Source organism: Vigna radiata, unplaced genomic scaffold (genome assembly GCF_000741045.1).
Source record: "Vigna radiata var. radiata cultivar VC1973A unplaced genomic scaffold, Vradiata_ver6 scaffold_83, whole genome shotgun sequence".
NCBI lineage: Eukaryota > Viridiplantae > Streptophyta > Magnoliopsida > Fabales > Fabaceae > Vigna > Vigna radiata.
Genome location: NW_014543268.1, coordinates 979,171 through 1,082,867, shown reverse-complemented (window position 1 = coordinate 1,082,867; position 103,697 = coordinate 979,171). Strand labels below are relative to the sequence as shown.

Below are 103,697 nucleotides of genomic sequence, written 5' to 3'. Positions count from 1 at the left end.
AGAAAAAAAAACAACTTTGATGTTCTAAATAATTACTTGAGAAGAGACGAAACGTGCAATAACACACAATGAATGCAACCTCAACACTATAAATTATTACTAGACATGCTATCATACATAACGGAAAAAGGGAGATTAATTCCATGTATAATTTTCATTATATTCAATGTCTATATTTAAAATTTTGATATAATTTAGTCTCTTAATTTGAAAGAAAAGTGTGATTTAATTTTTTTTAACCAAATTTTATTAAGTTTATTTAATCTTTCAACATATTTCATAATAGTATTTGAATTATTTACATTATTTGATACTTTTTTTTTCAATTTTAATTGAAAAATACATTTGAAATCTTAAATAAATTTAATAAAATTTGATTAAATAATTAATTTCACATAATTTTAAAATAAGAAACTAAATTAATCAAAAGTTCTAAAAAGAAACTACTTCAAATTTTTATTAAAAATTAAGAAATTAAAAATATATTTAATCTTATATTAAATTACAAATCCAATTTAATAATTAGAATGTAAAAGAAATAGTTTGATAATGAATATGATAAACTTATTTAAAATGTGTTTTGAAATAAATAATAAAAAAAAAAAGATTTTAGTGAGGGTAAATTCTTAATAGGAGAAAAGTTGTAGTTGGTTTTTGAAATGCAATAAGAAGATTTTAGTATCGAGAAATCTGTGGCAGTATGGAAGAAAGATTTTAGAAGTCTTGACTTTAAAAAGGGTTATCTAGAAGGCAAGATTGGACGTGTGTGGGATTGCGTTGGATTGTGCTATGGGTTTGTGAACAGGGAGACATCATCAATGAATTGGAATACTATGTAATTCTGCAACATCTCACATTGTGGGTAACTAATACTTTATCTCAGATTAATGTTTTATATGCACATTATTAATCAACAAAAACTTTATCAAACAAACACATTCAGATGGTAGAATGAATAAGTTTTTTCGTAAACTAAAATCAATTTAATTTTATAAATTAATTTCATTTAACAAATTATATTGTAAACAATTTCATTATTCTCAATTGACATATTAAGCATAATCTCACAAAAGCAATCACATGTTAGTGGGCACAGATAAAAGAATCTCTTCTGAGAAATGATCAAGAAGTGCAATGGCTGATGCATCTATGCACTCATGTAATGAAAAGCCAACAAACACAAGATAGGCACCAGAGATGCAAAATAAGCATTCAATATAATTTCAAACCCCTTTTCACTTCTTGCATAATATTGACTTGATCATGTGTTAATGTAAATTGGAAAGTTTATGAAAGAACCCATCTGATATTTCAATTCATTTGACTGTTTTTTTACTTGCAATATCCAAATTTTAGATAAACTTTGTGTATAAAAATTAAAACTCCAGTCAAACCTATTATATAGTAAATATAATTCAACCACAATGTCATCACAATTTTTGAACCAGCTGAATCATTACTTGGAAGTCTGATGGTTTAGATTACTTTTTTTTTAGATTTTGCTAAAAAAAAGTTAAATAAAACCGCAATCAAACAGGATGAAATGATTTTTTTTTCCAGCATTTAAGTGTCAGCTGAAGATACCTTAAGAAAATAGTACCGAAAGCAAAGAATGCTCAATTTATGGTATAAAAAAATCTCTTAATTTTAAATAATATATTGTTTAATATTTAATAATTTATTTTCCCAAAACCCTGACAAAAATTCTTCCCCTCACTGTTGACAGGTATAGCTGTAGCATCAGGTGGGAAATGTGGCTTTTAAAATATTCCCTAAAATAATCAGACTTTTTATGCTCCCCAACAGAGAACAAAACATTAAAAGTGGCAAAAACGACTAGTTAGATTTCTCAATCTCTCCACTCCACGGTTGAGGGTTATAACCATTTAGGCTATATAAACTGGCAGTTCAGACTTTATTCAGCCTAATTTAAGCACAACACAGAAGAAACTAGGACAGGCAAAAAGTTCAAAATATAACTCGAAATCAATTACATTGTAATCCAAGAAGCAAGCAAAATTCTGTGCGAAATCAGAATAACTTGATAAGAAAGCAACACCATTTTACACATAGGTCACAACTTATGTAAACTGAAGAGGTGATTACAAGTTATAACGATATCCCCTATAACCAAAATCCACCCATTGTCACTTACCACCACCAACAACAACAATGGTCTAATCTCAGTAGCTGAGATTGGGATACATCAATAATATGATACCATGGAGGTTCGGTTAAAAACCAAATTCCCAAAAATCTTACTCACAATCAGTAGTAGTCACTTCCACTGAAAAAAGAACACTTCGGAAAATTTTCAAACCAGGTTACCCACAAGAATTGTGAGTTTCAACGTGGAAGCTTTAGAGCCCATCTTTCGGAGATTCATTGTCAGTTGTTTCTTTGGTAGATACCGTTGCCAAGACATGTGAGCTTTTGATTTCTTCTAACTGGGAAGACAAATAACACGTATATGGTGAATAAACCCTAACATCAGTCAAACCGAAAAATAAACCCAACAAATTCAAGAGAATAATGGAATACTTTAATAGTATCAGAGGCCAAAATTACCAAATTTTGGATTAGAAGTTTAGTATTTTCTTTTGGTTTATGGGATCTTTAATATTTTACATAAGAATAACGTTGATCCGAGAGTCATAATCCACTTATACGGAGATCAATCATCATAGGTGGAAAGTTAACATACTTAAGAATACATCTAACGGAAGCCCAGATTTTGGAGAATCATTTCCATCCTTTTCAGTGGCATGGCATGCGAGGGAACACACAATAATTAACTTGACCAACAAGTTGTCAGTGGAATGAATGGACGAAAGCAAATTATATAGGATTGCACATTAATTTGTCTTTGAAACTGTTAGGATAATATGCTTATACATGTATGTGTGTGTATATATATATATAATAATTTAGCAGATTTAGTAGGCTGAAAATCTGATTGACAGGTTGTATTAAATTGTATTTATATGAGGTGTCTCCGGCAGGAAAGTACACAACTTTGCCCTCGTGCTCTCTAAGTTTAACACGGTATCAACCTAGGTTACAATCCTAGAGCTTAGCATACGTTCTTTGTTCTTGTTTTCTCACCCTAGTCCAAGTTTCTGGATCTTTTTTGTTTTCCAGACAAGTTGTTCTAGGTTATCCGTTTCCCTGTCCTGATTACCCTCTAGTTGTATTTTGTTTCCTTTGAACTACATCCATGTCTATGAAAAATATATGATGTTTTATCAGTTTGCCTTAATGCCAAAAATTACTCGGTATGGGAGTTCCAATCCCAAATATTTGTCAGAGAAAAATATTTGTTGGGGCATGTTGGTTGTAGCACACCTCTCTGACAAAATCCAACATAAGGTTGACTATGCCGAATGGAGTGTTAAAGATTCTGGCATGGATCCTAGCTTCCGTGGATCCCAGAATTGTTCTCAACAGTCGTCTTTATGAGACTACAGCGACGATGAGGGCACTTGAAGAAAGACTATAATGAAACCAATGCAGCTCGATGATTCCAGCTTGAATGTTAGATAGCTATCTTTAATTAGTAGTCTCTCCATGTGTAACTTTTACTCTCAATTCATCAATCTTTGGGCTGGATATACTGATATAAGTTATGAAAACTTGACATCTCATAGTTTTAAGTTCAGTCTAAGCAATTCATGAAACTACTAAACGACATCAATCTCCTTTTGAAATTGTGATCTGACCTATCCGAGGTCATCACTGGATGCATGTCTCAATGATTTGTTACGTGAAGAACAATGTGGTTGTTCAATGTTTTTGTTGCAAGAAGTTTGGACATAATGCACCAAACTGACAACACAATCTGTTGTTGACCGTGTTTCTTGGGTATTCTCCTTGCCAAAAGGGTTTTCTATGTTATGATTCAGGTCTCTAGAAATGGCATCTTCCAAGAAAATACATTTTTCCAATTTTGCAACACATCATGACTCTCTCCAATTTCTACTTTTCCATTGTTTTCTAACTCTTTGGCAGGTCAATCATCATCTAAACCTTGCTTGGTCAACTAAAGACGAAGTGTTGCGACTCAAAATCAGGAAACAAAATCCCATGGGGCCTCTAAAAGTAATTCCTTGGTTGCTGACGGAACCAGATCCATCTCCATCGTGACACGGTTTGCATGTTCCTAAGCCCACAAATGGGTACTATAAATTCCTTAACAGCAAAATTATCACACATTCTTATTCCTTCTCATCAACAGGCCATGGAGAATGAATGTTGGTTAAAGGCTGTTGAAACTGAACTTCTTGACTTAGACGAAGCTCAAACATAGGATTTAGTATCATTGATGCCTGTGAATCCACAAACACCAATTTGAGGGGGTGTAAATAGCATTAATGGACAAAAACTAATATATGGGATTGTACATGTATTTGTATTTATACCTATTATTCTCATCTCTTAATAGAATAATGTTAGCTTGTATATACAGCAGTTTAGCAGATTTACTGTGCTGAAAATCAGATTGACAACTTATAATGAAATTGTATTTGTATGAGATTTAGACAGCAGAAGAAAGCAAAGTTTTGCCTCATGCTCTGAGTTTAACACCAGTACGTGCATGCACAGTTCTGCCAGCATACGTATGAGAGAGTATAAAGAGAGAGGGCCTTTTTTATGCTGAGAATGAGATGAGTACATATTGATAATTAAATCTTATCAAAAATAGTAAGAACAAGACACAAAAATCACGTAACTTCTTCAAAGTCATGCTATTATTAGTAACTTTTAATATTAATTGTCCATATATACAAAAATGATTACAATTGCGTGCCCGAAAGGAGCTGTTACTGTTGATCATTCAGTCAAAGTGGATGGTAAAAATTGGTTTTAACTTTCACGTAAAACAATCTTATCCACAAGAGGAGCTATGTTCTCTTCTACCAGTCTCCGACCTCCGTCCCTTCTATACAGGTCCATAGCTCTTTTCCAATCCATATTTTCCCCTTACTTTGTCTCCTACATTACCTTTAATGAACCTAAAATAACCCAGTTCCCTAACCACACAAGACATTATTATCCATCATAACCAACATTTCAAGTCCATATTCTTGTTGCTAATCAAGAGTTCCACTTTTTTTATCACATGCTTTATACACAGTAAATTATCCATTTCACCAGCCATCATGAATCCTAACATCTACAACCCTGTACATTACAAGTATAACTGTGGCTGGATAGACTTCTAATAAACACTAAAAGAAAAAGGAAATAAAGTCGTAAAATGAACTAATCTTCTCCCTTAAAATCACCTTATGTATTTCAATTTTTGTTCAAACCCACTAATCAACTTATCACAGACTACATTTTAACATATTTACCAATTAACTTAATAGCATTGTGTAATTAATTATTAATTACACTTCGTTAAACGAAGACAATATTACATATTCCCAGTAACTGTCTAGAAGGGTAAAAATTAAAAATGATAAATAATAATAATAATAATAATAATAATAAACCTCTTTGCAGGTTCTCTGGTGCGCTGCCAACAGCTCGTTGTATTTGATTTGCAGATCGGAGAATTCGGCCTGCAATTTTTCATACTCGGAGATGGAAGGACAGCTCAGCTTCTGTTGAATGAACCTGCAAAGAGAAACGTGTGTGTCACACGTGTAGAGTCAGAAATGAGAATGGGAAGTGAAGAAGTGAACATACTCAACGGCAGAAGAAGGCTTGTCGTTTTGCTCGTACAAAGCAACGAGAACTTCAACATCGCCAAATTGGGAAGAAAGAAAGAAACAAGAATTGTTAATTAACAGAACAATTAGTTTGAAAAACGCAGAGAGGAATATGAGAATGGGAAAGAAACCTTTGGTGAGAGCATCCACAGCTCCACTTGTTTCCAGATATTTTCTAAAAGCTTCCTTCTTCGCTTCTTTTTCCTACAATCAATTGATTATAACGATTACAGTGTGAGATTCATTGATATTGATTTTGATTAAGCGAGACAAAGAAAATGATGAAATTTGGAACCTCTTTGTATCGCATCATCATCTGTTTAGATCGACACCCAATGATTCTATTCTTTGCTTTGCCACTCACCCGATCTGCGTCCACTCTTCATACTCATTAAATAGTTCTATTTCCTGGTGGTTTAATGGAGTAAAATAATCTTAAGTCTTTTTTTTTTTTAATTTATTTAACAAGTCTTGTTTATTGTGTGTTAACAAAATAATGCAAGAAAATATATTGTTACGATGTTTCTTTCGTTAGGTGAGAAAAAAATGTAAAACTTATGAAATTTAATTCATACTTATCTAAGTCTATATTACTTATATTTAAATGTATTTATTTCAATTTTATATTTATATTTTTAGTTAAATTCATTCTCTTTGTATTAATTAGATTCTGATAGGTTAAAAAGAGCTTTAAGATTAGAAGAAAAAAAAAGTAAAATAGTTAATTTGAACTTGAGTCAGACCTAGCTAAATCAATATTAGATAGAATTGGGCTTAAATTAAGTGAAGTTATCAAATCATAATAGATTTATTAAGTTAAGTTGGTCTAAAATTAATGTCTAAATTAACCATTATTTAAGTTAAATTGAATTTATTTGAACATGACATGGATAATATTAAGATGAACTTGAAGTAAGTCATCCTTAGACAAATATTAAATTGAATTAACTTGTGATAAAGATCAAGAGTGAGATTAAACACTTAAGTTAAGTTTGATTACTTAGTCCGATATTGGATCAAGTCAACCTCGTCCTAAGTCGAGGGAACCGGTGTAACCTAAGTCGAATGAAGTAGGCATAGAACAAATCTAGTTGAGTTTACCTGTGATGAGAACAAATCAAGTCAATGCAAAGTCAGAACAAATTGAGTTAATTTAAGATAAAGACAATTTGATTCAACCAAAATCTAGGTTGAGTCGAATCAAGTCACTCTAAACCAAATATAAATTGAGTTGTATTCACCTAATTAAGTTTAGTTAAATTTAAGTAAGACAGAGACAAATTGAATCAAGTTAAATAAAATTAAATTTAGTTTTGTGTTGTATTACATTGATTCAAAATTATATCAAACTAAATAAGATTAATCCACATCAAATTTATTGGATGAATTCCATATTAAATTTAATCTTATTAACAAAGTAAATTTAACCACATCAAATTTAATTTAAAAACATATATAGTTAAAATAAATATGAAGTATAAGTTTAATATATTTTATTGAATCTTAATTAAATCTAAAACCCCGATACATAATCTCTCATGATTTTTAATTTATAACTTTTTATTCAAGTAGTTTATAAAATAAAATTCATTTAAGATAATCTTAGAATTAGAAGTACAATAATTCTATACTCTCAAAAGTTTTCATGAAAAATAGTTCCTACTTTTTAAATAACATAGAGCTTTATAGATGTTTTTTCTTATTAAACTCAATATTTCGGAGTTTAAAAAACTAATTAATCAAAAGTAAAGGAATATCCGAAAGCACAAAAAAAAATTTAAGACTACGAGAATTACTTAGATAATATCATACCTAAACAATTACTTCAGAAAAAAAAAAACTGATATTTCTGTCCCTTTTCCAGTGTCTTGTTTTCACGCCGTTTTTATTTTGGCTTTTATTGTTTTTCTTTTGAACGAAAAGCCGAGTGTTGGTGTCTGAAGGGCCGGATTTTATCTCTAGAACAAATTTACTACTATTTATGTCGAGTTGAGATGATCACGCGTCAATGAAACAAATATACACATCATTAATATTATTTTTTAAGATAACTGTTAACAAACAAATTTATGTATGATGTATGATAATTTATGATTGAATTTTATGTCGCCATTGTATATTCCTATAGAAAGTACTTTCAGAAATTATATTTAAATAATTTAGTTTAACTTCCTTAATTCTTGATTCGTTATCTGAGTTGAATTGAGATGTGGACAAAGTCACTTTCATTTTCACACACCAAGACAGTTGTTAGATCTCATTGTTTCGGTTGAGAGGTGCTGACGATGCAATCTGCACAATAGGTAGTTGATTTGTAAAAGATAATTTCATCCTCAACGCTCAAGTTAAATATGTTTCTCAATAAAATTTTAATGTTATTTTGAAAAACGATAATGATATTTAGACAACATTTTTTTGACAACATTTGAATATTGATTACGTGTCAATCTGTGATTGGTTGTAAATTATTCCATAATCAATAATAATAATCATAAACACTATTATGGAGTAATTTATGACCAATCACAGATTGACACGTAATCAATGTTTAAATGTTGTCAAAAAAATGTTATCTAAATATCATTATCCTTTGAAAAAAAAATGTCTTTATCTAGACATTAATAACATATTTATAGAGTTTATAACAATTAGATTTATTAATTAACCATTAATGTCATATAAACAATCAAACTTATTAATTGATCATTAATACTTTTAATATTCTTGTTAACTATCTATAAACTACCATTGTATTATTTAATTAGTCTTTAATTATCTAAAACAATTGTCTCGACCGATTGGTTAATAAGTTGACTCTCTGATTGGGGACCTGCATATTTCATATAATACCCTCACATTTTTAATTCACATTTCAAAGTGGGAATCTCACAGCTTGGTTCCCTTACAAACAAAACCATCTCATCACTGTTGAGTCGTACCTACCGTCCTGTAGCTCAGTAGCTCCTTCAACTAGACATGTCACAATACAGCATGCTGCACAAAAATAATCACCACGCCATCACCACGCTCGATTCTAGTAAATAATTACTCGGCGAGATAAAAGCTCCATTGCACCATTCCCATTTTACTTCATACACATGGATAGAGAGAATGTTTTCTCTTTGGCATTTACAACGTAATAACTTTCTATAACGAAACTAATCTACCCAACCACTACTGAAAGTTTTGTGAAGTTTTGTTGAGTAATATATAGGTAAATGATAAGATCTCAAGTTCACTTCCATTTGCTGATAACGAATTATTGAAAAGAAAATTTCACATACAAAGAACTAAAAAGAATACCAAAATTACAAGTTGATCAAAACATAACATTTTTGTTTTCTTAATGTAAGATGACAAATTGCAGTAGGGCCGTGCGACATATCAAAATGAAACAAGTGTTGATTTCGATTATACGGCCCCAAAAATTGCTGAAGATTAAAGCTCCTACCTACTCCGTCTTTTGATAGTGATGAAGGCAGAATAATAATAATTTCATACAGTGATACTTGCTCAATGAAACGGATACATGGATTTCACCATTATTATTACATCTAGTGTGATCAGCTTCCTATTGAGAATGCTTAAATCAAGGTTTGATAAAAAAAAAAATCTAGAAGAATTTACTCAGTATAAAAATCCACACATGAACAACTGATGCGTTTGCCATTATACAACAATGGTGAGGTTTGAACCTATATTATCTGTACTTGTGTAATTCCCAAATAGATTGCACCAAAAAGTGCCCTTATTTGGGCGTTCCGAAAGAAGCAAAGCTATCTTTCATTGACAGGGTACAAAAATGTTTTGTTTTTCTTTTTGCATAATATAAAATGGAATATCATTGATAGTGATTTAGACCCAGTACATAACAATGACATCCTGAAGAGATTAGAAAGTCCGCGAGTATTTCCTAATTTCATACATGATTGAAGATATGGAAACAAGATCCTTGTTCAATGCAGATCCACCGACGATCCTCTTAATGCAATCCGAGAGTCTTGTGTAATAGAGCAATAATTGAGTCAACGCAGCCCTTAAGATCTCCATACCGCACAAGAAGTTGCTGAAAGAAGTAATAACGTCTTTATGCATCAGCTCGATTGCAGCCTTCCACCTACTCGCAAAATCCTTCACTAGGGGCTCGACTTCGGCGACAGTTATAGGTTTATCTGGACTTGATGTTGGGTCCTCGGCTGACAAATTACACACAATCAAACCCGTATTTTTCAAAAGAGAGAACATAATCAATACGTGTCCTTGTTGTGATACTTACAAGCTTTAGACTTTACAAACTTGATCAAACCATTAAAATGTTCTTGAAGCAGTTCTTCCTACAAGGAATGAAGAGAACAGTAAGAATAACCACGAGAACAACGAAAATTATATTATATTTGTTTAGTATAATCTATCGTATACCTTCCCTTTCTTTAATATGAAAGGTTTATTAAATTTATAAGTCCTTTCTCCAATTTGGAGATCGCATAAATGGTTTTTAAACTTTTCTCACAACAAATTGAGTTCTCGTGAAATGAATGGTGACGCGACTTAGTGGGTTTGTGTTATTTGAAAGTCATTATCGCAAATTTAGGACATAAAACACTAGAAAATTCTAGGTGGGGCATAACATGTGAACATCATATGCCAAAAGAAACAAGAATGTGAATATATAGCAACAGAAAATTGATGCACTCGTATATTCCCAGAACTATGATTATATTGAAACTATATATACAGGAAATTGATTGTAGTTACCACAAATATTGTTGTATTGCTCTTCAGTAGTTCTTCAAAGTGCATTTGAATCTTTCCACCTTCAGGTCCTGCTTCCTGGAATCAAGAAAGTGGGAAAGCTTCGGTTACCAAAAGTCAGAAAACAACTTATCTGAGTATGAAAACCACATCTATTGTCTCACCCTTTCTTATTGATGCAAATATAAATAGTTATTTGACAGAATCCTACCTTCAAAACTGTAATTGTCATATCATAGTTGTTTATAAGAAACACGGTTTGTAATTTTTGTTTTGTGAAGTTCTTCGCAAGCTTGATAAGTAAGTCATCAACAGCCATTCTAAGTCGTTCCAAATTCAAATCAAGCTGCAATTGATCAGAGGATATATTATATTAGAATTTTACAGAAGAAAACTTGGTGACTATTAATCTATCATACTAACCTGACCATCTCCACATTCAGTGTTTAAGTGGATAAGAGAAGCAGTAAACTCAGCATATCGCCTCATGACATAGTGAGGATGAACATCGTCTTCCCATAATGTCTTTACATTTGCATTACGCAAGCTGTTGAGGTGCATGTCAAATACCAATTTAAATCTAGGCCACAAGGATATATTGACCTGCACAAAATAAAATTAGCTTCATCATGGGTCGATACAGAGTAAATTCTAAATGATACGCGGGCACATTATCTTTTAGCAATATTCCTTACAGCCATTAATAATGTAGTCCATCTAAATCTACTGGTAATTACCAACTATGAGCCAGTGGCATGTGAGAGAAGGATATCAGAAACCAAAAAAGTGTATATAATTAGTAGATATAAAAAAGAAAAGGGTGAGAAAGAAGTTGAATTGGGGGCTTCATAAAAAGAAAAGGGCGAGAAGGAAGTTGAATTGGGGGCTTCATAAAAAGTAAATACCCTCCACACGTTGCTTCAAATATTTGCCAATTAAAAAAAATTACATATACAAAAAAGTGATTTGCATTATGTAGCAGAAAATAAACTAGTAAGACAATATTTGCTGCATCCGGCAAATACAATCAATCTTAAAGTTTGCAAAGGCTAGGAAACAATCTATATATATTATAATAAAAATGAACATTATCGTAAATGAAAACAAAGGGAAAATGTGGTCAGAGTTGAGTTTTCCTGTCATCAACTAATGCAATCATATTTAAGAAAAAACGACCCCAGTGGGCAAGTGTCAATCACATTTTACTTTCTTTTTTACATCTATTGTTATTTTAACAAGAATAACATCCCAGTAACTCTAATGCTTAAATAGCATACGAAGCTAGACTCACATTTCAATTAGTACTAAAGCTATTCCCAAATATAGAAGTCCAATCATTTAAGTATAAGTTATATGGCTTCCCAGTTTAAACACTCTTAAGAGAAGGCTATCTTGTATAAGTCCATAAATAGAAAGCCGACCTTGTCTAAATATGAATCCAGGCATGGAATCCGTCTCCGAGACATGATGAGCTGAAATTGAAAAAGTCATAGACATTAAATATACAAGTAAAATCTCCAAGTGCACCACCATCTGCTAAAACATGAGAATACTAAAATTTATTCAGGCCATTGCTATATTTTTTAACAAAGCTTATTTCTACGTATGTTTCATGTGCTGAAATGGTTTAAGAGTGGAGAGTCATAAACATTCTCATGCTGTAGAAAAGACCATTCCAATATTATTCATTCATATGGTAGTTTCTTCTTAAATGATATTCCAAGCCCCCAAACTATCGAGTGAATCCTCTTTCAGTTTGCTTGGGGTCAAATGTTTCAAGAATTAATTTGATTTATAAATGAATACCTTTGTGTATAGTTATGATATATAACATTGATTTTATTTAGAAAACCGTTTTTTTTTTTTTGTGTAGTTGTGTACGAATATAAATCCACTCATTTTTAATAATTGAATTGATATTTTTTTGCACTTATTAATTTAGTCAGTTTAAGTAAACTGCTAACACAAAGTCAATTCGTAATTCATTTTATGATTAATGCATTCCAAACGTGGAATTTGATTTGTAAATAAATTCAAACCCTTTTTTATATAAAGAATTTCAAACATAAGCATTAATTCATAAATTAGATCTAATAAAACTATTTGTAAATTTTTTATTTGAAGCACAACCTTCCAGAATTTCAGGAGGGGGGTTAAGATTCAGAATCAGATTCCTGTAAATTGGAATAAAAATGCAAAAACAGTTAACAATCATCCACTGAGATTACATTTACTTATCCCAAAACTGTCTAATTAGCATCAGTATGGTGTTTCCTTAGGCACGTTCTTTTCAACCAGAGAAAAAATCAGAGGCTTACAAAATAAAGCATTACCTGATGCTTGTGTATTATTTGAATCATAAGCATGAGCCCAATAGCATCATAACAATTTGGAAGTACTGAATTGAAGTGCTCATCAATGACACCAAATGGACCTGAAAATACCAAAGAGCAAATCATAAGGATCTTCTTGAAAACATAATTCTAAAATGAAATGAGATTCAACACTAAAGTGATCTAGTAGTTTTTATACAAGTAAATATATACCAAAATGAATTAAACAACTGTCCTTTATATATTCAAATCATTACAAAACCACCAAAGGTCCAAGTACACGAACTGAATGAAGCCATCATGTTCTCTATAACTACTTCATCCAATTATTAGGCTGTGTATCATCTACTGATTCTTCAAACAAGGGCCTTTATCAGTCTTCTCCCCACACGCCTAAACCGTATCATATGTATGTCATTTTACCTTCTTTCCCTCACTTGATGCCACTCTAACTTTCAATACAACATGAATTTTCCTTGCCTTAACTTTTATTGTATGATCAATTATATAACGCAACATCCACATCTTTGCAACCCTTCTGCTTTTATTGGCACTTTATCACCCAAAATTAAGAACCATACAGCATGGTTGTTCTTATGATGATTGTGAAGTAATATTTTCCTTTCAGCTTAAGAGACACCTTTCAATCACAAATAAAACCCAAAACATCCCTTCATTTCATCTACCTAAGTACGAAGTCTATGATTTACATCTCTATTTCTGCATCACATTGTATGGAGATCCAATATACTTAAACTGTCTGGCTTGTGGCATGATATATCTCCAATTATTAAATGGTCATTTTCTAGCGTAGTTTTATTATATTCAAATTATAATACAGACATTTAATTCATTTTCAGCACTAAATGTTTTTTTAGGAAACAAGAAAATTCATTGATTTAGGGCTTAATTTTTCGTTCATAAAAAATCACTTTTTGGTTTTCAACGCTAAAAGTAATCAGTTATATTACACAGCTCTCATCCATGTTTCTTGATGTTCTAATACCACTTTTGAAATTATGTTTACTTATATATGACCACTGCTGGTGATACATCCCTACCTGTTTTTAAGAAGTTAATTTAGCATATTGCAACCTCTAATTTGTTATTTATACACTCTCACAGTTGTAACTTGCTAGACCCTTCTTCAGACAAGCAATAATATAATAGTAGCAATCCTCGTGTTTGTGTGTGAAAGAGAGAGAGAGAGAGACAACTCTTGGTTATTGTGAGTGAGAACATTTAACTACAATGGTTAGATTAAAATTAATAGCTCTGGTCATTTATTTAATTTCAAGTTCTAAGTGATCTTTTAAAAATCTCATACGTACTTTAATTAAAAAGAAAGAAAATCACAAGGGATTTAAAATTTAATATGTAAACCATTAATTTTAAACTAATAGTTGTAACTAAAGATTTATATAATCTTATTTCTCGTGGTAGCTTAGAGTTCTCATTTTGGACACGCTCCTTACACACATCAAAGAGACAATGAATCCAGCAGTGTTAATTTTCCTCTCAAGCACACTATACACGTACACCACATGTACAAGGAATCCAACAATGTTGATCTCCCTCTCACACTACGTATACACCATGTGACTTATGAATTCAACAATGTTCATCTCACATACAAATAAGCTAGAAGTCTTATTCTTTATTTTTTAAGTGAAGAAAACTCCTCACAATAATCAAGACGTTCCAGAAAAAAAATACCTGAAAAAATTTCATAAAATATAGATTCTTCTCCAAAGAAATCATCACAGAAATTATATCTGCAGATGAAAGAAAATAATGTCAATATGCATAACAGTAGGGACTTTATGTTATGATGATAATATAACAAGACATAGTGAACTTTTAGAGTACTCTGAAGTAGCAGTATCCATAAGCAGTTTCTGCAAGCTCCTGAACAGTTGCTCATATGGGTATTTAATGGAGCTTGCTTCAGCTATATGAGGAATTAACGCAGGTTCATCAATTTCCTGTAAAAAGTGTAACAAACGAAATGTTATCGAAAAGTCTGCAAATCAGTGCAGATTTGTTAAACAATACATCAATTTTTATTAAGCCAAACAACCCTCAATAAGGACTTAATATTACAACAAAGGAATACCAATGGTATTCAAATTGGATCAGGCTCTTGTACCATATTAGTCAGAGTGGAAATTAATGGGTGACCCAAAATAAAAAAAAAACCGATAGATTCTAATATCATGATAGAAATGGACTGAATATAACTCCAACGCAAAAGCTAGCTTAAGAAAAGAGTTTCCCAGACCTTATTAGAGTATTTTGGCATTATTCCTGGTAGATCTTAAAAACATGCTTTCCAGTATTATATGAATGTAATTGCATCAAACTATCAAAGTAACATATAACTCAGCATTATTGCTTTATAAAATCATTAATAGGTCAAAAACTCTTGAAATACAACTTGCTAAAAAGCAAACTTTCTTTCTTTTCTAACAGTTATATTTCCTGGGTTTAACTAGCCTCCATTCCTTGAAGAAACTATTAACATGAATAATAATAGAATTAGATTAAATAAACACATGGATTTTAGGCCAATCTAATCAGTGATCAAAAAGCAAAATCACAAGCAAGGATTTCCTTTTTTCTGGACAGAGTCGTACCTTCAATATATTAATCCTATCCCCAAGTGCAAATACTGCAGATCGATTCTTCAGTGGTTCCCTTGCTCTTGTGAATAGACCACTGCTTCTTGTCTCTACACCAATTAAATCATTATATGTTGCTATATCCAATTGCAATTTCTCCAATGCTTGTATATAAGCACGAAAATGAGCACTAAGAACCTGCAAACATTCAGCAGCACCATTAGTGTTTTTCTTGAAGTTATCTAACGTTATTCTGGGGTGCATTTGGAAGAGCTTTTGGGCTTGTGATAGTTGCTTATGACCTTCCTATGACCTCATTGTAGCCTTGTCCAATAAAATTTGTGGAGAAACTAATAAGAATAAGCTTATTTGGCTTGTTACTATGCCAAATCAGAGCTACCTAATGTCTTCAATGCAATCATATACATATCTCAATGTAAACCCAATTTATGAAAAATAAATGTATTTCTGATCTGCTGGGCTCGGGCTTCCTTCATTATTGAACCTAGATTTAGGTAGAATGCAAATCATACAAAAGAAGGTTTTTTCAACAGATTACAAAAGTGGCTTAGGTTACGAAATACTAAGCTTACCAAAATGTCTTGATGACTCATGGGCCATTATCTTGATGAAAATTCAATAAAGCAAACAAAAACTATGCTTTGGACTAAGACTAGAAAAAATGACAAACACCCAGAAGCAACTGGACCTTTTCTACTCCAAATACCAATATTTTCTATTTTTAACAGTTACCTTATTCATTGTATCAATGTACGCAGCACGAACTTCATTATATATTTCCTTTCCGTGTTCCTTGAGGAAGGTAACAACATACCTACACATTTATACATCCATTTGTTAGATTACCAGAGAACCAGAAGCTCTAAACAATACCACAAGTGAGTCCACAATTTAAAGGTGGTAAAGAAGTGAAGTATAGATTAGAATATTTCACAGCCTTCCAATGTTAGCAGGCAACATAAAACTTTCGTAAATGAAGGCAAGGTGGCAACCACAACCTTTGATTTAATACTTCATGGATAAAATCTTCAAGATCACCACAAACAATAAGAAAAACTTACTTGTATTTTAAAAGAACATTTTGTTGAAGTATTTGGATATTGGTTTTGGGTTTTCTCAGTGCATAAAGTTTCTGAACAATGAAATCAAACACCTACAGACGAAATTTTGTATTAGTTAATTTTTACCTAATAAATGGCCTACCAAATACAAAGAAAAATGAGCTATAAAAAAATATTATTCTTATTATTTTAGGTAACCTTTGAAACTGCTTTCTGCCTGAGCTTCTCAAGCTCAGGTTGAACATCTTTTAAAGCTTTTGAAGCTTTAACCAATGGATCTACTTCTATAAACTTCAGTTTTTTACTGAGAATCTCTAGTGTTCTCATATATTCTTCATTGACCTGAAAAGAAGTCCAAAGAGTACAAGTCTACTTAAAAGATTATATAACAATAACGTGGAAATACAATGAAAGAAATTATAAACTTAGGTACTGAGTCATCCGAATGAAAATAAAAAACATAGACAAGACAATGGAATTGAAATAAATTAACTCTACGACAAAAAATCAAAGCAAACCCAGACGATGTATCTCAGTGAAATATATTAACTATCAATCTATGCATTATATTAAAATTCAATATAATCATTGTACAATTTTTAAATGTTTCTATGGCTACCTATGTGCAGATATGTCAAAATTAACAAAGCTAATCAAGACTCAAGCTACAAGTTTCCCAAAAATATGAATAGAATTACCAAAGCTACTAAAGATATTGTGCCTGTAGCATAATAATGACAAAAGTGACCAATGATGTGAACAGTCAACGTCAAAAGTAAAACACCTGAGAGATTCTGAATTAGAATATTGTTTTTTAAGTCCTAAAAACTGAGATGGATGTAAAATGCAAACTAGTACAATACTATATAAAAATAAACATATATTTTCACACCACCAAAGGCATCTTATGCAATATTGGTAGAGAGCGTTGGGGCATGGAAAAAATATAAATACCTCTCCATCAACAAGAATATCAACCATCCTTGGAGGCACAATTATGTCCTCCACAAACTTAGCCAATTTGGATTCAGCAACCTGTTGGATGATACAAAAAAAACCTTAACACAAGTAGAGATTGATAAAAAAAGGTCTAACTTATCTGGGGTGTAAGGAGAAGAGACAAAAATGCAGAAAGGTAATGGACAAACATTATAAGATATCAAAGTGTTCATTTTGGAGAAGATTGCTTCCCCGGTCAAAAAGACTTAGTTACAAATTGGGTTTGGTTGAATTATTATTAAGAAAGGCCAAAAGGGTGTTATGATACATTAGTGAACAACTATGAAATTTATTTCGTTTAAATTAAACATTCATACCTTGCGATTCTTAAGTCTCAAACTCATATCCATAGATTTCTCCTGGAGTATTCTTATGTCTGAACTAATGGAACCAATTTCAGCCTGATAAAAATTTAAAAATAATTTCATGATCTAATATCCAATAAATACAAGAAAAAATGTACTTCAAATATTTTAGTAAGTCCTTCAGATTATTGAATGTACTGCTGTGGTTTAACATAGTTCCTGTTACATGACTACTACAGATGAATAACAGGTAAATAAGTACTAAAACATCAAGCGAATCTAATCATTCTCATGGGGAGAAAAGTCTTCATAAAAAGGACGGGAAATTGATGTCTCAAATTCAAGCTTCGAGTTAAAACTTACTTGGCCAAAAACATACCTGAAATCCACTTAGAAGAGTTTCCATCTGTGACAAAATACTATCACAATCACGAATTTGATCATGAAGAGAGACTAGATTATCACTTTCTTTAATATAATCCTGTAATAAAATGAACGATATTAAAACTAATCATCAGAACAAAAAAAGCAAAAGCATTAGCTGAGTAAAACAACGAAACTTTTATCAAATATTCACACCAACCACAAGGAATATAAAATGGAGCAGCAATTAAAACTTTCAGAAAATTGACCACAAACCTGAATTGAATCCAATTCAACTTTACGTAAATCGTTCTCTACTCCTTTCGTGTAGTCCCTAAGTTTGGTACCTTTAGAAAGTATATTAGCAACAACCTACACAAAACAAAGCAACCTAATAACTTAATACATGTCGATCCATTTCAACAGCAGTCATGCTTTGAACACAGCGACCACAAAGTGACTCACATCATTGTTCTTACACTCTTCCAGTTCCTGCTCTAGTCCTTCCAACGACATATCATCGCTGCAAGGTCAAGTTAACCGAAACACATGAATCAACTAGTAATCCAATCTTGATTCCAAAGTTTCAGGCTTCAAAGTGTACGAACTGAAACTAAACGTGGTAGAAAGCGAAGAAAACCTGCTCGGATCCTCTTCCAAAGCTAGGTCACCAACAAATGCTCCCAAATCGAACACATTCTTTTGTGCATCGCTGGTTTCGCCAATAGAGGGACTCTGCAGAGAGCGGAATAAGTAAAGGCTTAAGAGAAATGGAAATCGAAAACAGTAATTGAGTGAAACTGAAAAGTGGAATGGTTTCAGATGTAGTGCACCACTGTGACTCCGGCCACATCCGCCATTGTTGACGAGAGTGTGAAGTGTACGGAGGAACAATAACTGGATTAGAAGAAGCGCAGGTTGAGGTTCAGCAATGCATCGTCAAAACGAAATGCAGACACATCGATGGTTAGATTGAATGAGATCTGCACGGATCCACGACGAAACAACGAAACAACTAACCTTTACCGATACCAGTCCAAACAAAATGAAAGAGAATGGAATTGGGGAACCAAATGAATTAAAATTACCATATTATTTGTATGATGTATTCTTCAACTGAAAAATGTTTTCAATAGTATTAAACTTGTTTTATTTTGTTATCTATTTTATTTGGTTGATAATTGTCAGAAAAAATAATTTTTAGTTATTTGACATTTTTTATTTATATTTACTTTAAAAGAGTGATTCATATATTTATTAAATAATTATAACAATTAACATTAAACAACAAGTCTATTAATATATAAATTAAACGAGTTTATAGTAAAATTAGACAGTACATTTACTGTTTGGATAAATATTGTAATACACGTTAAAAAAAGTATATTTATACCTTCATTATAACAAAACATATTGTAGAAATCATTTCATTTATTAATTAAATGAATATAAGAATACACTTAAAAAAGGTATATTCATACACTATTCATACTCATCAAATAATAATTGTAAATTAATTTGTTTATACACTAATTATATTACTTTAACAATATATTTAGACGTTCATATACATATTAAATAAATACATTATAATACACATTAAACAATTTTATTAATTATATAGATAAGTAGGTCTTACAATATATTTAATCATCTTTAATAGACGAATATCATTTTAATACTAATTAAATTAAGTTTGTGAATACATTAATTATATTATTTGAATAACTCATATTAAATAAGCTTATTTATAAACTAATTTGTATTTTTAGGGAATCAATTTTATAATATTTACGTATCTTTTTAACTCTTAAAGAGTTTATTTATTTTTATATATATTTTATCCTATATGTTTTTACAAAGTTTAAACCAATAAATTGATTTTATTTAAAACCTAATTAAGAACTTAAAAATATTTATCATCTTTTCCATAATATATATATATTTTTTAACAAACAAACAAACCAACATTAATAGTGTATATACACAGGTTTAAAATTAGTGTGTAAAAAACAATCATACAGGTAAACATAACAAATAATAATAATAAATAGATAAAATAGCATTACTTATTTTTTTTTCAAATCATACATAAGTTCACACTATAATATAGTTATAATAAATTATAGATATTTAAATTAGTTATGATAAAACCGTTCTAATAATTGTCTGTAATTAAATAACTCTATACAACTATTTTTACGTTGTTTATATATCTACTTGAATTGTTATTTGATAAGTCATAAAACAGAATATATATATATATATATATATATATATATATTTTTTTTTTCCATTTTGAAAATAAGATATATGTATGCATCATTAAAAAACAATTTATAGACATGTATTCAAAATTATTTCATTAGATAATTGTGGTCTCTACAATAATGATAACGTGTTATAAATTTTCTAAACTAATAATAATAATAATAACAATAATAATAAAAATAAAGAATTGACTGCCATCAGATAAACTAGTACAATTATTACTGTATGTACCAAATAGTTATTACAAAATATTAGACAAATTATTAAATACTATTTTACGAGTATTAATATAATTTTAATTTTCTTTTCAAATAAATACATCAATAAATTAAAACTTAATTTTTTGTTGTTAGAATTCTAACAATTTTTATGGATTTTACAACTATAACATAAATTTTTTAAATTGATTTAAACGAGCGTTGACGCATAGAATAAGTAAAAAAAAAAAAGAATTTATATTTTAGATTAAAATACAAAAATAATATTTTGTTCAAGCACGATACACCTAAGATGGATAAATAAAGACAATAAAAAATGTGTACGAATACAAATTTATATCAATTGACCAATATAAATTAAAGATAAACTACTTTTTGGTGGATTGTGAAATTATGGCTGCAATTGCTTTGAAAAGTAGTTCAGACTAATCACAAATACACCATTACTACAAAACCTGGGCTTGGGTTTGGGCCTGGTGGACTGGGCCAGTTTTTGTAGAACGGCGTCGTTTAGGGTGAAGGTTACGGGGAGCATTTTCCAATATCAATTTGAACTGGGCATGAGCGATAAACCCCAAAATCTCGGTTGCTGGTCTCTTTTACTCAGCAAGTGAAGAAGAGGAGAAAAGAGAAAAGCTTTCCAAAATGTTCAAGCTATCGCGTGTGCTTCATCTCACCTCCACTTCTAGGTACTCTCTGTTACTACCTTGTTACTTCAACTATGTACTCACTTCTCCCTTTCTCTTCAATATCGGTTATTACTTGTACTTGCTATTCTATTGTTCTTCACAACTTCGTCTTAACACTAAATAACAAACATGAAAGTGGTCCGTCCCAGAAAAAAAAATAAGGTTTTTAAAAAAGGGCTTTGGAGAATTTTGTTGTAAATTGCTTAATGTGGTGTGAATCTGGACACGCCATACGCTAGAGGCAGCTTTCGATAATGTCAGATGAATCTTCGTAGTAACATCGATGGATGCTTTTAAATTTTACAATTTTGTGAAACAGGCATAGGCTGTTGGAAGTGTTGTCGTCTAGGAATGTTGAAGTTGGAGACTCTCTGTGGGATCGGCGTGATTTTACCCATTCAGCCGGCATTTCTACTGCTACAAATAATTATTCTGCTAAAGGCATTGCTTATACCAGTGTTTATAATTTTGCTACCTGTTGAGGCTACAGCTGAACTTACTGGGCTTTTCTTTTACTTTTTATTTTTCTGCTATGAACTTGTCTTGCAGGGTATGCCTCGGATCGTATATTTGCTCCGTATACTGTTTACAAGGGCAAAGCGGCATTCTCGTTGAGTCCTTGTCTTCCAACTTTTACTAAGTTGGATGTAAGATTGCTGTTTTCTTTTAATAATTTTATTGAATGGACACTTTGTGTGTGTATTATTGACGCATATGTCATAATTATGAACTCCACTTGTCTAGTCCGGGACTGTTGTAGTTGATCGACGTGGTTCAATGATGATGACTTTCATGCATTCTATTGGAGAACGCAAATATGACTGGGATAAGAGACAGGTAATTGTTTTTGTTATCCATTTTCATGGTTAAAGGTTACTGGGGTTTTGACCTGTTTTTTGTTTATCTCTCTCATAGTGATTATCTTTTTGTAGAAATTTGCTCTCTCAGCCACTGAAGTTGGTTCTTTGATAACTATGGGCTCTCATGATTCCTCTGAATTCTTTCATGATCCTTCAATGTTATCAAGGTTGGTTTCATGGATCTCGGATTAAGTTTTGATGGCCAACTAAATATCGTCTTAGTGAAATATAATGGGGTTGAATCAAACGTACATCATCATCAGCTTTAGTCAGATTTTCTTTTTATATTTGTATTAATCAAAGATAAATAGTGATGACTGCTTTGTGATCGTATTATGTTGCAGTAATGCTGGTCAAGTAAGGAAGAGCTTATCTATTAAGCCTAATGCAAACAGCAATGGGTACTTTGTGTCATTGAGTAAGATTAATATTTTTTTCATTAGTTTTTTCTCCTTTTTTGCTGCTTACTAAGATTGCACAATGCACCCTGTGTTCTCTCTGATTGTTGATCGTTCTTTGGCAGATGTTGTCAACAACCTGTTAAACACCAAAGACTACTTCAGTGTTCCTGTCACAACTGCTGAGTTCGCTGTAATGAAGACAGCTTGCAGTGTATGCCTTTTATCTGCTTATTTTTTCATAAATTTGCAAATTATATTATGGCTTCTATGAACTCATGAGTTTCTACTTGCAATAATTCAAAAATAAGAATAGAGATTGGAAAGGACAAAGAAACTAATTATCCTGTCATCTTGCAAGCCTAACATTCCTAATCAACACCATTCTTGTCTTGAACCTTGGTTAATACTAGAGTTGTCAACTTGATCCATAGCCCATGGACCAACCCTAGCTCACCCTTAAATAAGTCCCCTTTTGGAGAGCCCCCAATCGAGGGGGCCAAGAAAAAGCCCAGCCTCCAAAACCCCCTCTCAAGTGGGTTAGGGTCAAGGCTAAGGTGGGCTTGGCCCCACTACAAGACTTTAGTGAACTCGTAAAAATAGCACCTTCTACTTGGGCCATATATTGAGTATGACTGTCTCGGGTCGAAGGCCAAGATAGATCGACCTATGCCAAAGGTCGACTCGGACCAAGGCTTGAGAAGGGTTGACTTGGGTTGAAGGTCGAGATTGATTGGCCCAGGATGAAAGTTGATACAAACTTTCTTGGGCCAAAGATTGAGAAGGTTTGGCCCGAGCCAAAGGATGAGCCCAGACCAAAGGTAGAGACAACTCAAGATGAAGCTCGAGATGGGCCAATGGTCGAGAAATGTCGACTTGAGTTGATGGTCAGCTAAGTTGACCCCAGTTGAAATTAGGCTAAGATGGCCTCGACGAGGCCTCGACAGAAATTTGACCGAAATTTGGGCAAATTCGACTGAGTTGGCCATGACACAAATTTGGCTAAATTCGAATGAGTTGGCCATGACATAAATTTGGCCAAATTCAACCAATTTGGTCCCAATCAAAATTCCACGGAACTAGACCAAAATTTGGTCGAGTCAACCCCGACCAAAATTTGGTTGAGTTAACCCCGACCAAAATTCGGCCCTAGATGAAATTTGGCCAAATTCGGTTGAGTCGGCACTGACCAAAATTTGGCCAAATTTGACCAAGTCGGCCACTAGTGGAAATTCAGCCAAATTCGACCGAGTTGACCCTGATTGAACTTTGGCCGAATTCGTCTAAGTGTGTCCTGATCGAAATTTGGTCGAATTCATTTGAGTCTGCCTCGACCCAAATTTGGCCCCACCCTTAAACGTCGGCCGAGACAAGCCGAATCAGGTCAATGGTCGAGACGAACCGACCTAAGCCGAAGGTTAAGATTGGTGTGACCTAGGACGAAGGTCGAGACTAGTCGACCCTATCGATGACAAAGGTCGACTTAGGTTGTTTTAGATTAAAGTTCGAGACGAGTCAAGGTTGAGATGGTCCCTAGGTTGAAGGTCGACTCTTGTCGGTTTGGTTGAAAGTTTGGACAACCCTGTTCAGACTAAAAGTTGAGACGAACTGACCTGGGCGAAGGTTAAGATCGGTGCGAGCTAGGACGAAGGTCGAGGCTAGTGGACCTTGCTGAAGACGAAGGTCGACTCGGGCCGGATTGAAGTTCAAGACGAGTCAAGGTTGAGATGGTCCCTGGGTTGAAGGTCGACTCTGGTCGGTTTGGTTAAAAGTTTAGGCAAGCTTATTTAGATTGAAAGTCAAGACGGGTCGACCTATACTAAAAAGAAAGTCTATGGGTTGGTTCTGACCCACATGGGTTTTGTGGGCTTTTTGGCTCTATGGGCTTTTTAACTATGTGGGCTTTTTTGGCCCCAACCCATGTGGGTTAGGACCAAGACCTGTGGGGTGTGCCAAATTGACAGCTCTAGTTAATAGATGACAAAAATGTCTTCAATCTTGATTCATCATTTATGCCCATTAAATTTAGCACATATCTGATCCAGAATCTAGAAATTCAGAACTCATGTGAGTTTCGCTTGACATTTTTATTACCATTCTTGAATTGCCTTTTACACATATGACAACCCATTTTTGCTTTAAGGAGAGGATTCAAATAGTTTATTACATACTAATTGTTTTACTGTGAAACTGTCATGTTGGTTTCATTCATAATATACTGTTGGTAAATATAACTTAATATTAGTTTATATAAAATTGTACTAGTGATTAAACCAGTGCAAGTGGCTCATGTTTCACTAGTATAAGGATGGTTCGACCAAATACACACGCACGCACGCAAGGATGAGTTCAGATCATCTAGAGTTGGTTTAAAAACTAAAAGGATCTTGACCCTTAAAATATTAAGTTTGTTGTATAAAAATAATGTAAATAACTGTGTTGTGTAATAAAGGCCGTTAGATCCAAACTGCATGGGATGCAGTTCATTTTTGGACTGCAGAAGATCCATATCCTTTTTCCTGCAAGAAAAGAAAAACGCAATATGAGGTCAAATAATGATCATTCTACAGGTACACGACATAGAGTGTTAAAGCAAAACTAGGTTGAAGGGGTAACCATTGTGTTCCTTGATGCTTGGAAGTTCCACACTGAAAACTCAGTCAATTATAAACGTATATAGAAGCTTAGGGGAGGGAGGGAGATTATATTTGCAAGTCCCTAAATGAAAACTAAGACGGAGGCAAATCATCTCATCCCTTGCTTACATGCTGGCCTTTATAGTTTGAAACTGCTGTCACTCGGCTTAAATAATCCTTCGGGTTGAAACTTGAATTCCATGGTCATCTCTTCCTTTCTTACAACATGTATACTTTTGCACGTTCGTAAGAGTTTTTCCACTTATTAATTTGTATTATAATGCAGTTTGCATTGCCTCACATTATGGGTTGGGACCAGATAACTAATCAGCAATCCAGAGGCACAGTGGGCCTTCAACGGAAGGGTGGTTCTCAAATTTTAGATTTGGAATGGGAAAAATGAATTGCTGCAGAGGAAAATAAAATGGATCCTTGTTTATTTCGCAATTCCATTTGTATATTATCAATTTGAAGACTAGGATTGCTAGTTATCAATTTTGTATATTTGATCAGATGTGAGCAGCCTTTTGCCATTAACCATGTTATTGTGTTGTCATATAACTCGTAAAACCGCTCAGGTCTTCTGTCTGGTTTTGAAAATACTATCTGGCTGTTTGAACATCAACAGTCTGATTGCGACACGGACGAATGAGTCGTCAAGTTAAATGCTAAAAGATTTAATAGTTAGTTGATGACTGTGTCCAGTCTTTCCATATCATTGTTATTCCTGGTTAAAAAGATGCCTAACCTGTGAGCTTTTGGTATAGAAAATGTAGTTCATTTGATTGAGAAGCCTTGAGTTACAAAAAACTCTTTGACATATGTTAAGTTCTTATGGATAGAAAATTACTCTGATGTTGGTGAGTTTTGTGTATGAACTTTGTTTGATTTTTATTTTTTTTACTTGTAAGTCCTTTTTGAAGATTTAGTTTTCTACATGAAAATTTGGTTGAACTAGAAATATGTTTATTCTAACGTTTTTAAAAGATTAAAAAAGTATTCAGTATATTATTAGTTTAGATAATCCATTAACCAAATAAACTTTTATAAGAGGTTATGTTTGATATACTTAAAAAAAGTCTTTTAAGAAAGGTATAGTCTAATATACATAAAGCTATAATGAAGCGTTTTGGGAATGCCGTCTGGAAGATGAAAGTAAAATGTATGTAACAAAAAAATAAAAAATTCATTTATAATTATGAATTCTTCTTTTTATTGTTTATATTCATTTTTCAAATTTTTTTTAGATAATTTTTTTGTAAAATAAAAAATATTTTATTATTTTTATTCTTTAAATATTTGTTTTTTAACTTTAATTATTTTTTAATTGATCATTTTTTAAATTAAACCATTATTTTAATTGTAAAACTACTTACAAAATAAATAAAAATTATTTACAAAAGTTATAAAATTGATTTATATTTAATTTTATAATTATGATAATAATAATAATTTTATTACCATAAAAAAGAATGAACAAACATATACATAACGCATGTATTTTTATTAGAATTAAAAATAAAATAAAAATCAGATGAACTCATTGGTACGAGTATATTTTTTTTTTTAATTTATTTTGATTTTGGTAAAGAATCTCTATATTGATTAGATGTATGTATAAGTTTATATAATACTTACTTTTTTAAATTAAATATAGAGTTCGGAAAAACACTTCCTAGATTGATTTAGTATTTTCTAGAAAATAAAATCCGAAATGGTGGTGTATGGAGAAATTTATAGGGTACAGTATCAATTTGCTGGCTTACTTTATTACTTTTGGACTGAGATGGAATGTTTTAGTGGATTGGTCCTTAAAAGCCTAGCCCATATAAGGATACATAAAAAGTCATACTTTGATTTTGAAAAGTTAAATACAAGAGATGAGTTAGAAATCAATTTAATCTTAAAATGATATTTTGGACAATTTTGTTATATTTTATAGAAAAACACAGATACACACACATTGGAACAAATTTAATTGGAGAAAAATTTATTGTACAAATTTTGGAAACACTGAATGTACCAATTTCATACAATAATAGAGAATTGATTGAAGGTAATATTTATCACTGTTAAATTAAATTCTTCAAACTAATTATGATCTTAAACAAATATTTACGGAAAAAATATGTTTAAAATTTCAAAATTCCGAAACACAATTGTATTGATAGATAGGATTTTGGATCAATCTTAAAGTAAATTTTTACAGGTATAGTTTTACCTATCTTAAAGTCTTCATATGGAGACTAAAAGTAATACCAAATTAGGATTAATCTATTATAAAAGGAAAGTGTCTTTTTAAAATAAATTGCTTTATGCTAAATTTAAAATACAAATGTATAAGTTTACCATCAAATTAAGCTTTAATATTTAATTTGACAATTTTTTATAAAAGTAAAATAGTTTTACTAAAGTTAATTTTTACATTTTTAAAGAAAAAGAGAGATGAAAAAGCAATAAATGATACTTTTAATGTAAAAAGTATTTTGATATCAAATACCATTGTGGTGTTCATAGCCAAGCTTTCGATTCCAGACACTTTATAAATTTTTACAATCACTTAACATCCACTTTTTTTCACCTTTCCTCTTTTGGCAATCACAAAATGCTCATTTTCTAAAAAAGAAATGATATTTTAACATATAAATTTTTATATTTATTTAATATTTTTTTAAAATTTTTTATTCTCTTTTTTCTTAAAAAAAGTATAAAAATTTATTTTTTTAATGATTATTTCACTCTCGTATTAATAAATAAATATAAAAGTATCTTACATATTTATTATCCTTCAAAATTTGATAGTGGGTGGGTGTTAAAAAAAACATTTTCTAATATTAAGTTTAAAATACACATTTCAGTTCCAAGTTTACCTTTATCAATTAGGAGGAAAAAGAGCTTTAATCTTACACTGTATTATTTTGGAAAACAAAGTGAGTAAAAAAAACTTAAAATATTTAAACTCAGGCATATAATTCTCACAATAATCATTCCATTGGATGTAAAGAAAGAAAGAAAGAAAGAAAGAAAAAAGAGAAAAGAAAATTAATATTAGATGAAAGTGATTCAATATCTCTGACCATTTCCAATCGTGTTTATGCATGGATATACATACATGCGTCCAGAAAATCCTTCATGACTTATTGGCTACAACAGAAATACATTTTCCCTTCCCTTCCAAAGGAAACAAAACAAAAAGGTGAAAGCAGAAACAAGAATGGAAATGGCTGCTGCCGAAGAACAATAATTCTATATTTACGTACACGCAAAGAATCTAAGACATCACTTAAACCTGAACCAACTCAAAACAATACTACGTAAGTGCTTGAAAATGAAAAAGGTGGTGGTAGGTTATGACGTGATCAAGGGCACTGAGGACTGTTACCTGGGCCACCATAGTAGAAGTAGGTGCCCCATTCGTTACTATAAGAGCTTTTGATGTCATAGCAGTTGGTGTTCTCAGCTAGGGTTAAGATGTTGTGCACCGAGCTAAGACTATTGTCGGTGTCTACAATCTCAAGGTTACGAAAATAGCTTGCTTTTCCAAAACCATCTCCTGCAAAGTGCCCAGATCCCATTTGGGTGGAGGTATGTTGCCCGTTCGCACGTGTGTTCACCACTTCGCCACCCCACTCCACCATCGTCGCATGTGTGGCCAAGTGTGTGAATAACTCCACTGGCCAATACCCTACCAGTGTGCCATCGCCGAAACTCATCCACCAGTTCCCTATTTTCGGGTCCTGATCGATATTAAGAAAATGAACAACACTGAAAAGTTTAACATGTAATTTGCATGTTGAAGAAGAAACACCAACCTTCCAAACGAGTATGGTGATGTCGTATTGGTTAGAATCGTATGATGAAATGGGAGAAATGGCAGCTCCAATGGCTATTCTGCTGTTTGTTTGCACAAAACCAGCACAGAGAAGGTTATAGCATCCTGTTGCCTGATATGAGTCACTCTGCATAATCCACAAAAACATCACTCTCACAAATTTTTTGCATCTAAACTCGTCCTACTATCACATCATTAGGGTAAATCAGAATTTGAATTACAAATTTAGTTTCTCAGATAGATTTTTAAAATGATTATAGTGTGATTAAGGGACAGATGCTGACCGTCCAGTAAGTGAATAATCTTGGCCTGGTGTCACCATAAAGCTCCGGACTGACCTGACTAGTAGAACAATCAAAGCTTTAGATACAACCATTTGTTAATTGTTAATTAATCTACATTGTAATATAATTAACCTAATAATCAAAGCTTGAATACCTGCCATCCAGCTTCAATGCTGTTGAGATCTGAGCCATCGAAGGAACCAGAAAGAATCCAAATCTGAGACAGACTAAATTCGTTCACCTCTTGGATAGAAGGTTCCCACACATTTATTGTTGCCTTTGCCCCATACACCTCCTCTGCTGATCCTGTGTATGCGATTGCATGCTGCATCATACACCCCACTAAATCATTCCTTTCCATCAAAATATTACTATAGTTTCCCAATTTCTACATAAGCTAAATTATTTTATTAGTTATGCCATTTTAAATTATGAAACAATTAAAATAAAAAAACTTAAAAACTATACATTTAATGTAATATTTTTTTTTGTGTTTTATGTTTTGAATTTTATATGGTATTTGAATTAATGCATAGATAACAACATAATATATGATTATTTAAAATATACGTTTGAATTAAAATCGAAAAAAAAACGTAACAAATAACTCACAAGTTTATATATCATAAAATTGAAAAAAAAAGGTGAAAAGTTAAAATTTTAAACCTTTATCCTAAATCGAACCCTGTTTGCCAATACATACCTAATATTAGGAAATTAAAAAAAAAAAAAAAAAAACTGATTGTAAATGCTTTGTGGTCCCGGTCAAAATCCAGAAACGTATTGTAACAATGACATTAATTGCCAACTCTTGTATATTTATGGCGAATTAAAAAAAAAATTACTTGTTGTTATAAACTATTTTCTTTTACACCTTTTTATAAACGTGTTGGAGTTTCACTCTAATATTTAGAATTGTGAAGTGCAGAAAATTAAATGAAAAAAAAAAGTTTAAAATGATAAATAGATAAATAAAAACAGTGATGTGTTTTGTAATATAAGTATAAAGCAATATACAACATAATCCGTGCTAGTAGAGACAGATAGACTTATTCCTTTAATTGAAAGCGTATTTACGGCATTAGAATATTTAACAATAATGTTGATTAAAATAGTAGTGCAGTTTAATGTTATGCATTTATTATAAGGTGAATTAATTAAAAGTTATTAAATTAATGATTTATTAAATTAAAAGTTATTGTGAGTGTGAAAGTCAACAAGTTTATTAAATTAATGATTTATGATTAAGATGAGAGTGAGAAAAGAAGAATATAATGTAAATATAAAAATAGAAGTAAAAGGTACCTCGTGGCCGTTACCGGAGACAACATCGGGGGCGTCGCTGCGTGCGAGAGAGAAACGTCGTCGTTTCTTTCCAAAGTCAAACAAAGACTTTGCTCTCAACACATCATGCACCGTGCTCCGCCGTATCGGAACGGTTCCTTTTGGACACAGCGTCCCATTTTGGTGCCAGTTTTGCATTCCCATTCCCATTTCACTCTTTTCCTTCAGCTTCATACCCTTTGGCATCTCACTGGGCACTCTCTGTTGCATTCATGCTCATTCAAACATCCAAAAATATAACCAAAATTTTCTCTTTCAATTTCAATGAATCTAAGAAGGTACCTGGATCTTGTGATTCTTCAAAAGGGGGTTATCTAAAGCTGGTTGCTTTCTTTTGTGGACACAGTCTATGAGATCACCATCTGGACTCTGAAATGATTAAAAACATTCAACGACAGAAATTCATCAATGGAGCATTGTAATGATAGCAAAAAAACAAAAAGAAGCATTTTAGCAACAGCATTTGAACCAATCACACATGCATAGACATGAATAATTAATTTACCTGTATGGTGAGGAGAGGGGTCTTGTTAATGTTGTCCAAGTGTCTCTGAATCCTTTGGAGTCTCAAAGTGGTGAATTTCCTGTGAGTTGTGTAGTTAAGGTTGGTGGATTGAACCTGAAGCGTTAGTAGAAGGAGGAGGAAGAAGAAAGGAAGAAGAGTAAGAGAAGAAGAAGAGACAAGAGTGGCCATAACTTGTGTGAAGAAAGAAAATGGGTAAAGTGGAGAAGCATTAGTGGGAAAGAAAAGAGCAGAAAGGAAAAGTGAGTTTCATGGGTATTTCCATATAGCACACAGAAAGAAAGAGTATAGAGGCAATTAAGGGAAGGTAAAAAAGATTATGATATTGTATTCTCTCTCTCATTCATAATGGTATTAATGGAGAGGAAGAAGTGGTGGGTGAGGTTAATTAAGGTGGTGGTGGTCAGAGAGGGTCATGGACTTTCAGCATCAAGATGATGATTGTTTTGCATTTGATTCATCATCTACGCATTTACACATACACTTGTTATGCACAAACGTTGAAGCAAATTAAGGATGAAATTCGAAATATTGAAAGCAATAATATAAAATGGCAGACCTACCCAACTGAAAACAAAACCCTTTTTATTGCACTTCTTCAATGTGCATCTGCCTCCATATACTTTGCCATTAATGTTTCCCTTCAAACAAACCATATATATTAATGTCTTCTCTTCTCTTCTTCACTCTACCACTGCTTATCTTGTTTTCTGAATCATCAAATTCAATTCAAGTGGGCACTCATGTGGAGACCTGTTATTATTCGCACGCCGAATGCCCTAGTCTTTTATTTTATATTTAACTCATAAAATCATAACATTTTTCTATATTATTTTTAATTCAAATAATATCTTATATATATCTATAATAAAATTATTAAGATTGTCGAATTATAATATCGTAAAATTATTAAAATCGTTTAAAAAAAAAGAGAATTATTTATTTGAGTTTATTACTTTGTTCATTCACTTTGACCTATTTCTTAGGCTACATATCATACCATCTTAACTAATTCAGAGTTTCTTAAACCTTAACCTCATTTTCTACACATTTCCAGGACACAACCTTTAGATCTCTTGGAAATGGGATCTAAGTTCTTCCATAATCTTTGTTATCTCACCAATTTTGCTTCTCAAGGTTTTTAGACATTGAATAGGACATTGGTACCAATTACTGTATGAAAAGTGACAGAAGAGATTTTGTGTTTGATCCATAATCAAGCATTTAACTCTGAATACTAAAAATTGTAGAGATTGTTAATATAGGTTTCATAATAGTAAGACATTTTTCGCTTTAGGTTAAATTTTCATGAAATTGCTTTTGGTTCCACTTCAAAAGATTTCTTATCAAGTATTGGTCTAATACCAATTATAGGGAGGGTCACATACACATAAATTTCCACAATAGTAGGATATTGTTCGTTATAAGTCAAATTCTCAAGAATTTGTTTTTTGATACCACTCTAAAAAACTTATTACCAATGAAGATATCTTATTAATATATAAATTCATACATTTCTTATTTTTATACGAACTCTATTTGTATCCTAACATAATATCCATTACCTAAATAATATACCATTCATATGATTCCGTATTGTCCAAATAATTGCTAACTATACTACCTTTTAAACACCTATGACATTGTTTCCAATAAAAATAACAAAATTAATAAAACATACACAACCAATAAAAATAAATGTTTCGCTCTTCCATCTAGATAGCTTATTTCTTTAAACGATGTATAAAAGTAAACTGAAAAAATAACTACGTATTTGTTTTTAAAAAATATTAACCTGTACGTATAATTTTAATACTATTAGTTAGTGTTTATTTTCTCTTCCTTTTACCGAGGCAGCGACACTATTCTTTTTTAGTTGAATAATTTTCATTTGATTTTGCAATCTTAAGAATATGATCACAAAGTTAGAGAATAATAAAAATAAATATCTAAAATCTTAATTATTTTTAAATTAAATAGTAAAACAAAATAAAATAAGTATTCCACAATTATATTTTTTTTTCAGTGTCTAAATTTATGATATTATATTTAAGATTGCAAAATACAATAATTATATATTGACAAAGACTTAGTTAACAAAATATAAAGATTTTGGACATGTCATCAAACATAATCTCTTAATAAGAACCAATTAGAAATGTTTAGATTTATAAAAGACATTAAAAAAATTAATTATGTTCTTTTTTATTTTTTACACGTAGAGATGTCATGTTAATATATCGTCACTATATTTGAAAGCAAATAAAAAAATATAAAATTTTAGATTCTCAATTAAAAATAATCAAATCTGTGATAAACTTAAAAATAAATTAAGTAAACTATTTTCTTAAAAATTAAATTATAGAGCTGGCAATAGGAAATTGAGTTTAATGCAATAAAATAATTCCACAAAATGATATATTAAAAGAGAGATTTTGGGTATGGAATTTTGTATGGATAATCTGAGTTTTGAGCAGTGAACAACTTTACTTAACAAGGAAAAATATGTACGTAATTTAACATATTAAAATAAAATCTATAGTGGAATCTAAATAGATTTAGGAGTTTGGAGTTTGAAACATTGAGATGGAAGTAATAAATAATTTAGTCAACATTTGAAGATGTGTTTATAAAACGCACGACCATCCATATGGCATGGAAACTATACAAATACCATAATTATATTATTTAAATCGAGTAAGCTTCTAATTGCGAATCTCCATTTTTTTCTTTATTCAAAACAACTTTGTAGTTGTCAGTGCTGTCTATATCATATTATACCAATATTAATATTTTTTTATAGGATTTGAAGCCTCCTTAGAGTTTAACATTTGCTTTCAAAATCATTATATTTTTAATGTTATAAACATGTATCAATTAGGGATAAGACCAGTTTATAACATATAAGTGAGTGTAAACTTTGCTTTACAAGTCAGTGTAGAGTTAAATTAGACTTAAAATTCACTTCTATCATGGAATCGGAACCACCATTAAAATCTATTTCGATTTTGTAGTCTTAAATTAGGTTTAAAATCCACTTCTAACTTTTAATTTAGTTATATCTAGTTAAATTTTTATATTACCAAATAAAAAGAAAAATGAGAAAAAAATTTGTTGACAGTTATTTTATAGATGTTTTAAAAAGAAAAAAAAAACATATTACCAACTCATTCAATTGCAAGCTTATTTTATAAAAAGATCAACAACATAAGAATAAGAATGAAAAGGAAAAATGTACCTCTACAAACAAAATATATTAAATTGAAATTTTGATGACTAATAATCAACTTCTGCTTTATCAATGAAACAAAAAGTGATTCGATGAAGGGACAAGATTATGGAAAGATATCGTTTTACGAGTTTAAACTGTAAAAATATAATTTTAAAATGTCAACGACACGTCTTTTCTTTAGATCAACATGTTTTATTTTATTTTATTTTAGAAAAGTAAAAAAAAAATGAATAGCTATTCATTAAATTAATAATAAAACATCAAAATTCTCATCATTACTAGATTTCTGAATCTTCTTCGAACATTTATTAGACTATGATTTATCTTAATTTTGTGGATGGTGTTATGTTTAAAAGACTAAAGTGATAGAAGTTATGTGAATATCTAAAAATTGTAAACCTCTCTTATCATATTGATTACCCAAAGCATAATCGATATTGATTTTGGTTATTCAAAACCTTTTTTTCCTGTAGCAAAAATGCTTATGTTAATAATGTTGTATAATTTATTCCTTCATGAATTTTGGTAAATAACGTTCTTATACTACAAAACAACTTGTATTCTAAACAATATTACGTGTATAAATATATTTTTCTATATCTAATAATATTTTATTATTTAATTATTAAAATAAAAAAAACAATTTAAATACATGTTTTTCCTTTAACTCTTTATATATATTTAAAAAATAATAATAATGAAACTCAAATATTCAAAACAGATAATATCTTATAAATGTTATTAATCCTAGTGATAATATTAATACCGATGTCATGTAATTACATATGTATTTAGTTTGTAATACAGCATAAACCTTTAACACAAACTACAAACACAAAAATACAGAAAAGGAAATAAGAACCTGTTAAAAAAAAATAAAGCTTAGTAGAGATATATATAATATTTTTAGAGATAGTAATAGTGTACAACTCAATAATACAATTGTTTAAAAACCTTGTACATGTATGTTCAAACAATTAAATAATTATCAGTATCATAATTGTAGAAGAAATGTTTTTGTTTAATATATATATATATATATTAAAGTTTAGATAATTTCAACAAGTCACAGTTTTTATATCATCTGCATAATGTATCTTTGTTTCATTATCTATATAAGATTATATAAGATAAGCACGATACTTACAAAGTTGGCTAATGGTGGATTGTGTGAACTAAGGATTATAAATTTGGTTAACTTTTGGAAAACTCTACTATGATTTGCATGTAAGGATCTATTATATTGAAACAAGACACTCATGAATAAAATTGTAAAATGTATTGGTAAAGGGTTAACGTTATAAAACTTACTGGGTCAACTTGAAAAATTTTATTATATCTTTACGTATCAAAAACAAGAATTTAATATTATACAAAATGTCCTGTCAAATCAGCGAGTTAATTGAATGATCAATCAGTCAAACAACCAAAGGTGATATTTTTACTAAATTAACCAAGCAAATGATATGACATTTTTACCAAAAAAAAAACCTGAATGACCAAGATGAAACGGCCTAAAGTAGAAAATTATTATGATTAAACCCCTAATAAAGATTACCCGGAGTTTGGACTGTAATTAGGACAATTATAATTAACAGTCCATTACAAAAATTATAAATAAATATTCAAAATATGGTGGTAAGTTAGACATTAATTATACATTTATTAGAGGTCAAACTAACTTTAGTATCGAAAAACCTTTGATAGGTACCCATCAATTGGTGTTAATGAACAAGAAAACTATGAACAAAGAACATTAGATGACCGACCCTTACAAAAACATTGATCAACCTTACATACAAAAACATTTTAATGCCTACAGTGACATCGAATGTCAATTTTCTAAACTCACATGGTGACCACAAGAACCATGACAAACAATGTTTACTAAAAGAAACTTTAGACAACCAATTGGACTTAAGAGAAATGATAAAGAAACTACAAAAATGAATGGATGAAATGCAGATAAAGGAAAAGTTAAAAGCCTTGTATGTGGAGAATATAACCATAGGACAGGATCAAGATACTAAGAATCTTGTGCTTTCCATCCCAATGTTACCTAGACCGATAGACTAAACAACTGTCCAACAAACCTAACCATATGGTTGAAGAAAGGAGTTGAACCAACAAGGATCATAATCCATCCATGACGACAAGTCTCTTAAAGCATTCATATATGATTTGGAAAAGTGTGGCAGATAAAAAACCTTAACTTTTGCTTTGTTTTATTTCAAAGTTTAGTATATTTTTGTTTTCTTATATTTTAATTGATTTATACTTGTTTTATCTCTAATATTTTTTTTTGAATGTGAAATAAAAAAGCGTGATTCGACAAGAAAGAGTCACCTATAAAATTATAGTACCATAAACCACCTCTAAACAACCAGAAAATCACCACTGGGTTGATTAGTTGATTGTTGCCCAATTTATTTCTAGATAACATAATAAAAAGGTTCTTAAATTACCCAATTCAGAATCCATACAAATCGGTCAACATAGGGACGCTGGAGCAAGTCTTTAATTACCCAATTCAGAATTCATAATTAAAATTGTTTTGACATCCTTTGAAAAAATTCTCCCACTTGACAACCCCATTTAAAAACTATATTAATATATATATATATATATATATATATATATTAGAATTATAAGTAAAAAAATAAAATAAATATAATTAAAATATTGTAGTTTTTAGTTGCTATAAGAGTATAACATATCACCACTGACTTTTAAATTCAACTCTATTGTGTAGTAAATGAACTCAAGTGAGATACGGGTATTAGATATTCAACCACATGCCGATAACCTTTGACCAATATCTTTGTCATACAGTAAATAGGTTGATCACATGCTAAAGCTTCTACTGGTAAACCACTAACGAACTCGCGACTAATATTCATATAAACAAATGATAATAAAAAGAACATAATCGGCACCTGAACATTATTAGTAATTCATTTAATTGGTAAATAAAGTGATCCTGCACAATAAAAGCTCTAAGGAATAAATAAACGAAGAAAAAAAAGGAAATACAAACATTGTAGGTAAAAAATATATTACCGCCAAAATTGATTAGAAATACAAATATAGTTACAAATAATTAGACTCGTCTAATTTACAAAGACGTTGATATAACCAAATACCCAGGCGCAAAAAATTGGGTAAAAAGCCTCAAATTGCATATTTCTATATTTTTTACTATATCACAGTGCTCGAGAAAAATTGGTTATCAACGAGAATTCTGTACTTAGACCATGAAGAAAGGAGAAACACAGCACTTGATGAAAGAAACTACTTAGCTACTCGAGGTATCCTCGTCGCTATCATCACTGTCATCGCTGCAAGAAAGTAAATAAGAGAAATTTATCAACATAATTGTGCGTGGATTCTTGACTTAAACTCAGGTGTTAGAGAACAAACGTCAAATGCATAAAAAAATTCATTCGGAATTAACAGTTTATGATAACAAAACCTAAATAATCAGGCTAAGAGTATTTACTTTTATACAGTGATTTATACAAAATCAACAGATTATCTAAGTAATAAAGAGAATTAGATTTTTGTATTCAAACTTTGGAAATGAAATTTCAAAATTAACCTATAATTTCATCATCCCCTACTCTAGATAAATTTAAAATAAAACCCTTTCAACAGACAATTTTTTTTTCTACGAAAAACAAACGATAAAACGTGTACATATAAGAAACATGGTCCTGAGTACAAAACACAAGATCCACTTTAATAAGTATTACTATATCTCTTTTTATACCAATAATTCATTTGGAAATTCCTTCTTAAAATATTTGCCAATTAACAAAGGAAGTCACTCGTTGCATGTCAGGTTCATCATCGTTTTTCCCACAAATATACAGGATTAAGTAACTTGCATTAGATTGAAATGATCCTCCAAGAGAAATGCACATTTGATTATATACATACCTATATTCGGGAAACTTGGATAGACGCCTAGCATCCAAACCAGTAATATACTTCTGAGCTGCTTGAACATTTTCTGAACCTGGAAAACCCAAATCCATAAAAGAGTTAGAAAGTGTATCTCCATTCCATTTATCGGTTGTTAATCTAAAATCCCGTGCCAGTAGAAAGGCAGAAAAATATATTCAATGATAAAAAGTTCTGGAAATAAAAATGTATATAACCAGAAATTAGTGATTTTCATAGGTGATATACTGGATAAGATCCTTAAATTTGCGAGGGGGTTTTGATTAACATGGAAAACTGTAAGGTAATGAGTGGTATGGAAGTGTTACACAGATGGCGTTTTGGAGAAACAGTTTATTTCAAAGATGGCAAGTTTAAAAACAGATTCGTGTAAGAACTAGCTAGGGTTCCGATAGAAAAGATTTGCTGAGGCAAATAAAGGCAGAAAATTTCTAGGCGATTCATTAAAATGATAAAGAACGTGACTTCACATTGAGGAACTCTATTTTAACACAATAACCAAAGCTTTTTTCACACTAAGCAAACTTAACTACATTATATCAAACACCGTCATGATCTTTTACTCTGAACATATCTCTATAGACAAACTATTGAACCTTCAAATTTGTCAAGGTTTCACTCCTGTTTTGGGTCTTCCTCTACATCTAGCAATATGGCTAAGTACAAAATGATCAAGGGTCTGCTTGTGAATAAACTAATTTATAGATGTTCTTGCCTATTAATTTCTCTAAAAGGAATTTTATAATACATATATAAGTTAATTTTAAAAAAGATGTTCACCCCAACAGACCCTTTCTTCTCCTAATCGAGACTTCTACAGATATTCCAGACACATAATCCAACTTCTTCTCATGCACTCATTGATAATCATAACTTGTTGGCTTGTTAGAATATAACATTCAAATTACATACAAAACAAATCTTATGATGTACTATAAAACTTTGCCTTAAGCTTGAGAAGTGACGCTTTGTCACAGGAAAACACTCAGCGCACTGCTCCATTTCATCCACCAAATCCTAGGCTTTACATTAAACTTCCTTTTTCTATCATTTTGAATGATGGACCCAGGATGTACCTCATACTAACTAACAATCATTAAACACTGACTTATACTTAAACAAAAGTCACGGGTTTAAAAACAAGTATAAGGTAATAAAAAAACCCAACAATTGATTTCATTCATAAGAATAATAATTCAACGTGAAAGAATAACTATATGCTGCAAGAACCGCCAGCCACACAGAAATTTCAAAAAATATTTATGGTTTCACGACTAGTCGTGGAACATCCTTTACCATATTCATTCAATAGTCAAATATATAACACAAGATAAAGGGCGTATAACACAATTCCAAGTGAAAGTACCCTTTGCTAGTTGGAAGGCATGCAGCGCACATCGTTCTGCAGCAAGTCTAACTGGGGTATTCGCATCTTTCAAACACTCCGCTAGTGCAGGACCAACTATGGTGCCTTGTGACAAAATGGCCGATGGATTTACCTGTAAAGTTTCAGGAATAAACCAAATCTAAATTTCCAAACATACTATTCTACAGGTGGATACTATGTGAAGGCAAGATTTCAAGCACATACCTTAGCAACAGCTTTTATGGCAGATAATGCCCTTCTCCTAACTTCACTGGAGTCATCACGGGTGGATAAAATTAGCAGTGAAAGAACATCTTTGTAAAGCATTGTATCAGAAGGATCTATTTGAGCTCTATAAAGAAGCAGCCTTCCCAATGCCTTGGTTGAAGCTTCTCGAAGAGGGAACTATTTTGCAGAAAATTGAATAAAATCAAACAATAGCCACATAACAAGAAACTTGTTGGACTCAAGATTTAAACACATTTACTTATGAAAAACATATAAAAATAATCTGGATTTTATGCCAAGACTTGAGTACAGAGGGTTTTCTCAAAGCATGAAGTTCCTCCATCAAATAACCAAAAATAATATCCTGAGAAGACAACAACTAAGTTGCCTTCAACCAGTCTGCCACAGAACCTATAAATCACTATAACTATCACATCTTGAAATCTATTGCTACATTTGATATTACTATAAAATGGAACATAGTGATGCCAAATACAGAATTAGGATTGCATTCAGAAACTTAGGCAATTAAAACTAATGCAGGATTACCATACCTTCTCATCCTTTAGGGTGTCTCTAAGGCAATCAACAATAGTTGGGAACAAGGAAGACGAACAGATTGTTGAGGGATTGTAACGAAACAAGGAAGATATTGTAAGGACGGAACCATGCCTGGCTGGCCAGCTTGGTGAATTAGCTAGAGTTGACAGTTCTTGAATCAACTCTGTCAGCTGAACATCTTCAAGGTACTGGAGTTATAGTAACATAATAATCAGAAAACACAAAAAACAAAATCAAAAAATGAAATAGAATTAAGCACTGAGTTAAATCTCAGAAATGACAGCAGAAGTAATAATAACATAATTTAGCAATAGAAAAATGACACGTCAATTTACTTCTTTCTTTCAATCTGAACAAAATAGAAGAGTAACATTATAGTCATTCAAATATGTAATGAAGATTACAGAGGAATACAAACACATCAGTGAATACAAATCCATTCAATAGTCTACACACCTGTGCCAAGATTCCCAATATGCTAGAAGCAAATATCCGAACTTGATCATCATCTTGATGAATTAAATCCTTGAGAACATTGTAAAAACGAGTTCTAACAGCCAAGCTGACATTTTTCCCAGCATGCTTCAAGACACCCTTTAATGCAGTCAGAATAGCTTCCCGTACACCGCCATCAGATCCCTAAATAATCAAATTCCCACAGTTTTGTATTAAACAAGTGACATCAGCAATACTAACATATTATCAAGTATTCCATCAGATTAAGAATAGCAGAAATAAAAACACCTGCAAACTGGACAGCAAATCACTAACTAAAGGGTCAACCCTTGTACTGAGTCCACTAAGCTTCCCAAGTGCCAAGGCAGCACTAGATCGAACAGTTCTGCAGTCACATGCATGTTAATAAGCACGAATAATAAAATATAGATGAATTATGTTAGGAGAATCCCAAATATCAACATTTCATTCCAAGTTAAGTAGAAAAGTAAGAGGTTGCAAGGGCATCGGTTCAGTTCAAGATAGATGTTACCAAGGGAGTAGCATTCAAGGCCACAGTCACATGCATATTAATAAGCACACATAATAAAAGAAATATGGGATTATGTTCAGAGACTCTCAAATATCAACATTTTAGTAAAAGGTAATTAGAAAAGAGTGTGGAGTGTGATTCAAGGTTGCAGCATAGAGAAAAGAGTGTGGAGCCTCAGCGGTGAGGGGAATTCCTTGGAGGACTTTTCTCTTGCTTTCATATATTTATCCTTTTATGTTTGAGTTTGTAAAAAAATGGTCCAGTGTGCCAAATTTCGTCTTTTAAGAAATGAAAAATTAGATGGTAAGAATGGAAGTGAAGATGAAAGGGCCAATGGTTAGGGTGGTATTCAATCAAGGAAAGATGGAGCAGGCAAACAGCCTTGCATGCTAGAGTTTTGCACAATACCATCAACTCACCACCAATACACAAAAACTCTTGTATTCACCCTTTGTGGATGGATAGTCAACTAAGAATGAGCTTTGGGCACATGTATGCTAGCCAATCTTTCCCTGCTTTAAGAACAGTCAAAATAAGTATCTGTTGTCCATTTTTTTCCTTTTCATTTTTACTGCAACATTTCTTCTAATGAGGATTTTGAATATCTCATTATGTATCTTCATCTTCTTTCATAACAAAGAATGTTAATAAAAGAAAACATAAATTAGGTATTAGCAAACTTAGCAATTCCTTTACGTCAGGTTCTCCTCTTTAATTATGGCATATCTGAAGGTCGAAGTTTAGTTACTAAATTTTTTCTACGTTCCACCGATACGATATTTCCCCCAAAAAATACTTAAGTGTCAGTTAGCAATTCAGGTGACAAATCCTGCAAACAATTAATTGAATGATTTGAGATATTAATATATTGTGTGATGCTGAAAGGTGATTAGCACATTTACAAACCACAACATCAAGCATACAAAAGGTGCTAACTGAGGGGGTGAACACATTAAATCGGGGAGAGGAGGGATGATTTTATAATATATTAATATCTCAAACAAACCTTGTAGAATCCTGTAGACACTTGACAAATGTTGTTTGCAGCTGAGGAAGAAAAGGCTTCAGGGAGATTCCACCCTTTTTTATCATCGATGTTAGAGTAGACAAGATGGCACTCTTCACTTGCCATGGGAATCGATCACCTATAATTCGGATAAGAGGCCTACGCCAAACAAGATTGGCAAAGTCAAGATATATAAAATATAGGTCCCCAAAATAATAAATGATAAAATATAGCATTCAGTTGGATATGACCCATGGACAATCAAATGCCAACCTCACCTAAAGTCTTAAGAATAAACTATGTACAAATAAAACTGAGAGGAGTAAGATCAAGCTCTGAATAAACTTACTGGTCAAAACGGCCCTACATAACCTATTTATAAATTGGCTTTAATACCCAATCAAGGACTCAAGAATCAAATCAATAACTCCAGTTGCAAGGGAAAGACATAATAATTGTATATCTTTAACAAATGAGACTAGCTCAACTTATTGAAATTTTCTTAAACGGGAAAAATTCAATCAAAACAATTTTGAGTCAGCACATGGATATAACAATTATAAAGAGAGAAACAGTAAGCCACCAACCAATGAATTGGTTCAGTTAGTGTATTCAAATAAAAGACCAGAACATTCTCTAAATACTACATTATAACATGACGCCATTTTACTTTATTCATACATACAGCTGCTCATACTAAAATATGAACATTTATAAAAACAATCCATAACAATTTTTTATTAAATACCCTGTTATTGGGATGACAAACTCCTTGAGTGATTGCTCACTGGTAACTTCTATCAATTCGCCAAGTCCCAGAGCAGCCTGCTCCCTCAATTCAGCAGACCCGCTTATCAGGCCCTGTATACCAAAGGTATAACTTGGAAAATGAATTCACAATTGAATATCCAAACTTTATATCTAACTCACGATACAAAACTCGGATATACTGATTTTATTAAGTAAAGATACAAAAAAGATATTGATCCTCTGCTTACAGAAAACTATATATACAGAGCTCAGTTACAGGACAAGTCAGTTAAAACTGTATAACTAAATCAGTTATAATAACCACAAATAAAACAAACTATACTAATTGCCTCAAACAGTTACACTAAATCAAAACAAAAACAAACATTTGTAACAAAATAATAAACCAATAACATTGTCAAAAGATGAACTCAATCCCCCTCCCCCACAAACTCAAGGGGGCTGAGAAAATGAAGGATCTCTGTTACATTGAGTTCGTCCCCAAGAAAGGAAAATCAAGTAGGAGACAAGGCCTTGGTTAAAAGATACACTCACACCTCACAATGTTACATCAATGAGCAAGCATTGCTATACCACAAAATCTTTTAATTCTTTACATAACCAAAATGTTAGAATAAATATAATTTATTGAAAAGTTGATGTGTGATTTGTGTTGCACCCAGTTCCTAGATATATCTTTTCAGATTCTCTTCTCTCTCATACATTGTATCTGAGGTATCTAAAGTTGTTATAAATATGAGATCCTAAAAGTGGGAAATTCATTCCAAATCTTTTGCTCTATTCTCAAGTCAAAACAATCAGCAAATTTGTAGTATTATTTAAAAAAATGTACATAAATGATATTAAAGCCAATTGAAAAATAATGCAGAAAAAAGTCCCACACAGAAGGGTAAGAAGAGTTCTACTTTTCACTCAGCTGGAAGGATTAGGGAAGGAAGACTGAACAATGAGACAGTGGAACAGCAAGACCACATAAGAGGATAAACTTACATGACAGCAATAGCATAGAAAATGATCGATATGATAGAGTCACAACATTCCATAGCTCAAAAAAAGAACATAGTCCTTTCATTACTTTACAAGAAAGCAATCAACCATAAAAAGTCCTATAACTATCAGACAGGATAAAAAGGTTTTAAAAACAACCTGATACCTACACTAGGATTCTTTAACTGTCCGCAAAAAATGTGAAAATGGTAAGTATGCAACTGAACCATAAAGCAAGTAATGATCATACAAAATTAAGAAATTGCAATTGAATAAAAAGAAGCATACTTGGAGAAAAATTGGCAATATAGGCTGAAGTGCTTTAGGAAGACAAAATCCAGGTATGAGAATTGGCCCTCCCTGTAGAACAATTATGCACAAAACGCATTCACAAATTAGTCATTAGGAACCAAAAGCAATACCTGAAAGTCTCAGATAGGCATAAATTCCAAAGTAATAGATTCACCTTCTTCTTCCTCCGTTCTTTGTCTCGGGATGTTGACACAGCATCTCGGACAAGCTTTATATAAGAAGGAAGAACCTCCTTGGGTACTGAAATAATGACCCTTGACAAAGCTTCCCAAGCAACCTAACAAAGAAATTTATAAAGACATACTATATAGAGAATCTGTGTATAGTATCAAGAACTCCAACACTTACCGCAACAGTAGATGAATCAGGATCACTTAGCAAGATGATTAAGGTAGATATCATGTTTGGAGCTTCATCAACCAGATATAACTTGCTATTTTTGAAGAAATATCCTATCAGATATGAACTAGATCTTCTTACAACAGCCTGAAGACAATTATCAAAGAGGGAACAAAATTTTAAGGAGGAACATGTAGGAGAGAGATGAAGGGCATTAAATCATATCAATTACACAAGAATATTACCTGACTGTCATTAACACCTTTGACCAGCTCTGATATGAGTGGCTCAATACCTTCCTCATCAATAACTAAGACCACTGTTTCAGCAGCTTCCTTAGACAATGTTTGCACCTCCTAGAACATCAACCAGAACAAAGGAAAAATTTAGCCAAAGCAGTCCTTAGCAAACATGAAGTTTGAATTCTAAAACAGTATTTTCTCCAAACGATCTAACTATGGTCTACCTTGTTATCGTCACCCATCGCAGATAGCAAAGGTGGAAGCACAGTACCAAGATGAAAGTCAAGGCCCGGACCAGCAACCTCTGCTAAAGCTCCTAAAGCATGTGCATTGAAGGCACTGCACAGGTACCAAGAAAGTTCTCAGTTAAAAATACAAGTGCCATATATTCTAGGTGACTGAATCAAAACAGAAAAAACATACGACAATGGAGGATGAACCAGTTTCGGTAAAATATGTGGCAATACCGCACTCGTTCGAACACTGCAAAAATAAGGATAAATGCAAAATGTTTTAGCTTAAATAAGAAATCAATACAAATAATAACTTCCAAACAAGACCTTAATGCTAATGCACATTTTACCTTAAAATTTGCTTAAGACCATCAAGTGCGGTATCAGAAATTTCATCATCCTCCAATGCATGTAAAAGTGTTGGAACAATCTCGTCAATAGCTAGCATTCCAGCACTCTACGAATCATATTTGAGAGATAAGGTATGGGAAATAATTTAATCTCAACCACCACAGAGAAAAACAAATAGTACAAGTAAAATGTGCAACCTTATATAAGGTGCTGAATGCTAAGCCAGCTGATTCACGAACCTCAGGCACACTGTTAACATATCCATCTAAATATCAGATAATGCAGTCTAAAATTTATGCAGACAGATCAGAATTAAAATGCACGAACCTATCACAGAGTGCAGTACGAATAGTTGGGATGAGTTCGTTCATGAAAGTCAACAACTGACTCTTACCAGCACTTGCCATCACTTCACTCAGACCAACACATACACCCTTTCAACCAGAAAAAATCACAATGGTATCAAATAACAAGTTGAGCTATTGAATCTAAGAAAACCAATTGAAAACCTTGTTTATTAGGAGGAAAGAAAGATCCCAATGACAGAAACTATTCTAACCTGTCTTCTGCTACTGTTAGGATCGCCTAGGCCCTGGGATAAGATTGGAATTATCAAGGGAAGTACCCGTTCACCAAGCTTCCTGACAAGCTCACCCAGTGAGCGTCCAGCAACCTGCATTAGCAATAGGAATATGTAATTTCTATAAGCTACAGAGAAAATAGATTGACAGACACAAGTGTCAAACTCAGACCTGCCGCCTTTCAGATGATGGTGATGCAAGGGACGTAATCAAAGTGTCCATCAGAACTGGCATAATTTCCCTTAGAGTCTTGGGGGTATTTGCCACAATAGTTTTCCACACGTGTAATGCAGCCTGAAAAGTGAAAAGAAACATTTTTCTCCTTATGTTTGTTGAACTTATGTACATAAAAATAACAAACTATATTGACAAAAAGAGCAAACATATAAGTTGTTACCTGACGCACTGACAGACTGACATCAGCTCGGACCATATACAATGCAGCAAGTACTTCATTACGCTTATCACGCCCTAGAACTTCAATGATGGCACGACCATGTGCCTCTGTACTAGAACCTTCATCATCACTGCCACCCTCAAGTAAAGCTTTACCAGAAGTTCCAGCAACCTGAAATGAATAAGTTCACCAAAAGGTCAAATCAAACTCTGTGAAAGGGTTGCTCTAGGATGACTAACACATACTTTGAATAATAGATCACCCAACAGCTCGACTGAGCTCTGTCGAATTCGCCAACTGTCATTAAAAATGCCATCCTCAACAGCAGGAAGGAGAAGGGGTAGAGAACTGTAGGAAAAAAAATTATTATTAGAAATTATTGAGCTGAGAAATTGAAATAAAACTAAGGAAAGAGACCACGAACACATAAAAGCAACAATATAACAAATAGAACATACGTTGTTGCATAATGCTCGACAAGAACATGGCCAGCCCCCAGTGCAGCATCTCGAACAGATTCATTTTCATCAGCCAGGCCTATAAAACATTGAAAAAAAGTAAACAGCTAATCTAGAGAACAATCGAAAAAATATAAATGATAACACATAAATTGGCCAACAAAAGATAATTTCTTACCATCTAGGATAGCAGGAAGCACCTGGGGCAGATAGTTTTGAAACTGGACTCCTAACGACCGTGGCAAGTACTACAGGAACATTTTGCAAAAATGATTAAATGAACTCAATAAATAAACTTCTAATTTTCTAAATGTGACCTATTTTACCTTGAACAGAGTCAAGTATCCATCTCGTACAGGTGCCTTCGGATGGGAGCAATTTCGAATAATGTCAGGAAGTACATGCTCAAAGTACTCAATACCAAGAGCAGCTAAGACCTGTAAATGTACAAGTCAAAATAACAATACAGTATCAGTGATCTCCTTAATAAATACCATGTTGAATTTAGAAAAATAAATATAATTTATTGATTGGTAAAAATAATAATCACACTTGAATGTGGTTTGAAGTGGCAGTATTTATACAATGTATACATACACAAAGAACAGATCTAACTACCGGGAATCAAAGAGCTCTGATAACAAGTTCAAATCAGTGAAATGAAAAGATATTATTTATTACAACTGAAAAATAATAATGAATTCATCACAACTGAATGGGGTTTAAGGAGGCAGTATTTATACTATGCATGCATGTTTAAAAATCAGATCTAAATAATCAACTGTACAATGACAGAAACAAACATCTAACAGATAAGCAAGATGGAAAACTTGAAACTAACACTTCAAAAGCAAACAATTACAGAGAAAAGAAGTACTATTCTCACTACGTTATAACCAATATGTCATTGCCTGATTCTTGTCACTTTCCAGTTCTGCTCTAAATACCCAGGTCATCTAACTCCACAAATCTTCTATAACAATTTTACTAATCAAAATAAATAATCCTTTTGTTTATTATTACCCTTCTACATATTTATTTATTCAAAATTGTACTCTCCCTTTTCACAAGATTTGTCCGCCACTTAAAAAAGTTCATGTTTTTCAACTCGGCCATACTAAATTAGAAAAAAAGTGAATCTTAATGAAATTCCAAAGGCCTTAAAACGTAAAACGTATTAAAAGGAAAATTTTGACCTCGCTCAGCCCTTGTGCTGCTCCAGAGCGTTCAACATTACTATTATCAGACTTTAATGTGTCAAACAACCACGGGACAAGATCCGGGAAATTTTCTTCACCCATTCCTCCTATAAGGGATCCAATGGCTCTAGCAGCAACTGACCGAACCTCAGGTATAGGATCCACAAGCACCTGCTCTTGTAATATATGCACAAAATGATAAGAAACCAAGACCAATGTAACAAAAGTAAGAGCAACAATATGCAAAAAGTACCTTTTTTACTTCAGGAAGTAGCAATCCTATATATGGAATCATATCCTTCGGTTCTGTAACCAAGGAACACATGTTTCCAACTATTTGGGCTGCCCTCTTTTTGGTGTCAGCACTACGTTCCCTCAACCCTCGATGTACTATTGGTACTAATAATGCAAGTGAAGGCGCATCAATTGAATTAACAAAGGTTGTCTGCAACCAAACAATAAAAATTTAGGTAACTAAGCATAAAACTGAAAAAATTGAACAAGGTAAATTTCATAAACCTTACTTGGAGAAGAATATCAAGGGAATATTTTGTATGCTCATTTGGATCACTGAGTCCTTTAAGTAGAGTAGGGACAAGAGCAGATATTTCTGGATTCTTTATCACACTCCCAACCTCAACAAATAGAAAACATGAAAATTAAAAACAAAAATCACAGCAACAGGAATCAAGTGGATATAATATAGCTCATAACTCAAATCAAACCTGTTGAAGGGCCATTTGCCCAGCTGACTGGACTTTAGGATGTGTATCAGTCAAAACCTTCAAACAGCAAGATGGGTTGATGAACACAATCTATAGCTTAAAAGGAATTTAGAACTCAAAATGTAGTGTTTCCTTTATGTCATACCTCAGTCAATTTGGGAACAATCTTAGGGAGACACTGAGACAACTGTTGAGGAGCACAGTAAGCCATAGCACCAAGAAGTTGTACACTACTTTGTTTTGTCCTCCAAGCTTTATCTTCAAGACCCTGAGAAAATAGATTAGCTATGCAAAATTTCATTGATGTAGAAGCACAATAAATGTCTATAAGTAGGTAGGAAGCAAACATAAATTCCCGTTCAAATTGAAAACTCAAACCACATTAAGAAAAGTTGGATAATAAAATTTTGGGAAAATGTCACTAATTTACTCTTCAGTTTATAAGATGCAACAGGCATTAAAGCCTATTCAGAAACTAAAATTAGAGAAACTGAGAAAAAAATTCAGTGTATTCACAACTATAGAAGCATGGAATTTGGCAAGAGGTAGAACCATTTCCAGTAAGTACGTGGCGATTGCAGTCATCTAATCACTCACTCCACAAATAAAAGATTAGTACAGAATGTTCTTTAATTCACAGGAAAAACCAACAGTTTCGTTATGACAAAGCATTCTTATTGATATATTGTTTAAAATCAAAAGGGGAAGAGGAAGACAAACATTTCACATAGTTAATATCAATCAATTACATCAAGTCAAGAATTTGAATCTAAAGAGGAGCATTACGGGAGTATAACATCAAAGCATCACAAGACATCAAAGTATGCCTCGCAAACCATAATGATAATCAATGTTTATCACCTTCAAAAGCGATGGAAGAACAAGCTTCACTCCTTGAGCACTAAGTTGAGACATCATTGCACGAGCAGCACATTCAGCTGCTTCCCGAACCGCAACAACTTGATCAGAGAACGAAACCAAAAGTAATGGTAACATTTGAATCACGTACCTGAACAAAATTATTGAGAAACAATAAAAAAAGACTAAATATAAATTTAAAAATAATAGTGAAGAAATATTCAGCAGCTTACGGTTCAAAAATTCTGCCCAGTGTTTCACAAAGGCACTCAAATCCAAGTAAGGCTCCTTCACGGGATTTCGCAGAGTTCCTACAGTTTAAATAAATTAACATAAAAAATAATGGTAGACTCCATTTTCACATTTTAATGGTCAAAAGTGACATACAATTATTTTTTCCAATTCCATAAATTGAATGATATGCAGTGTGTTAAAAATAAAGATGTAACAGTAAACTCTCCAACCTCTCAGCAAGACTATCTTGAAGTGTAATCACAATGCTGTACTTTTTCAAGCAGGAAATGCCAAATCCCTTAACCAACCCAGCAAGTCCAAAAGCAGCTCCACGGCGTTCTCCATATTTTTCACTTTTCATCATTTGATCCATCAACCTCTTAACAAGAGCAGCTGCATCATCCTAGTGGTTGTAGTATCAAACAACAAAAGAAATCACTTGAGAAAATGCAGAAAACATCAAAACGTAAGACAGCATTAACCTTAAGAGCCAAAAATGAAATTATGTTCAGGTGAGGCATAGACAAGCTTACATGACAGTAAAACCTTGAACTTTCAACTAAATGAATTACTCCCAAACAACTAAGTGTGTAGAAATCAATATTTTAGCAGTGAAAACAATATTCCGTTTATACTAGTAATAAGAAAACAAACTTATTAAATGATCTAAAAGATTTTTGCTGTGCATGAAAAAGAATTCATGGAGTTGTGCAGAAGTAAAATCATAATTACTGATATGGCCTTTTTCCACATAAAAAAGAAATCTTTTGTTACAATATAAGTAAAAGTGATGCTAATCACAGTCCTTTTCCTTCATAAAAATAGCATATCAAAAGAAATGAGTGCTAAATTGTAATAGCATATCATGGAATTAATCCAATTGTGGAATAGAAACAAGAATTTGTGTTATCACTGAAAATGGTTCATACTGGACCTATTGCTTGTGTCAATATTCCATACTATCATTCTAATAAACAAGTGGGGTAAGAAATCAAGCATAAATATGCAAGCAAGAGGTTTTTTGGCCTGTGTTTATTTAATACCGAAAGATATTAAACTCCTTCCAATAGATCACTCTAGTAATATTCCACTAGACCAGAAGTGAAAGGATCAGATATTAAATGTAAGAATGCTCTTGCATACTTGTTTTGATTGCATTAATGGAGATAAGCAGGCAGAGACAGCCCGTTGAACTGCTTCTGAAGGAGTATTTAAAACATCCAACAACTTGTCCACAACAGCATGAACCTTGGGATCGTCCTGCTCAAAAAGGAATGAAAATAGTAACAGATTTTAAATTCAACTAGCTATGTAAAATTGGGAACAAAGAACAAGCTTTAATACTAACCTTTGCCAAGTGCTTGGCCAGAGCTCCAGTAAAGATAACCACACCCTCACGAACCAAATCATATTTTTCTTCGTCTGGAGCCTAAGAAATTGGGGGAGAATTTATTAATCAAGCATCACATATAACTCCCCTTATACATGTTTAAAGTGGCCATCTACTGCGCAAGGAATGAACAAAAGAATGAGTGTCCAGGAGGTGAATCTCCAAAAATAATAAGAGGAACTCACTGTTTTGTTCAAGTAGTTCTCAAAGATGGGAAATAACAACGAGACATTATCCTTTCCATTTTTATCAATGATCAATATACCAGCATTAATCATTCTACCTCTAACATCAGCATTTGGATCAGCCTGCAAAGCAAATCAATCCAAAAAGTCAACTGTCACTGGATACTGTCAGATAAATACTCTTCGCAAAAATTTACCATGTACAATACAAAACACACTACCATCAAAGGAGTACATCAGGTTGCCACAACATTTTCATTTATTTGAAATTTTAACCTCTCCACTTTCTGAGTATAAAAAATTAAAAAAACTTTTATTTTAAATTGTTCCATTTTATTTTCAGACAAGGCACTTACTGCACTTCAGTTGAATATGCCCTTAAGCTTACAATATTCAGGTTTTTCCAGAGCCTTGTTTGATGTCCATGCCCCGTGTTCGTTTAGTGGTCCATCAACCTTTTTAGGCAGTGAGATCCTATCCTTAATTTTCAAGAAGAATTAAATAATGTGGTAGGAGGAGCATATTGTTCACCCCTTCAATACGTTCCATGACTGAAGTACAATTTGGTACGAGGTATGGGAGTGAAAACAGACAGCCGGCCATAATGGCTAACAGAGTGACCACAATAGCTTCCTGCATTTGTGGATTTTATTACGCACTATTTGCTAGTTCTAGTCCTATTACAAGACAGCAACCTCCACGCATAATTAACAGATTCACTCCCTGTTTTTATCCACTAATTGAATAGACACAGGGCCCATTTTCTCTCTACTTTTTCTAAGTATGCGTTTTGCACAACAACACATGAAGTGGGTTTAGGATTGTTTTCTTAATCTTCGTCTTCACCTTTCTCTGTATTCCCTGTTGCCTTTCATCTACTCTTATTTTTCGAATGCATGTTAACTGGCAACAACCCAACACCTCAAAAAGTTCTGCAGGCCTGAATCGTAATAGTGTTTCAGGACCAAATTTGTAAGCCATCTTCCTGAACTCCAGCACAAATTTGGAATGCTACTGTAAGCAATTGAAGTCACAATTCACAAAATGTTGGAAACACATAAATTTGGACAATCCCTGTAGTACTGGCCAATACACAAGTGTGACCCTATGTTTCATTTCGTAATCTAAAATCCTACAGCGTTATCATCACCTAGGGAAAGATTGCTATCACAGATATCATCCATGATTGAGTTTTTTAACACCCCATTAAAATTCCATTTTGATAAATAATTATAACCTTGCTAGATACATCCAAAGCAACCAGACCACCAAAGCCCTTCTTGGCTGGGGGTGAATCCTTAATTCACTGATATGCATTCAATGAACCTTAAATCAAACTGTGGTCCATCATACATTCACCCCCAATAAAATAATTATAGATAAATAAACCTGCTAAGGCAAAACAATTGCACCAAACACGCACAATTTCACAAAAAATTAATGAAGATAACAAGTAATATCAAGTATTAACCAGTTAACAATTGTAGATTATCGCAACAGAAAAAAAAAGATCTGTTTTAGCTTACAAAGCTATATTAATTCACATCAAGATGTTGACTCCAAAAAAGAGAATTCAGCAGGAAAATAGGTTTCAGTTTCAGGATTATAACAAAATTAAAAATATAAACGATTGTAAAAGTTACCAGAGCCCTTGATATTAGAAATGTCATGACAACAGGCAAGTCTTTTGTTCTCAAAACATCAGCAGCAGAATGTAATGCTAAAGCTATTCCTTGCCTACCAAGCCAACCAGCATCAACATTGTCATCTCCAGCACCCATGTCACGAATATACAACGAAAATAAAGTGGAAAGGGACTCCTGAAAATTATCAGTAAATAATGAGACAAAAGAAACAGCAATAAAGTGAAAATTATGAATCAAACATACTTGTATAGAATCTGGATGCTCATCCAAGGCAGCAGCCAATGCTTCCGCAGCTGCCACACGAACATTGTAGTTAATGTGAGAGAGTGCTTTGTAAAGCCCTGAAAAATCAGTTCCAAATTCAAACCCATAATGATCCCATATGTCTTCTGCCACTTGCGCAACTGACTGAAATGTTGAAAAAAGTAAATTAACTGTCATTCAAAATAAAGTAGTTAAAAACCAAATAAAAATTTCACAAGTAGAAAATAGTACAAAATTACTAAGCAATATTGACCAAAGCTACTGTAGCAATACTAAGAAAATGAAAACCCTGTTGTACTGCAATGAAAATAATTCATAACCAGAACATAACTAAAGCATAATATAGGCCAGTATTTCAGTTCATGACCTGCAAACAGGAGCTGGTATAATTATCAGAACGTTTTTTATTTGACGCGGAACCAAAAAGCCTTCTCCAAGTGCCAGTTGAGAATTTTAATGTTCAAGTATTTAACCCAAATTATTTTGAACAGCTAGACAGTTAGGCCACAGGAGAAATTACCAAATATATCAACTAGTTAACTAGGAAGATTCATGGGCATTGCACTGGTATTTTAAATTCAGGTCAAAAGCTTTTAAAAAAAATCAAAGGAAAAATAATATATTTCCATTGCTAATAATGGTAAAAACATGTCATGTGGAAGGAATAGGAGGACTCATCTTCATCAATATACTGATTCTATTTTATAAGAAGGGAATAAATCAATTTTGTTAACTAGTAGCCTTCCTAGTGCTGCCATAACGTAATTCTACAACGAGGTGCTTTTATAACTTCATTGCAATTTGCAAAGGGAGGGCCGCTGTGATGGTGGCACAAGCCATAATGTCATGTACATGTTTATATGGTGGAATTTTGGCATTCTGCCATCCTCTACTCACAACTTTGGAATAAAGTAAACAAAGACTTTTATTGAAGAAACAAATTTGAAAATAAACTCCATGGATAAAAACTCAACACCATGTATACTAATTTGTATATTGTTTTCCAAAATTAAAATTGAAATTCAGATTTCGATTGACAAATTTTATGCACATGAATTTCACAGGCACAAAACTACAAAAAGAATATTAGGAGAGGTATCCATTCGTGAGTGAGAACTTAAATTAAATATTGCAAGGATTGCCTTCTTGACTTTTTGAAGTAACAGAGAAGAAGGCAAAAACTCCTAAAAGGATGATTTTAAAATACAGACAAAATTAAAGGCAGTCCAAGTCAGTCAAATATATAAGTTCAGCCATTTAGAGATCCAGTAGGTCGAGTTATAAACACCTGGGGTCTATAAATATAGATTCTATAGGTAACTTTAAACTCCATTGAGAATCCAGAGTACAGAAACTTATACTGAGGATATATCTTATGCTGCTTCTAATCATTGGATTATTGATTTCGTAAATTTAAGGGCTGTTTCATGATCGCTATTGATGAGGTGCCATTACACTAATAGCCTCATGATACTAACAAGAACCAAACCAAACCAAAACCACAAGATCTAGTCACCTATAAGAAAATAACTTAAAAAATTACTTGAAAAGATTGAACTAATAAATCTATCTAACTTAACCTACATCACTGCTACATAAATATATGTATTTTATGTTATGTGTCTTGTAGGGCACTGCCATTTTCTTTTGATGCTGTAGTAATTTCGGCAGGTGCAACAGTCTGCACTCTTGCTATCACAGTGTATCTGTTTAACTTTTGTTACACACATATTTTATAGCTGAGTGAAAAATCAATCTTTTCTCACTAAAACCTTCACATTCACGTATTACCAATCCCCAATTTCAAGTTTGGAAGCAATCATCAGATGACTTCAACTGTTGATTTAATATTCTACCATTTTGTTTTCCCTTCAAGAGGGCCTAATTTACACACAACACAGTATGTAAGTTTTTCAGATTTAAACCCTTTTAATTCAATTTTATAATCGTCTAAATGCAAAAGGAAGCACAAGACAGTGCTTTAAGCCCTAAGAATACACAAGAGACCCACATAAAAAGGTAAAAGGCGAAATTCAATATCAATACAATAAAAGAAAACAATAATCAAACTTGAGCCATAAGTTCCCAGGCAGAAATTTTCAAACCTTCTCAGGATCATGTAGAGCTATCCATATACTAGTTGAAACCTCAATGCTTTCAGGTAGAGATCGATTAGCAACTGCAGGAATACATTTTACAGAATTCAAGCAAGCCATTCTTACATGAACATCTTTTGCATAAACTCCATAAAGTGCCTGTAAAATTAGAAATGGAGAGATAACATAAGCACTGTAAAAAGACAACTGCACAATGCAAATAGATTCAGGCATACATACAGCAGCAACTTCAGCAGGTTGCAAACCAAGGCTCAACTCATTTAGTGCAGGTCCTATTGATGCTTGATAGGATGGAACAACACCAAGCACATGGTAAAGTACCTAAAGAATACTGATCAGACATTATGTAAAAAAATATATAGAAGAATACAAAACAAAGCATGAAATGTCGAGCAAAGTACCGATAACATTCGAATCCTAGGAAGAGGTAGATGTGGATCAAGGTGTAAATATAATATGCGAAGCACGTCATCATGAAATTTTGTTTTCTTTGAGCACAGAAGAATACGCTCAATTATCTGGAAAGGAAAAAAAGAAAAACTGGAGTTAGGAACATAGAAGCCTTGGAACACTGATTAATATTCATTTCAAAGTATAATTGCTTACTGGGAATACAAAAGAAAAAGAATCTACAGGAAGTGCTCCTGATTTACAAGAAATAGATAGGCCGTCTAAAATTCGCTCAAAAAGGCCACGAAATGGCCTTTCATTGACTTCTTCTTCAGCAACCGATGGAACTCGATCCAACAGAAGATGAACTTCATCAGTCACAATTAAACGCAAAGCAGTGGAAATGTCCAGGGCCCAATCACATAGAGGGGGAGCAGTGCACCTAGCTAGTTTAACCATGGTTTCAAAAGCCTCGTCACTTACAATAGGAGATCGCATTAATGGTTCAACAAACTTGACCTGACAAAATTTAGAGCAAGAATCACAACCACATATAATAATATAATATTTAAAATAAAGGGATATATATTAATTAATAAACTGCAGAGTCTCAATAAATTAGAAACTACAAGATTCTGGAAAAGAGCAATTAAAATTTACTAAAAATGAAGAGCGCAATATTGGAAATGGATTGGATCAAAATCAATGCAAAATATGAGCTCAAAAGGGTAGTATTGTACAAGTTTTATATGGCATACTTTGTCCATACTCTTAGATGATAAAGTATCATAACACACCACTCGCCTAGGATAACACATTTGAGATGTGAAGGTGACAGTAATGAGTAACCCAACAACTTTAAAAACATGACAAGCGAGGAAAGCTAAGTCAAGGAGGGAAGATTTCTCAAATCATGCAAGGAGTACTATAGACATGTTCCTAGATGGGCATCATACCTAACATTTTCAATTCAGAGTGATTGCAGTTAATTCAAAAACCATCAAATATATTGTAACAGAGTAGCAGGCGCCATTACCATTGAAGGCAGCCTACTATGAGCAAAAACTGAATTAGCTATTGCCATATCTCCAAGAGTTCTTAGCATCAGAGACAGATTTTTCTGTATCCCATCAACTCTGTCTCGTACAGAAGCCTCCTCCTTAAGTAGCAATTCCCTTGCTTCTTCCTTCGCAGTTTTTCCTTTGTCTAAAAAAATACGAACAGTAAAAAAAAAGCCAGACCGAGTGAATTTCAAATATGAAAGCTACAAACTTAGAGCAATAGAAGTGCAACACTTGCCACTGCCAGCCTTCTTTGCTGCCTTCCCGGTATCCTTTTTCCCTGCACCAGCAGCTTCTCTACTAGGTAGATCTCTCTTCACTGAATGGTTAGAACGGGTATGATCCTGATTAAAAGAACAGGAGAGTATAACTAACTAAATATCAGGAATGGAGCAATGAAAAAGGAAGAAATTAAAATGTACCACTTCATCTTCGTCATCATACATCCGGAAGCGGCCCTTTGCTTGTTTTGTGTTTTTTGCACTAACAGATTCAGCAACATAAACCCCTTGCTCAGTTGAAAGTGTTCCTTCAGGTGTATGAAAGATCTGAAACCCAGAAAAGTATCACATCGTATTTGTCCAGAGTAAATAAAATTAAAAGAAGTAATCACAAAAAAGGAAAACATAGCACAGATCATGTAAAATATCAATCAATAGACAGTATAAACTGCATCATGTAAATACCTGAATGTCTTTCTCAGAAAGTGTATCATGCGCAAACCGCTCAGGAATATTTAGCAAGTACTGGTATTACATGGTGTAGTAAAGTTATCAGCAATAATAGTTAGAATATATAAATAAAAATCACAATCTTGAAAGACAACAGAATCCAGATCCAACTAAACTATATAAAAATAATGTCTACCTTTTCAAACTCCACATATGTATCTCCGGGGACTATAGACATCAAGCTTGAAAGCAACAATACTGCTGCCTGTTGTTCTAAAGAATTAGCACTCTTCAAGCCCATTGGTCCCAATAAGACCTGAAAAGCAATATATCATTTCTTTGTTAGTAGAAGATGGTTAACCTTTTCAAGGAGATCCGTTGTACATGACATCAAACAGCTAGCAGAGAAAACTATACACAGATATGAACTAACACAAACAAATGGACTACAGAGGGCAAATTGAAATTTCTCTCAACTTTAAGTTAACTTAACACAAGTAAATGATTACAATATAAAGCATACAGCCGATTCCACTGGCCAATCGATGTTTCTTCTCAAATAATAGGTGGCAAGTTTTAGATCATACTACATAAATTACACAAGAAAACCAAGTGCTTGTATTAAAGACATGTTCATGATGGATGAACAAAGCTACTATTGTTGATAATACCCAGTCACAATAAATAAATAAATAAATAAATAAAACTATTATAGAGCTTGGAACAATGAATGCAAAACCCATTAGAGACTGAGGAGGACAACAAAAGTTTTAACAAAGCAATGTTGTATGAGTTGTGTTGAAATAGGTAATACTCTATCGCTTTTTCGGGTGCAGTGAGCTTTAGAATAAGGAACATAGGCTGTAGCCTTCCTCTGAGATATACTTGTACTAATCTATGAATACATACATAGATACATATATATGAGTGGAGAATATACTCATTAATTGTTGGCCTTCTCCCAAGGGAATTTTATGTCAAATACAGTCTAGCACTACTCTCAGCCAGTTGTCCGCCCATCACTGTCCTTTTTCTCTGACAAACATGAGGTCTTAGTCATCTTAGCAATGGATGGCCCACCCAGTATACTCATCACCGTAAGCCATCATCCTTTATTGTCAATTTCCACCTTTCTCTTGGCAAGTACCAGATCAGGTCTGTCTCAACCAGCAACGACGAATTCCCCAGTCTGGCCAAACATGTGAAGACCACACGTCCCCCTGATGTCATGTGACCTCCTAAGACTCAAACATTCACTGATCCTATTCTTGATCTTGATTCTTTGTTGCAATGTACTTGGAGTTGTTAAGTATATTTGGTCACACATTTTCCACTATGCATCTCTGTTTTGGTTTCCATTATGCTGCCCTATCTTTGAGATTGCCTCCACTGGCCCTGTTTTTACATTTTCGGGTACTCCTACTATTGCAACCACAAAACTCAATTGGAAGAATTACTTATATAGGTCCACTTCAGTACAATTGTGGTTCCTTGGTCAAGGATATCATGACTGTTACGTGACCGAGTGGGCAACGTAACCAGCACAATTCCTCACACTCTCACAGATAATAAACAGTAGATGAAGAATGAATAAAAACTCCTTTATTGATAGAAATAACTGAATCAAAGAAAACGAACAATAATTGGGAGCATAACCTCTGTCAATTATTCTGGAGTATAACCTCCTTCACAAAACTCACAAATCAAAAACATATCTTTAACCTTAAACTCTCTCTTTATTTATACTAATTATTTTCCGCCCAACTTGTACTGAGTATTGTCTTAGAAAATAACCCTATTTGCTATAATTATCATATACCGAATATATTTAGCCTTATTTACTATAATTAACTTATATCGAATATTATACTAAGATATGGCCTTGTTCACTCTAATTATCTTTTGCTAAATATCCTCTCAGAATATCACCCTCATTAAACTAATTAGTTTCCTACCTAACCGCTACGATAGTTAGGATGCTTCCTCGCTGTTTCCAACAGCTCGGCCAGCTCGCTCCCTGCCTTCCACCATTTGGCCTGGTCGAGACATGTTGTCTACCGTTTGACCAGCTTGCTCCCCACCTTCTACCGTCCGGCCAACTCGCTCCCCGCCTTCTACCATTCGGCCAGCTCGCTCCCCACCTTCCACCGTTCAGCCTAGTCGCTCCCTGTTGTCTACCGTTCGGCCAGCTTGCTCCCCGCTTTCTACCGTTCAGTCCCTGTCTTCTACCATTCGGTCCCCTTCTCTCTCTCTCCTATACCTCCTTCTCTCATACACTTTCCAGCCCCTAACAATGACCATTTGCAAAAGGATGCTAGTGCTTTTTCCATCTCAGTGCCAAAAGCTTGATTTCCAGTTATGTTCTGTGGCAATCAATTGAGCCCAATGCATTAGAGATACTCAGACCTTTCAAGACATGATCTACTTTTTGAAAAAGGCTTAAGATATCTTTGCCAATGATATTCAGCGTCTCGTTGATGCAACCAAAAGAGCAGTCTCCCTCAAAGAGATCTTTGAGCAACCATAAAATGCTCTTAAATGTAACAATAGCTCAGGCTATTGTAGATGGATTAAAAATATTCCTCATGACTAACTCATTAGAAGATGTCAACAAAAAGCTTCATAAGTTATACATGATCCTGATTTTGAGAATTTTGCATTCATATCCCGAACAATTCTAGTTGGTCATCAAATTATTTCACGTGCCTACCTCAATGAAAGACGAAATTTTAGCTGAAGTAGTTGAAACTTCAACAATGGTAGCACCTCATGAAAGAGATGGAGATTGAAGCAACCTAGCATGTGGTGGTTGAAGTGGATGTCTTCAACGTACGTACTATAAGAGATTACGTCATACTCAAGAAAATTGCTACTCATTGTCTGGCCTTCCTAACTAGGCATCCATGTGTCTTAAACAAAAATAAAAATCAAATTCCAAGTTTTTTTTTATGAGCAGTACCAAAAGTATGAGGTTTAACTTTGAAAAATCAAACAGTCAAGCTCAATCTTCATCAATGGCCAGTGTTTCAACTGCATGCATTTCTCAATCTTTGAAAGGTTATGATCCATGGTTGATAGAGTCAAGTGTCTCAGGTCACATTTTTAATCAAAGTTTTTCATTCTCGTTCATTTCTTCACCAAAACTTCCTCAATAGGATAATGTAGCTAATGGATCCAAAGTTGCATATCAAGGAACTGGGCTATCTCGAGCTATATTTGGGTAATCAATCTGAAAATGTCCTAAAACATTTTCTAAACCTTGTAATAAGCACTAAAAGTGGGAAAAACACTTCTGGATTTGTGCAACTGATTCAATGGCTTCGACAGTATTACGTATAGGGTTTCATAAGTAGGTCTAGGAGATCTAGTAAGGCCGAAAATCTTGTTCTTTTTATGTTGTTTTTCCTTTTATCTTACTTAAGGGTTTCTACTAAGACATTAAATTTTGTAGATCAGTCTAATGAGGGTGATGAGGCAACTAAATATAGCTTTCTTGTGACAGAGAACCAATATAAATTCTTTTGTTTTATCTTCTTTCCTTATCTCCTAGAAGTTATATCTGAATTGAATCCAAATCGCATGCTTTTGGAAAGTTAAAGAACATTAATGTTGACATTTCTAGTGACTGAAATTCGTTTTTCTTTAAAGGATGTCTAGATTTAAAAAAAAATCATCCATTTGCAAAAATCTTTAAAAGATCAATTCACCCCCTCTTCAACTCAATATTTATTTCTAACATTACCAAAAAGATATCTTAGTGTTAGGGTTTTACTACACTCAATATCATTTGGTCATCAGTTGGAGCATTTCTCCCAAGCATAAATTAGATTTTAAATTTTCAATTTCCTTGTACATCGCAATTAGTGCTGCAACCATCACATAGAAGGGTGTGCAGACAGTGGGAGGCATGCTGCAGACTGTGTGCAGAGGCCTCAAGAACATGTTGGCATGGCTGTTGGTGCAGCAACCACAGAAAATGAAGACATGTAGATAACCTACAAGTCACTGGTTTCCTATTCAACCACAGTTCAGTACCCGGTTCAGGCATATTCTTGTGATCAAACCAACTATGGGTCCAGTTTCCCATTTAACCATTTTGGACCAATCAGTGCGGTCTGGTCCGATCTGAATTTAATAATATGATCAGACCCAAAACTAGATTCAACAAATTGAAATTTTGGTCATGGTACCTATGCAAATACACACCCAAATGTAGCAGTTACATCACTGATTTTGCAATAATATGTAACATAGTGAAAAGAAAATTTAGATATTTAATATAATCATCCCTTATGAATACATAAATCACACAGCAGCTACTTTACCAATATAAAAGAAAGCGCAAAAGATTTGTAGATTACCTTTAAGAAATTCCCCACGTTAGCCGAAACAATATCAATGACAACAAAACCATGTGCTTGCAGACACTTGCAGAGTCTCTGTAAAAAAAAATTAAACAGGTTAGCTAACCAATCAAAAGAGAAAAAAAAAAAGACACATGTAAATAAATACCTCGAAACATGTATTGCTAAAAATATAAGGAATACGTTTTCTATTTCAATAATGTGATGATATTATTATATTTATAATATGATAGCTGATCACTTGGGTTTTATTCTTCTCTTATATTTTTACTATTTGTTTCCATATTATTTAACTAGGATTTTTATAATTATAGGGATATCTTATTAGCACCAGACTCATGATTTATAGACATATCGTATATAGAAATCATTTCTTATAATTATTTCTATTTATCGTTATCAACTAATATAAAATAAACTCATTGTGCAATCCATACACAGTCTTTAACAACTCTTGCATCTATTTTTCTCACTTTCAACACAGTATCAAAGTGCAATTATACTCATCGATCTCTTCTGTCATTAATTCACTATTCAGTCCCCAAAATCAAAAAAATTGAAGTCCAATCAATTACCTCTAGCACTACATCTCCTTTCTGGCGTTGTCACTTTTTTCATTGTGCTAATCTGGATTGAAGCAGGCTCATATTTGTATTATTAGCTACCACTGACTTCATCGGCATACCTTACATTAGCCACCTTTCAAATCAACTAACCCTACCAAAGTCCCAGATGCACTAGCCCAATCTATGTCCGAGATAAATTACAACTCCCGTTTATGTGCAAGGCGCATTTGCCTCATCAATTGTCTTAATGCTCTCATATATCTCATAGATGCAATGGCTACATCTGTCCCAAATGAACCGGCCACATCTTTGTCCCTCATACACTAGCTCCGTCTTTGTCCCAGAAAAATCGGCACTATATTTGAACCAGAAGTGCTGGCATCAATTATGTCTTATAGCCATGGTGACTCTTCAACAATAGTCTCTTTATCTACTGAATGCCAATAATTCATTCCTCAACAACGATTTGCAATAAGAGATTTACATGAAACAACCTCTCATATTTGTAGCTCAGAGGGAGTCTTCTAGGTTGGTATTTTGTCTTATATGTTGTCTTCGCAAATCATTAAAAATTCGGTGTCACTCAAGTGCACATTCCTCAACAGCTATTTGCAATAAAAGATTTACATGGGACAACCTCTCAAATTTGTAGCTCAGGAAGAGTCTTCTAAGTTGGTATTTCGTCATCTATGCCGTCTTCGGAAATTATTAACAATCTGGTGTCACTCGAGTGCAAAAACTATTATTTTAAGTCTTTATTGATTACATTAATAACAAGCTTGGTACATATAATTTGTATGTTTCAACTTGAGAAGGAGTGTTAAATATATTATTTTTATCTTCTCTTGATCTTTTATCTTTAATTAGTTTGTTATTATTCTTTATTTGTATTTTGGGTTTAGTGCATATTTATTCTATTATAAATAGAGAACCCTATGTATAAACACACGGAAGATTAATCTCATACATGGTTTTTACTGTATCAAACAATTACATTATGATTTATAAGCATCTCATAACAAGTAAGTAGGGATTAAGTATCCCATAATTATTTGTATTTATTGTAATAAGCTTATAAAAGACGAACTTCATTGTTTATGAAACATTTTAAATGGCCTCTTTATTAAACTTGGTTTAGTACAATAAATAGAGGACTAAATATTTGGTTAAGTACAGGCATTGACATATTTCAATTTTAGTACAATAAGAAAAAAACTACAATCTTAGTACAACTTTAATTTTGTTTTTTCATTTGAACTCTGATAATTAATATAGTTAAGAGCATGCTTGATCTTTAATAACTATCATATTTTTAAAGAGAAAATTAATGTTAATATGCAATTAACCTTAAAGGAACAACTAATGATTTTAAATTTACAAAGCAAAACATGTGCTCAACTATATTAACCAACTATTCACCCTATCTAATATCCTCTTATAACAACGACATAATACGAGAATATATAAAAGTGTTTCTAATAATTCAATTATAATCGAGATATTCTAAATTATATAATTCAAATAAAAATGTTCTCAAAATGAGGCCAACATGATTTTGAAATAAGCTCTAGATATCACATTGAACTCTAGGAAAAAGGGAAACATTGAGCTAATTTTTAAGACAGCACGAGTATTTAAAAAGGAATGAATACAATATATAAAGGAGATTTTATATCCAATACTAACAAAAAAGATAAGATACAGGAATAAATAAAACTGTTCCTAATAATACATATATAATATAGATTTCTTTATTATATAATTTAGATGAAAATGTTCCCAACATCTAGCTGACACAGTTTTAAAAGAGGGTCTAGATATCATGTTAAACTCTACGAAAAAGATAAACATTAAGTTGAAAGAGTGTGCTGTTTAGAAAACACAGGTGCTTTATTTATATTAACAGAACAGGAATCAATAAAATAAATAAAGGAAATTTCATATTCTCCAATGACAAAGATATGATATGGGAATAAATAAAAATGTTCCTAATATAATATATAGGTTCAGCTTCTTTTTTCTATAATTATAACAATAATACATATACATGCACTTTTCCCTTTTATTTGGTTATCGAAATTCAAGTACTAATGGATTAACAATAATTTGAAAGAGAGATAGACCAATTGCCAAAAAATAAACTAATTGACCAGTGTCCACATGCATGGAACCTGTCATAATTTTCCAAATAGATCCTACCATAATCAATACACATTTCAATTATATTGCAGCACAGGTCGGATAGATTAGGTTATTAAGTGATCACATGCGCATGTTGCCAGGTTTCTAGACTGCCAAGTTTATACTAGTTGGTCTTTATTAGAGATTAAATCATTAAGTGCAAATTGTATAGGACAACACAAAAGTATGAAGAAAAGCTACCTTCCACACCACATCTCTTTTTGCACTACCAACTACACATGGATGATGTGAGCAAAGTAATATTCTGACAAATGAATCTGGAGCATGTTTCAGAGCTGGTGGTGACATCATAAGCAGAGCCTTAACCAACACCTCAACAGATGGAACAGACGAAACTTGAGGGTCCAAAGAAATATCAGTATCACTGCAAATTCAAATATTAAGAGTTTAAAAGCAGTATTAAGAGTTTAAAAGCAGAGTGGCAAAGATTGAGATTGACGGGAGCAGAACTACAAGACTATGATTGAAATGCTATACAACACTAGGACCATGTTTGATATCTTCTATAATAGATAGTGAGAACTGACAAGTTGTCTGGAAAAGAACACTTAATAACAAAAATTGAACTCCAAAATAGATTGTTGTAAGCCTCTTGGCCAATAAGACCTACAAGATAGACACAAGCATTATTTACTAGATTGTGGAAAAAATTACTCCAAACACATTAGGCACCAGTTTTTCCAGAAGGAAAACTAAAGATACTAACAACTGTTACCAATCTTATAAAAAAGCATTATTCAGTCGTGTGACTACTAATAATTTAGACAAGCAGCAAAATTCCCAAAGGAGAATTTGAAGAGGAACTTTCCAGACAATTTATGACTTCTGGATAAGAGAAATTGTAAGAGCTTACTGTAAGACCAAATCTAATAGCAAAATATGCAACTATTCGTTTGAAGAGATACCTTACTGAAATAACCACATCTAAGTCCAGCTGACTAATTTAACTAATAAATATGCATATCAGTATACAATAAGCTATTTACCTTATTTTTAAGGCTAAATGTTTTTCTCCAATCAAAGAAAGGTACTTTGAAAATTCCAAGAATAGATCTTCAGATAACTTAGGAGCAGCCGTGATAATCTTCCTAGTAACATTATATGTCGTTCTTCGAATATCCCACCTCGGATGGCATATAAAAAAAACCAGTAACTGCACTAAGTTAACAATAAATGAGTCAACTTAAAATATATAGGAATCTGATAAAATGCAAAATGTTTTACCTGTAACAACAATCTGACAGAGAAGTTGGATAGTGTACTGCAGGATGAAGAAAACAAAGCAAAATAAAGCATACAACAATAAAGACGTAAACTATAGACACCTTTTTGGCATTCTAATAAAATTTACCGCTGTAAATGTTCCACAAGAAGCACTTCAAGAAGATATACACATGCCATGCTATCCTCAATTGATAGCTTTGAAGCCTGCAGAGCAAATTTTTAGATATGTAGAATAAATCCTGTGTAATGCTATAAAACAAATTTCAGTTGAGTAATCACCATAGAAATTGGCACAACCGAAGATTCATTTTGTGATATCAGAGTCCATATCTTTTCTTTTACCAATGCTTCCTCTAGGCAAGTAGAACACAGCAGAACAAATGAAAAATTTTGGCAAAAAAAAATAAAAAAGTAAAAACAGAACACCAGTACTTCAATTTTAAAAATATAAAGATTTCTACTAATACAAACCAGCTTTAATATCAACAGCAGCTATCTTTGCAACTAGTAACAATGCGTACATGCCATCTAAACGTTGCACTGCCTTAGTATAGCCAGTTTTAACAAGTTGGACAAGAGCACCAAACAACGGTAACATCTGAAATATACTTAATTGAAACATGAGTGAGTCAAGTTCGAGCACAAGATAAATTGAGAAGCAATTATAACAAATCAAAGGAACAGGTCACCTTTAAGATAGCATCTTCGTTTTTGGAAATAGTATGTAGACTGCGCAGAAAACACTTTCTTAACGTTTCCTTCTCTTTGAGGCCAGAAACAAAAAAGGAAATCAAACTCTCTTGAATGGCATCTGTTGATCTAACTGCCCAAGAAGCTATGGCTGACAAAATCACAATTTTAACCTCCTCATTTCCTGTCAATTAAATGTGGAGTATGAGTCTGCAATAAATAATCATATGACCCTTTTGCTAGGGATTTTTCCACGAAAAAAAGATCTTTCAAATTAAAAGAGAACTCAGAAATTTTCTAAAATAATAAAGTAAGCTGTTAAAAACAAATTGCAAAAAACAGTTTTAAGTAAATATTACTTCTTCTATATTACTATTTTAAGTGACTTTTAAGGCTTTTGCTCAGGAACCAAAAAAATAATATCCTTCGCAGTTCCTCATAAAGTTATGAAGTTCCCTATTGACCCTTTTATCATTTCTAATTCATAATAAATACAAATTAGTTAAGTTCATTAAAATTTGGGTAGGAAGATATAATTAACGTTAATCATATAAATAGGAAGGAATATTTTTCTGAAGTATCAGCATTTAAAAAAGAACAAAGAGATTAAACAGCACTTCACATTTTTATCCCCTTCCCTAATATGTACTTTATCTGATCCCCGATATTTCATTACGAGGATATCTGATCCCCTTCCTCCATATGTACTTTATCTCTTTCCTCTCTAATAATATTTTATTTTATCATTGAATAAAAAAGTATAACACCAACTTAGTAAAGAAAAATATACATAAACAGATTCAAAATTCAAAGGAATATTAGAACTTTTACCATCTTCCTTGTAGTATGATAGAAGAAAATCGCATACTGTACGAGACAGACTGATAAGGTATTTTCCATCTGGTGCATTAGACAATTCTTGTATTGCATTTACCATCCCTACTCTCTGGTATGGAAAAGTAAGCCTTCCTTCTGAGCCTGTTGGAATGAAATTTGTGGTCAAATATATTACAAAAGCACCATTTACATTGTCAACCAAAAATCAAGATAACCCCCACATCACCAAATGGTCTAAGTGGCATCATAACCAGCCAAATATACAAGCATAAGGCAATTTAATACCTTTAATAACAGCTTTGATAGCATTGAACATTGTGTCCAATGCATCTGGATTACTAGATTTTTGGCTCAGACTCCTGACTATAGACAGTGCCCCATCCCTCCTCCCTTCATCAGCATGCCGAACTTGTGCTAATACTACTGAAAGAATTTCAGCTGCATATTTACTCAGATCAAGGTTAACAGACTTCAAAAGAATGCCAACAGACTCCAACACAATCTCCGGATTGCGTTTTAGCATTTTAACAGAAGATGGTACAACAATATTTTGAAAATCTTCATGTGACATTTGCAAATAAAGAACACGAAATGCCTCGGTAAGACTCTTTCCAGGCTTTTCTTTTGCACTCAGTATCGCACTAACATATATATCAAGAAACGTTGGCTGTAAGGAGCAAAAAACTACATCAGACCCTATAAGGTTAAAATCAACCCAATGCAAAGTATAAACAAGAAAAGTTGCATACACTCACTCACCTTGAATTCCACAACTAAAGAGGGAGATTGAAATGAGAACTCCAGCAAGAACATTAATAATTCAGGACAATCCTTGAAAGGAATTCGTCCATTTCTCAGCTCTTCCATGTAGACTTTATAGATATTAAGTGACTGAAAAGCATAAACATATAAATTACAATATAATTTCTTATATATATTGAAACTGCAAAGGAGGAAGTCAAAATTCTATAAGTTGTCATTTATAGTGAGTCGTACGTCAATTTATACAATAATATTTTTTTTCACTGACAGTAGAGTCCCTCGTCAATTCTGTATCTTCTCTCTCTCATTATCGTACAATCTTTTTGTAAAACATATTGTACAGCTACCATTTCTTAAACTCAAGCATAAAATTGAGGATATTGCTATTATTATTAATAATAAAATAAAAGAAACGACAGTTGGGCTGAACCTGGGAAAACAAATGGAAAAATTTTTTCCTGCAAGCCCTTCCCTCACGAAAAGACCTTTGCAAGACTAAACTAAGCAAAGAAGCTTGCGCCGCAGCCACTCTACACAAAGCATTCTTGGAAAGCGCGGCGAACTGGCTCTTGCTCAGAAGTAAACACGACCAACTGAGAAGTCTATAGCATCCAACATGAGATTGAGACTTGGATTGCTTTTCCATATTCTGAACTAGAGCTCCTGCGAAGGTCTTCATAAACACCTCTTCCCCTAACGCTCTCACAATCACTTCATCGACCGCTTTCCTCGATCTAAGATCATCGTAAATCGCAACCGTTCGGAACACTATATCGGTAAGTAGCGAAGCGAGCTCGGTTGACATTTCTGCAAAATAGACCAAACTGATAAGGTCGAACAACAAACAAATCGCGCATTCAGACCTTCATGACTGATTAAGCAAGAACTGAGAAAGAAAGAAAGCAGCGTTCGCGATAAAACGATCGCCGTTTAGAGGAAATGGAAATGGTGAATTGAGTTTGGGCAGTGTGAAATGGAAATGGCGCATTGGCGTGATGGTTTCGGTGCTGACCTGAGGCATAGGAACTCAAGAACGAAGGAATTTCGCGACGGAATATCCGAACACGTTGGTTAGTGGAGGAAGTGGAAACCAATTCGGAGAGGGAAACGAGAGATTGCAATGACTCCTCCATTGCAAAGATCCGAAAGAAATTGTAAGCTCGGAATCGGATAATCTAATGCAGCCACGCTTCAAGTCCTACAAACACAGTGCGTTTCACTTACTCACTACTGAGATTAGCTAGGGTTTTGGGTACTGCTATAGCTTGAACCTGTCGTGTTCGGTTCGGACTTTCGTTGAAAGGAAAAACAAATCAACGCCAATTTTTTTCTTTTTCTATTTTCTATTCTCTTGCTTCTCTCTCTTCTTTATTTTTGGATCTTGCCAATTATAATTTTTTGGTCACAAACATGGGCAATACTATTCACACCCTGGCTTACTGTTTAAACCCTAAAACAACTAAAAAGACATTCCAGCCCCGCCCTTTTCCCTGTCCCTTCCCTCCAAACAGCTAATACCAGACAAACACCGAATGATATACTACTATCTACTATTAATACTTGTTCTACTCATTTCTGTACCAACCATTTGGATAACTAAATATTCATACTTCTATCTTTTCTGTCACTTTACTTACTTATGCATAAAATTAAATAAATAAAACAGTATTAACTAAAAAATAATCATAAAATAAAGTTAAATAAATAAAACAATATGAACTAAAAATAATTATAAAAAATTTCATTGATTAAAGGGGTAGTTGTTTTTACTATTTTATAATATGACAATATAAATATATATATATATATATATATATATATATATATATATATATATATATTTATATTGTAGGTTTACTAACATTGGAAATATGTTTTTCTAGTTAATACACTTTAATATAATGTATCAAATTTTAGTTAATAAGAATAGATTTATATATTATGGATTTTAAGTTTTAAGGTGAAGAATATTTGAATAATTTTCATTTTTAAAATTAAAAAAAAAAACAAAACAAGAAATCATCAAATCCTTACTCACCTCTCTTTCATCCCTTGCTTCTTTCAACCTTTTTCTCTTTCATCTATCTCACTCAAACTATTCTCTGTCATCCTTATAGGTCCCAACCCACTGACCATCGTCTCTGAGTCGACAACAGCTCAATCGTCGGTTAAACAACCAACCCAACGTTCAACAGAGGAGTTATCATTATAGTTGATTATGTGTCTTGATTGTGGGATCAATGAACTTTCTCTTCTCCGTTAAGAAGGAATATATTCTTCTGGGATGCTAAAATAGTCCTTCTTCAACGACACTCGAATAACATATCTACATAGTATCCCAAAAAATTCAAATTCTTTACAAGAACAATGAATTGATTTTTTTTTCCTTTATCCAAGTTACAAAACGACCTCCATCAAGTTTGGTATGATGTCACACCGAGTAAGAGTCATTGTCAATCACAGTTGTTGCATATTTTTGTAGATAAATCAATCTCATGTTGAAGCAACTCAAAGGCATGTGGTGTGAGTATGGATGCAACATGTTCCTCGATTGGAAAACTCGTTTTCATTAGATGATTATGATACTTTTGACGCATTATCGCCTCTTCTCTAGCTTGATTTCTAATGTTTACAACAACTCAAATCTTAAAAAAGGAAATATGAAAAACTTATAAGTTGATTATAAAAAAAAGGAAGAAAAGAAACTCATAGCACCAAACAATAATATATTCTTACTTGATTCACAAATCGAAATTGTGAACATCGGTGTCACTGTTAAACAATTTGCCTTTGTAAATAGTTGAATCATTGGCATTTTCGCCTTCAGGCAAAGATTCATTCAAGATCTCTTCAATTTCACCATCTTCACAAATCTCTCCAGTCTCATCATCTTCTGATATCATCTCTAAAAAGCATTTTAGGCCAATTACTAATTCTTTCGAATGTCATTATGTTTGTGAAAATTTAGAGAAAAGTACAACCTAAACATATAGTAAAATAAAATAAACATGAGTAATGATTTTTCACACAAGTAATTCACCTTGCAAATCAACATGATTTTAACTCAAAGCATATCAATTATTTAGTTAGTCAAATGTTAAGCAAAGCAAATAAACGAAGTCAACAAACAAGGAGGCCACATAATAGCCAAAGTATCAAATCTTCCTAAAGATAAAGATAAACTACTGCTTCGAAAATTTAAAAACGAAATTTAATAACAATTAGAAGAGAAAAGATATATAACACAACTTTCCAAACAAAATTCAAAATAAACATCATCAATTACTTGGTTATTAAAAAATAACAAACAAATAAACAAACAGAGTAAGAGTAACGAATTATGGTGTCGCAGATTGCTGTGTGTGAATGAGTAAGATTATGAATATGAGAAAGAAACTAATTACACAAATGAGAAAGGTGAGTTAATATTGGATTAGTGTTTCTTATTTTTTTATTTTAAATTAAAAATGAAAGTTATTAAAATATTCATATGTTTAAAGTATGTCTTTTTTAGATGAATAGATATTTTTTTGTCTATTAAAATTTGATACACTTTATTAAAATGTACAATTAAAATATATATATATATATATATATATATATATATATATATATATAAAAAGAAAGATGTTCATTCAATTTATTTAGAACTCTCAGTGGAAGTTGCGTACGGTAATTTTTAAATACGTGTCTTTTTGTCTTGACAATTTATGTAAGTAATCGCTCTTTAACTATATTGAAAACTTTATGTTATTTGTAATCCATAAAAAATAGAAAATAAATAAATAAACTCGTGCCTCTCTCACTACAGAATAAAACAAAACTTTCTCTTTCTTTTTAATTTATTTTTATAATTTTTAACTATGATTACACTTCATGATAGTTGAGAAGTCAAGTAACATCCAATTAGATTTTTTAAAAATGTGCTTATTTATTTATTTATTTTATGACTTGATTTATCAATTTTAGTGAGTCAACTTTAAATACAGTAATCTCAACTTATTTAATCACATACTAAGATTATGTTATGTACGAATAGTTTGTTTTAGATTCCTGAATTTTAAGTAACTTTGATGCTTATATCATTGAATTTAAAGGAAAGTGTTTATTCTTTTAATGAAATCTTAAGATAGATTATTTAAATGTAAAAGTAACATGTTCACTCTGTATTGAGTTTTTGTGCATAATTTTATGTTGTTTGAAGTTATTTTTAATGTTTGAGATGAGATTTGTATGGTTGAATGAGTTAAAGATGATGTTTTAATCAATCTGATTTTGATTGATTATTTTCAATTATTTAAAAATTGTATGACTAAAATGTTTTTGAAAAAAAAATGGTTCCATTTTAAAACTAATTTTTCTTATATTTTTATTCAAACGAAATATTCAAAGTCAATAAAAAATAGGTTATATATTAAAAAATATTTCACTCTCAAAGTGAAAATAACATTTTAAAATAGAATTTTTCACTTAAACAAACTCATTTTTGCTAAAACTAAAAAGAAAAAATCACTCATAGTTTCTTTGACTGACTTAATTGTGTATATGTTTTATAAATACAAAATGATAGCTTTTATATTTGGCTTATTTTATAGTTATAGTTTAAACAACTTATGTTTGTATGGAAATAGTATGAATTATGTTGGAATTATACATGTGGGATGATATGTAAATTATTAATCGAGTTATTATGAAGTATTGAAAAATATGTTGTAACAAATATATCATCGTTTCACTAATAATCTAAATCACATAAGTTAAAATATTGGTGGTCAAAAACTGAAGTGAGAGTTTTTACCTAATGCAATATGTGTCAATATTACTTTGATTCATCATTGTTGGATTTGTAAGTAAATATCCCAGTATTTGATTGAATCAAACATTAATATCTAATAAAACATATTTAATATATCTTATGTTATCATTTTGTTTTCATTGACTTAATTTTGTATCTGTTATTTATGTTATGACCTATTATAATTGTAGGAGTAGCATCAAGAAAATAAATAAAAACTTTGTTTTAAACTTCTTTATAATTTTTTTTTTTTTTGTATATATGTGTATATAAGTGGTTAAGTGATAAATATTAGTAGGTACATGCTTTCTATTGACATATTATATGTTTTACATTACTTTAGAGTAAGATTTGATATATATTCTTGTTTAACTATATTGAAATAATTTTAACAAGTGCGAAAAGATTTATTATCGATGTAATTTAATGACAAGTTAAAAGTCATCATCGTAAAAAAAGATACGAAGAAAAATTAGTAAATAAAACCAAGTTTTCAATGATTATTGTGAGAATCTACCGTTAAAAGTAAAAAATCAATGAAAATAATGATGGTTCTTTGCCCAACCGTCGTTACAAGTTCTTAAAGTAAAAAGCAATTATGGTTCGATGGGGAATCATTGTCAAAAGTCCAATCAACAAACTATTAATTATTAGATTATATAAATCCAATTTATTTTCTTTTTATATTTGTAATCAAACAAAAAGAAAACTTGGTCATGCATTTTTTTAGGAAAATGTCTAAGAACTTTTTTTTTTTTCTGAGTGTAGGGTCAAATATTGACTTAAAACAAATATTGTCTTATCTTTATTAAGGTAAATTGTTCGTCAATTTATTATGGATACCTGTTAAAGTCAGTTTAGGTTCGATTGATTAAAACAATTAATGTCATAATAAAAACACAATTAATGTTCCAACACTCATACCTTTAACTTGTATTTATAGTTTTCTCAATAAACTTTTTATCAGGGTAAGCCTAATTACAATTCAATTTCAAACATTATTATTTACTTATTTACACTAATTAGATGTTTAGCTAATTTTAATCATGACTAATAAACTTTTTCCATGCCCTTAGCAGTCAAACACAATATTGTGGTCGGCATCTACAGACCAATACATATCGTACATGCCCCCCTGGCTCCTTCACCCTGAGTCTTGTGGTTAAAGACCAGAAGTGAGAACGGTTGGTTGTCGCTCGATTGCTCCTTTGAAAATATGATTGGTGGTGATTGGTGGATGTGTCGCCTCGTAGACCATGTCAATGCCTTGTGAATCGAGTTTTCAACATTGACACTGAATTTGTAACGCCATGTTCCCTCAATCATTGGATGGTGTTGGATTTGATGATCTTGGTAGTGCCACGTGTCCCTTTGATTTTCTATAATCAGGGATCAGGCGTTCTCGTCATTTTCACCTCTTATGCTCGTGTAACTCTTCTTGAACCGCACAAATTCTATTTTTTTTCTTGATTAGGGTAATAATGTCTGCTATTAACATTTCCTCATTTGAAGGATCCTCTGGTTGGGAAGATACGGGACACAATGTTTTAGGCGTTCTTCAAAGAGGTTGTTCCAACTCAAGAGAGGTTTGTCCAACTCAATAAAGGTTGGTCCTACTCAAAAAAGGTTTTTCCAACTCAAGAGGTGTCTCCAACAAAAGGAGAAACAAAAACCTGATTTGGTTTGGAAAACTAAGATAAAATCATGTGCTAAAAAAACTTGCCAAGTGGTAAAGTCATGCTTTTGATGCACCAAAGGCACAAAAAACCAACATGTATCAACCCTTGGAGACAAAGCTAGGCACATAAGAGTGGTTGACTATAAGTTAACCCTAGAGACACCTTCTTTAGCCCATAATCATAGGCTCAAAATCCTACATTACTATCATAGGCCCAAAGAAAACCCTAAACTACTTGGCTCAATGTACAAGGCCTAAAAGAAAATTTTATACTACTTGTCCCATAATACAAGGCCCAAAAAAAAAACTCATTCTACTAAGAACATATATCATTTATTCAATAAAAGAGCATGGACCCATCTTTCACAAATAAAAACCACTATTATTGTATGTGATTGGCCATGGTTTTTTTGGTTGACCTATTAACTAGGGGTTTGCCATCAAAAGTATAACAATTATGTCTAATCAATTTTTTTATTAGAATAAGTTCATCTTTTATTATTCTCTAAAGTCATTTTTTAGAAGTTTTACACGCATGTGTTGTTAAGTGGTCGTGTGTGACTAAAAGACTTCAAGGTGAATTTATGTTTATTTGAGTATTAAAGCTTGTTCAAATTTTTTTAGATGAGTTTTTTATGTACAAGTATTGTTTCTTGTGTGAATGAAGACATTTATAGCTTTAAAAGGTTAAGAAACTCAATTTAGTAAAGATTTATATTAACAAACACACATTCACATACACGTTTGTCCACCCATTTGCGCACTCACACACACATCCACCCCACATATACATCCCCTCATTTCCCCACCCACCCACCCACTTACACAACGCCATCTTCTACACACACATACACACACTAACACCCGTACTCGCACACCCACTGACCTATCCACCCACCCACTCACACAACCACACTTTCACCAAACACACTCACTCATTAGAAGACTAATTCACTAACTAACTTAACATTTTATTGTTTAATAAATACTTTTTTAGATAAATTTTTTGTTTTTATAATTATATTAAGTTTATAACTTAATCCATCTTTATTTAATAACTACTTTTTTATATAAATTATTTATTTTTTATATTTATCTTTAATAAAATTTATTCTATAACTTAATATATGTTTATTATAAAAATAAACAGGTATTTCTACTATTGTCAAATAATGAAACTCTTATAAAAAACAATTTTACATATTGTTGACTTATTCAATATTTGGTGTCCTGATGATGTCATTGTCATCAGTGTTTGTTTTTGATGCATCAGGACATGACCCTTACTCCGATATGATCTATGAGAGTCTTGTTAAAGTTTTTTCATGTTAAAGAATATGCAAAGTGTCAAGAAACAAAATAGTAAAAGTTTGAAGTTTGTAAAGGAGTTTACTTGCATGTGTTCTCTGATACCTATCAAACAAATTGGTCATATTCATTTCGAAGATGAGTTTTTTGAAGCACATCATCAATGTGAAAAACTCGTTTAAACTCTCAAGTTTGTAAGAAAACATGGAGTCATATATATACATCAATGGCTTAGAAAAGACAATAAAGCAAAGCAGAGTCAAGGAAAAATCACACCCACGACCACATGTTGGATGGTAACAGGGATGGAGACGGTGACACAGGGTTGCTTTGTGCACAAAGCAGGGAGGCTCACGAACATAACAAAGAGGCACGCATGAAGGCTCGTGAATGCAAGGAGGCTCACGAACACAAAAAGACTCGTAGGAAGGCTCGCACAAACGGTGTTAGCTCACATAGGGAAAACTGACCTACAAAACTTTCTAATCAAATTCACTAATGCAATTACCGACGACTTTTACTTGTCGATAATGACCTATATAGTTTTACCGACAAATATATTTGTAGATAAGTTATTTGTCATAATTTGTTGATAAATTTGTCGATAAATAAGTATTACTAATGAATAAATTTGTTGATAAATGAGCATTATCGACTTATATCTGCCAATAAATTACCAACCACATTTATCGATAGATTTTTTAATAAATGAACATTACTAATATATAGACATTCGTTGGTAAAAATTCATCGACAAATTTAGTTTTTCTTATAATATATGTTTTTATCATACATAATAGTTTAACGTCACTTCTCAAAGATAAAAAAATTTAAATCTATTCTTCCTTTAATTATACAAGACACCTCTAAAGATAAAACATAATAGAGTTCAACAAATAATATTTAAAATATATAATTAATCATGTCATTATCATTCAACAAATTTCAAATTAGAATTATATATATATAACTATTAACATGTTATTGTTTTGTATAATATTACTGGTATATATTAATCTCTTTAATATATAATATTGTATTAAGTATCCAAGAACCTTTCAGCATAATAAATATACATATCAAATGTATCTTTTATAATTGTTTCGCTAAATTTTCTCTCTTTTAAACAAGAGCAAAGTAATATTAAAAAATAATTTAAATCGAGTTTTGTACAAAACGTGAACAAACATAACTCTAAATAAAAAAAACCGAGGACATGGTTGTAATTTACTTCCTCAAATTGCAAGGTTAGATTATGGCGGTCATGCCTCGTGAATGCATAATATTCCTCCATCTTATTTATTTTAGTCACGTCCCATGAAATGCCAAACATTAACTACATGCATTTATTTATAATCTATGAAAAAGAAAAAGTTCACTTTTGATGGGAAGCAATAAAAGTTAAACAAATTTTTTAAAATAATAAATATATTAACGACTTAAAATATTTAATTGACTAAATGCATGTTTACAATTAATTATATAATTAAAATAAGAAAAATATATTTAAAATGAATATAATTCAATTAATTTTAAGTAATAATATATTGATGTGGTTAAATAATATAAGGTTAAATATGTTTTTAATCCTTATACTTTGGGACGATTTTGGTTTTAGTCCATTTTCAAATTAAGGTACAATTTAGTCATTCAATTTTAGAAAACTCTGGTTTTAGTCATTTTTACCAAATTTTTATAACTTTATTTGTTGTTTCAAGCGTGTTTCTCAGTTAACATTGAAGCAAAAATGTGTCAAACAGTATAAACAATCCAAATGCTACAATGAAATGTGTTTGAAACAACAAATAAAGTTAAAAAAATTTGGTAAAAATGACTAAAACCATAATTTTCTAAAGTTGAAGGACTAAATTGTACCTTAGTTTAAAAATGGGCTAAATCCAAAATCGCTCCAAAGTACAATGACTAAAAACATATTTAACTCAATAATATATTCATCATTTTATAAGAGCAGGGACACTGTACTAATTTATTTTTAATTGGTAACATATGATGGCAATAGTTTTATTTTTTTTAATATTGTTCTAACTTTTCAATAAACTATTTTTACCTTACACATTTTATATATTTTTAAAGTTATATAACTGATACTTAATTTTTTTGTTTATTTAAGACCAAATGACTGTTTGTGGCGTGATGATTAGATTAGGTTACAATAAGACTAAACTAATTATTTTAAAGGTAAAATACAAAAAAGTAAATTATAAGCGTCTCAATAAATTATAGATGTTTTTAAAGTGCGGTGATAAAACTTAATTTATTAATTTGAAAAGCTATATAAATATTACTATTAGTAATACATACGAATATTAGAAAAGCGATATGTAATACATTAAAATAGTAAACGCTTTCTTAATTGATATATGTATTCACAAAAATATAACTAAATTAAATAATACAATTGGTGTATTTTAATAATATTGAAAACATTATTTTCAAAAACATAGTAATTTAATTTAATATAAATTATATTCTTGAAAAAATAACAATGAATAAAAACTAACGTTATAATTGACAATTACATAAAATTATTGACACTTTTATAATAGACTAAATTATTCGAAACCAATCAATGAATTAAAATGCTAGCATATCCTATTATTGTATAAATTATTTATTTGTATATTGAACAAACAATTCACATATTCTTAATTGAAGTTTTATTTGTTTCAATAATTTATTGTATGATTTGAGGTTGTCAAAATTAAAATGCAGCATCATTAAGTATTTAATTAGCATTCATATTAGAAAATAACATGTTTTTTAATTGATTACATATAATAAATTACAAAATTTATTGCTAGTGTTCAAATTGCAGCAAAGTTGTTTGCTTCATTTTGGTAAAACATGATAATATGTTAGGCACCGGTTTGGCAGTTTAATGGGTAATTATATTGGTTTGTATATATACATTTTTGTTTAAACTTTAAAATTATACTGGCCAAAAGATATATATATATATATATATATATATATATATATATGTATATGATATTTGCATACAGGCATACATTGAATAGGAAAAGTATGTTTTTCCTACTGTAACATTATTAATAACAACAAATCTACACTAGAGTAATTAAAAAATTTAAAAAAAAAATTACCCATCAATTCAATGTACAAATTATATAATAAAATTGATTTATATTTTCTTGTATTGCACATCATTTTAATAAATATATATTATGAGTGAATTATGATAAGAAAAGGTAAATTAAGTGCTCTGGATAGCTTTTATGTCATTAATGAAATATAAATGGGAACCATACTAGGTTATAGATGTGATAGAAATAGGGGGTGATATTAGAATTTAAGTTTTAGTTTGCTATAAAAATATGTTGCATGCCTATATTTGTACATTGTAGGATTAGCATGAAAAGAAAAGAAGAAAGGTAGTTATGAAAAATAATGAATACTAAAAAGTTAACAAATAATAATAATAATAATCTGGAAAAAAATATGTGGAGATCACCAAATTTAAATCAAAGACTAAATTATAATAGAAATATCATATAAACATTTATTATTTTTCAAAATTCCGCTTCCTTTAAACTAGCTAGTATTTTTAAGAACTGATAATACGCATTTGTACACGGATTAACAAAGCCTTGATAATAGTAATAATAATGAAAAAGTGACCAATTTCTCTAAAAACAATTTAAAATATAAAACATTCTTAATTTAATACAGATTCTGACAAGCAATTAAATTTAACCGTTAAATTAAAAAAAAAAACAAAGTAATTATTCTGAATTGTCCAAATAAGTCATATAATTGATTTATATTTGAAAGTAGTTTGTCCTATGATGTAAACCATGTTTTAACAATTAAGAAAGTGTACTTTCGTTGGAAACTCAATAAGTTAGGACAGTAATTGTTACTGTGAAGTCTGTATACCTGAATGAAGAAAGTGTAGTTCAGGTTGGTTAAAAACCTTATTGTATAAAATTGGTAATATAGTTGCAGTAGCAGCAATAAAAAAGTTGATAGTTTTAGCACACACGATTAAGAAAAATGATTTTTTGATACAGTTAACTTTTTATAATAATTTGATACTATTTTTTTTTTTTACTTTTAAAAAAAATTATTTTATACTTTTATGATGATTTTATTTTCATATTCTGTGTTAAATAAATGTAAAAATGTATTATAATATCACTGTTCGAGCATTAATTACAATGCTGGTTGTAGGTGTATGAATATTTGAAGGTGAATGGTGCACATGGAGTGTTATTTATTAAAGCCTATGTGCAGGATCCATCCATCCATATACAGACTAACTGGGTAGGGGAAACTGGGAACAAGAGAGACCAAATATTGAAGAGGCTTCAGTGTGGTAGATTAAAGTATTTATCTTTTAACTCACATGACGATATTAGTAAGTACCATTTATCTTCTTTTTCTCATACATGGCAACAGTGGACTTTCATCTCTTCTTCTAACATACTCATACTACCAATAAAATTAATTGACACCCTTTGAAATAATTGGAAAATAGAAGACTTAGGTAAAAGGCAATAAATGTGAAATATTCTGCAGGATTTTGATATAAGAAAAGTAGGAAGATGAAAAAAAAAGAAAAAAAGAGGGTAGAAAAGACAGGTCTAGCTAGCTGTAAGCCGGTTATGATGCATTTAACGCACATGAATTATGGTACATAGAATTGAATTCAAAATAGAATTGATAGGCCTCTCTTTATTACGAGCGTTATCTCCATCTGCTTGTGGTAGCAGAAGCTATTTAATTCACCACATCAAATATCACAGCCACTGACCTCTATATAAACCTACCCCTCAACTTATTACTTTCTTCATACCGAGTTCAGTGTTGTTATTTACCATTAAACATCATGGACCAAAGGGTTTTTCATTCTTCTATGTTTCTATGTTTGCTTTTGTTAATCACATGTAACAACATTGTTCTTGTTCCACAAGCCGAGGCTCGAGCATTTTTTGTGTTTGGAGATTCGTTGGTTGATAATGGCAACAATAACTACCTACTCACCACTGCTCGTGCCGACGCATACCCTTATGGCATTGACTATCCAACTCACAGGGCAACCGGTCGATTCTCCAACGGCCTCAATATCCCGGACATTATCAGTTGGGTCCCTAATCATGTCGCTGTTGTGTTTAATTCTTTCAGTACCATGTTTTTTTGTTCTGTAATAATGTTCTAAAACTCTTATAATTACTGCATAATTAATATGCTTATGAGAAGTGTGTGATGCAAATAGGTGAGCAAATTGGGTCAGAACCCACGTTGCCGTATCTGAATCCTGCGCTGGATGGAGAGAGGCTACTCGTCGGAGCAAATTTTGCTTCTGCCGGAATAGGAATTCTCAATGACACTGGAATCCAGTTTGTAAGCCAACGTTTTTGCTTTTTCTGTCGTTTCAACCATTTTTTTACCTATGTTAATAATCATTAATGAATCATCCTTTTTATTATCCATAAAAGTGTGTGTACAAACATTTACCTTTAATTGAAAATGGTATATATATATATATATATATATATATATATATATATATATATATATATATATATATATATATATATATATATATATATATTTTGCAGATAAACATAATCCGAATCAGCAGACAATTACAGTACTTTGAACAGTATCAACAGAGGGTGAGTGCACTAATTGGAGTAGAACAGGCTCAAAGACTTGTGAACCAGGCACTGGTCCTCATAACATTAGGTGGCAATGATTTTGTTAACAACTATTTCCTCGTACCATTTTCTGCGAGATCACGTCAATTTGCACTCCCAGACTATGTCGTATACCTTATTTCCGAATATCGCAAAATTCTTGTGGTATATATTCTCTTCTGTTGCTCTTATTTATACTATTATTATACTATTATCCCTTTTATAATTTCGGTCACTAACATCAATCAAAGTTACGTTTGCCATGCATATTATCATCATATACACAACTTTGATGAACCTACGATCTAATAGTTCACCACTTTAGGCAAGGAATACTTTGATGGGGACATATGTCAATGTCATGCTCATTTTTCATATAATTATTCTTTTTCCAACTATTTCCTATTTAATATACCATCTTCAAGAAGTTGCCTTTTAGGTTTTGCACTCAATATATATTCTCACACATACAATTTAATATTTTAAACATGAAACTAAATATTTATAAGTCATCATGAATAGCCTTCAATATGACTAACGAATTTCTTTATTACGTATTTTCATGTGTCAATAAGTTAATAAGTTAATATATATATACATACATATATTTCAATCTCTAGTTTGAAAAATGAAATTTACAATTTCATTTATATATTATGATTACACCTCATATATATAATGATTACATGATGAATGTCACCTATCCAAAATGTTTTCCCTCTTTAAATCTTATAATTTTCTCTCAAAGAAGAGAGCACAAGTTAGAGTGTGTTTTCTTTAGTTTTTTTTTCTAATAATTATATAGAAAAATAGTATTATCTTAATTTTAGTATTTGCAAATAAAATAATTCATTTTCAGTTGTGTTTTTATTACTATAAACGGCTATAAAATTAACATGAATATAATTTTCTTATAGATATGTTAATCGAATTTGAACAACGTTAAACCCTTATATAGTCTTTGTAGTAGTTTTTCTTTTCATTTGCGAACACTTTGATGTGTTTTCGCTCCTTTCTCTTCTATGGTCTTCTTAAGGATTTTTCATTTATTTATATGTTCATCTTAAGGAAGCGTTTTGTTTCAATTTTTTAGTTAATAAAGTAATTTAAAAAGTAAGGTTTATTTATATATATTTTAAAAAAAAAATTGTGGCCATCGTTGATTTTTGAGAAAGTGACATTTTCATGTTTTACTTTATTTTTATTCATTAAGTGAGAGTGATTGTTACTTTATGATAATAATATAGGTAGGACTCCCATCTTCTAATAAAAGTTAATTAGAATAAACTCCCATTTCCACTCCTTACAACATCTCTTTAATTATATCATTTAAATTCTAATGAAATGCTCTTTTCATTTACAAACTTACCTCATAAAGATGTTTTTTAGAATTTGAAAGTGTAAAAGTTTACTATGCTTTAAAACCATCAGACCTAAAAGATATCTGTTAGCATTCATTTGTAGTAATAGTACAATAACGCCTGTTGCTCTTGGGTAAATACAAGACATGTTGATTTATTGTGTCTCAGAAAAAAAATAATACACACATAAATTGGACAAGGACAACACCTTCTGTCAAAGATGCATAATGTCAAAGTAAAGTAAATGATTCAAATAACAATATATAGTCTCGAAAAATTTGAATCTTAAATTAAATATATATTATTAAGTTTATACTGTGTGATCTGTTAGGTGGAAACTTAACAGTATGAAATGAATAATTTGATGATGCATGTTTGATTGTGTGAAACAATAAGTTAGAGTAATGGTATGGTATAAGGGGTTACTGAAGGCATTGAAGATTGAATCATTCTACCGATTTATAAACATTGATGTAAGAAGCATGTGGGGTAGCGTACTGTAAATGTAGAATAAATGTGTGATAACTGGTGATCTGCGTCCTGCACCTAGTGTTTTTGAAGTATAGGCATATGGGTAGTGTTGAGCAGCAATAAATAAAAAAAGAAGGATAATGATATTTAGAGAACATTTGAACATCATTTACGTGTTATTTTGTGATTGGTCCATGGTGGTGTTGATAATTATTATTATTGATTCTAAAGTAATTTTAGACCAATCACAGAATGACACGTAAATAATGTTTAAATGTTGTCAAAAAATTGTTGTCTAAGTATTATTATCAAAAAAGAAATAGTAGTAGTATTAGTAGATTGTTAGGATAATAATGAGTGTTTGTGTGATGCAGAGGCTATATGAATTGGGAGCAAGACGAGTTTTGGTGACAGGAACAGGGCCATTAGGTTGCGTACCTGCAGAATTAGCACAGCATAGCAGAAATGGGGAGTGTGCAGCAGATCTGCAACAAGCTTCTGCATTGTTCAACCCGCAACTCGTACAGTTGGTCAATCAACTTAACTCTGAAATTGGTTCAACTATCTTCATTTCGGCTAATGCCTTCCAATCCAATATGGATTTTATCAGTAACCCACAGGCCTACGGTATGTACTAACACTTTCTCTTTCTATTCATCAATTATATATATACATGCCATGTTTTGGATATCAGTGAGAAATTTGATACCAAATCATTTCACGATTTAATTTCGGTATGAATTAGTAGCCAAACTGATTTTTTTCTTCTTTTTAAAAGATTATCCATTTTTCTAAAATTTATTTTCTACGTCTAATGGTTAGTTGAAGTGTTTTTAAAAACCAGTTACTCACCGATTCCGACTTACAAGAAATTGATTATTTAGCGAGTCAATTCAATCTAAATCATTTATTAGTAAATTCAATATATTTGGAATTTAACATAATTTTAAATTATTACATTTTTAACTCATAATAAAAAAACAAAAAAATAAAACAAATTATTACCTAGTAATTGTTGTCACTTATCTATATATAGATAAATCCATAACTTAAGAATGTTTAAGTTTTTTTTTTTTAATATAATTTAAAATTTATGGGTGAATGAGTGAATCATGCTGACTTACTAAAATTGAACTTTTAATAAACCAAGTTCAATTTTAATCTATACCAAAAAGTTTTATTTTTTATTTTTAAATCCAATCTATATTAAACTTGTAATAAATCGAATTGACATGTGAGTTTTAATCAATTTTGAAAACACTATAATGTTAAAATAGCAATTAGTAAGCTACGAGGACATTATTAAAAACAAAATTACCCAATATATTAATACATTATTATTGCTGTTTTTAGACAATTATAAGATTACTTATTTTAAGAGAATATCTAACTAGAAAATGTTGTTGAGGAGTGGCTGAGGTGTGAGAAGCTATTTCAGTATTGATAATCAAGTGGGTCGCTAATAGATGAGACCCACATGAAGTCTCTTGTTATTCTCAGTGGACAGCCGGTCTCCAATTTTAAATACTTACCAGAACTTTAGACACAAATAAACTAAAGGTTAAAACTTTAAAATTGAAAATAATAATAATATTAAAGACACACTAGTCTTTTGTGTTAGATCATCAATGTTGCAATAATTATTGTTTAATATTTTAATTATATATATATATATATTAATTTTTTATTCTTATAATTTAGTGTATTTCAATAAAGAGATCTTATAATACTTAAATTTAAGTGTAAACATTAATCAATATTGCCATTTTATTCTATAAGTCAATGATTCATGGTAATATAGTTTTAGTTTAATCAATATTAACCATGCTTGCTAATAATGTTTGTAAAATTAATTTTAAAATGATTATTGTAAAATGTTCATAATGTTTATGTAATACCACATCATTATTTTTCCAAAAAAATAATAAAGCTATGGATACTTGCTAAAGGAGTCAAACTTTTGTCACTCGACTGTATATAAGAAAATATCAAAAGTTAAACTAATATTGGAGTTACTGACTATATGTTGAAAAATGCACAAATGTAGTCATAATTAGTTCTGATTTCACCTATTATAGATTAATTTTAAACGGGAGTTGAAATTCATAAAAAAAATGTGTATGTTTACGGAAAAAAAAAATAATTTTCAAATTTAACATTATACTAAAATATTGGGACCATATAGGGACCCAAATTAGATGACTTTTGGAGAAAAGCAAACCAGCCATTTTGTTTTATTGTTTTCTCTTTCCACCATTACTTAATAATAATAACAATAATATTAATGTTCTGAAAAAGAAAAAACAAGAATAAAAAAATATTTATGTTAAAAGAAATTTAGTTTATTTAAATAAAAAAATACCCCTTGAGAAAGTTTATCTGAATTTTTTATATACCAAAAGGTCCTTAGTCAAACTCTGCCACATGTGTGCTGTTCTTCTGACCATGACACCATGCAAACACTTAAAGGAGTACGGTCCATGAAGAAGTAACTCATTAGAACAATTACAAAACGCACTCTTTTTTGACAGTTTTTTTTATGTTTTTTTTATGTGACAGTGATGGGTCCGTTTCAAATATATTTTTATAATAAATTCAAATAAACCATTAGAATTGTGATACGTGTCTTGTTGTAAAAGAGTTATTAAAATATCATTGTCCAAAAGGTAAAAGAATATTTATTTTTTTTACACATCATAACTTGAATTTTGGACAATGTATTTCTTTCTATAAGTTAAAAGAATGAATGTTTTTATGCAGGTTTTATCACCTCAAAAGTTGCATGCTGTGGGCAAGGACGTTTCAATGGGATTGGACTGTGTACTCCAGTGTCTAACCTGTGTCCAAACAGGAATGTGTATGCATTTTGGGATCCCTTCCATCCAAGTGAGAGAGCAAACAGATTAATTGTGGAAACATTCATGATTGGAGACACCAAATACATGAACCCAATGAATCTCAGTACTATTATGCACTTGGATTCAAGGACCTGATTATCATCTTCTTCTTCTTCTTCTTCCTAGGATTCTCACACACATTCTGCATTACATTTTGTGCTATATATATTTCATTGTTTAAGCTGTATTGTTACAAATTATTTGATGCCATGGGATTGGTAACTTTTCTCTCTGCAAGGCCTGATTTGAGGGGAGAAATAGGAAAAGGAAACTTCATTCAATGTCCCAGTTTAGGGTTTGTATCTTGTTACCCATTTATCGCTTTGGGCTGAGATAATTTGTGGTTAGAAGTAAGCCCAAAACTTATCTGGGCTTGAAATTTATATTGTAATAAACTTAGGTATCTATAATGTTTTACCACTTCACAAAACTATTCCATGCAAACTTTAACTTAATTCCATTGCAAGCCTTTATTTGCAAACATCCGGACAAATAATTGCTTCATACCTTTTATATAGATACAGATAGATTTTTTAACAAAAAATATTCTTTAACGTTACCTTTTCCTACTTTATTCTTTCTTAAAATACAAAATTTTACAATTTTATGATTATTTTACTCTTATATTATTTGTTGAATATAAAAATATGTTATGATATCACTGTTCATTTTCTAAATATCATTCGTTTAAGTTTTGGGTGTTGCTCCCTCCATCACCCCAAGTGCTCCTCTACCTCCTCAGTATTTTTATTTATTCCAAAAATATTCTACATCACTCCTCCACTATTTTTTATTCCAAAAATACCCTACATCTCTCCACTATCTTCAATAATCTGTCTTTTTCTTTCTCTGTATTAATGGAACATTTACATAACTCTTGAACTTATGATATATTTCTTTAAATAAGTTTGATTCAATCTTACTTTCACTGTTCAATGTATTTTTTTTTTCACATTACTCAATAAATGGTAAAATTACTTTGTTCTAATAGAAAAATGTTTATATATGTGTGTGTTTTTTTACATTTAATATCTATAATTTTTAACATTATATTATAATTTAACTTATCGACATGTCTGAATCAAATAACTTGAATAAAGTATTTAACTTATTAGATAAATAATATAAAAATATTATTAAATGCTTAAAATATAAAAGAAAAGTTATTTGTTAAAGATTTGGAATTTATTTAGTTTTTTCATCATTATAAAGTTAGTATATAATAATATATTATATATCTGAACCATGAATACTCATTATTGTAGAGAGAGAAAGAGAAATATTGTTAAGGATAATGGAAAGATGTACGGTATACATCCTTAGGTTTTTTTGTTTTTTTTTTTTTTGGAAATCGTTTGAATCAGTTTGTCAACAGAAACAATAATAAAAAGAATTTGTAGGAAGAAGGACACATTTAAATGCAAGTTTATGACTCTGAGTGTAAAGGCCAAAATAATAATAATAATAATAATAAGGGCCATTGGGTCTAAATAGGCAGTCAGGCCCATAACTTAGGGGAGCTTCAGCCTTAGAAGGGAAGGCCTTTTCTTTTCAGAAGTTAGATTTCCATTCTGCAAATTCCTTTCTCTCTCTAGAACAGAAACCTTGCCCAAACTCAAATGCTCTGCCTTCTCTCTAAAATTCTAGCAGATTGAACTCTTGAATCTCTGTTTTGTTGCTGCAAAATCATTCCTGGCGCGGAGAGCTTCGATTCCTACCGAACAATTTCTTCATTTCATCGGGTAAGTAAATTTTCCCCTTTCTCTTCACTGTCTTGACCTAGGGCACCCAATTTTTCTGGTTGCATGTGCTTTTTGTACTTTGTTTTCCCTTCTCCGTATGTTATAGCTCTAAAAGGTTGTCTCTATCACCAATTTGGTGATTTATAGGTGCTGTTGAAGTTTTGTCCTGTGAGGGCACTGTTAGGAAGTCTCCATTTAGCTGTAGTGTAGCGTGGTACCAGGTAAGGGGAGCTACTTATACTTTTATTTTATTTGTTGCGAAGTGACTGTTTGAGAAATCTGAATTGCTATGTGAATTTAAACTGTATTTTGGTTCTACACATCCCGTTTGGTAAGAACTGATGAATCTGTTTTGAGTGATTATGCATGTTGAATTAAATATGTGATATCTTGTGAGCATGTGTTGTTACTGTCCTTAAGTGTTTAACTTAGTATGCACTGAATTTGACTAGAATGATGATCCTGGGAATGATTACTGTTTATATATTGATTGTGATGTGCTGCGAAAGAATTTGAAAAATCTGGTTGCTGGAATAAGTTGGGGGTGATACTGATTTGATGGAAAAAATGGGTTGAGTGTAGCCTCTGAGAGAGGATGTATAACTTTGGGAATCAAGGAACTTAAAATAATAGGCTAGTTATATAATCAACAAGGAATTTAAGTTGTGTTGGATTGGAAAAAAAAAAGGAAGTATTATAAGTTATTTTGAGGTATCATGATATATCTATATATATCATTAATATATTATATTAATATATATGTATAATATATATATGTAGCATATTATATATAGTGTAACATAATATTAATATATAGGTATTTATAAAATATAGTTACGTAACACATATAAATTATACTAATATTATATAGCAGTATATGTATGTTATTATATTTTATTAATATAATATAGTTTTATATATAATAATAGGTTTGTTATAATATAATATTATAATATTATAATATGAATGTTGGTTTAATATAAATTAAAAATATTTGTGCAATGGTCTAATAGAAAATTTATAATAGAAGTATGGTTTAATATAACTATTATAATATAACTGAAGGAACATGGTTTTATATCTATACAGGGTTTAGGCATTGGTAATAAATTGTAAAAGATTATAGTATTGATTAACTTAGATTAAATTAGGGAGTAATTATTTTTATAATTTGTGATTGGTGAGTAAGGTATGGTTGAGATTATATATATGTTTATTTTGGCAAAAAGTATATGATTACAAAGTGATGAAAGTACGATCCAAGTAACAAACTAAGTTTCATCTGGATGGAATCTCTCGGTGAGATTCTTAGTGTTTTAGAATGAAAGTAGGAGCTCAGCCTTGGAGGTTTTCCTTACGCTCCAATGGCCTTTCTTCTCACATAGAGAGGATTGGATCATGTGGTAAGGAGTAGCAGGAGGTCTTAGTCTCGGAGGCTTCCATGCTCCAAGGCACTTTTTATATAATCAGCTCATCCTTGCATTTGCTTGTGTTTGTGCCATGTTGTATGTTTTTCTTTTGCAATGATCATCCACTTGGATGTGAGCAGAGGAGAATGAAGTCTCTGTGGAGAACGCCTTGGAGGATAATGGAGATGCAACTGTTTAGTTCCTTAGGAAGTTATATGCCCTCTAATATCATCTGAACATTTCCAGTTTCTGTATTTTTGAATTCTTTAGTACTTTAAGTTTTAATATCCTCTGAATTCTGGATTACTGTATTCCTTAAATCTTAATTCCCTAGAATCTTAGCTATCAACCTTTATTTTAACTGTTTTCTTTATTACTATGAATGACGTCTTGTTATATATATGCATCTTATATATATATATATATATTTTGGGATGTCACACTGAGATCTTAATTAATTGATGTGTATTAATATGTTTGGCTTAAAATTCTTTCTAAAAATTAAGAAATTTATATATATATATATATATATATATATATATATTATTCTTTTCCTTTATAACTTCAAAAATATAAACTAATAAATGAATAAATGTAAGATAAAAATATTGATTAAAAAATAGTTAGTGTCATCTTATAAATTAATTAAAGATTACATAAACGATAGAAATTTAAATAAAAAAGTTATTAGTATTGTCTTGTGAGAAACATGATACAATACAATAGGAGGGAGTATCAATTTATCATCCTTAATATTCCTCAACATGGAGAGGACAAGTAGGATGGTTGATAATTTAGTTTATAAAAAAATTAAGTTAAATTATGAAATAGCTTTATAAAACTGAATTAAAATCTATAGAATAGTTTTTTTTTTTTAAAAAAACTTTTATATAAAAGGTAAATTGAATTGAAACAAAATTTGAAATTGATGCTTCAATAAATGTGTAACTTTTTCTTAACGAAATTATTATAATGAACTTAAACAAAATTATTAGTTAAAGAAACATATAATTTTCTTTTTAGGATAAAGGCTGAAAAAAGATAAAAAAAGTAAGAAAGTAAAAATTTAAAATAATACTAGAAATTAACGATTAGAAATTAATTAAACTGTGTAAAAATAAATTAAATAATATAGTTCGTCCAAACTAATCTAAGGTAAAAAAAATAGTTATAATAAATTAAACTATTTTCTTAATTTAATCATCTATAAATTAAAATAATTCAGCTATCTTACCTACAATATTTTATTACACACTAAAAGTGAACATCAAGATAAATTTATCATATATATATATATATATATATATATATATATATATATATATATCAACTTAAAGTTGTATATGAATTCATTTATTACTAATATATAGTCTTATCTAATAAAGTAATCTCAAGTATTATAGTCTCAATATATACATAAACTTTGTTCGAAATTTCTTTTGAAGAATGGGCTTCTTTAAGCGCTGCTAGTGAATAAGTATATAAATATATTATTTTTAATTCTCATAATAGTTTACATAATTCACTCAACTATTGTAGTTCAATTTTTTAAAAGTTAAAATAAAAAAGTACTTTAATTTTTAATTCTTTTAGTTTAGTTTTCTACACTACTAAGATAATTCGGTCATGTGTAATGAAAAAATAATTAAAATTTGAAAAAAATGTTAATTTGTTGTTTATCTAAAGCATTTACTTTTGTTCTTAAAAAAAAAATTTTAAGTATACGTCAATCTTAAAATGGTCCATAGTGAGTATACGATACAAATAATAAATTTCAGTTTTCGATAACTCTATTATTTTAAAAAGTGTAAATTCAATCTTATAAATATTTCATAAAATATAAAACATTCTTAAGATTAAAATTCGTAAAATTATTTTAGAAGAATTTAACTGTAAAAATAGGGAAAGCCTCTCTTGGAGGGGAAATAATCTAAAACTGATGATGCTGGGACCAAAACTCCAGCCTATTTAGGTGAATCACGTTTACATGTTTGTTTTTCGTCCTGACCCATAATTCAATCCTTATTTAGGAAAAACAGCATCTTTTTTTCTTTATACTTTGATTAGCTCAAAAGTGCACACATAAATAGTATCATTTGATCATTTGATGTTTTAGTTCTAAATCAACAAAGATACGAGTGATAGTAAAGTTTAACAGAAAAATTTCATTGATTATTCACGAATTAGATCTTGCCCATACTAAAAAAACATGTTTATTTTCTCATAGTCTTCCTAAGTTTGCGGTGCTTAAAACAACTCATGATTTCCCTTTAAGTTCTTCTGACGAGATTGTCGTTAGACCGCACTGCAATAATGCAGGTAAAGCGACATGGTCCAGACTTCATTCTATCAACAGTCACTGTTGGAAGACACTCATTATTATAAATAAGATAAAAAATCTTATTTTATAAATTAATTTTGTGATATTGAATTAAATTTAAAATTTACTTTTTAATATGATATTTAAATCATAAATTTGAGTTTATTTTAATAAAATTTATTGTTTATTAAATTTATTATGTCACTTATTATAAAAAAATTTGTTATTTGTTAGATTTATTATATTATTTTTTATCGAAAGATTGTTGTTTGTTAAATTTACACTATGTAAGTAGTATATAAGTATATATAAAGATCACCTTAAAATTAAATTACATTTAAAGTTTATATTTTAATTCTAACTTTTGTCTAATTTTAATTTATTATCATTAGTCTGTTTTAGTTTCAGATCTAACTAATAACAAAATCCGCATAACACAATTCTAAGTATTCAATTATAGAAAAACTTTTTATATGTTAAAAAAAGGTTTTTATATACTGATTCTAAAACAGATATAGAAGTCAGAATATATAAAGTATTGACATGTTATACTGATTTTAAAACTAATATAAAAAGTGTCATTTTTTATATAGTTAAAGATATAATCACTATAGAAAACTTCATCTAAATCATCCAAAAATTCCAAAAGTTCACATTCCTGGTTAAATCAACCTTATCATAATCTAAACTTTTTATAACAGTGCTATATTAAAAATTTCAAGTGTCCAATTAAGGAAATGAATAAATGACAGTGATAGGTTCATCATGATTCTAGGTTGAATTGATGAGTTCGACAAAAGTGACATTAAGCTCGACAAATATGATGTTAAGCTCGGCTATATGCCATTGAGCTCAGTCATATGTTGTTGAGCTTGCACATTCTCATACCTAACGTCAAAAAAGGCAAAAGGAATTTCAGAAAGAGTTGAGATGGAAGACAATTACATATTAGCTGAGAGAGAAAAAAATTCAAGAGGAAAAGATTCGTATCAGCAGAGTATTTTTCACATATGAAATGGTACTACTTCTACTTTCTATATTTATTATAAAGAAAAAATCTCTTTAACAACTTTTTTTGACAATTTTTTGACAATGTATGCATGGCAATTTATGATCAATTAATTTCAAATACTTTTTCAAAATAAATTCAAACAAATAAATAAAATGATGACACGTGTTCTGTTATAAAAAAAGTTATTAAAAAAATTATTAAAATATCATTATCCTTATTATAATTATTACGGTTATAAAAAGTGTTATCTTATTTATTATTGTTATTTTTTATACAATGTGAATTATAATCAATATAAATAATGGTAATAAAAAGTGTTTTTTTGCAATTCGTGTTTTAAACATTTTTTTTTATCTTAGCTGGCTTTTGGATCTACCCTGTATAAACTATCTACTTTCTCATCCTAACATTAATAAATGTTCCACATTTCTATTCCATTTCTCTGTAAGAAGCCACCCACTAATGAAAGATTCAAGAAAGTTACATCTCTCTCTTACTGCCAATACATTTTCTCAAACAGGGTGAGATTAAGTGGACAGGGTTTGATTCCACTGTTTTCTCATTTTTCTCAAGAAAAAGGTCAAAATCCTAAAAACTGGATTCACATTATACGACATAGAATTGTGTTGACACACCGTTCATGATTGGTTGTAAAGAATTGATTTAGGTTGCTTTTTCTATGAATCAAAACTTTCACACCCTGATTTACTATTAACTGCTGGATCAAGTACTTATGACTAAGTTAAAAGTCATGCATATAGTTCATAAAACAACTTTGATTTAAGTTTTTACTTGAAATTATTTTAAGTGAGACTTACTGGAAGGCAGACCTAGAGTTTAAGAGAAACAGTAATACCCAGAATGCAGTTTCCTATACGCTGATTAACGTAGTTCTACTGATCCAACATGTTGGTCTATTAATTTGTTAACTACCAACTTTGATAAATTACATGGATTGTACTTGATAGTTTCTTCTTGGAAGTTGAACTTACACTAGGGGATGTCATATAACATAAATTGTGTAGTTACTCAACCCAGAAAGCAGAGGTGAAAATATTTAACCTCAGTTTTTGCTTGTGATTGGGGAGGAAACAATGCCAATATTTTAAACTCTGTCTACATACGCGGCTTGAAATTATTTATGCTGATTTTGGATGTTGAAATTGAAGGAAGGGTTTGGCTTCTGCTAAAACCACTCACTAGAGCAATTACTTGATGTACTTGCTTCTTCTTGATTCGGCGGTTTGCTTTAAATCTAAAGAGGTGGTAGAACAAAACATTTATGAATGTGGTTTGCAAAGATAAATCAACCTCTCAACCTTTGCATATATATATAGCTCTTCCAATTGCTTCATGAAAAACACGACTCAGCAAACTAAGAATCATACATACACTACACAAACAACTCACTCCACTCCTGTTTTGTAGCCATGACTAATGCTTTGGTGCTTGGTTTTTGTGCTATCATAAGCTTGGTTGTGGCACCATGTTCTATTTCTGCTCAACCAACAAGGGCTTTCTTCGTTTTTGGTGATTCACTGGTGGACAGTGGCAACAATGATTTCTTGGCAACCACTGCCAGAGCAGACGCTCCACCCTATGGCATTGACTTCCCATCACACAGACCCACTGGACGTTTCTCCAATGGCTTAAACATCCCTGACCTTATCAGTACGAATCAATTAATCTGGCAAAATCAAATCAACAACGTTATATACTTGTTCATCCGCGCTTAACGTTTCTATATATGTATATATATCATTTGCATGCATGACCATTGTGTTACTTTTTTCATATATGAAATTGCATGCAGGTTTGGAACTTGGTCTAGAGCCTACACTGCCGTATTTGAGCCCCTTACTGGTCGGAGAGAAGCTACTGATCGGTGCCAATTTTGCATCAGCTGGGATTGGCATTCTCAATGATACGGGAATTCAATTTGTAAGCTTCAAAATTAATTGTCAATTATTAAGGAACATGGTGTGCTTTTAGAGTACATAAATGGGTGACTTGTATAAAGTCATTCACGTGACTGTGTATTCCAAAAGTTGATATATATAGTATGGTTGGTACATGGTTGTTTTGGCAGTTGAACATTATCCACATCTACAAGCAACTCAAGCTATTCCAGGAGTATCAGCTAAGGTTAAGTGCACACATTGGTCCGGAGGGAGCCAGAAACCTAGTAAACAGAGCACTCGTTCTCATCACTCTCGGAGGCAATGACTTTGTCAACAATTACTACCTGGTCCCCTACTCAGCAAGATCTCGCCAATTTTCTCTCCCAGACTATGTTCGCTATCTCATTTCTGAGTACCGCAAAGTTCTGAGGGTATGTATATGCATCACCAAACACAACACTCACAGTCTTTGAATGATCAATCTTTTTGCATTGCTGTTTTGGAACTTCATAAACATGAATATAAAAAGAAATTATATTGGCTATATTTTACAAACACGGTATTGGAAATGAATAACGCATACGACAAAATACATCATGAATTTGGGAACCGTAGAATAACGGTCATTCGTGTTTCCGAAAATGTTCTCCTGCAGTGTTGTACGTACGTAAGTTAACCACCAGTCTTACGGTCCGTGTGAAAGAATGTGCATCAAGCAAAAGACATGTGGGTATCTTTTGGTTGGTGAGAGGGACACTATAATTAACTAAATATGTTTTTTCTCTTTCGAGCATCTTATAATATAATGCCCACAAGCAATCAATGACTCGAAATATTAGATATATTTCTCTGTAACCTACATGATTATTTAATGAACACAGATAACAATGTATGTTGAAAAAATGCAGAGGCTTTATGATTTGGGTACTCGAAGAGTTCTTGTAACGGGTACTGGACCGATGGGGTGTGTTCCTGCGGAATTAGCCATGAGAAGCAGAACGGGTGATTGCGACGTGGAACTTCAGAGAGCCGCTGCATTATTCAATCCCCAACTGGTTGAAATGTTGAACGCACTGAACGAAGAAGTTGGTTCCCAAGTTTTCATTGCTGCTAATGCTTATCGCATGCACATGGATTTCGTTTCCAACCCTCGAGCTTATGGTACCATGCATGCACCACCTTTTAACTTTCAAATTCAATGACATGTTCCTGGAAAAGATAGACATGTGGAAAAGACATTGTTTAGGTTCCTTTAAATGCTAACATAGCTTTTAAAAGTTGTCTTCGTTATTTTAATTTTTTTAAAATTATAAATTTCAGCCCAATAAGCCCGTTAAAATGTTTTTGGGCCTGCAGGATTTGTGACATCGAAGATAGCTTGCTGTGGGCAAGGGCCATACAACGGGATTGGACTGTGTACACCAGCTTCAAACTTGTGTCCGAACAGAGACCTTTACGCGTTCTGGGATCCGTTCCATCCATCAGAAAAAGCAAACAGAATCATAGTCCAACAGATTCTGAGAGGCACCAACGAATACATGCATCCCATGAATCTCACCACCATCATGGACCTCGATTCCATGACCTGATTCATCGTTTTTCGATTTCCATGTCTGAAAAAAGTCAAAGGATGTTATATCTATATATGTGTGCCACCTAAGCTTGTTTGATCTTCTTATATCATCATTCCCTAGCTAGCTACTGTGCTTTCTGCTGCAAACTTTCTTTATCTTCTCCTCCTTTCTTCCTTCGATTGTTATTCTCTGTCGGAAGTAATTTTGGTCTCTCACCACAAATAAATTTACGTTCTTCTCTATCATTCCTTTCTTCGCATCTAATTTCTTTACATTTTCTGAAATACTCTCCTTCAATGTTATGCTTTCGCCTCAGCCGCATTTTCCATATATAGTAAAATAATCTCAATTTCTTAGTCGGCTTAGATTCTTTAATTACCAAAAATGAACTCTTTTTTTTTTTTTTCTCTTGTGAAGGTTTCCATCAATTAACGTAACAAGTGGTTTATAAAATATAATTTATTTTAAATGATTTTAAAATTGTTAATTAATAAACTTGAGTTGTATTTGTATTTGATAAAGTGAATGTTTTTTTGTAAGGTTTTGAAATACAATAAGCTTGTGATTTTTGTGGTCACAGACATTTTTATGGACTTTCGAATTTTAAACGGTTAATGAGTACGAGACTGCGTTAACTTCACTTAAAAGAAGTGTTAGATAGATGGATAGAATTATTAATGAACCTTATTAATTAAAGCTGAATTATTAAAAATATGCTTCTGTATATATTCTTCACTTCACCCCTATTTAAGTTAAAGGAATTGGAAAAAACATTATGTTGGAGTATGAACTATAAAAGTTATTTAATACATAGTTATATCATCACAACCTAAAATATAAATAAAATAAAACACCTTGTTTTTTCATATGTACAGCCGAAGGATGGTGGGTTAATCATATATAGAGAAAATATCTAAAGGACAAAGACAAAACTTAGATATTTGTTACATTGATATCCAAGTAAAATACACCATGTGATCTTTTATGCATGACTTATTCAACAATATACATTTGATTTTTATGGAAGAACAACTATATACGCATAAAAGTGATTGTATATATCTATGTTTTATACTTTTAAAAATATTAAAAAAATATGTAGCATAATATTTTAGAAAAAGAGAATAATGTTACGTCCGCAAAGAGTTAAATAATCCACATCGAATAAAATTAAATAAAAAACTTGTTATTTTAAGGCTTTTGATTAAAAATATATCCTAATATTTTATATAAACATGTTGTGGAATCATTAATATCGAATTGTCCTATAAATATCTATTTGAAAAGTATACAAAGGATACTTAAGATGAACGAACAGAAAAAGTGAGTATGAAAACTGAATTTACGTGGAAATCCCAATGCATTAAAGAGTGCACCAACCTCAGAAATGATTAACAATGGTGAAATAAATATATAGGGGCCATGGTTCGCTAGCTAACTCATGTGTTGTAACAATAACTCAGCCTCCAAATACGTTATACGGAGTAAAATAATTAATCCCAATTCAATTTTTAATGTTTTTTAAACCAACCCAGTTTCATTTACTTAATTTTTTTTTGTCAGAAAAAATTATAATTGTATTATGATACACTTTTACATTCATTTCACACAAACCATAAAGATAAAATAGTCATAAAAAAATAATTTTTTGTATTATTTCAAGAAAGAAGATAGTAAAATGTTAGTAAGTGTATGTAAAAAATTTAAATGTATCAAAGAATTATTACTAAAAAAAATGTGTACATAACGTGAGTTTTAAAAAACCGATGTCGTAGGTTCAAATCTTACAGAGCGTGATTTTAGTATTGCTCGTTTTATAATTACATTGAAATAATTGAACATTCAAAAGAAAGTCTGAACTTTATCATTCTGGATTAGGATAAAACTAAATAAATAAAAAATTACAAAAAAAAGACATTTATTAATCAAATATTAACTAATCACCTTGTCGGTATCGTAAACCTAACACATGATTCCAAATAGAAAAACTTCAATCATTTTTATTTGTTTGAAAAGTAAAAAGAAAAGTAATATCTAACCTTAAACATAAATATGTATTGATCATGAATCTCAACGATCGAGAATTATAAATTGACATAATAAAGAATTATAAAATGTCTTATATAAAAATTCACTATTCTTCTAAAAATTAAAAATTAAATAGGTGGTGTTTTACTAGATGATGTGATGATGATGATGTGGTGGTGCATTGCATGCATGGGCATGTGATGCTTGGTTGAATTGTGGTGTTTGTTACTAGGTAGGTATAGGTTTTGGGAAGTGGGTGTTTGAAGAAGTTGAATTAGTTGGAATTGAATAGCCTGCAATGTTGGTTGAGAGATGTTAGAGAGAGATGAAATTAACACTTTTGTGATGTTAGTTGAACCGTTTCTCCAGCCAAATTATGTGATGTGGAGGGTATTAGGTGCAGAGCAGTTGTATTATAAATGTCTATACAGCTCATTTCTTACTCTTATTTTTTTTTATCATATTTATATATTACCATATTCTCCCAATCCAATTCCTTCTAATCATCACATACCATCCAAAATCTAAACCCTTTCTCCCTATGCCCTACTATTTATCATCACTTTATCATTTAATTCATCAACAAAATTTTAAAAACAAATTCAAAAAATCACTGTATCTTATTGTTTACACTTTATCGGTCCCTAGTGCTACACATTCCATATTTGACTTCTCTATAAATACAGGTCATCAAGTTTGTAGTCGATATATGTTTGGATTATATTTGAAATAATTATAAAAAATTATTTTAATATAATTTATCGATGGATTATATATTTTTTATTTTATTTCATTGATTACGTAATTACTTTAGTAAATAACGGTCGAATTAATTTTTTTTAATGAATGATAAATAGATTGTTTATCTGAGTACAAATTTGTCTCACCATTTTTCATGGATCTTGTTTATTTTTATTGAGAATGGGAGAAATAAATCTGTACGGAGGTAAAACATTATGTCGAGTATTCTAAATATGATGGACGGTGGGGATTAATGCGAGTTTCACCTAAAAACACGGGGAACGTAATTTTCTCCGTTTTTTTTTTCTTTAATGAATGGAGAAGTTTTTGTATTGATACAAAGATAAAATAAAAAATATTCATTTTTTTTTTATATTTATGTCATTTAAAAAAAAAATAACTTTCTGATTTCTACACAATCAAAGTAGAAAAGCATTATCTCTTTCGTTTCACTGTTTTCTGCTAAAGAATTTAAAAATTATTCAATTTTTACATTAAACCAGAAGAATACACACCCATTAAACTATATTTCTACTTATATGCAATCATTTTCTTTTCTTTCCAATTTCAGTATTCAATAGCACACAGATTCTTCATTTATTAATAAGTAATATAAAACAGTTACTTTTTTTATTCCCTCTTATTTTTAATATTTGTTTCATCTAAAAAATTATTTTTGTTTTGCTAAAACAATTTTTATTATTGGTCAGCCAATTTGATATTTGAAAAGTTTTTTTAATTTTATAAAATATTTTTCATCTTATTATACTCTTAATTATATATTTACTTTTTTTTTTTGTATAATTTCATTCAATGATGTATGAAATTAATTTTAAGACACACATTTGATTTTTTTTAATTTTTTTTTATTTATTTTTATCATATCAAATATTGTTTTGATGTTCTTTTATATAATTTTTTTTTATTTTCTAACTCATTATAATAGTTTTACCTCTATCATTATAATTGTATAAAAAAAATTCTTTAATATAATAATAATTTAATGTCATTGTCATTAATCTTTTTTCTTACTATCTAACATATATCAACATTTAAAAGATGAAAAATTTATGCAAAATTTCAATTATTATTAATTTTATTTTATTTTTTGTGTGATTTCATTGAAGTGTTGAATTATAATTTTTATTAGTATATAACAATAAGATTTCATTAAAACTTAAAGAATGAAAGTAAAGAAACATTTAAAGTATTTTTAAATTTGATTACATGTTTTCTTTTTTTGGAATTTTTAAAAATATTTTTAAATTTTAGTAACTTTATTTTATTAATTTTGTAAATTTAATTAATATTTTGATTTGATAAAATTTTATATGGTATCCCAATTTAAAATATATACATTTATAATTTTTTTTCTTAAATATTTCATATTGAATAAACAATAATACTTAATCTTTTGAGACAATTATAATTTGAGTAATTATAATTGGTCAATAAAATAGATTTCAATGCTATTTCTTTTTTATTGCTTAGCCTTAACCAATATAGCATTAAAAATAAAAAGGACAAAGTAAGTTTGTCTTTATTTTTTTTTTCTAAAATTGAAGTTTTCTTCCTCTGCGTGTAAAAAAAATTAAATTAATCAATCAAATTTTGAAAGGCTTACTTCTTATATTTTAATATTGAAATTCGAACAGTAAATAAATAACTGGTTTGGTTGAATTTAAAGTGACTTCAATTGTTTCACTGTAGCTAATTTAAAGAAAATTCTGATACATTAACTGTTCATATTAAATTCTGAAACCCTTTCAAATCTCGTGTAGATGGGAGCTTCACCTATATCTGCTTATACCACTATGATGAAAGATCATTCATATTGTCCTAAAAATACTATAAATTATTGGTCGATTCAATCATTCCATTTCGTCAAATACCAAATTAAAAGACTGAGAAAATTAATTTAAGTCATTATTATTGTTAATCCATATACTTTTTAAACTGTAATCCACCTAGTTTTTCATAAAATAAATAATTTTGAATTTTGCATTGACGGTTTTTTTCTTTTAAATGACATGACATTATTTTAATTAAATATTAAAAAAACTTCAGAAACCCTAAAAACAAGGGTAACCTTGATAACCCATCAGTCTATTTCAATCTGTCCCTAATAGATGTTGATCAACATGAGTAACAAAAATTATTTTTTTTAAACTGTGATTTGATAGGTCACTTGTTAATCTTAAAAACACACAAAGTCAATGTCATTAGCTTTTTAATAATTTTTTTAAGTGTCCAAGATTAACTTTGTAACTTCAGACACTGATTGGATTATTTCTCCAAAAAACCACTCTGAATAAATTCAATTACAATTATATATTTTAAATCTGGTATTTTAATTTAAAAAGTAAGTCATAAATATCAAAGAAAGACAAGATTATTATTATTATTATCATGGGGTAGAGTGTTATATACATTACATGAAGTCGAAATCAATTTTGCAATGAAAGACAAATAAATTAGGATTCGAAAGTGCATGTAGATAATGAAACTTGTTGAAAGGAGCATCACTTTACTTGCTAACATGATCTTATTTGAATATGTCAGGTGATGCTTATACTATATATATTAAAATATGAACTTTAATAGCATTAAAATTAAACAAAAGTGTTCTATTAGAGGATGTTGACAACATGTTGGGAAGAATCAGTGGTTAAATGACACAAACAACGACACCATAGTTTATGAACATACACGTCTTAACAAATATTTTCTAATAAAATAATCATTATTTCATAATATTTTTTTATAACATTTTAATACTATCTACGTGTCATCACGTGATTAATCTATTGATATTTATAACTATTATTATTAATATTACAAAATAATTTTGAATCAATCACCTATAAATAATATTAAAATTATTATAAAAGATATCGTTAAAGTATCATTATCCTCGCGTTTATCAAATTAGAGAAACATGTTTTACTCAAGAAACAGGTATTTTTTTCTCAAACAAAAATTGTAAGGAATGATATTTGTATGTCCCTGTTTGCCTTTCGCAAGCATTAATTTGAACGCCCCACATAACTAAAACTCGATAATTAGAATGTGTGGATCCTTTTCATTTGTGAAATTAAAATATCTTTCATTCCCATTTTCTTGTTGCAAGAATTACTACCTTGTGTATGAGTTAAATCATGAGTAAAAAGTCAGAAAACTTGGTTTGGCCGTACATACAGAAAGAAAAGATGCATGTACAGTACAAAATACAAAAGGATAAAGATACTTAAACAACATTTTTTTGACAATATTTGAACATCATCATACGTGTCATTGTGTGATTGGTTTATGGTAGTGTCATTGTGTCATTTGGACCAATCACACAATGACATGTATGATTAATGTTTAAATGTTGTCAAAAAAAATGTTGTCCAAGGATAGTTCGATATAATTGAAGTGGTAAATGTGTGTCAGTTCTGGAGAACGTAACGAAATTGTCAGTGGTGTTGTTTTTGATTGATCCTTAATGAGGCACAGATTTACATGTACTTCCTTTCTTTCACCCATCAAAAGAGGGTCAAATCTTCCCCCCACTTCATTGAGGGCTTCTTCAAGCACATGGCTGTTTCGTTCTCGTTAATGCATCATGTCTCTCCCTCACTCCATACACTGTCAGACATGACCTCACACCCATTATTTCCAACCTGTGCTACCTTTTTGCTACGTGGGCCATTCACCTTTTTCCAATCTTATATAACACCTCTTCCTCATTCTTCCTCTGCATGCACGGACACCACAATAACATATCAGCTTAATATATATCTATGTGGCTGTCTCAACAGCTCTCATTATATATATAACTTGATCACCAGTTGCAGTTCGATATCCTCTTCTTCCTCGTCCGATTAAAATCCTAGTCGATGGCTACTTCTATGACTCTTGCGTGTTACATTGTTGTTTTGGGGATATCGATGTTGGGTTTGAGAGGTGCAGAGGCACAACGTGCCTTCTTTGTGTTTGGGGACTCGCTTGTAGATAATGGAAACAACAATTATTTGGCAACTTCAGCTCGAGCTGATTCTCCTCCTTATGGCATTGACTACCCAACCGGAAGAGCCACTGGCCGTTTCTCCAATGGCTTGAACATTCCTGACTTCATCAGTTCCGTTTTTAAGCTTCTTTTTCTTAATTATTGCT

The 103,697-nt window shown here is 31.3% G+C and overlaps 8 protein-coding genes across 10 annotated transcripts in view; 4 read left to right on the top strand and 4 right to left on the bottom strand.

The window, feature by feature from the left end:
- Window positions 1-1,951: 1,951 nt before the first annotated feature.
- LOC106754010 (C-Myc-binding protein homolog) lies at window positions 1,952-6,142 on the bottom strand. The gene is made up of 5 exons (XM_014635945.2): window positions 6,010-6,142; window positions 5,846-5,918; window positions 5,692-5,740; window positions 5,496-5,619; window positions 1,952-2,447 (listed from the first exon to the last, which is right to left on the bottom strand). Exons 1-5 carry the CDS (start codon window positions 6,028-6,030, stop codon window positions 2,361-2,363), a joined length of 354 nt encoding a protein of 117 aa, XP_014491431.1. The 5' UTR covers window positions 6,031-6,142; the 3' UTR covers window positions 1,952-2,360.
- A 3,096-nt stretch (window positions 6,143-9,238) lies between these two features.
- On the bottom strand, window positions 9,239-19,252 carry LOC106754160 (vacuolar protein sorting-associated protein 52 A). The gene is made up of 20 exons (XM_014636145.2): window positions 19,003-19,252; window positions 18,810-18,904; window positions 18,635-18,692; window positions 18,446-18,541; window positions 18,186-18,287; window positions 17,819-17,902; window positions 17,457-17,537; window positions 16,701-16,844; window positions 16,503-16,594; window positions 16,174-16,255; window positions 15,436-15,618; window positions 14,669-14,784; window positions 14,516-14,574; window positions 12,800-12,900; window positions 11,888-11,938; window positions 10,890-11,069; window positions 10,678-10,812; window positions 10,470-10,544; window positions 9,991-10,048; window positions 9,239-9,910 (listed from the first exon to the last, which is right to left on the bottom strand). Exons 1-20 carry the CDS (start codon window positions 19,027-19,029, stop codon window positions 9,606-9,608), a joined length of 2,124 nt encoding a protein of 707 aa, XP_014491631.1. The 5' UTR covers window positions 19,030-19,252; the 3' UTR covers window positions 9,239-9,605.
- A 1,934-nt stretch (window positions 19,253-21,186) lies between these two features.
- On the top strand, window positions 21,187-25,954 carry LOC106754003 (single-stranded DNA-binding protein WHY2, mitochondrial). Its single transcript, XM_014635935.2, has 8 exons — window positions 21,187-21,347; window positions 21,667-21,788; window positions 21,897-21,994; window positions 22,092-22,184; window positions 22,280-22,374; window positions 22,552-22,625; window positions 22,731-22,819; window positions 25,528-25,954. The coding sequence occupies exons 1-8, from the start codon at window positions 21,304-21,306 to the stop codon at window positions 25,642-25,644; spliced, it is 732 nt and encodes a 243-aa protein (XP_014491421.1). The 5' UTR covers window positions 21,187-21,303; the 3' UTR covers window positions 25,645-25,954.
- A 2,308-nt stretch (window positions 25,955-28,262) lies between these two features.
- LOC106754056 lies at window positions 28,263-31,700 on the bottom strand. The gene is made up of 7 exons (XM_014635997.2): window positions 31,207-31,700; window positions 30,984-31,070; window positions 30,663-30,902; window positions 29,512-29,682; window positions 29,358-29,411; window positions 29,054-29,200; window positions 28,263-28,978 (listed from the first exon to the last, which is right to left on the bottom strand). Exons 1-7 carry the CDS (start codon window positions 31,393-31,395, stop codon window positions 28,601-28,603), a joined length of 1,266 nt encoding a protein of 421 aa, XP_014491483.1. The 5' UTR covers window positions 31,396-31,700; the 3' UTR covers window positions 28,263-28,600.
- A 5,794-nt stretch (window positions 31,701-37,494) lies between these two features.
- On the bottom strand, window positions 37,495-70,002 carry LOC106754103 (protein ILITYHIA). Of its 2 annotated transcripts, XM_014636055.2 has the most exons (60): window positions 69,637-69,997; window positions 69,055-69,431; window positions 68,622-68,753; window positions 68,148-68,529; window positions 67,857-68,003; window positions 67,025-67,209; window positions 66,807-66,933; window positions 66,615-66,688; window positions 66,463-66,539; window positions 66,336-66,372; window positions 66,098-66,264; window positions 65,292-65,475; window positions 62,341-62,418; window positions 58,176-58,295; window positions 57,995-58,054; window positions 57,731-57,856; window positions 57,547-57,652; window positions 57,284-57,453; window positions 56,464-56,766; window positions 56,259-56,375; window positions 56,077-56,178; window positions 55,846-55,995; window positions 53,720-53,884; window positions 53,474-53,650; window positions 51,831-51,953; window positions 51,604-51,684; window positions 51,399-51,515; window positions 50,486-50,658; window positions 50,255-50,332; window positions 50,025-50,172; window positions 49,309-49,431; window positions 49,164-49,220; window positions 48,963-49,073; window positions 48,692-48,883; window positions 48,436-48,609; window positions 47,566-47,676; window positions 47,418-47,487; window positions 47,240-47,318; window positions 47,027-47,129; window positions 46,782-46,952; window positions 46,556-46,678; window positions 46,363-46,476; window positions 46,131-46,237; window positions 46,001-46,052; window positions 45,803-45,909; window positions 45,643-45,702; window positions 45,444-45,558; window positions 45,223-45,333; window positions 44,987-45,124; window positions 44,793-44,915; window positions 44,615-44,686; window positions 43,317-43,429; window positions 42,569-42,727; window positions 41,319-41,415; window positions 41,031-41,213; window positions 40,568-40,762; window positions 40,011-40,190; window positions 39,786-39,918; window positions 38,396-38,474; window positions 37,495-37,794 (listed from the first exon to the last, which is right to left on the bottom strand). In XM_014636055.2, exons 1-60 carry the CDS (start codon window positions 69,755-69,757, stop codon window positions 37,752-37,754), a joined length of 7,899 nt encoding a protein of 2,632 aa, XP_014491541.1. In that variant the 5' UTR covers window positions 69,758-69,997; the 3' UTR covers window positions 37,495-37,751. The 2 variants fall into 2 exon arrangements, 1 of the variants encoding a protein (XP_014491541.1); XR_002666880.1 differs by lacking the exons at window positions 37,495-37,794; window positions 38,396-38,474; window positions 39,786-39,918; window positions 40,011-40,190; window positions 40,568-40,762 and adding an exon at window positions 41,982-42,074 and having other exon boundaries at window positions 41,195-41,213; window positions 69,637-70,002.
- Window positions 70,003-81,224: 11,222 nt separating this feature from the next.
- On the top strand, window positions 81,225-87,242 carry LOC106754156 (GDSL esterase/lipase LTL1-like). 2 transcript variants are annotated; one of them, XM_014636139.2, is made up of 5 exons: window positions 81,225-81,525; window positions 81,660-81,787; window positions 82,006-82,248; window positions 84,290-84,542; window positions 86,676-87,242. In XM_014636139.2, the coding sequence occupies exons 1-5, from the start codon at window positions 81,273-81,275 to the stop codon at window positions 86,906-86,908; spliced, it is 1,110 nt and encodes a 369-aa protein (XP_014491625.1). In that variant the 5' UTR covers window positions 81,225-81,272; the 3' UTR covers window positions 86,909-87,242. The 2 variants fall into 2 exon arrangements, with proteins under 2 accessions (XP_014491625.1, XP_014491626.1); XM_014636140.2 differs by lacking the exon at window positions 82,006-82,248.
- A 929-nt stretch (window positions 87,243-88,171) lies between these two features.
- Window positions 88,172-97,083, top strand: LOC106754089 (GDSL esterase/lipase At5g33370-like). Its single transcript, XM_014636041.2, has 7 exons — window positions 88,172-88,554; window positions 88,702-88,775; window positions 94,724-94,966; window positions 95,109-95,236; window positions 95,385-95,627; window positions 96,105-96,357; window positions 96,553-97,083. Exons 3-7 carry the CDS (start codon window positions 94,726-94,728, stop codon window positions 96,783-96,785), a joined length of 1,098 nt encoding a protein of 365 aa, XP_014491527.1. The 5' UTR covers window positions 88,172-88,554; window positions 88,702-88,775; window positions 94,724-94,725; the 3' UTR covers window positions 96,786-97,083.
- Window positions 97,084-103,264: 6,181 nt separating this feature from the next.
- Window positions 103,265-103,697, top strand: part of LOC106754152 (GDSL esterase/lipase At5g33370) — a 2,846-nt gene continuing 2,413 nt past the window's right edge. Inside the window, exon 1 of the mRNA XM_014636136.2 lies at window positions 103,265-103,661. Within this exon, the coding sequence (XP_014491622.1) occupies window positions 103,421-103,661 (241 nt within the window). The 5' untranslated portion in view covers window positions 103,265-103,420. The remainder of the gene's footprint in view (window positions 103,662-103,697) is intronic.

Excerpts from the sequence above, each read along its gene's own strand:
- LOC106754010 (XM_014635945.2), bottom strand. The coding sequence starts at position 6,030 with ATGATGATGCGATACAAAGAG. Across the intron at positions 5,741-5,845 it reads TGTGGATGCTCTCACCAAAG|TTCTCGTTGCTTTGTACGAG; the intron begins GTTTCTTTCCCA and ends GCGATGTTGAAG. Across the intron at positions 5,620-5,691 it reads AAGCCTTCTTCTGCCGTTGA|GTTCATTCAACAGAAGCTGA; the intron begins GTATGTTCACTT and ends TTCTCTTTGCAG.
- LOC106754160 (XM_014636145.2), bottom strand. The coding sequence starts at position 19,029 with ATGGCGGATGTGGCCGGAGTCACAGTG. Across the intron at positions 15,619-16,173 it reads ACATTGATACAATGAATAAG|GTTCTTAGTGCTCATTTTCG; the intron begins GTAACTGTTAAA and ends GAATGTTTGCAG. Across the intron at positions 10,049-10,469 it reads GCAATACAACAATATTTGTG|GAAGAACTGCTTCAAGAACA; the intron begins GTAACTACAATC and ends CATTCCTTGTAG.
- LOC106754056 (XM_014635997.2), bottom strand. The coding sequence starts at position 31,395 with ATGGCCACTCTTGTCTCTTCTTCTTCTCTTACTCTTCTTCCTTTCTTC. Across the intron at positions 31,071-31,206 it reads CCCCTCTCCTCACCATACAG|AGTCCAGATGGTGATCTCAT; the intron begins GTAAATTAATTA and ends TAATCATTTCAG. Across the intron at positions 30,903-30,983 it reads TGAAGAATCACAAGATCCAG|AGAGTGCCCAGTGAGATGCC; the intron begins GTACCTTCTTAG and ends TGAATGCAACAG.
- LOC106754089 (XM_014636041.2), top strand. The coding sequence starts at position 94,726 with ATGACTAATGCTTTGGTGCTTGGTTTTTGTGCTATCATAAGCTTGGTT. Across the intron at positions 95,237-95,384 it reads ATGATACGGGAATTCAATTT|TTGAACATTATCCACATCTA; the intron begins GTAAGCTTCAAA and ends TTGTTTTGGCAG. Across the intron at positions 96,358-96,552 it reads TTCCAACCCTCGAGCTTATG|GATTTGTGACATCGAAGATA; the intron begins GTACCATGCATG and ends TTGGGCCTGCAG.
- LOC106754003 (XM_014635935.2), top strand. The coding sequence starts at position 21,304 with ATGTTCAAGCTATCGCGTGTGCTTCATCTCACCTCCACTTCTAG. Across the intron at positions 21,348-21,666 it reads CATCTCACCTCCACTTCTAG|GCATAGGCTGTTGGAAGTGT; the intron begins GTACTCTCTGTT and ends TTTGTGAAACAG. Across the intron at positions 22,185-22,279 it reads ATGACTGGGATAAGAGACAG|AAATTTGCTCTCTCAGCCAC; the intron begins GTAATTGTTTTT and ends ATCTTTTTGTAG.
- LOC106754156 (XM_014636139.2), top strand. The coding sequence starts at position 81,273 with ATGGACCAAAGGGTTTTTCATTCTTCTATGTTTCTATGTTTGCTTTTG. Across the intron at positions 81,526-81,659 it reads CAATATCCCGGACATTATCA|GTGAGCAAATTGGGTCAGAA; the intron begins GTTGGGTCCCTA and ends TGATGCAAATAG. Across the intron at positions 82,249-84,289 it reads AATATCGCAAAATTCTTGTG|AGGCTATATGAATTGGGAGC; the intron begins GTATATATTCTC and ends TGTGTGATGCAG.
- LOC106754103 (XM_014636055.2), bottom strand. The coding sequence starts at position 69,757 with ATGGAGGAGTCATTGCAATCTCTCGTTTCCCTCTCCGAATTGGTTTCC. Across the intron at positions 56,376-56,463 it reads CTTTTTCTTTTGTATTCCCA|ATAATTGAGCGTATTCTTCT; the intron begins GTAAGCAATTAT and ends TTTCCTTTCCAG. Across the intron at positions 48,610-48,691 it reads TACTTCCTGAAGTAAAAAAG|GTGCTTGTGGATCCTATACC; the intron begins GTACTTTTTGCA and ends TTACAAGAGCAG.